The sequence below is a fragment of the Engystomops pustulosus genome, chromosome 10, assembly GCF_040894005.1.
Source record: "Engystomops pustulosus chromosome 10, aEngPut4.maternal, whole genome shotgun sequence".
Lineage (NCBI taxonomy): Eukaryota > Metazoa > Chordata > Amphibia > Anura > Leptodactylidae > Engystomops > Engystomops pustulosus.
Window position 1 is genome coordinate 44,467,162 of NC_092420.1, and position 144,179 is coordinate 44,611,340.

The 144,179-nt window shown below is 43.2% G+C and overlaps 2 protein-coding genes across 4 annotated transcripts; both read right to left on the reverse strand.

The window, feature by feature from the left end:
* Nucleotides 1–272: 272 nt before the first annotated feature.
* Nucleotides 273–120,050, reverse strand: DUSP12 (dual specificity phosphatase 12). Of its 3 annotated transcripts, none has more exons than XM_072128646.1 (7): nt 119,916–120,050; nt 113,495–113,785; nt 71,747–71,860; nt 66,666–66,784; nt 38,935–39,025; nt 34,947–35,121; nt 273–579 (listed from the first exon to the last, which is right to left on the reverse strand). In XM_072128646.1, the coding sequence occupies exons 2-7, from the start codon at nt 113,749–113,751 to the stop codon at nt 433–435; spliced, it is 903 nt and encodes a 300-aa protein (XP_071984747.1). In that variant the 5' UTR covers nt 113,752–113,785; nt 119,916–120,050; the 3' UTR covers nt 273–432. The 3 variants fall into 3 exon arrangements, with proteins under 3 accessions (XP_071984747.1, XP_071984748.1, XP_071984746.1); XM_072128647.1 differs by having other exon boundaries at nt 113,495–113,732; nt 119,916–120,048; XM_072128645.1 differs by having other exon boundaries at nt 119,884–120,030.
* LOC140104403 (uncharacterized) lies at nt 57,037–60,095 on the reverse strand. The gene is made up of 2 exons (XM_072127936.1): nt 58,097–60,095; nt 57,037–57,643 (listed from the first exon to the last, which is right to left on the reverse strand). The coding sequence occupies exons 1-2, from the start codon at nt 60,085–60,087 to the stop codon at nt 57,547–57,549; spliced, it is 2,088 nt and encodes a 695-aa protein (XP_071984037.1). The 5' UTR covers nt 60,088–60,095; the 3' UTR covers nt 57,037–57,546.
* Nucleotides 120,051–144,179: the final 24,129 nt, after the last annotated feature.

Sequence of the window (144,179 nt, forward strand, 5' to 3'; positions counted from 1 at the left end):
TCAGACTCATTAGCATAATGTTAACATTTGATTTTAGAAGGAAAGTGGCCATGAATAACAAATAAGAATATCACAATCACATTGCCTAGATCTAAGGGTAAGTTTTCCTGGTTTGTCATGCTGGATTATGAAGGTAGATATCCTTTAAACAATGTATTTTCCAGCTGTTTTGAAGGGTTGTTTGCAGCAGGAAAACTATGCATCCAGACAAGGTTATCGTTGGTCCAAATACAGTCATTGTTTCAGCTTACAGGGAGACTACCACCAAAAAGTTTATTTAAAATACCCTGCTTTATGATCAGAAAGCTACAATTTATATAAAGAGACACAAAAAACTTCTTAGTGTTTAGTATTTTTTTTTAAACCGCTCCATTAAGGAGGGGAACTAGCTGTTGTATTTGCTGTCATATTTATCAGTTTGTGTGATTTTCCTCATCTTCCATGGATTGTCAAAGGTTTCACTTCATCCACTCTATTCTTATGCACCTGGAATGCTGGAGTGACCCATCGACCACATGAACATTGTTCTCCATACCAGTTGAAGGAGCCCAACTTGGCATTGCACTTAGGACAGAGTAGCTGTAAGGATAACAAGAATAATTCAAACGCAGAATGTAAAAGAATGTAAGTAAAAAATGAACACACAGATTTTCCCCATCTATACAGTTAAAACCCCCTTTGATGACGGACACTGTACAAACTGCTGCATAATTCCAATCAGAAAAGTTTTGCTAAATCTTCCTTTACAAGCTGGTTTGACAAAAAACACTCAGATGTGGGCATTTCTGCTACTGCTCACATGCAGGTTTCCCAGTGGTGGCAAACCTATGGCACGGGTGCCAGAGCTGGCAATCAGAGCCCTCTCTATGGGCACCTGCGCAATCACCCCAGCGCAGAGTTCACCATTCAGGAGGCAACTTGCAGTCCCAGGCAGCCCAAGACCGTGGAAGGAAGCTACAATAATATTCCAAACTTCTTCAATTTCTTTCTACTGTATTGGTGTCCTCAGGTGCCTATATAATTTAAACATGTGACAGAGTAGAGAGTAATAAGTTACTGCTGTCGGCATGTTGGAAAAAATTTGTGGTTTTGGATGTATTTTGGGCACTCGTTGTCTAAAAGGTTTGCCGTGATGGCCCATAGCATTAAAGGGGTATTCCAACGATAACATGCTTCTTAATGTACTTAGGATTACAAAATAACACATTCTCTAATTAACTGTTATAAACAAAAATAGATACAAAATCCCTCAATTTCAACCAGTCGTCTTGTCCCTGTAGCTGAAAAACACCTCCATAGCATGATCTTGCCACCACCATGTGTCCCTGTTAGCTTTGTATTTGGCAGATGATAAGAAATGCCTGGTTTTCTTCACATATACCGCTTAGAATTAAAGGAAACCTACTACCACGGATCTACCTACTAAGGTAGATCCGGTGGTAGGGCCCTTGATTGGGCGGTATTGGGCGATGACGCGAGCACGTCGTTTCCGGCTCCTCCTTCTCCCTCTTGGCTCGACAAAATGAGCGTGGGCCCGGCATTATGGCGCACGAACATTGTTAATTCAGTTGACTGAATATCAGCAGAAGAGCAGGATCCGGAACGCAAAGTCATGCCCCGACTCCATGGGCTTGGTGAGACAAGTATAGTATGGACCCTGCTCTGAGGAGAGGTCTGAAGGAAGTGAGCTGCGATCCCTGGTGACTATGCTTGGGGCTGTACATTGGCAGTAGGCAATATAAAAACGCAATTTCTGAATATTTTGAATACTCTGCTGTGATTTTTGGTTTTAAGGCAGTCATTGCAGAGCGCCTTGGCTAATTGGATCTGTATTTTTTTTAAAAGAAGACTCCACTGTTAACCCTTGACTTTCTGCTAATTGGAACGTGCTGAGAATTTAAATCTGCTGCTACTCTGAAGCCATAGGCAAATTGGTGTTTGGTGTTACTCTGAATTTTTGGATAATTTCTGCTAATTTGAACTTGCTGTGAATACGAAGCTGTTGTTAACTGGAGACTGCTGCTAATTAAAGCCTGCCGCCGACACCAGCCTGCCGTCGACACAAGTCTGCTGTAAATAGGAATCTGCCATTAACTTGTGTCCGCTGCTAATTGGAATTTGCCACTGTTAATTTGAATCTGCTGTCAATTTGAGAACCTGAGTTTGCCGTCAATCTCAGTCTGCTGTTAACTTGAGTCGACAGTTAACTTGAAGTCTCCCGTCAACTTGTAGTTTGCTGTGGAATTGAGCCTGTTGTGGGCTTGAACCTGTTGCTAACTTAAGTTTGTTGTTAACTTGATGTTGTTAACCTGTCAAGTTGAAGTTGCGAACCTGTTAACCCGAGTCTGCTAACTCGAGTCTGCTAACCCGACCCTACTGTTTTGGGACCCGGTGGGCTTGGGCCGGCTGGTTGGGGATCTGCTGTTGGAACTTGTCGATCGGGGTCTGCCGACGTGGTTGTGTTGGTTAGAGTTGGACGGACTTACTCTATTAGCTGGGCCTCATCTGCGTGTCTCTGACAGCGTGGTTTCTCCGGTTTAGATCCTCTTGGATTGGCCTGGGCGGCTTGGCAGGATCGGCTTGCCCCCACCAGTGGGTATCTTTGTCCACAGTGATATTAACAGGGTGGACTGGCCTTGGGTAGCTGCTCTTCTCTTCTTCAACTGGCACAGGTTTTAGGGGTTGGCCATTTGATAAGTCATAACAGTCATCTGGTTAAATGGACTTCATTTGCTAACTGGAGTACTTTTTGTTAAGATTGTTCATCTATTTAAAAGTGGTTAAATTTGTTTTTCCTGGTCTTAGTTATATGCGGATTTGGAACATACCTGGGATTGTGTTTGATAATTTTGGAAATAACTTATTTTTATATACTCTGTTGGCAGGGTTGTTTTGGCTTTAAAGGTGAATAATTATTGGAAGCACTTATAAAATGCTGGCTAAGAATCTGGGACGCAGATCAGGGGGAGGGGGAGCATCCCCGAAAGAGGTAAGGGAGACGTCAGGGAATAAGGGGGACTCGTCCTCCAAATTAGATAAATAATGGAGCTCCCCGGTGGTTAAAACCTCTGAAACATCCTCCAATGTCCTCACAGACAAATAAGGATGTGGAGGAGGTAGCGGACACAGATGGAAACTGGGGAAGTTACTAACCCTATTTGGATGGAAAACAGGAGTGGAATCCCTAGTTACCCAGGTTGGCTCACTCTCTTCTGACCTAACTACGTTAAGAGAAGATATGTTTAAAATTCGTGAGAAGGTATCAAACACCTTGTCTCAGGTAAAGACAGAGTTAAAGAGTCTTAAAAAGGAAATGCAGTGATTCTCGAAAGAAAATAAGCTTCTTAAAGAAAAATGGATTTAGAGGATCGCTCTAGACGAGCGAATATTCGAATAGTGGGGTTGACAGAAGATATTGGAGGGTTTGATCCAGGGGTGGATAGAGGTGGTAGGAGCGGAAAAAGTATCAACATTTTTTCAGAATGAAAGGGCTCATCAAACAATTGTGGCTAAAACTCTGGTATTTCAGGATAGGGAATCGATTATCAGACAAATCAGAGCATAGTGTAAAATGGAAAAAAAATCTTTGTTTTTCCGGATTACTCTACTGGCACGCAACAAAAGAGTCAAATTCAAGGAGGTTAAAAAAAGAATGAAGGAAGCGGGTATGAAATACTCAATACTATACCCAGCAAAGCCAAGGGTAACATTTAAGGACTTTTAGTTTTTTTGAGGGTGCGGAGAGTGCGTCGGACTCAGTGGGCCACTAAAATAATTCTGGGGTGATTTTTTCACCCTGAAGGATGTTGATAGTTAGCAACTCTGGGCTTATGAGGAGGGGGGATGAATCTAGGAGTGTGGAGACCTGTTGGAGACCTGTATACGAGGAAGTTTACAGGTAAGGTAGGGGGGGGGGGGAGTGGCTTTTGTCTGGCAGGGGATTTTTTCTTTTTTTTCCCCCCTTTTTCTTCTCCTTCCCTCGTTTTTCCCTCTACTCTTTTCCTTCATGAATGGCTACCCAGTGCTGGTACACTTAGATACTAAAGATTCATTGATAGATAAGGAGGGTATATTTATTTTTATTTTTGGTTTACTTATACAAAAAAAAACTGTTAGGCTACATTCACACTACCGTATGGAGGACGTATATACGGCCGATATACGTCCTCCATAGACGGCAATGGGCACATGTGCTGGCAACGGCAGTGTGAATATAGCCTTACTCTTGCATTTGTATATATTCCTCCATTTTCATTGGCAGTGCTAAACCAACTAACTGGCTTCTTAGAAAACAAACCTGACTGTCCAGTGGTCATAAATGGAGATTTTAATGCTTATTTTGATAATGCTTTGGATCATATCAATCTGATTAGTGTAGGGACCCATTCTACTGTGGGGATGGATGGATTGATCAATTTTTGCAAGGATTGGGGGTTGAGGGATGTATGGAGATGGCTATATAAGGATAAGCAGGTATTTTCTTGTTGTAGTCGAACACATTCAACAATGTCTAGGATAGATCTGTGTATAGCCAATGATCAGTTTTTAGGTTATATTTAAAAAAATAAATTTACAATTTCTGATCACGCGCCCTTAATAATTGAAATAAACATGGACAATGAGTCGCCAGAGTCTATAAAATTTTTTAGGTTAAATCCTCATTGGTTGAAGATTCTTGACAATACTGATATTATTTCCCAATCAATAAAGGAATACTGGGTACTGAACCAGGGATCAGTGGACCCTCTAGTCTTGTGGGATTCACTAAAGGTGTATGTAAGGGGCTCTATCTTAGGGATATTGCCAGGAAAAAAAGAGGCTATTTAGAGAAGAAGAGTGCGGGTTAGAAAGAGAGGTCCGGATAAAGCAGCAGTAGTGGTGTGAGGGTTATTCCCAAAGGAAGATTTACAGTCATGGCCAAAAGTTTTGAGAATGATACAAATGTTCATTTTTACAAAGTCTACTGCATCAAGTTTTATAATGGCAATTTGCATGTGCTCCAGAATGTTATAAAGAGTGATCAGCTTAACAGCCATTAATTACAAAGTCAACATTTGCCTAGAAAATGAACTTTTTCCCTAAAACACATTTCAACTTCATTCCAGGCATGCCTTAAAAGGAGCAGCTAACATCGTTTCAGTGATTACTCCATTAACACAGGTGTGGGTGTTGATGAGGACAGGGCTGGAGATCAATTCGTCATGATGAAGTAAGAATCACACCACTGGACACTTTAAAAGGAGGCTGGTGCTTGGCATCATTGTTTCTCTTCTGTTAACCATGGTTATCTCTAAAGAAACATGTGCAGTCATCATTGCACTGCACAAAACTGGCCTAACAGGGAAGAGTGTCACAGCTAGAAAGATTGCGCCTCAGTCAACAATCTATCGCATTATCAAGGAATTAAAGGAAAGAGGTTCCACAGTTGCCTAAAAGGCTCCCTGCCCAAGAAGGACCAACAAGCGCCAAGACCGTCTCTTAAAAGTGTTTCAGCTCCAGGATTGAGCTACCAGCAGTGCAGAGCTTGCTCAGGAATGGCATCAGGCAGGTGTGAGTGCATTTGCATGCACTGTGAGGCGGAGACTCTTGGAGCAAGGTCTGGTGTCAAGGAGGGCAGCAAAGAAGCCAATTCTCTCCATAAAAAAAAACATCAGGGACAGACTGATATTCTGCAAAAGGTACAGGGGAGTAGACTGCTGAGGACTGGGGCAAAGTCATTTTCTCTGATGAATCCCCTTTCCGATTGTTTGGAACATCTGGAAAACAGCTTGTCTGAGAAGACAAGGTGAGCGATACCACCAGTCTTGTCTCATGCCAACTGTAAAGCATCCTGCAACCATTCATGTGTAGGGTTGCTTCAAAGCCAGGGGAACTGGCTCTCTCACAGTGTTGCCTAAAAACACATCCATGAATAAAAAATGGTACCAACCGTCCAAGAGCAGTTTGTTGATCAACAATGTCGTTTTCAGCATGATGGAGCACCTTCCCATAAAGCAGGTGATAACTAAATGTCTCAGGGAACAAAACATAGAGATTTTGGGTACATGGTCTATATCTTAATCCCATTGAGAACTTGAGGTCAATTATCAAGAGACGGGTGGACAAACAAAAACCAACAAATTGTGACAAAATGCAAGCATGGATTGTGCAAGAATGGACTGCTATCAGTCAGGATTTGGTCCAGAAGTTGATTGAGAGCATGCCAGAATTGCAGAGGTCCTGAAGAAGAAGGGTCAACACTGCAAATATTGACTTGCTGCATTAGCTCATTCTAACATTTTATGAGTATGTGATAAAAAACATCTGACAAAAACTCATAAAAACAGAGGGCAACAGAGCATGTGAAAATATATTTGTGTAATTCTTAAAACTTTTGGCCAAAACCTTTGTATAAGAAAAAGCGCAGCATAAAATTTTTTTTGCAGGTCAGAAGAATTTATAGAAAGATGAAGAGCTAGGAAACTTAGCCAATATTGTGGGGTATAAGCAGAAAAAGGGACTACATATCATTAGACAGAAAGATGGGGGTACAACTCAAAATAAGATGGAAATTATGTGAACAAGAATGTGCTTGATCCCGTAGTGAAGGAAGGTGGTGAGGGACCGGCGATCAATCAATGAAGAGGATGCAAACAGCCTTATGTGGCAAATAAAGGCTTTAATGTTGTACTGTTGCGACGCGTTTCAGCTCCGTACCAGAGCTTTCATCAGGCATAAAAAATATAGTGAACTTTCCAAATAAATACACGTACAAAGGGTCCTGGGACTGGATGCTATGATGACATCACGACCAGGTGACCAGGGGAGGTCAAAGTTAATTTCCCAGGTAAACAGTGAGAATTGAAAACAATGTAAATATATATAGATAGATAAGATGATTTCACCAGCGCATAAAAAGAGAACATTGCAAATAGATAAAAAATGAATAACATGAATTTAAGAATAGATTAAAACATATGTACATATATAAAAGTTATAAATAGTAATAATGAATAATAATAATATGTGTTTTCAAAATGTGTAAAAAATACCCCTGTTTTTCGTAGTTTAATGGGGGGTTACCAAGAATTGGGTGCGCCCTCGTTCACGATAGGAGGTTGTCAGATGATGAGGAGCCGGACAATAACGGGACTACGGAAAGCGGGAAGGACCAAAGCGGCCATAGCAGAGCGGACAGGAACCAACAATGTGGAAGCTGTGGATGTTGCAGCCTTTGGTTGGGAGCGGTAGATGATAATTGTTTACTGCATAATAAAAGTGTATTATATGAATACTATATATTCAACATATGTAGTTAAGTGTACTTAGATGATAGGGTCATAGGGTCTTATGAACATTTGGACCATGTTATTTAGGGGTTTACTACAAAATGTAATTTCTGCATAGTTGTCATCTGTGGCTAAAGGGGCAGGTTGGGAAGAAGTTTAAAGGACACCTGTCATCAGGTCTGTGTCACTTGTCCTGTCACTACTACCTGTTGGAGCAGCTCACAAGGATCCATCTCAGCCTTTATCTAGTTATTTCATACATTAATCATTATAAAAATCATCTATTATTTATTATATAATGAGGCTGGTCACTTACATGCCTGTAAACCTAAGCAATGAGGTCCTAAAGCTGTATGCAAATGACCTGTGAAATGTCCAATGAAGCATTAGAATATTCAAGCTGTCCAGCTTATTCATGAGTGGGCGGTACAGCCACACCCCCAGTGCTTGACTGACAGCCTGTATAATGATGTGAGGCTGTATAATGATGTGATGGCTGCTACATGTGCTTGCTGGTTGCCACACCCTCTGCAGCCTGTGTGTGTATAGGAGAGATACAACAGCTCCAGGAAGCCATGTTATAGCAGAACATGTCAGGTACTTGTGTAGCTGGTGTCTGTGTCTCTGTGTATTAGGAGGATGCAGCATGTCAGCAGATGCAGCACACACACAAGCAATGCTTTACTATACATAACACACAGACATGAGCAGGGGGAGGAGAGGGGAGGGGTGACAGCGGTGACATCACTGCCTCTGACCATGTGACCAGCCTCATTTACATAATAAAGAAATGATGATTTTACAATGATTAATATATGAAATAACTAGATAAAGCCTGGGATGGGATCCTTGTGAACTGCTCTAACAGGCAGTAGTGACAGGACTAGTGGCAGAGATCTGATGACAGGTGTCCTTTAAGTTTACAGGCATGTAGAGGAACAATGAAGGGATAGAGGCAATGTCTCTTTTGGAATCTGTTCTATGGGGGTAACTTTAATCACATCAAAGCTGCCACTGTGTTTCACTGTAAGATGTTTTGAGAGGCTTTGCTTCAAGAAGCCAATTTTGGTTTTAAATCGATGATTAGTTAGAAATGAATTATCATGTTCCTCTGACTTTGTGGTATATCTGGTGGATTGTGCATGTGGCAAACAGTATGTAGCACTCAGACATTAAAAATGAGGATCAATGGTCATCGATTTAAAAGAGCGCCGGTCCGTCACCACCTTCCTTCACTACGGGATCAAGAACATTCTCCATCTCGACGAAGTGGTTCCCTGGGTCCACCCGTGATGAGGCTTTAGGCTGGACAGGCTGCCATGATCTTTTCAAAGCATTGACTCATCGGAAACCAGGTGAGAGGCCTCGCTATATGTGTTGTCAAGTCTACACATTACCTAAACAATATTACATTAGGGTTGCGCCTTTTTTTGTGCTTGCTCCCCTGGGGTTATTCAACACACGGAGAACTCCGTGTGCCCCCATTCTCCAGGTTCACAGCTTAATAGGTAGATCCGTGGTGGTAGGCTTCCTTTAACACCAAAAAGTTCAATCTTCGTCTCATCAGACTAGAGAATCTTATTTCCCATAGTCTGGGAGTCCTTTATATGCATTTTTGCAAACTGTATGCAGGCTTTCATATGTCTTGCACTAAGGGTGCATATAGCACCAACTGATAGAGGGCTGCAGTAATAGTTGACTCTGTGGAACTATCTCCCTAAAGCAGGGGTAGGGAACCTGTGGTATGGCTCTTTTGTTGGCTGCATCTGGCTCTCAGACAGATCTTTAATAAATAGTGATGGCCGCTGTGTGTCTCTTAGACTGATCACAGGCAGCGATGTTACCGCTGCCTACGACCTTAGTACGACCCAGGCCATCGCCGCCATCATCTAAGCCTGGGTCAAGGAGAAGAGCATGGGAGCGAAGAGGAGCTGGCTGCAGGGAGCGCTGGTAAGTGAATATTGTATGTGCTGTGGCTACCTGTCTACTTGGGGGCATATGCTGTGGCTACCTATATACTGGGAGACATGTGCTATGGCTACCTATCTGGTAGCCACTGGTCTCTATAGGAACCCAGAAATTGGGCAGTGCCCCTTTATATCTGCGAGTGCCAGCGCACGCACTGGCCAGCCGGGACAGGAGACGGAAAGTGGTGGGTTGAGTAAGCTTGGCGCCGCCACAGAGTGTCACGGGTTTGCCTGCGATCCGAGACCTAGATCGCAGGTTGTCCCAGTGTCACGGGTGCCCCTATCTACTGGGGGGCATGTGCATATGGTACGGTTCTTACGGAATAACATTTTAAAATATGTGGCGTTCATGGCTCTCTCAGCCAAAAAGGTTCCTGACCCCTGCCCTAAAGCATCTCTGGAGATCATCCACTTCCTTACCTCTCTCACCAGGGCTCTTCCTCGACTTGGCCAACTAAGCAATCATTGGAGAAGAGTTGTGGTAGTTGCAAACTTCTGTCTCTGAGCTCCTCGGGCAGTCCATTAGACCTCATGATTTTCATGGGCTCTGACATGCACAGTGAGCCGTGAGATCTTCTGTAGACAGGTGTGTGTCTTTCCTAATCAAGTTCAATCCATTTAATTAAACACAGCTAAACCTCATTGAAGGAGTTAAACCATCCCAAGGAGGATCAGATGGAAATGGAAAGCGTAAGTAAAATGTATAAATCAAAAAGTCTAAAATCTTATGACCGTGTCATATTTCAGTTTTTCTTGTTTAATAAATTAGTAAAAATATCTTCATTTAATTTTTTTTTCTGTCAAGATGGTGTGCAGAACTTATTTGATCTTATCAATTGGCTGCAATGAAACAAAGTGAAAAATTTAAAAGGAAATCTTCTACTTTGTAAAAGCACTACTGACCCAAGGTTACTGTGATACTAGAGCACTAAACAACATAACTTCAATTTAATATTTTTATTTTTTTTACAGTTGCCAGCTAAAAGAAAATTACAGCTTTTATCAACAAGAAAGCACCCAACTGTAAGTGACCTCAGGTCAGAAGTGCTTTTACAGAGTGGTAGATTTCCTTTAAAAGGGTCCGAATATCCACTGTTTAGATCCCTGGCACCTAGAATCCTAGGTTCTTTTTCCGCTGAATTTCTAGGTGCCATGAATCCAGAGATATACACCTCTAGTGCGATTTTCATATATATCGCTTTCAATTGTGAATTGAACACAGTCTACATTCATAAGAAAGAGGAGAGTTGTAGCCCTCTAAGGTCTACACCCTCCAGTTTCTTAGCCAGCAGACTGTGGGGAGAAGCTGTAGGAGGGATGTACAGAGGAGTTTCTCACACCGCATAGATGAAGTAAAAATGTACTTTTTCTGTAGCTAAGTTTTGGAATGTTCATTCCTAATGTTCATGTTATTAACTGTCTTCTACTCAGTACAATCTGAGAGCACACCTGCAGCGTCTACCCCTCACCATCCCCCGGGGCTGCGTCTGGCAGCTGGGATCCGACTCCCGAAGGGTCACTAGCCACTCCGGCCACTACCACCAGGGCCTCCATCACCGCCTGCTGCAGATGAAGGGGCTGATACAGGAGTGGGAGCCCAGGGTGCAGTTGGGAATCCTGGCTCGTCTATGGGCCACCTTCCCCCCTGGCTCCCCTATTCCAGATCTCTCAGGGCCCGTCTACCCCGGATGTCTTCCACCCCTCCAGGGATCACTCTCCCGGGACTAGCTCGGCCTGCTATGCACCCTCATTTGGGGAGTTCTATCCCTAACGGGAAGCGATCTATATGACATAGGCCATGGCTGACATCAGTGATCTGCGAACACAAATTGTTGCTATCCCATCCCGGGACGATATGGAATCTTATGTGAACAGGCTGCGTTCTGATGTTCAGGTTATTGAGGAGCGAGTATCCACAACAGCACATGCTGCCAAACTGCTACTTCCAGACTTGACCGCCATTAGGAGCTTCTGGCCATGCATTCTCTGCAACTTCAACATTTGGTGGATGCCATTGAGGATGCTGAAAACCGGGGGAGGAGGAATAACATAATTGTGAGAGGCCTTCCTGAGTCCGTTGAACCGCGCCGACTAGATTCCATCCTCAGACAACGGTTTAACGAGACCTTAGGGGTCCCCCCGACACACCCCTGGAACTTGACCGGGGACACAGGTCCTTGGCTCCAAAGCCATCTGACAACGAGAGAGACCCAGAGACGTGATCTGTATAGTGCACAGATACCAATTGAAAGATAACAGCATGCGGGCGGCGAGAGAAAGAGGCCCACCGAACTTTCAGGGTCAGCCTATTCAACTCCTCCCGGACCTCTCCCGCCTCACCCTGCAGAAACGCAGGGCTCAAGCCCCACAGCCTGGGGGCAATTAACTTAGAAGCCCCTTGATAGTTCCATATACCCCTCCTGGAGGGGCTGCAAACCTCACCACCCTCCCTGGGGCATGATCCTTTTCCCTAATCCGGCCTGGTCAGCTAGCAAATTGCTCCCACAGGATCTGCCAGCGCCCACATGAGGGTGCCCCGTTAATTATTTTGGGGAATTAGTGCTGCTACGGGGAGGAGGTGAGGCCCATATGGTTATGCTTAGCATATGTTTAGCTCAGGTTGCTGTTTTTTTCAAATGACTGCTCATTAATTTAATCTAATCTCATTTCATTCCCTTCCTCAGGATTTCTTCCATGGTGTTAAAGAATAGTGTTATAGAAAGCTTGCTACCCACCGGGGTGCCTTTGACTTTGCTGGCCAGAGTTAAAGGAGGTTAGACCCTTCTGATTCTTACCCCAACTGGTCCTTCTACTATTAGGAGGTACTTAGTACCTGACAATTGAGCGTGTTTCTTTGTCGTCTTGCCTGTTACGCTTATCTAGTCTTTGTTTGTGTTAACCACTCCTAGTTTCATCTATCCCTCTCATGTCTGCCCTCATACCCCAGTGTTTCCCCAATGGCTACCATAACATGCTATACTCTTAATGAGAGGGGACTGAATGTACCCCAGAAACGTAGCCAGATTTTATACCGTATGCATAAACTGAAGGCGGATGTTCTATTTTTGCAGGAGACCCACTTCCTCACCGACCATGTTCCAGGGTTGGGAGACAGATTCAGGATTTGTGCTATGGTACCTGGACGTGAAGAATCTAAATCCAGAGGGGTCCACAGGAGGTACTGGACTCCAAAATTGACCCCGAGGGCCGCTACCCTTTTCTCAAGGCGAGACTGTGGGGCACCTGATTTCCCTGGCATCTCTCTATCTCCTCAACAAAGGGCAGATCGCGATGTGTCGATCAATCCTGGTTAAGCTGCGGGACTTTGCAGAGGGAGTGACTATACTCAGGGGCCCCTTCAACTTCACACACGGACTGTTCCATTCCTAGACCCCCGCCCAGATACATTCCCTGCAACATGCTACACATGGCTCACAGTTAGTAGATGCGTGGCTTATCCTCAACCCGCACGGCCGGGATTATTCTTATTTTTCTCCAGCCCACCAGTCTTACAGTCGTATTGACATGTTCTGGCTGGCAACCCACGGTCACCATCGTCCCAGCCCTATGGTCTGACCACTCTCCTATCTTAGTAACTCTGAACGTGCCTGGCCCTTATTCTACCCCATGGGCCTGGCAATTAAACGACAACCTGCTTAAGGATGCAGTCTGCATGGCAGGCGTAAAGCAGCAAATTTCTAGCTTCCTCGACACCCACACGGATGATCGCAACCCCCTCCCAGTACAATGGGAAATCCCAAAGAGAGCGATCCAGGGCAAGTTTATCAAGCATGGTGTACACCTGAAGCTGGAGAAGGCCGCCTAAATTCAGGACATGCTTGGTAAAATCCAGACGTTCGATATGGCCCACAAGGCGGAAGGTTCACAGCCGGTTCTAAACGAGTTGCTCAATACCAGGGAGGAATTGCGGAATATACTAGATGAAAAACACCCAAGGCATAGAGACAGGAATAGGAGGTTCTTTTAAGAACACTACAACAAGGGCGGTGGTCCCCTGGCAAGGCTTCTCCATCAGAGGTCAGCTGCCACTTATATCCCTAAGATACAGGACAGGAGAGGGCAGGTGGCTCACAACCCCACCACAATCTCCAATATATTCCGTTCCTACTATCAGGAACTTTACAATATTCAGGGCCAATATATAGATATGACCTCTGAACAAATGCAGCCAAAAAATAATACATACATTGCGAACACGGCACTCCCCAGTCTGGGAAAGGAGGATAGGGGGTCCCTTGAGGAGGTCATCACAGAACAAGAGCTCTCAGAAGTGATAAAATTGACCCCGGAGGGAAAATCCCCAGGATCCAATGGGTTCACGTCCCGGTTCTATAAAATCCTTAGACAGGAACTAGTTCCCTTTCTTACCAGGGTCTTTAACAGGATCTTATGCAATCCCTTTACACATCAATCCCTTAAGGCCACTATTTCAGTTATCCCCAAACCAGGGAAAGACCATACGGTGTGCGCTAACTACCGCCCCATATGATTAATTAATGTAGATGTAAAATTGTATTCAAAACTTCTGGCCAACTGACTAGGTGCCATTCTTCCCTCTATTAAACACAAGGACCAGGTGGGCTTCCTTCATGGAAGCGAGGCCCGGGATAACACTAACAAGACCTTGCTTCTGATCTCCCAGGCCAAAACTGCAAGACAGCCGCTCTGCCTGTTGTCAGTGGAAGCGGAGAAAGCTTTCAACCTTGTGCACTGGGGATTCCTCTGGGCGGCACTGGACCAAATTGGGGATGGGTCCCCGATTCTTGGGAATGATCAAAGCTCTATATTTGGCCCCTATGGCCCAAGTTAGAACCAACAGATTCTCTTCCACACCGTTTCCGATTAAGAATGGAACTTGGCAGATTGCCCCCTCTCCCCACTTCTGTATATTATTGTTATGGAACATCTAGCTGTGGCCCTCCGCCGGTACCCCAGTGTACATGGCCTTCAGGTTGGATCTAAACAATACAAGGCCGCCATCTATGCTGATGACCTGCTTCTGTGTCGCAGCCGCAGGTCTCCCTCCCGTCCATCCTGGCGGAATTTTCTTGCCTTGGCCTCCTTAGCAATTTCAAAGTCAACTTATCCGAGTCAGAAGTCCTAAACATTTCCCTCCCAGAGACCGAAGCATCCCACCTGGCATCTCAAATTCCCTTTAAATGGCAGAGATCGCAATGGTAACCTATCATGGTTCGGACGGATTAAGGTCCTTATACCTATTTCAAACCCTGCCGATATGCCTCCCGGGCTCCTTCTTTACTAGCCTTAAAGCGGTTTTCCGAAGATTTGTGTGGGGTGGTGGGACAAGCCGGATCAGCTACGCCACTCTAGCTAGACCCAAATCTGCAGGGCCCTAACCTTTACCACTCAGCATCGCTGCTTATGCGCATATGGACTGGCATTATCACAAAGCATCCAAGCCGTGGGTGTCTTTGGAGACAGACCTCAACCACCCGTTATATAATTAGGAGTTCTTTATATATACGAAGAACAGAGGAGCTGGTGGCCAATGACTCCCCAGACCAAGTAGAACAGCCATGGTGTGGACCCCTTGGGAGGAATACCAGCTAATCCCTGCCTTTCAGGATTTTTTTTCTAGGACAATGGCTCTTTATTTGAAATTGTAGCTTTTCAGGACCCCCTCATTGAAAACTAATAGGTTGTATGGACACATTCAGTGCGTACGCCCAAAGAGTGACTTGGAAGCCACCTCAACCCCCCACCCCTGTTTGATTTGTCTTGTGTCGTTTGTCTCCCCCATCTGCAGTTCGTATACTCGTCTCGTTTTGTTACTAGGAAGAGGTGGGCAGACCCCTGTAGGCGTTCTAAAAATGATCTTTGCCTCAGCGTGACTTTGCAGTCAGTCTTTACGCTGCTATATGACGTGGGATGTATTTTACTTCCGGGGTCCTGCGGTACCACCCTTCATGCTTTGAGAATTCTGTTTGCACTTGTTGTTCCTCATTTCTGTCAATAAATGAGGATTAAACATAAGGTTAGATAAAGATACAGGTCCATCAAATCCAACCGATAAGAATTAAATGTTTTTTTCCCCCATAGCCCATGACATTTTTGATCTGAAGAAAGGCATCCAGGCCTCTCTAGATCACATACAAAGTATCCACCATAATAAGCTCCTGCGGCAGAAAGTTCCATAGCTTTTACAGTCAAGAATCCCTCTCTATGGCGATAGTAGAACCTCTTCTCTTCTAGGTGTAGAGAATACCCACTTGTTTTGGTCACAGGTTTAGGTATAAAAAGATCTTTGGAAAGATACTGTACTGACATTCAGGTATTTGGACATTTTAATGAGGTCTCCCCTTAGCCATCTTTTTCCTAAGCTGAATAACCCCAAGTTTGGTAATCTATCATTGTATTATAGTCTCCCCATTCCCCTAATAATCTTGGTTGATCTTCTCTTCTACTTTGTCATTTTTATACACTAGTGGCCAAAACTGTACATACTGGGTGTCATTTACTAAGGGCCAGATTCACGGTTTCTCGACGTGTTATCCGAATATTTCCAATTTGCACCGATTTTTCCTGAATTGCCCCAGGTTTTTGGCGCACGTGATCGGCGCCGACATGCACGCAACGGAACTCGGAAGGCGAGGGCGCCGCTGCCTCGCCACGTGACGTGGGGTGCAACTGTACAGATTAATTTAGCCTACTCAAACTTGCGCTCACCTTTCACTCAGGACAAAAATTGAGCATAAATCACACTTCATACAGCTCCAGCACTCCAGATATTATCCGCCGAGACCACTTATTGGTTCCAGAATAAATGCATTAAGTATTCCACTATGTCCACTTTTGCTTCTCAAGCAGTCACCCTGTTACACCACTAGACATGCACACTCAGCACTCTAGCAGTAACACAGCTAACCACACTTTACAAGGCTATGAGTTTGCCGAGCATACAGGGACCAAAATGTAAGTAAAAGCTTTCATTACACAAAAGGTGTTTAAAGGGTAAAAAAAAAAATGTTTAAAACAAAAGAATTAGAAAATAAAATGACACACAACACGGCAACACAGTTATAAAATAATAAAGTTAGAAAAATAACAGAAACTTACAAATTAAAGTAAACCCCGATTCCCTGGAGGTAGGAGAAATATGGAACACACCAGCTTGTCTTAGCATCCCCCAAGAAGTGAACACTATTTACTGTATCTCATTGATTTATAAGATCTCTGTTTAGTTCAGGTTTCAAAACCTCCCATTGATTAATTAGTCCATAGGGTCATTCAGGATTGGACAAAGTGTTAATGAGGAGGAGAGTCCAGGAATATTCTAACAGTTTCTTTGGTTTCCAAGTCCTGATGCAGGAGGGGGGTTTATCTAGGGATAGGGTGGTGGGACACCTAAACAATGCATACATTATAAGAATGTTCAATAATATTGATTATGTTCTCCTTGGTAGGAGATCTAAAGACAAGGATCAGCCCAGTACAGAAAAGAAAAAGACCACGTAATAAAAGATTCATTATGTGTCTCAAGAAGCTACAGAGTGATTATAAAAAAACCTGTATCCAAAAATTTCATAGACAACCTGCTCAGAGATGAAAGGACCTCCTTCGTGGACGAAATGTGTAGCTTTATTAGGGAGAAAGTATAAATGATAACATCCTCTATAGCTGCGTTAATCCCTCAGGAGCCACCTCAAAAGAAACAGAGGATAATAGAATCTCTTTCAGATTCAGTTTCGGACTCGGAGGAAAGTGGAGAAAGAATCTATAGATCTGGATCCATCTCCCTCCATCTCAGCAAACAAAATGGAATCCAGATACCTACTGGCATCTGAAGACTTGGAGCTACTCTTAAAGGCTGTACGGGTACTCTAAAAATAGAAGAGGTAGAAGAGAAGCAGTCCATACAGGATGAGCTTTTCGGCCTTCTTAAAATTAAGAAAAGGTATTTCCGATAAATAACTCCCTTAAAGGGCTAATATTGGAGGAATGGAGAGAGCCAGAAAATAGGATCTCCATATCCTAAGAATTTAAAAACCGACCATCCTCTGACGAAGCCAAGCTGTGGAATTCTACCCCTCAAATGGATATCCAAGTCACCGAAATGACTAAGAAGACAGATCTACCATTTGAGAACGCTATTCAGCTGAAATGTCCGCTGGACAGGAAGGCTGATGGTTTATTGAAAAAAAACATGAGAATGTGCCATGCTTAATTTAAAGTCTAACATTGCCACAATATCTGAGGTCAGTACCCTCCCCCATTGGGTAGCTGGGCTGGAAAACCATATTAGGAGATGAAACGCCTAGAGAGGTATAAATTAGCACCTTCTCTACATTAAAAGCGTTTTTTTGCAGATGCTTCAGCAGAAGGTGTTAAGATAAATGCTAAAGAAGGACCATCGTCTAATTCAGTGAGAAGATTGCTCTGGAGTGGGGATTTTAGATCGAAATCTAAACGGTGTGGTTCACCCTTTCACCCTTTAAAGGTGAATTCACCCTTTGAAGGTGAATACGTGTTCAGGCCAGAATTGCATACAATTCTAGAAAAATCAGCTGATTAGAAAAAAGGGTTCCCAGAATCCAAAACCAGTCAAAGGAAATGGAGCTACCCCATAGGCGGGAACGCAAAATGTTTTCTCCTTAGCGGCAGCAATTCAGTTCAAGTCTACAGGAAAAAATGACGCCAGAGTGGGAGGAAGGTTGTTAAAATTCTACCGACAGTGGGATCAGCTCACAACGAATCCCTGGATATTATCATCTATTTTTCAAGATGGTTACAGAATAGAACTAACCTCTCTTCCTCAGAAGTTATTTCCTAACAAAACAACCATCTCAAATATCTCTCAGTCCAGCTGTGCTCAGAAGTACAGAAACTGATTGAACATCGAAGAAAAGGACACTACTCTCCTCTATTCTTATTTTTTAAAAAACCCAAAACGGAATGTTCAGAATGATCTGCAACCTAAAAAAACAGATATGTTCTTTACAGGAGATTCAAGATGGAAACTGTCAACTCTGTGACTGCGCTTATTCAGCTAGGGGCGTTCATGTGTACGATAGATTTAATAGATGCCGAATACCGTGTGCCACTATATTTCTCAGATTTGCGGTGTTAACACCAGAAGGGGCGGAAGCCAACTTCCAGTATAAGGCCCTTCCCTTTGGAAAATCATAGGCTCCAAGAACCTTCTCAAAACTCATGATAGAAGTAGTGGAATTTCTTAGGAGAAAAGGAATATTAATCATTCCATACAATCTGTTAGTGGTGGCCAGCTCAAGACAGGAATTAATTCACCACAGAGACATCACGATAGTGACCCTTCAGCAGTTAGGGTGGATAATCAATGTGGAAAAGTCCAATCTAACTCTAAGTATGAAGGTGATTTTTCTAGGTATGTAGAAACATGTCAAAATTTATGGTGACATATCTCCGCCATCAAGGGGGAACAAGAAACCCCAATCTCCTGAGTCTTTCAAGGAAGAGATTTTATGGGGAGAGAACAATGTCTGCTCTCTCTCAGCTACTCATCTAAAGGGAGAAGAGAACCAAGTAGCAGATTACCTCAGTCAACAGAAAATCAACCAAAAAAAGTGTTGTCTGAAAGAAGACATTTTTCTGAAACTGACACAAAAATGGGGACTACCGACAATAGATTTGTTTGCATCCAGCAAGAATGCAAAACTCCTTTGTTTCTTCTCTCTAGAACCAGCAGTCTTGGAGCGGGCCTCTAATGTATGCTTTCCCTCCTATGCCACTCATAGCACGAGTAATCCAAAAAATCTGAGAAGATCAAGCGAAGTTAATTCTCATTGTACCCTGGTGGCCAAAAAAGGAGAATTATTCTCACCGTTAATTCGGTTTCCATTAGTCCACCATGACGGCCCCAACTGGAGGATGGCCCTTGACCTCTGTAGGGACAGGAAGCAGAGAGGTTAAATGCCCCTCCCCCGCATCCACACTCCAGTGGCTACCAAATAACTACACCGGCTGTGGATGCAACCCATTTATTGTATGTTATAGTCACACACAGATACAACAGGTTAAATAATAACAATACTAAGACTACTCTGTCTTATAAAGCAAAAGGGGACGGGAAAATATATGGGCCGTCATGGTGGACTAATGGAAACCGAATTAACGGTGAGAATAATTCTCCTTTTCCATGGCGTTCCCCATGACGGCCCCAACTGGAGATGTACCAGATTACCAGTACTTCAAGGGGGGGGAGGGGGGCAACTGCCTGCAAGACCCTCCTACCGAAGGTCTGTTCCCTGGCGCCTTGGACATCTAATCTGTAGTGTCTAGCGAATGTTAACTGGCTAGACCAGGTAGCTGCTTTACAGATATCCACTAGAGAGGCCCCACGTTTTTCAGCCCATGAGGCTGCCACCCCCCTGGTTGAGTGGGCCCTGACAGTCCCAGGAATGTCCATTTTTTCGGCCTCGTATGCCTCTTTGATGGTAGTTCGGATCCAACGGGCAATAGACGCTTTGGAAGCTTTTTTCCCCTTGTTCTTTCCCGTGTACTGCAGGAGGAGGTTGTCGACCTTTCTCCAATGTTTAGAGATGTCCAGGTAGTGGAGAAGACATCTCCTCACATCCAGAGTATGCCATGCTGACTCCTTACTGTTCTTTGGGTTCTGGCAAAAAGAAGGTAACACAATTTCTTGATTGCGGTGAAAACTGGAAGACACTTTGGGAGCGAAGGTCTAGCTGAGGTTATGGCTATAAGAAAGGTCAGCTTAAGGGTTAGGCTTCTAAGGTCAGTATTCTCTAAGGGCTCAAATGGAGGACCTATCAGGTGATTCAACACCAGAGACAGATCCCAGTTTGGGATGTTTTGTTTTAAGCGAGGCCTTAATCTGGAGGTAGCTTTCACAAACCTCTGGATCCACTTGTGCTCCGCCAAGGAAGTATCAAAGAAGGCACTAAGGGCTGATACCTGGACCTTGAGTGTTCTCGTCTTCAGCCCTTTATCAAAACCTGCTTGCAGGAAATCCAGTATCTGCGAGATGTTGGGAGACAACTGGTTAGGCGGAACTGAGCCACAAAAGGACACAAATTTCGTCCATATTCTGGAGTAAATTCTGTGGGTGACCGATTTGCGACTGGCCTTCATCGTGGAAATTACCTTGTCAGATAGCCCCTGGAATGTTAGTATCTTCCTTTTAGGATCCATGCAGCGAGCTGGAGAGCCTGCGGATTGGGATGAAGGACTGGACCCTGGAACAGGAGATCTGGACGAGGTGGTAGCAGGAATGGATCCGCCATTGCCATCTTTTTTAGCCAAGGGAACCAGTTCCTTTTTGGCCACCAAGGCACTACGAGTATAACTTCCGCCCGGTCTTCTCTGATCTTTTGTATGACTCGGGACACAAGAGGTATTGGAGGAAAGGCATACAGTAACAGCCCCCCCCCCAGGACTGGCTGAATGCATCCTTTTGGTTGAAGGGAACTGCGGGTTCCAGGGAGAAGAAACGCGGGAGCTTCACGTTCTTGCTGGAGGCAACGGATGTCCCCACCTCCTTGTTAACTGAAGGAAGACGTCCTCGTGCAGACACCACTCGTTCCGAATGATCTTCCTCTGACTGAGGAAGTCTGCTGCCTGATTTTCTTCCCCCTTGAGGTGGATGGAGGAGAGGGATTGAAGGTTGTCTTCTGCCCAGGTGAAGATTTTGTTTGAGAGTGCCAGGAGACTCGGGTTTTTGGTTCCCCCTTGGTGACGTAGGTAGGCCACTGTAGTGACGTTGTCCGAGAATATCCTGACATGCTTTCCCCTCAGCATTTGTGTGCTGGACCTCAAGGTTTCCAGCACAGCTCTTAACTCCCGATAATTTGAGGAACGGGATCTCACTGAATCTGGCCACAGACACTGAATAGGATAACCTGCGACAATCGATGGACTTGCGTCCGTCTGTATAGTTGTAACTGGCCAAGTATGCCAGGGTACTCCTTTTCCCAGACTGGTCGGATCTGTCCACCAGTCCATTGAACGTGAGACTGAGAGGGGAATTTCCACCTTTTGGCTTAGGTGACGAGGATCTTTGTCCCAGAAGGACAGCACCCAGTTTTGTAGTGTCCTTGTGTGACTTTGACTCCATTGCACGCACTGGATGCATGCAGTCATGAGTCCAAGGATCCTCATTGCATCTCTTATGGAGCAGTACTTCTTCTGGAATGTCTTTACCTGGAGAATCAGATTTTCTCTCTTTCCTGGTGGGAGAAAAGACATTTGTTGTGTGGAGTCTATTAGTACTCCCAGGAATACCACGTTCATGCTCGGGTCTAGGTTGGATTTTTCTATGTTGATAATCCAGCCTAGCTGTTGAAGAGTCTTTATGGTGATATCCCTGTGAAGAATCAGCTCTTGACTTGAGGCACTTACTACCAGAAGGTCGTCCAGGTACGGAATGATGGATATTCCTTTTTTTCTCAGGAACGCTACTACCTCGAACATAATCTTCGAAAAAGTTTTCGGTGCAGAGGATATTCCGAAGGGAAGGGCTTTGTACTGAAAGTGAACTTCCTCGCCTTCTGGTGACAGGACTGCAAACCTGAGAAACTTCTGCGAGTTGGGGTATATTGGGACGTGGTAGTAGGCGTCCTTCAGGTCTATTGTACACATGAACGCCTGGCGTTGGATTAGAGCTGAAGAGGAAGAGACGGTCTCCATCTTGAACTTTCGGTAGAGGACGAACTTGTTTAACCCTTTCAGGTTGCAGATCATCCTGGACTTCCCGTTTGGTTTCTTTATGAGGAACAATGGAGAGTAATGTCCTCTTCTTTGATAGCCACAGCTCCCGAGAGGGTTGTGTGGTTAGGACGTAATTTGTGGGAGGAAGAGCGGTCAATTCTATTTTGTAGCCGTCCTGGAGAATAGACAGGATCCAGGGGTTTGACGTTATCCGGCTCCATTGCTGATGAAAATTCAACAGTCTTCCTCCCACCTTGGCGTCATTGCTTCCTGAAACTCGGGGCGGAATTGCTGGCACTGAGGAGAAACCCCCTGCCTCTTCCACCTTTGGGGTAGCTCCATCTTCCTTGCTTACCCTTACCCCTAAAAGGCTGTCTCCTGTCTTTGGGGTCACAAAATAAAAAGGTTTCCTCAGATTGGTCCTGGATTCTGGGAAGCCCTTTTTCTTATCCGCCGCCCTCTCCAGGATGGTGTCCAATTCGGGCCCAAACACGTACTCCCCCTCGAACGGGATGCCGCACAGTTTAGACTTCGACCTGAAGTCTCCGCTCCACTGCCGCAACCAGAGGGATCTTCTTACTGAGTTGGATAGAGCTCCTTCTTTAGCACTAATCCTCACTCCTTCCTCCAAGGCATCCGCAATGAAAGCTGTGGCTGCTTTCAGGGTCGGGAAGGTATTGAGTAACAGCTCCCTTGGGGTTCCATCCCTTACGTGCTTTTCCAACTCCATTACCCAGTGGAACAGGGTGCGAGCTACGGATGTTGTAGCAATGTTGGATTTAAGGTTTAGCATGGAACACTCCCAGCTCTTTTTCAGCAAGCTGTCTGCCTTTCTATCCAGCGGGTCCTTCAACTGGGTAGCATCCTCAAAAGGCAAGTCGGTCATCTTAGTCATCTTGGTGACCTGGATGTCCATCTTAGGAGCTGAGTTCCATAGCCTTGCTTCCTTTTCATCAAATGAAAGGCGGTTCCTTAATTCTTTAGAAAGAGAAATTTTGTTTTCCGGATCCCTCCATTCTTCCAGAATCAGATCCCTGAGAGTATTGTTGACTGGGAACACACGCCTCTTCTTGACTTTGAGCAGACCAAAGAGTTCATCCTGATTGGACTGCGCCTCCTCTACCTCCTCTACCTCCAGCAGGTTAGAGGTGTGCTCCGGTATGAAGATTAGACCTCAGATCAACGCGATTACCACGCTGGAGCAATTTAAACTTACCGCCCCGAGGATCGCGCGTTTCGGGTGTCCTAGGCTCCAGGAGCTGCGGGCAGATCCGGAGAGTACGCAGTTCCCGATGGGCAGAGGAAAGGGCCGCAACCCGATCGAGGCCCGGAACTGTGCTAGGTAAGGGATAGGTCCCGCGCCATGGTGTCCCCCCTCACTGTCCCAACTAATGGGAAGCGAGGAGAGAAACTTCTCTCTACTCCCTGCCCTGTGTAGGGACAGGAAGCCACTGGAGTGTGGATGCGGGAGAGGGGCATTTATCCTCTCTGTTTCCTGTCCCTACAGAGGTCAAGGGCCATCCTCCAGTTGGGGCCGTCATGGGGGACGCCATGGAAAGAATTGGTTTCCATGGTTAAGGAAGATGGCTTTAGCAGAACCTCTCCTGCTTCCCCCTCAATCCAATTGCCTGTTCCAGGGTCTAGTACACAATCCCAATGCACAGGCTCTCCACCTCTCTGCATTGATCCTGAAAGGATGCTGTTAGCTTGGGGATTATCAGATAAGGTAATATCCACGATGAAGGAAAGCCGTAAACCAGTCACTTATAATGTATAATGAAATGTATTCTAGGATATGGAAAAAATTTGTATCCTATTGTGACACGGTTCCTCCTAACCAATTGTCCCCTAACATTTCGCAGGTTCTGGACTTCTTACAAGCAGGATTTGAAAAAGGCTTGAAAACAATTTCTCTCAAGGTCCAAATGTCAGCCCTCAGTACGATTTTTTGACACCTCACTGGCAGATCACAAATGGATCCAGAGGTTTGTCAAAGCCACCTCTATATTAAGACCACACTTAAGATGGCATATTCCAAACTGGGATCTACTGTTAGTACTGAATCACCTTACGGGACTACCATTTGAACCCCTAGAGCAGTGATGGCGAACCTATGGCACTGGTGCCAGAGGTGGCACTCGGAGCCCTTTCTCTGGGCACTCAGGCCATCAGCCTAGGACAGAGTTCACCAAACAGGACCAAATCCATTAAATTGTCCTGCAGTCCTAGGCAATTTATGAGATGCTGCGCTCAGCACTATTTTACAGCGACACTTCATTGACTGTTTGGAACTGCTTGAAAAGTGAGGTGGTGTTAAAAGAAGTGCATTATCTTTGGAGGTCCTCCTGCTGGACCAACCATTCTTCCTGTACAGAGAGACCCTGGAGAGAAGCTACAATGATAGTCTGAATTTGCCCACCTTCTTCCAACTGTATTGGTGGCCTCAGGTTGCTTATTCAATTAAAGAAGTGGAAGAACAGGTAGCAATAAGTTACTGCTTAAAATGGCACATCAGGGTAAATAAGTGGGATTTGGTTGTAGTTTGGGCACTCGGTCTCTAAAAGGTTCGCCATCACTGCCCTAGAGTGTGTATAAGTTAGAGAGTTGACATTCAAACTAACTTTGCTTATAGTCATAACCTCAGCTAGGCAACTGGAAGAAATTCAAGCTCTTTCCATCAGAGAGCCTCATCTTAAAGGACACCTGTCATCAGGTCTGTGTCACTATTTCTGTCACTACTACCTGTTGGAGCAGCTCACAAGGATTCCATCACAGCCTTTATCTATTCATACATTAATCATTGCAAAATCATATTTTCTTTATTATGTAAATGAGGCTGGTCACATGGTCAGGGGCAGTGATGTCACTCCTGTCCCCCCTCCCCTCTCCTCCCCCTGCTCATGTCTGTGTGTAATGTATAGTAAAGCATTGCTGGTGTGTGTGCTGTATCTGCTGACATGCTGCATCCTCCCATACACATGTGACATCAGACATCAGCTACACAAGTACCTGACATGTTCTGCTATAACATGGCTGCCTGGAGCTGTTGTATCTCTCCTATACACACACAGGCTGCATGGGTGTGGCTGCCAGCACCAGGAAGCACATCATTATACAGGCTGTCAGTTAAGCACTGGGGGTGTGTCTGTACCTCCCACTTATGAATAAGCCGGACAGCTTTAATATGCTAATGACTCATTGGACATTTCACAGGTCATTTGCATACAGCTTTAGGACCTCATTGCTTAGGTTTACAGGCCTGCAGAGGGACAATGAAGGGATAGAGGCAATGCCCTCTAATGGCAGTTTATGAAAATATATTTAGTTTAGGGGGGTTATTTTGCATGACAGGTTCTCTTTAAAATATATGATGACAGAGTGGTCTTAACATTAGACAAAACCTCCACACCAAAAGTATCCTCAAATTTTCATCGTTATAAGGAAATTATTTTACCTTCCTTTTGCCAGAACCCGAGGAACACCAAAAAGTCTGCATGGCATACATTGGACGTAAGAAGATACCTTCCTTCATTATATAGACATCACCAAGCCTTGTAGAAAAGATGACAATATCCTCTTACAGTTCAAGGGAAAGAACAGAGGCAAAAAAGCTTCTAAAGCATCCATTGCCCGATGGATGCGGACTATCATCAAGGAAGCATATGCTGCTAATAACATGCACATGCGAGGGACTGTTCAGGCCCACTCGACTAGGGGAGTGGCAGCCTCAAATATGGGGCATATTTACTTACCCGGCCCACGAGCGTTCTCTGCGCTGGATTCGGGTCCGGCCGGGATTTATGAAGGTAGTTTCTCCGCCGTCCACCAGGTGGCGCTGCTGCGCTGAAGTTCCCGGAGGCGCGCCGAAATGCCCTGAAATTCACCGGCCTATCCTGGATGAAGGTAAGCGCAATTTTAGCGACACATTTTTTTTTAAAATGTGGCGGTTTTTCCGAATCCGTCGGGTTTTCGTTCGGCCACGCCCCCCAATTTCAGTCGCGCGCATGCCGGCGCCGATGTGCCACAAAATCCCGGGGCAATTCAGGTACAATCGGCGCAAATCGGTAATATTCTGGTAACACGTCGGGAAATCGCGAATCGGGCACTTAGTAAATGACCCCCATTATCTGGTATTTCTCTAGCTGGGGCCATCGGTTTCCATTCGTCCACCATGATGGCCCATATACATTTCCCTCCCTATCGTAGATTAGTATAGTCTTGGAAATGTGATTGTTTTGCCCATTTTTCTGTGTGTGATCATAACAATAAATGGGTTGCATCCACGGCCGGTGTAGTTATTTGGTAGCCACTGGAGTGTGGATGCAGGGGTGGGGCATTTAAACTCTCCGCTTCCTGCCTCTACAGAGGTCAAGAGTCATCCTCCAGTTGGGGCCATCATGGTGGACTAATGGAAACCGAATAGTTTTCTCTGATTTTCCTATATGGTCAATGCTAAAGTCAGTCCGCATAATAAAAGTCATCACCCGTTAGAGTATAAATTGAATTTTATTTAACAAACTTCCCAATGATAACAGTATATTCTTCAAAATTAAATAAAAAAAAACAAAAACATTTTATAGGTTGTAATAAACCTAAAAATGGTCATTTGTTAAATTTCTGGCATTAGGAGGTCACATTCACTGAAATCAAATGCCATTTCAATCCAAAAAATCCATTATCCAACAGCCCAATTTACAATTTTAACATAGGAACCCTTATTTGATATCACCTTCACAATTCTTGCATCCATTGAACTTGTGAGTTTTTTTGAGAGTTTCTACTCTACTTTGCATGATGTCAGAATAGCCTCTCAGATCTGCTATTTTCATGTTAACTGCCTTCTGCCCTCATAGGTCTTTTGCTTGATGATAGGGTTAGTGGTCCCAGATAAAGATAAAGACTAATTTGCAAACAGTCTTATTTACTGATGAGTGTTGTGCAACCCTGGATGGTCCAGATGGATGGAGTAGTGGATGGTTGATGGCCACCATGTCCCAACAAGGCTGTGAGGTCAGGAAGGATACAGTTTCTGACTGACCACTTTCTTCCATGGTACAAAAAGAAGAATTGTGCCTTCAGGAAGAAAAGCATCTTCATGAATGACAATGCACCATCTCATTCGCTGCTACGGGCATGAAAGGAGAAAATCTCATGGTGTGGCCACCATCTTCCCCTGACCTCAACCCTATAGAGAACCTTTGGAATATCATCAAGCAAATCAGCAGCTCTGGGAGGCTATTTTGACATCATGCAAAGAAATTCAAGCCAAGCAGAAACTCTCCAAAAACGCACAAGTTCAATGGATGCAAGAATTTTCAAGGTGATATTAAAGAAGGGTTCCTATGTTAACATGTAGCTTGCCCTCTTAGAATGTTTTGGATTGAAATAGCTTTTGATTTCAATGAATGTGAATTTCTAATGCTGAAAAAATGAACAAATGACCATTTTCAATTCTTTTCAAATGCATAAAATGTTTTGAAACTGCTGTGCATAATTTAGTACTGTGCATTTTGAGTTTTTTTTTTTTAATTTTGAAGAATATACCTTTATCATTGGGAAGTATGTTCAATAAAATTCTATTTATACTCTAACTGGTGATGACTGAAACAGAGAAAAGTATAATTTGTATAATAATTTGGAATGTGTATTATGGATGGTTATATATTGTTTTTTCTTTGGGTTATCGTTGTGATAGGGCAGTGATGGCGAACCTTTTAGATACAGAGTGCCCAAACTATAACCAAAACCCACTTTTATGTTGCAAAGTGCCAACATAATAGTTGAGCAGTAATCTCTGCTGTATCACATATTTCAATCATATTGGCGCCCTGAGGACACCAATACAATAAAATGCAGGAGACATTTGGATTGCAGCTTCCCTCCAGTGTCCCCTGAAGAGGAAGAATCAGGGCACCCAAAGCAGGAGCTCCAACGATAATCAATCCCTATCCACACCTTCTCGCTCCTCCTGTAGTCCTGGCAGCCAAGTAGGTGTCTCTTTAAAATAGCGACGAGTGAGGAGGAAGGCTTGAGCCCTATCCGGTAAATTCTGTGCTGGGTGCCCACAGAAAGAGCTCCGAGTGCCACCTCCGGCACCCGTGCCATAGGTTAAAACCACTGTGTTAGGGAGTATAATAAGGGAGTATATATCTATATGAGGCTCAGTGCAATTTTCTGCAACAATGGATTTAATGTTCCCTTTCCTGCAAATTTGATGAATATACATATGTGGGATATGTATGAGCTCCTCACAACTTTTTGTTTTTAGGAAAGTATATTTTCTTACCATATGTAGTCAGGATTTGTAAACATTTTATCATTTTATGGTTATTTCAGCTTTAAAGATTTTGCGCTTGCCATATATACTGGAGTATAAACAATGTGCTGAAAAAACTCACCTCCACTTATACATGAGTCAAGAAAAAAAAAACCAGTGTACTCACTGGTTTGCTAGGGATATGGTTAGTACAATTCTTTATGCTGTAATTTCAACTGTATTTGTACATGTCAGAATAGTAAAAATTGCTCTGGCCAATAATGCGACAAAATTTCCAGAAACGCCTGGCAGGGAAAAGGTTAATCTCACACTGAATGCTGAAACTATTCCTATCCCACTTTAGAATACACCTTAAGAACACATTTATTTTGGATCTTAACCCCTACGCACTCAAAAACCCTTCCGAAAAAGGATAATTTTTAATTAATGCCTTTAAAAAATGCTCTAAAAAGTGATAAAAAAAATGTTGTATTCTAAAATAATACCACTAAAAAGAACAAAAAAGAACAAAAAAAATAAGCCCTTAACCAGATTTGTCAGCAGAAAAATTAAAAAAGTGTATATGAAAATCATTTTTGCAAAATTACTTTTTATTCAGTAAAAATGGCATAAAAATAAAAAAATCTCTATAAATAAATCTGGTATGGTATATATGGTAGGATAATATGGTATGGTAAACATTTCCTCCACCAACAAAGAGTTAATAAAATCTCACCAATTAGCTATATATGCCCCAAAATTATGTAACAGAAAGGTCCACATTAAAAAAAAAAAGAAAAAGAATTATTTGACAATGCAAATCTGCTCCGGATCGTGCTCCTGCCATTCTATGCCCGGCCATGAGCCCATACAGCCAGATACCACCACATATGGGGTATCAGTGCACTCAGGAGAAATTGGGTATCAAACTTTGTGGAGCGTTTTTCATTTAATCCATTGCAAACGTTTAATTTCCCCACCCAAATGAATGCATTGTAGACCGCACCTCCATTTTGTTTTAACCCCTATAAAACACCTAAAGGGTAAACAAACTTCTTAAAAGTGCTTTTTCATATGCTGAGGGGTGTAGTTTCCATAATGGGGTAATTTACGAGTCTAACTATTATTTAGGCCTCTGACAGTCAATTAAAAGTTGAGCAGGTCCATCTAAATATGGGTTTTGGTGATTTTCCTAAAAATGTGAAAAATGGCACCTAAATTCTGAGCCTCTTAACATTGTAGTAAAATATGTGTAATCTTAAAAGAACCATGCCAACATAAAGCTGAGGTTTGGGAAATTAAAGTTATGAATTTATTTGGGTGCTTTGAGTATCTGCATCAAAAGTAGAGAATTTAGAACTTTGAAAATAAATAATTTTTCCAAATTCTTGCCAAAATTTTTTTTTTTTCCTTAACTAAACACAAAAGATATCATCCAAATTTTCAAACTAATTTGAAGTACAATGTGTCACGAGAAAACAATCTCAAAATCCCCTGAATATCTTCTAGTGTTCCAAAGCTATAAGCACTTATAGGGACACGGGGCAGATTTGAAAAATGCTTGAGGCCTAAATAGGCTGAGTCCCAAAGGGGTTAAAAAAAATACAGACAAGTATAATATATAAGAAACCATGCCACTGATAAAAATTAATATATAGTGCATTATCATCTAAATTAAAAATCTATAAGATTAACCAATCCATGAATAATAAGCAACGGGATAGGAGTATAGACTGTTTACAAAAAAAAAAAAAAAAAAAATCGAGGGGAGACAAATGCAGAGTGACAGTCAGAGAAAAAGACAGTGGGGCTTATTTACCAAGGCTCCCGCGGCCGCATTTCCGTAGGGTTTTCTGACGTTTTGGGGGATCGTGTCACTGGGACAGGCATGTAGAAGGGGATTGTGTTGCACGCAATCGGATTATCACGCATTGGCGTTGGCTTCTATGCGACAGAAATCGGGGGCGGGTCGCCGGACAATCCGACATGAGCAAGGAATTTAACATTTAAATTGTGTCGCAAGATCAAGCACATACAACGGGAAGAAGAAGGTGAAGCCCAACGGACCTGATCAGGGTACTGACACATGCAGGAAATCGGGGGCACGATCTTCTTGAATCGCGGCAGATGTGCATTCTGGGCGGACAATGCACTTTCGGGGATCGCGCAGGACAGGTAAGTAAATGTGCCCCATTCAGTCAGAAAGAGATGGATACAAATAAAATATTTTTTTGTTAACCCTTTCTATTTTGTAATAGCTAAGAGCAGTTATTTACCATATATACTTGTGTATAAGCAGAGTTTTTCAGCACAAAAAATGTGCTGAAAAAACTCCCCTCGGCTTATACACGAGGGGTGAACATCGGCACCCGCGCCAACGATCTGGACACCGGAGGGTGAGTATTAAGTTTTTTATTTTTTTTGGGAGGGCTGGCTGGCTGGCTGCTACATTGGGAGGGCTGGCTGGCTGGCTGGCTGCTACATTGGGAGGGCTGGCTGGCTGGCTGGCTGCTACATTGGGAGGGCTGGCTGGCTGGCTGCTACATTGGGAGGGCTGGCTGGCTGCTACATTGGGAGGGCTGGCTGGCTGGCTGGCTGCTACATTGGGAGGGCTGGCTGGCTGGCTGGCTGCTACATTGGGAGGGCTGGCTGGCTGGCTGGCTGCTACATTGGGAGGGCTGGCTGGCTGGCTGGCTGCTACATTGGGAGGGCTGGCTGGCTGGCTGGCTGCTACATTGGGAGGGCTGGCTGGCTGCTACATTGGGAGGGCTGGCTGGCTGCTACATTGGGAGGGCTGGCTGGCTGCTACATTGGGAGGGCTGGCTGGCTGCTACATTGGGAGGGCTGGCTGGCTGGCTGGCTGCTACATTGGGAGGGCTGGCTGGCTGGCTGGCTGCTACATTGGGAGGGCTGGCTGGCTGGCTGGCTGCTACATTGGGAGGGCTGGCTGGCTGGCTGCTACATTGGGAGGGCTGGCTGGCTGGCTGGCTGCTACATTGGGAGGGCTGGCTGGCTGGCTGGCTGCTACATTGGGAGGGCTGGCTGGCTGGCTGGCTGCTACATTGGGAGGGCTGGCTGGCTGCTACATTGGGAGGGCTGGCTGGCTGGCTGGCTGCTACATTGGGAGGGCTGGCTGGCTGGCTGGCTGCTACATTGGGAGGGCTGGCTGGCTGGCTGCTACATTGGGAGGGCTGGCTGGCTGCTACATTGGGAGGGCTGGCTGGCTGGCTGGCTGCTACATTGGGAGGGCTGGCTGGCTGGCTGGCTGCTACATTGGGAGGGCTGGCTGGCTGGCTGGCTGCTACATTGGGAGGGCTGGCTGGCTGCTACATTGGGAGGGCTGGCTGGCTGGCTGGCTGCTACATTGGGAGGGCTGGCTGGCTGGCTGGCTGCTACATTGGGAGGGCTGGCTGGCTGGCTGCTACATTGGGAGGGCTGGCTGGCTGCTACATTGGGAGGGCTGGCTGGCTGGCTGGCTGCTACATTGGGAGGGCTGGCTGGCTGGCTGGCTGCTACATTGGGAGGGCTGGCTGGCTGGCTGCTACATTGGGAGGGCTGGCTGGCTGGCTGCTACATTGGGAGGGCTGGCTGGCTGCTACATTGGGAGGGCTGGCTGGCTGGCTGGCTGCTACATTGGGAGGGCTGGCTGGCTGGCTGGCTGCTACATTGGGAGGGCTGGCTGGCTGGCTGGCTGCTACATTGGGAGGGCTGGCTGGCTGGCTGCTACATTGGGAGGGCTGGCTGGCTGCTACATTGGGAGGGCTGGCTGGCTGGCTGGCTGCTACATTGGGAGGGCTGGCTGGCTGGCTGGCTGCTACATTGGGAGGGCTGGCTGGCTGGCTGGCTGCTACATTGGGAGGGCTGGCTGGCTGCTACATTGGGAGGGCTGGCTGGCTGGCTGGCTGCTACATTGGGAGGGCTGGCTGGCTGGCTGGCTGCTACATTGGGAGGGCTGGCTGGCTGGCTGGCTGCTACATTGGGAGGGCTGGCTGGCTGGCTGGCTGCTACATTGGGAGGGCTGGCTGGCTGGCTGGCTGCTACATTGGGAGGGCTGGCTGGCTGGCTGGCTGCTACATTGGGAGGGCTGGCTGGCTGGCTGGCTGCTACATTGGGAGGGCTGGCTGGCTGGCTGGCTGCTACATTGGGAGGGCTGGCTGGCTGGCTGGCTGCTACATTGGGAGGGCTGGCTGGCTGGCTGGCTGCTACATTGGGAGGGCTGGCTGGCTGGCTGGCTGCTACATTGGGAGGGCTGGCTGGCTGGCTGGCTGCTACATTGGGAGGGCTGGCTGGCTGCTACATTGGGAGAGCTGGCTGGCTGGCTGGCTGCTACATTGGGAGGGCTGGCTGGCTGGCTGCTACATTGGGAGGGCTGGCTGGCTGGCTGCTACATTGGGAGGGCTGGCTGGCTGGCTGCTACATTGGGAGGGCTGGCTGGCTGGCTGCTACATTGGGAGGGCTGGCTGGCTGGCTGCTACATTGGGAGGGCTGGCTGGCTGGATGCTACATTGGGAGGGCTGGCTGGCTGGATGCTACATTGGGAGGGCTGGCTGGCTGGATGCTACATTGGGAGGGCTGGCTGGCTGGATGCTACATTGGGAGGGCTGGCTGGCTGGATGCTACATTGGGAGGGCTGGCTGGCTGGATGCTACATTGGGAGGGCTGGCTGGCTGGATGCTACATTGGGAGGGCTGGCTGGCTGGCTGCTACACTGGGAGGGCTGGCTGGCTGGCTGCTACACTGGGAGGGCTGGCTGGCTGGCTGGCTGCTACTTTGGGAGGGCTGGCTGGCTGGCTGCTACATTGGGAGGGCTGGCTGGCTGGCTGCTACATTGGGAGGGCTGGCTGGCTGGCTGCTACATTGGGAGGGCTGGCTGGCTGGCTGCTACATTGGGAGAGCTGGCTGGCTGGCTGCTACATTGGGAGGGCTGGCTGGCTGGCTGCTACATTGGGAGGGCTGGCTGGCTGGCTGCTACATTGGGAGGGCTGGCTGGCTGGCTGCTACATTGGGAGGGCTGGCTGGCTGGCTGCTACATTGGGAGGGCTGGCTGGCTGGATGCTACATTGGGAGGGCTGGCTGGCTGGATGCTACATTGGGAGGGCTGGCTGGCTGGATGCTACATTGGGAGGGCTGGCTGGCTGGATGCTACATTGGGAGGGCTGGCTGGCTGGATGCTACATTGGGAGGGCTGGCTGGCTGGATGCTACATTGGGAGGGCTGGCTGGCTGGATGCTACATTGGGAGGGCTGGCTGGCTGGATGCTACATTGGGAGGGCTGGCTGGCTGGATGCTACATTGGGAGGGCTGGCTGGCTGGATGCTACATTGGGAGGGCTGGCTGGCTGGATGCTACATTGGGAGGGCTGGCTGGCTGGATGCTACATTGGGAGGGCTGGCTGGCTGGATGCTACATTGGGAGGGCTGGCTGGCTGGATGCTACATTGGGAGGGCTGGCTGGCTGGATGCTACATTGGGAGGGCTGGCTGGCTGGATGCTACATTGGGAGGGCTGGCTGGCTGGATGCTACATTGGGAGGGCTGGCTGGCTGGATGCTACATTGGGAGGGCTGGCTGGCTGGATGCTACATTGGGAGGGCTGGCTGGCTGGATGCTACATTGGGAGGGCTGGCTGGCTGGATGCTACATTGGGAGGGCTGGCTGGCTGGATGCTACATTGGGAGGGCTGGCTGGCTGGATGCTACATTGGGAGGGCTGGCTGGCTGGATGCTACATTGGGAGGGCTGGCTGGCTGGATGCTACATTGGGGGGGCTGGCTGGCTGGATGCTACATTGGGGGGGCTGGCTGGCTGGATGCTACATTGGGGGGGCTGGCTGGCTGGATGCTACATTGGGGGGGCTGGCTGGCTGGATGCTACATTGGGGGGGCTGGCTGGCTGGATGCTACATTGGGGGGGCTGGCTGGATGCTCCATGGGGCTGGCTGGCTGGATGCTCCATGGGGCTGGCTGGCTGGATGCTCCATGGGGCTGGCTGGCTGGCTGTATACTACACCCTTGGCTTACTCTCGAGTCAATAGGTTTTCCCGGTTTTTGGGCCGGCTTATACTCGGGTATATACGGTACTAATTTGGGCAATGTGTGGTTAGCTACAGCTGGTAAGGGATATTTAACAGTCTGAAGTTTAGCACACCGACTCCACAACCCTAGTTCCAGACATTCCAAAAATTGTATATTAAGTGTATTAAAGGAGAACTACTATGAGGAAGCTACAATCAGAAGTAGATGTGATGGTAAATTCTTTGTGCCTGCTTCTGCCCTAATCTGCAATTTAATAATCCTGGTGCCTAACCTAACTTGTTAAAAACTTTATTTTAGCAATATGTAAATTAACAGCAGAGGCTATTGGGGCGAGTGCTAGCCCTAGCTTCCGTGCCCTGCCAGGCTAGTGCACGACCTAGCAGCCTCTACAGTTAATTTACATGTTACCAAAATAAAGTTTTGAACATAATAGGTTAGTTCTAGGATTATTAAATTAGAGATTAGGGCAGATGGAATCTACCATCAGATCTACTTCTCAAATCTTAAACTCCATGTGTCACTATTTGGCTTTCTGATGCAGATTTTTATTGGATATGTCCACTCTCAGAATATAGAGTATGTCACATCTATTCTGCAAGCAGAAGAAAAATACACCCTCCGTTTAATGGCAGAGAGGTTAGACAAGAATTTTCCTGACAGCATAGAAACAAACCCATTATTACAAAACAAAAAACAAAGGTTATTAGAAAACAAATCTCTAAAATTCATTATTAACCTGTCCATCCAGTACGCCCAAAAGAACATCCTCCATCCACTGGACTGGTTCCACAAAAAAAGAAGTGCACTTTGCAGGATCCAAATCCTTTAATGGCATTTTTTTATGAGCAAATGCTGCAGGTCCATCACCCAATGCATGATTCAGTACACTTCCTGCCCGAAACAAGGAACGCCTGCATGAACACAAAAGAGGATTATACAAACAGTTACCACACTAAGTTACAATATATACATAATATAACATAACTTGCAAAAACATATCAAGTGAGATATTTCACATCACTAATCCATTAACCCCTTAACGCTGAAGCCACTTTTCACCTTCCTTACACGGCCCATTTTTTAAAATCTGACATGTGTCTATTTACCTTAAGTGGTTATAACTTTAGAACGCTTTAACATATCCAGTTGATTTTTCGTGACACATTGTACTTCATGTTGGTTGAGAAATTTAAGCAATATGTTTAGTATTTATTTACAAAATAAATGGAAATTTGGGAAAAATTTGGAAAAAAACAATGTTAGAGGCATTTAAAGTGTATTTAAAGTCAATTGGACCGAAATTCAAAATTTTCTACTTTTTGGAAAGTTGGTCATAGCACTAAAATAACTTGATAACTAACATTTTCCATATGTCTGCTTTAACTTGGCATCATTTTTCTAACATATTTTCCTTTTTTTAGGATGCTAGGAGGCTTATAACTTTAGGTACATTTTTTCAGATTTTCACGAAATTCATCAAAACCTACTTTTGGAGGGTCAATTTAGTTAGAAGGGACTTTATAAGGCCTACATGACAGAAAACCACCACAAATGACACCATTTTAGAAACTACACCCCTCAAAATATTCAAAACAACCTTTGGGAATTTTGTTAACCCTATGAGCGTTTCATGAGGGTGAAAGATAAATGAAAGTAAAATTACAGAAATGTAATTTTATCTTACTATAGATTCATTGAACACTAAAATTTGCACCTTCACAATGGGTTAAAAAAGAAAATGTATTTTACAATGTTTAGGGCAATTCCTCCTGAGTATGCCAATACCCATTTTGTCACTGTTCCCTGCTGTACGGGCACAGGGGCGCACTTGGAATGGAAAGAGCGTTGTTTCGTTTTTGGAGGGCAAATATGGCTGAAAAAGTTTTCATGTGTCAGGATGCATTTAGAGAGCCCTAATGGTACCAAAACAGAGGAAAGCCCCAACAAGAGACACCATTTTGGAAAGTATACCCCTTGGAGAGTTTAGCAAGGTGTAATTTGTGTATTTGCCCCAACAGGTATTTGATTCAATTAGGCTCCAAAAAGGAAAAAAGGTGAACATTTTCTCAAAATTCACTTTTACCCCAAATTTTTGTAAGCCATAAGGGATAAAAGATGAAACCGCTCCCATAAATGTGTAAAACTATTTCTCCTAAGCACAGAACTGCACCACTTTTGCATATAAAGTGTTGTATGGGTCAACAGGCTCAGAAGGGAAAGAGGGGCTTTGGCCTTTTAGAAGCCAGATTTGACAATCATCCTTTACATGTGTCAGGATGCATTTGGAGAGCCCTAGTGGTACCAAAACAGAGGGGAACCCCAACAAGTGTCACCATTTTGGAAAGTGCACCCTTTGGAGAATTTAGCAAGGTGTAATATGTGTACTTTCCTCTACAGGTGTTTGCTTCAATTAGGTCCCTAAAAGGAAAAATATGAACATTTTCCCAAAAAAGTCCCTTTTACGGCTAATTTTTGTATCCCATAAGGTATTAAAGATAAAACAACCCCAAAAAATGTGTACTTGCATTTCTCCCAAGTATAAAATTGCCCCACACATGCAAATTAAATGTTGTATGGGAACGCAGTGAAGCTCAGAAGGGAAAGAGGGGCGTTGGCCTTTTAGAAGCCAAAATTGACATGTGTCAGGATGCATTTAGAGAGCCGTAGTGGTACCAAAACAGAGGGGAACCCCAACAGGTATCACCATTTTGGAAAGCACACCCCTTAGAGAATTTAGCAAGGTGTAATATGTGTATTTGTCCGTAAAGGTGTTTGATTTAATTAGGACTTAAATAGGAAAAAGGTGAAAACTTTCTTATAAAGGTCATTGTACCCCTAATTTTTTATAGCCACAAGGGATAAAAAAAAATGTAATAACCCCCCAAAATGTGTAAACCCATTTCTTTCGAGTGTAAAAGTACCCCACATGTTTATATAAAATGTTGTATGGGCGCACAGTAAAAGGAAAGGGGGATGTTTGCCTTTTATGAGCCAAATTTGACAGAAATGTTTGACATGCATTTGGAGAACCCTAGTGGTATAAAACAGACAAGAATCCGAAAAGTGACCCTAATTTTTGAACGCACACCCCTTAGAGAATTTTGCAATGTGTAATATATGTATTTGCCCCTACAGAAGAATGATCCAATTAGGCCCTAAACATTAAAAAGGTGAAAATTTTCCTATAAATGTCATTTTACCCCTAATTTTTGTAAGCCACAAGGGATAATATATTAAATAACCCCGAAAAAGGTGTAAAACTATTTCTCCCGAGTGTAGAAGTACCCCACATGTGCATATAAAATACTTTATGGGCGCACAGTATAGGAAAAGAGGGATGTTTGTCTTTTAGAAGCCAAATTTGACAGAAATCCTTCACATGTGTCAGGATACATTTGGAGAGTCGTAGTGGTACAAAACAGAGGAAAACTCGAAAAGTGACCCTAATTGTTGAATGTACACCCCTTGGGGAATTTAGCAAGGTGTAATATGTGGTGTAGTGTAATACACGTGGTGAAATGAGCATTTTGGACATATAGGTGGTTTCCAAATATGATGTGCAATGGAGTCCAAGATGGAAATTGCAATTATTTCTGGAAAGTTCAGTGGCCAGCGCATGCCGGGACCCGGCACCGGGAGGAAGATCGCGCGTCCCCGGGGCTGCGATCGGAGCTGCGCCCCCCCCCCCCCGGTAAGCGCCGCGCGGGGGGGGGGGGGTGTTCCAATTGACTTTAAATACACTTTAAATGCCTCTAACATGCCTTAGGGGTTAACACCCGCGATCGGAGAAATCTCCGAGGAGGGTGTCGGCTATAATATATAGCAGACACCCGCAGCTTCTGGCGCCGGCTCCGTTCAGGAGCCGGCACCAGAAGCTTGACGTAATAGTACTGCATTTTGCGGGAACGCACCTCCCGCCATGCAGTACTATTACGTGAAATGTCGGGAAGGGGTTAAAGGTGAACTATCCCCACATTTGCACATAAACAGTCAGTGACAGGTTCCTATAGAGCCCTATTAACTGACACTCTTCTTTTAGCTAAAAATTGTTTAGCTTGCATCCCCATAAATAACCTTTTATCTTATTTTACCAAGCATGCCTCCCCATGCCTTATGCCTCATTCCTGGTCACAGTTCATGTCATGTGACCAGAGTGACATCATCTCAGGTCCTTTAGCCTCCTAAAAATAGCAAACTGTACCCCATGAATGTATCTGACCAAAGCCTCCATGGCGGCTGCTGTTATTGCATGTAATCACATACATGGTATACAGTTTGCTTTTCTTAAAAGGCTAAAGGACCTGCAATGTCATCACTGGTCATGTCATGAATGTAACACAAGGCACCGTGTAAAAAAATTGACACAATGGGGCCTATTTACTAAGGGTCCTGCGGCCGCATTTTTGTCGGGTTTCCGGACTTTTCAAAAAAAAAAAAAAAAAATTGTGAACTTCTCTTGACAAAAGTTGCACGTTTAGGGATCTTGCACAGAGCACTCCCACCCTCTGCCCAGTGTGCAGTCCATGAGATTGTGCCACCATAAAGCGCGTTTACACGGGCTGCACAGGTTTGTGTTAAAGAGCCCTAAGTTTGTATTGTACACCACTTTCCTCAAGAGACATGCTGACACTTGATAAATCTGGCACATATTTTTGCACTGTTGTTTACGTTGTAATTCTAGAAAATTAGGTGGATGACAAATTTTGGTAATATAAAAACCTAACCTGCATTTTCTGCATCTGAATAAGATGTCCTTACTATGATTCAGAGAGTCAGGATCACAGGCAAATACATCACGTGGCACTTTCTTTAATTCTAAAAGCAGAGAATAGCTGCTGGTTAACGAGTACAATAAAACAAAAAGCATATTCAGCAAAAAGGGTCTTTTAAAGCTTACTTACAAGATAAAAAGAAACCTGTCCGACTGTGAAGGAAACTGACGTTTCCGACCCTTTAAAGCTCACTAAGCTATGCATTTATACACTCCCAGAACGCATAGTTTCTGAGAGGCACAGGAAGGGATTTAAAGTTTTCCACACAACTTCTGGATATGGCACAATAATAAATCACAACCCTGAATAGCTATAAGACCCTTTTCACTAGCCTCAGTGAAACCGATTCTTATCAAACAAAAGAAGCTCTCCTTTAACCCCTTAACGACTTGGCCTTTTTTAGTTTTTTCACTTCCATTTTTCACTCAGGACCTTCAAAAATCTATAACTTTTTTATTTTTCCACATAAAGAACTGCGTGATGGCTTATTTTCTGCGTAACAAATTGCACTTCATAGTGATGGTATTTAATATTCCATGGCGTGTACTGGGAAGCGGGAAAAAATTCCAAATGCAGTGAAAATGGTGAAAAAACACATTTGCGATGTTTTCTTATGGGCTCGGATTTTACAGCTTTCACTCTGCGTCCCAAATGATATGTCTACTTTGGGTCGGTACGATCACGTGGATACCAAATTTGTATAGGTTTTATAATGTTTTATACATTTAAAAAAATTAAAACCTCTGGTAAAAATGTTTTTTTGATTTTGCCATCTTCTGGCGCCAATAACTTTTTCATACTTTTGTGTAAGGAGCTGTGGGTAGTGGCATTTTTTTGCGAATTTTGATGGCGTTTTCATTGCTATAATATTTGGGACTGTGCGACCATTTGATCACTTTTTATAAATTTTTTTATATTTTTCAAAATGGCAAAAAACTGCCATTTTTGACACTATTTTCCGTTACGGGGTTTTTGATAGATCGGACATTTTCGGACGTGGTGATACCGAATGTATTTATGATTTTTACTGTTTATTTATATTTATATCAGTTCTAAGGAAAGGGGGGTGATTTAAATTTTTAGGTTTTTTTTATTACAATTCTTTTTTTTTTTAACTTTTACCATTTTACTATTTTTCAGACTCCCTAGGGTACTCTAACCCTAGGTAGTCTGATTCATCCTATCATATACTGACATACTAGGTTATGGCAGTATATGTGGATTTTACTCCCCATTCATTACAATGTGCAATTAGCACATTGTAATGAATGGGTTAAAACGAAGTAGCCTCGGGTATTCGGAACACCCGAGGCAACCATGGCGACGGATCGCCGCTCCCCATGACATCATCGGGGAGTGACGATCTGCGACAAGATGCCGGCGCCCATGCTCCGCCATCTTTTTGAAGCCACCGGCAGCATTGCCGGCGGCGATCGAGGTGAAAACACCGATCGCGGGTGTTACCAGTAAGCCTTTGCTGCAATATGCAGCAGAGACTTACCGGCTATGGAGAGGGCTCGGCCTATAACGGGATTATATAGGGTGAGGAACCAACCCAGTAGCATGTATATAAGCTTCACTCGGACGTGAGATTCGTGGATCGAGATAAAAGAGCATCACTGGTTAAGTTTTATATTTAATTGCCTTAAGGGCACACTAGACAAAACAATAAATACAATAGAGATACATACAGTTAGGCAGAGTACAAAATACAAAAGGCAGCACTACAAGTATCAGCAGTTCAGTAAGTTAGTTACCTTGTGTGTGGGCCTAATAGAACCTGTGTGTGGGCCTAATAGACACACCCCCTTTAGAAATCCAGCAGAATGTACCAGTACCAGAAGTAAAACGTAACATTTAATAATTACTGATAAAATAAGTTCACAGTGAACCACAATAGTATACGCATCAACCATCTAGTCAGCAAAAACACATCAGAAAGGGAGCTCGTTCAGACCTCCAATATGTCTCATCTGACACGGTCCCCAGTAATACCTCACCATGCCTTAGTGCATTCCTGTATAGCATATGACACAGTGCATCATCTCAAAACCACGGACCAACATTAATCCGGACAGTAAGGAATAATAGGGTGGATCTCACCAGTCTTCGATGCTCCGTTTCCTGGTCGAGCGGTACTGGTCCGGAGGTACCCCGTACAAAAGAATCCTACAATGACCAACAATGAAACTACTCAGGTCATTAACCTATCCCTGTTTGAACTAACTGATGTCCACATGAGCGTCCTTAAAAAAGGATTATCCTTTGTACCGTGTTCCAATTTTGAACTATTTGAAATGGTAAAGGACCTACATTTATTTGCTAGGAAACTCAAGTGGCACAAACATTTTGTTAAACAGGACAGAATAGTAAGCTCTGATTTAGGTGTTCCTGCTGACATTCTCCCAGACATTAGATTACTGACTAGTCTAGTAAATGAGAACAATCCAGCACACAGTGGTAGAGGCCCTTTTACAGACTAAGTTAAAAAGTACCCGACTCCCTCCCAGCTCTGATGTCTCACCAGTAGACGTGTTTCTAAATAGGGTCATACAGGATCTTAGGCAGTTGGAAAAACAGTATACCCCCTTTAATTTCAGTAAGGAAGAGATGCAGGCTCTCCAGGTTCTGGAAAAAGAACCTTCAATAACAATCAAGCCCTCTGATAAGGGCGGTAACACGGTAGTTATGAATACATCTAACTACAAAGAAATGTGTCTTGACCTGCTTAAGGATAGGGGAGCATATGAAATCCTTCTAAACAACCCGACTGAGATATACTTGAAAGAACTGGAATCTCTCCTATTACAAGCCAAATCTGAAGGCTTGATAGATGACTCAGAGTATAAATTTTTTGTTGCCCCAAAATCCGGTAGTTGCGACGTTCTATAGCCTTCCGAAGGTACATAAGGGGGCGTCTCCCCTGAAGGGACGTCCAATTGTATCAGGGGTAGGCAACATTACTCAAAACCTTGGGATCTACCTGGACAAAGTTTTGAGAGAATTTGTGGTAGCGCTTCCGTCCTATACTCGGGACACTTTAGATCTGTTGTCAAAATTGGAAGGCATCTCTCTTGAGAAAGAACATCTATTAGGAAGTATAGATGTTGAAGCGCTTTACTCTTCTATCCCTCATGAAATGGGTTTACGAGCAGTAGCCCATTTTCTCAAATCAAGGGGAACTCAACAAGAAAGACACAATTCATTCATCTTGAAAGCTCTAGAATTTTGTTTGACAAGGAACTTCTTTGTCTTTAATGGCAAATTCTACCACCAGCTCAGGGGCACCACAATGGGTTGGCCATGCGCGCCAACCTATGCGAATCTGCTCCTGGGCTGGTGGGAGGAAACCTGTGTTTTCTCAGACTCCAACTCACAGAGCACTCTAAACATCGATGCCTGGTATAGGTACATAGATGATGTCCTAGTAATCTGGCAGGGCTCACAAGCCACTTTTTCTACATTTGTACGGCAGCTTAATGATAACACCATAGGGCTGAGTTTTACCCACGAAAGTTCAGAAAAATGCCTCCTATTCTTGGATGTTTTGGTTTCTAAGAATAGTGAGGGCACCATACTCACCGAGGTTTATCGTAAAACAACCTCTACCAGCTCCCTTTTAAAGGTGGGAGAGTAGCCACCCATTTCCCCTGAGGCGTGGCATCCCCAAGGGGCAATACCTATGCCTCAGGAGGAATTGTTCCACCACAGAACTATTCCTCAAGCAAGCCAGGGATCTACGTCATAGATTTCTGGAAAGAGGCTATCCAGACAAAATTCTTAGAAAAGCTTTCCAGGATGCACTTAAGAATGACCGAAGTCACCTCTTATCAACAAAAAAACAGGTGATAAAGAAAGAGGAAAAAACCATTAGGTTAATCACCACGTTTAACAATGGGGCTGAGGCAGCAAAAAGGATTTTGCATAAGCATTGGGACATATTGATGATGGACCCAGATCTGAAAGATGCCATCAGCTCGCATCCAACAGTAACCTATAAAAAAGGACGTTCACTGAAGGACAGGCTTGTCCACAGTCATTTCAGGCAACATCAGGACCAGACTTGGCTGGGCAAAATGAATGTCACAGGTAATTTTGGGTGCAGTGGGTGTGTAGCCTGTCCCTATATGAAGAGATGCAAGTCCTTCACATCATCAGTCACTGGTAACTCCTACATGATTAAACAGTACATTAACTGTAAATCTGTAGGAGTAATCTATAGAGTAGTCTGTGAATGTAAAATGGAGTACGTGGGCAAAACAATCTGTGAGTTTAGGAGAAGAATTGGAGCACACCTAGGCGATATAGCTCATGGTAGGGACACGCCACTTGCCCGCCATGTGAACTTAGTCCATAATGGTGATGCCAGTAAGATCTGTTTCCATGGCATCCAAGTAATCAATAGACCGGAAAGGATGGGAAATTGGGACAAGCTAGTCCTACAGCAAGAAACGAAGTGGATATTTCTGCTGGACACGGTGGCCCCGAAAGGTCTAAATGAGATGCTAAATTTTGGTTGCTTCATATAATTCTACAGCAATTTTGAGTGGGGGTTTTCTTCTTCATGTACCCTCTTTGGGAAAGTCTCATTCTGTCTGTCCTTTTCATTTAAATGTCTAAATTACCTTGCCAGCTATAAACCAACTAGATTGCGCAAATCTGCGCACTTGGATACCTACATATCAAGCGATGATTATGTACAGCATAATACGCCTTTATTTAGTTAACATGCAACAATAACGCTAGCATACAGGATGATTGAAGTGTATCCATGGTGACTTTAAACAACACTTCCGTCCGCCTCTACCTGCATCCTAAAGCATCCCATTGGAGTGGAGGTGAGGGCGGAGTGTGGGCGTATCCGGTGTGGTTACGCCAAGGGCTTTTTGCCTTCTCATGCCAAATCCGCCCATACTTGACTCCTCCCACTCAATGACGAAACAATGTCTGAGTGGAGGAGTAGCGAGGGGGTGTGGAGCATATTGAGCTTGCTCGGAAGCAACTCCTCCCACTCTATGATGAAATACTTTGAGGAGGGAGGAGGAGGGAGGAGGTGTGTCATAGCTCCTCCGGCTATAGCTCTTCCCACTCTGTGCCGTCATAGCTCCTCCCATTATGTGATACAGGGAAGTGATGTCATAGCTCCTCCCACTATGTGACATCATAGCTCCTCCCATTTTGTGGCAGATGGAAGTTACACCATAGCTCCTCCCACTTCGTGCCATCATAGCTCCTCCCACTCATTGATGGAGGGAAGTCCTCAGCCTATCAGCTTTCTGACTGCGCATGGGGGAGGGCAGCATCAACTTTAAAAGTGTGAGAGCACCAGATTGTGGCGCCCATGCCACTACATCTAGCCACCATACTAGTATAACTTGTATTATACGGGCCACTGCTCGTTTTTGATTCATTTTAACCCTTTGATGTGGAGCTTTTGCAGCCATACTTAGCATCAAGACTGCATAGCCCACTACATTACTTTATTCCCGTGATGAGTGCGTCACACGACGTACGAAACGCGTAGGGATTACATATTAGGGACTACATATTAGGGACTAACAGGGTCTGAAAGGGACAGTACTGGGACCGTCCTTGTCAGGGCGGGAGCAATATTGCGGGGTCAGGATACAAAGCGATTGTAGGGCTTAATAGGTCCTGTACCTCCGGACCAGTACTGCTCGACCAGGAGACGGAGCATCGAAGACTGGTGAGATCCACCCTATCATTCCTTACTGTCCGGATTAATGTTGGTCCGTGGTTTTGAGATGATGCACCGTGTCATATGCTATACAGGAAAGCACTAAGGCATGGTGAGGTATTACTGGGGACCGTGTCAGACGAGACATATTGGAGGTCTGAACGAGCTCCCTTTCTGATGTGTTTTTGCTGACTAGATGGTTGATGCGTATACTATTGTGGTGTGAACTTATTTTATCAGTAATTATTAAAAGTTACTTTTACTTATGGTACTGGTACATTCTGCTGGATTTCTTATCGATTTATGGATGTATTTTTCTTGACTTGAAAAGTGAGTTAGCCAACTAGGCAACCTTTTTCTGTCTTGTTCGGATTTAGAACACACCCCCTTTAGGAAGCAACGGCGAAACGTACGTCAGGGTGCTGTGGTGGTGGACTGGGGCTTATTTACTGAAAGCAAGGTATTCAGGCTCTTGTGGTACTACTGGGTTAGACATTATAATTGCATACTTTGCACAGCCCTATCCTGTATTTACTTATTTATATGGTTACATGCATATATGATTGGATACTTGGTACTGTATACTATGGATTGACCACCACCATGCTGTTTGTTCTTGTGGATTTTAACGTGTGTGTTTTTAATGTCCATTTTGATCTCCCTTATGTGTATTAATAAAGATGTATATTATATTTACTTACTATATGGTTTTAGGAGTACGGTTTTTGGTCCTGTATACTTTTGTTGGCATTTATTGTTTGATCAGTATAGGGATTGGTTACAAGAGTAGTGGGTACGGCTATTGGTATTCACTAATAGAACCTGATAATCCACACCTTAAAATCTTCTTCTACACTTGATGGTATAATGGGTTCCAAGACACAGACAAACAGCATCAGGGCTTTCATATTTATATCAGGTGCAGATACACCTCTGTCTACCGCCAGGAGGGGTCATGGGTCCCTCCTACCTGGTATTACGTCCAGAACCCTGGAGAAGTCATAGCTTCTCAAGGGGAAGTCGTAGGGTCATGCTTCTCGTATCATTGGATTTGGGTAAATCCCTGGGCTGTAGTATTCATACCAAACCTAACCCATTTTCTGTTGTCCTATCCAGAGATATTTATATCTCTGGAACCAGGGGTGCAAGAGCCTAGATAGATATTACGGGAACACAGGTTCCAAAAATGTATTCGCCCTTGGGCCGAGATGAACCATAACTGTCCCTAATCAACGTATTGGTTTAAGAGTTTTAGGATTCTTTGTCTACGGTTTGAAAATTGGAGGGAAGCCTCAAAGTTGCCGCGACTGGGGAAATTCTTTGAAGCATGGTCCCCTACCGAGCCAGAGTTCCTCTGCAGCCTCTGAAGTGTTAGATAACACTTTAGCTAGCTAAAATGTTATCTAATTGGGATGAAGTTAGAGGGAGGTGGAGGATTTTGGTAGTATAAGGCCCGTCCCCTTGGAAAGATTTATCACACCGACTACTTACCTGGCACACATTCACTTAGAGTAAAAGTCACATATGGAAGATTTTCACAATTTCACAGAAAAATAAACAAAAAGTCTACTACATCGACAATGGTGACCATTACATCCCTATAGACAGAATTTGCAGCTAAATCTTTAAAGCATCTTATAAAAGTTAACCCCAGAAGACCCCAAACCACAAATGGGTCCTTCCAAAAATAAATTTCACAGTTTATCAATAGTACATAAAGTAGGTCCTACTTATTTTTACATGCATACATCCCCAAATAATGGTTTTGCTGTACTATTAAACATTATATATATATATATATATATATATATATATATATATATATATATATATATATATATATATATAAATATAAATAAAAAAAGCTGCCTTCACCTACCATTTACAGTCATGCCAGCCTTTATTAAATTTTATTTCAAAAGCTGTTTTTTTTAATACATAAAGATCTCCGTTTTAGAAGGATGTATTTTAGATTTAAAGGAAACCTATCATCAGAAAAGTACCCATCAGGTAAATCTGATGGTAGGTTGCTAACAACTTGCTTAATTCCCATAAAATTTTTACCTAATCCTAAAATACTTCCTAAAAAAAAACATTTTATCTAACTAATATGATAATTATTGGCAGATGCTACTGGTCCGATGAGTAGCCTCTCTGGGGAGCGGGAGCAAAGGCTACTCCATACCCATACAATTTTCTATTGGGAAAAATAGGGGGAAGCAAATAGGGAATACAAGTGACTAAAATTTAACTTTCATTGTATTCAAATAAAATCATACACACTAACATGCATATACAGGTGGTCCCCTAAATACAGACTACCCGTAGTTACAGAAGGACCTCTCTGCCCACTGTGACCTCTGGTGAAGCTCTCCCATGCAGTCCCATGCAGCAATGATCAGCTTCAAGGTATATGTAATGAAATTTTATTGATAATCCTTGGTCCCAATACAAAAAAATTTAAAAATCCAATTGTCAATGGGACAAAAAAATATTTTTGTCTGGATCTACCATTATAAAATATACGGTTCCGATATACATACAAATTCAACTTAAGTACAAACCCAAGAACCCTATCTTGTACGTAACCCCAGGACAGCCTGTAAAATTTCTCAACTAGGGAAAGCTGAGGAATACCAACAACCTTAAATAAATGGGCACTGTGGGACTTGTCACTATTATCTTGTGCACTGTCCCTAATTCTGGGACTATAAAGAGATAGTACTTTATTGTACTAGTGAGGACAAAGTAGCAAGAGGAGTTACATTATACTTTATTGTCAATGTCATAACACGTTGCTAGTATAATCCATTTTACTGTCTTCAATTTTACTGAAACTTGACTTAGAATTCAAATAGGAAGTGATTGGTGTCAAACAATGCTCCTTTCATATTGGTCAAATACTTACTCTTTGTAAGTTAAAATGTTAGCATTTTATATTGTTTTATCATGACTATGATTAAGAGCGGTTAGCTCGAAACGCGTCAGTCCTGTTTTATGCATGTGGATTTTAAAGCTCCAATAAAGAATTACCATGCAAAGAAGCGGAAGTGCCGGAGGATTTTTCAAATTTGTATCAGGGGCAAAAGGGGTTGAAATTAATTTCACAGCTAGCGTGTTTCCCCGAAAGTAAGACAGTGTCTTACATTCTTTTTACCCTCAAAAGTCCCACTATGTCTTACTTTTGGGGTATGTCTTATATTGGGAAAAAAAATGTCGATTTTTGTTTTAACCATAAAATTAACATTTATTAACAACCTGAACAGTATGGTACTTACCACAAAACAGTTTTATAAAAGCAAGTGCCAAGAATTATACAGTGGGGGGAGGGGGGGGGTTATACAATGTGAGTAGGGGCATTATACAGTGCAGGGGGTGGTTATACAGTGTGAGGTGGCATTATACAGTGTGGGTGGGTTATTTGTAGTTGGGGCATTATACAGTGCAGGGGGGGGGGGAGGGGTTTAAACACAAACCATGGAACTGTGCAAGCAAACACACTGACACACACTACATTCATACATTATACATGTGAATAAACATGAACACATCATTCACATATAGATCAGACATCACACCTACATACACATTACACATAAACATACATACTTTTCAGTGTTTCTGATGGGCACTGACTGCAGGGCTAAGTAAAGGCTGGTGCACAGGAGGGGGAGGAGCTGTTTCAATAACACAGAGGCGGCACAGAGCAGGAAGCTGCTGCAGAGTGCACAGTAAGCAGCCCTGTCTCCTCTGCCATGTGATTGGAGGCTGTACGGAGACCTGAGTGAAGTTGGCCCCCCCACCTTGTTCAAATCAAACAAAATTGGTGTCAAACCTTTGTGCTACGTTTGTGCAGCAAAAATTTTCGTTTGTGCCGCTATAATTTTTAAGATATTAATGAGAGTTTCCAGAGGTCATCAGAGGTCAACCAGCCCCCCCACATTGTCCAAACCAAACAAAACTGGTGCCTAACAATTCTGCTACGTTTGTGCTGGTTTGTGCTGCTTTTGTTTTGAATATATGAACAAAAAATGAAAGGTCAAAAGTTCAAACAGCACCCCCCCCCCCCACATTAACCAAATCGAACAAAACTGGCGTCAAACGTTAGTGCTCCGTTTGTGCTGCTATCATTTTTAATATAGTCATACTTTTTTCCAGAGGTCATCAGAGTTCATTTCTTCCAAAGTACAATGTGTTTGCTAGCTCCCCCTGGTAATCAAGCTAGGGAAGTTTATGAATAGACAAGGAAAATCCCGGCACTTCGAGGTAGGTGAAAATCAAATATTCTTCTTTTATTTAACAAGACATCATAAATCAAGTATAACACGCAAGGAAAGCGCGTTTTTTCAGCTCCACCAGAGCCTTCATCAGCTGGCGTCTTCCTGAACAGTGGTGTTTCTCTTAAGCAGATGAGCGTCCAATGAATGCACTGCTACTGGAACACATCATCATTCTGCTGCGTCATCAATCATGTGATCACATCACGTGATCTAACATTAATCATGTGACCGACCATGTGATCATGTCACGTGATCAGTTTAAATGAAAAACAAACACTAGCGGATGCTATCGTCTTGCAGGGAGATGCAATCGGACAAAACATAAGGTATGTACATAATAATGGAACATTCATGTAAACATAATAACCATTTTGGACATTATTGTTTTTCAGCATAGTTTAAATCATGTTTTATATTCAAAAAACAATTTAAATACCAAATTCTCAAAATCGCTACATTGTAACATCTATTGTTAGGAGAATTAGTGACGTTGATCTCCTATCTGGAGACAAAATAAATTTTTCACAGATGTTAGTATAAGGAAAAAAAGGGGTTAGTATTAAGAATAGAAAAATAATGGGTTTTGTTCTATACCATGTCTTCTCTCCCATTATTTGGTGACATCTCCCCCCCGTCTAGGTGGATCTCCCCGCCAGCGTATAGGAGACCGCATCGGTCAACATAAATCGACCATTAGGAGAGAAAATCTCCTATTACCAATACCTTCACATTTTAAAAACATACAACCATTTAAAAATACAACCATTCATTACCACAATTGAAATTTTAAGTTATCGAATTAAATCCACCTAGACGGGGGGGGGAGATGTCAACAAATTATTACTAGGAAAAGAAGCCTTTTGGATATATGAACTGAAAACATTGGAACCGCATGGTTTAAATAGGGACTATGAAGTTGGCCAACTCTAGTCTGACCCTTTCATTATCTTTTTACAGACACAGAACCCATGAGTACACCTGATAATGGGAGAGAAGACATGGTATAGAACAAAACCCATTATTTTTCTATTCTTAATACTAACCCCTTTTTTTCCTTATACTAACATCTGTGAAAAATGTATTTTGTCTCCAGATAGGAGATCAACGTCACTAATTCTACTAACAATAGATGTTACAATGTAGCGATTTTGGTATTTAAATTGTTTTTTGAATATAAAACATGATTTAAACTATGATGAAAAACACTAATGTCCAAAATGGTTATTATATTTACATGAATGTTCCATTATTATGTACATACCTTATGTTTTGTCCGATTGCATCTCCCTGCAAGACGATAGCATCCGCTAGTGTTTGTTTTTCATTTAAACGGATCATGTGACATGATCACATGGTCTGTCACATGGTTAATGTTAGATCACGTGATGTGATCACATGATTGATGACGCAGCAGAATGATGATGTGTTCCAGTAGCAGTGCATTCATTGGACGCTCATCTGCTTAAAAAACACCACTGTTCAGGAAGACGCCAGCTGATGAAGGCTCAGGTGGAGCCGAAAAAACGCGCTTTCCTTGCGTGTTATACTTGATTTATGATGTCTTGTTAAATAAAAGAAGAATATTTGATTTTCACCTACCTCGAAGTGCCGAGATTTTCCTTGTCTATTTATAAGCACCATTTGTCCACGAGCAGGAGGCGCAGGTGACTGAGTGCCGAACCATCACAACTAAACATACTTCAAACTAGGGAAGTGTCATAAAGTTTGTTTTTTTACCAGTTCATCCTAAACACCTTAAACACCTGAACATACCTTAAAAATGATAGCGGCACAAACGAAAATTTTTGCTGCACAAACGTAGCACTAACGTTTGACACCAGTTTTGTTTGATTCGGTTAATGTGGGGGGGGCTGTTTGAACTTTTGAACTTTAATTTTTTGTACATTTATTCAAAACAAAAGCAGCACAAACAAAAATTTAAGCAGCACAAACGTAGCAGAATTGTTCGGCACCAGTTTGGTTTGGTTTGGGCAAGGTGGGGGGGGGGGTGGTTGACCTCTGATGACCTCTGGAAACTCTCATTAATATCTTAAAAATGACAGCGGCTTCTATCGGGCCGGGAGCTACAGCATTGATATGAAGAGGCTGCATCTCCTGGCTCCATCTGCTCTAACTAAGTCTTACTTTCTTACATTAGCCGACCCCCCTAAAACACCCACTATGTCTTACTATCGGGGGTGTCTTACTATTGGGGAAAAACGTATACACAGAGGGAATCTTTAAATCCTTTGATGTACTGGTTAAAGAATTTACCTGGGTGTTGGAGATATCTTTAAATATATAAAATTGAGATTGATTTGTAGGAGTCTGAGTATTAATTGTTTGGGAAGTCAGGGAAATATTTGTTTTATGGGCGATTTGAGTAAATGGACTTTGTCTAGTACATATGACACAATAATACATAAAATCACTCAAAATTGTGAATTAGATTACTCACCGGTAATTCTATTTCCGTTAGTCCACCATGACTGCCCAACCTGGAGGATGCCCCTTGACCTCTGCAGGGACAGGAAGAAGAGAGGTTAAATGCTCCCCCCCGCATCCTCCCGCCAGTGATTACAAAATAACCATGCTGAGGAAGATACAATCAGATTTATTAGTATGTTTGCTCCACATACAAAAACTCATCTGAAAGCAATAATAAAGAAATAAGAATTTCCAACTGGGAGGGAAAATATATAGGCCGTCATGGTGGACTAACGAAAATAGAATTACCGGTGAGTAATCTAATTCACAATTTCCGCTTCGTCCCCCATGACGGCCCAACCTGGAGACTTACAAAATTAGTAAGCTTTTAGGGAGGGATTACAGCCTGTAACACCTTGCGCCCAAATGACAGATCTTTTGATAAGTGCAAGTCCAGTCTATAATGCTTAGAGAACGTAGTAGATGACGACCAAGTTGCAGCCCTGCAAATCTGATCCAGTGACGCTCCTCTTCTTTCCGCCCAGGATGTGGACATAACCCTGGTCGAGTGAGCTCGGATTCCTGATGGTATCGGTATTTTCTGTAGGTCGTAGCATGAAGCAATCGCCAGTCTCAGCCATCTTGCGATAGTCGCCCTCGACGCCTTCCTCCCCTTGTTTTTCCCCTGAAATTGGATGAAAAGATTAGAGTCAATACGCCAGGCCTCAGTGATCTGTAAGTATTTTAGGACAGAACGTCTTACATCCAAAGAATTCCATTCTCGTTCTCTTGCTGAAGAAGGGTTCTCGCAGAAGGAGGGCAGGATAATCTCCTGATTCCTGTGGAAGTCAGAAACCACCTTGGGAACAAAATTTGGATCCAACATCAATACAATTCTATCATCTAGAATTTTCATGTAGGGTTCCCTAATCGATATAGCCTGAAGTTCACCTAACCTTCTAGCAGAAGTGATGGCTATCAGGAAAACCGTCTTAAGTATTAAGTTCTTTATACTGGAGGAATCAATAGGTTCGAATGGTTCCTTCATTAAGGCATTCAAGACTAGAGTTAAGTCCCATGCTGATGACTTTTTAACAGTCTGGGGCTTTAACCTAGAAGTTGCTTTAATAAAACCTCTTGACCCACCTGTGTTCGATGAGGGGCTGGTCGAAGAAAGCACTAAGCGCCGACACCTGGACCTTCAGGGTGCTGGTAGACAATCCCAACTCCAAACCCCTTTGAAGAAATTCGAGCACCTGCAAGATATTAAGGTTAGCTTGGGAAGGTGGACTGTCCTTACAGAAGGAACAGAACCTCTTCCATATTTTATGGTAGATGGCAAAAGTGACTGGTTTCCTACTTGCCTTCAGGGTCTTGATGACTTCAGACGAGAGTCCCTGAGAACTTAGGAAGCTGGATTCAGGATCCAGGCAGACAACTGCAATTTTCCCGGATTTGGATGATGGATTGGACCCCGATGTAGTAGGTCCTCGGACAGTGGAAGAATGACTGGATCCTGTGGCGACATTCTTTTCAAGAGTGGATACCAGCTTTTCTTCGGCCAGTTTAGGCAGATGAAAATGGCTCTGGTGCTTTCCTGGAATATCTTTCTCAGGACCCTGGCGATCAGGGGAATTGGGGGGGGGGGGAGGCGTAGGCTAGTGGAATGTCCCAGGAGTGAGAGAAGGCGTTCAGCTGTTCCCTGTTCTCCCCTTTTTCCAGAGAAAAATAACGCGGGAATTTGGTATTCTCCCTTGTTGCGAACAAGTCCACTAGAGGATAGCCCCACAAAGATGTTAGCTCCTGGAAGATCTCCTCCTTGAGACTCCACTCGTTTGGTAGGATCTTTCTTCTGCTTAGAAAGTCTGCCCTTGAGTTCTCCGTGCCCTCCAGCCCCTCTGGCTTGCATCTGTTTGGATTGGAATGTAAGGGCTATTTGACCAAAATATTCCCTTCCTCAGATTTCCATCTTCCAACCACCATAACAGGTCTTTCTTGACGGCAGGTGGAATCGGGATTTTCCTGTCCAGATCCTCCTGTCTTCTGTTCCAGGATCTTAAGATCCATCCCTGGAGTGTTCTGGAATGGGCCTGGCACCAGGCTACCGAGGAGATGCAGGCTGTTAGAGAGCCCAGGATGTTCATTGCCTCTCTGATGGAGATCACTGATTTTTTTCCTGAACCTGGTTATCAGATCCTTGATGTGGTCTCCCTTGTCCTGTGGAAGGAACGACATTTGGTAAACTGAGTTCAAGTTTACTCCCAGGAATTTCCTCACAGTAGCTGGAGAAAGTTCTGATTTCTGATAATTTACTATCCATCCCAGTTTTTCTAAGGTTTTTAGGGTGAGATCTCTTGAAAAGAGTAAGGTCTCTCTGTCTTGGCCAATAATAAGCAGGTCGTCTAGGTACGGGATGATCAGTACGTCCTGTAGTCTGAGAGACGCCACCACCTCTGCCATCACCTTTGTAAAGGTTCTTGGTGCAGATGATATTCCAAAAAGGAAGCGCACAAAATTGAAAGTGTAGTGTAGAACCCTCTGGAGATAGGACAGAAAACCTTAGAAATCTCTGTGAGAAAGGGTGTATAGGGATGTGATGGTATGCATCTTTTAAGTCTATAGTGCACATTAATGCATCTCGGTGAATAATGTGTGTGGCTGATCTTACCGACTCCATCCTGAATTTTCGGTAGACGATAAATTCGTTGAGACCTCTCAGGTTGATGATTAGCCGGTTTGTGCCATTCGGTTTCTTTACCAAAAAAAGAGAAGAGTAAAAACCAGATTTCTCTTGATCTTGTGGGACAGGTATAATCACTCCAGAAGACAAAAGGGAGGCTACTTTTTGCCATATTAAGTTGTGGGATGTAAGTGACATAGATGACGAAGGTGGCATGTATTTTGTAGGGGGAAGCTTGAAGAATTCGATATTGTAACCGTGCAGTAATATATCTAAGACCCAGGGATTTAAAGTGATCTTTGTCCATTCTCCTCTGAACCTTAGCAATCTTCCCCCTACTATGGCATCATTGTTTTTTGTTTCTATTAGGGTCTGTTGGGGTGGAGAACAGAAACCCTCTCCCTTTACCTCCTTTCGGGTAGCTCCAGCGTCCCCTTTTTCCTTTATCCTTGTAGGAATCCTTTTTAAAGTCCCGAAAGGGCTGCTTCTTGGGTATCGATCTCTCAGGAAAGCCCTTCTTCTTATCTGATGCTCTCTCGAGTATAGCATCCAATTCTGGCCCAAACACGAATTCCCCTGAGAAGGGGAGGCTACACAACTTTGCTTTGGATCGGATATCACCGTTCCACTGTTTCAGCCACAGTGCCCGTCGAGTAGAATTAGTGAGTGCCCCCTCCTTGGAAGCAAAACGGATTCCCTCGGCCATGGAATCTGCAAGGAAGGCTGTTGCTGATTTTAGCAAAGGAAAGTTTTCCAAGATTGTTGACCTTGGAGTTCCCTCCTTGATGTGGGATTCCAGTTCATTTAGCCAGTACAACAAGTTCCTCGCCACTGAAGTAGAAGCTAAATTAGTCTTCAGATTGAGCATGGATGTCTCCCAGGCCTTCCTTAACAGAGAGTCAGACTTCCTATCCATCGGGTCCTTTAATTGTGCCGCGTCCTCAAATGGAAGATCAGTCTTCTTTACTATCTTTGTGACTTGCACGTCCATTTTTGGACAAGTGTCCCACACCTTGGACTCCTGTGGCTCAAATACAAGTCTCTTCTTAAAGCTTTTGGACACAATGACTCTCTTTTCTGGCTCTCGCCATTCCTCTGAAACCAGCTCCTTTAAGGTGTCATTCAGAGGGAACACCCTCTGACGTTTTGCCTTTAATCCCCCAAATAATTCTTCCTCCTTAGACCTGGGAGGGAGAATCTCCTCGATTTCCAGGGTCTGCCTTATTGCCTTTAGGAGACCATCAAGTTCCTCAAACTGAAACAGATGACGGGTATCTTCTGGTTTTTTGTGAGTCCGTAGGGTCATCATCTTCCACATATGAGCATGAGGGAGCTTCAGAGTCATCCCCCTCCTCAGATATAGAAGAATCCGTCTCCACTCTAGGTTTCTTATTCGGTGGGGGCCTGGACGTAGCAGCGGCCACTGAAGAACTTATTTTCTCCTCAATAAACCCCTTTAATTCATCTAAGGAGGACGTTTTTTTCCTCTCTCATAAAATTGTCGATGCATGACTTGCAAATCGGCTTTTTGTATGAGTCGGACATAGAGTGAGCACACATGTTACACTTCCTAAGTCGACTTTTCTCGGGTTTTTCAGACCTGCTTGTCTTATCCCCTTTATCCTCCTTGACTTTCCCTTTAGACCCTTGGTCTTTCTCCTGAAAAGGCAAGCGGAGGATAATAAATGACCCGCTATCTTTACACACAGTAAAAAGCCCAAACCTGCACAAATGACCCCACTTACAGAAACCGGAGGATGCAGGAAGGTTGGGTCTGTCTCGTCAGCCATCATAAAGCCGGGGAAGCACACAGGAAAGTTTTCAGAAAACACACAACACGGGTGCACAGCACCGCAGCGTCACACACAGATCTTAGACCTGAGATCAGCGTGACTAACCCGCTCCAGGTGTCTTAAATACCTTAATGGGGAGCCCATCCCCCTGTAGAGGCCACCACGCCGTGCTCCCGTTCCCAATGATGCATTGCGGTCCTGTGAACCGCTACTTCCGGTCGCGACCGGAAGTCGTCATCGGACCTCGAGGACGCCGGGAAATGTAGTTTCTTCGGCCGCTGCGCGCTCACACTAGGATCGCGGAGCGGCGGCCAGGGTAAACGGACCGGAATGGCAGCGAAAGGGAAGGCGCGAAGCCAACCGAACGCCCCAGTCCGCCGGGATTTAGCCAGCCAGGACTACCCGTTAGTTTCCTATGGAAGCTTCGCCCCCTCCCCCCCCCCCTGGAGGAGAGAGTGCACCTCTCTTGTCCTGCCTCAGCAGGGACAGGAAGAACACTGGTGGGAGGATGCGGGGGGGAGCATTTAACCTCTCTTCTTCCTGTCCCTGCAGAGGTCAAGGGGCATCCTCCAGGTTGGGCCGTCATGGGGGACGAAGCGGAAAGGTACAGTTTAAATGTGTCCAAACATAGAATGAGGATTTTGGGCAGCACAAGGATGGAGAGGAAGTTTGGAAGTATGTGATGCAAACTCCAGCTTTTGTATCCAATAATGGATCCCACAGAATTTCATATTTTTTGTAATACACAGATTACATAGGACACCAGATTGGATGTTTAGCATAGGATATAGGAAAGATGATAAATGCTTAAAACGTAAATTAGAAAAAGCTCACTGGGCTCAAATGCTCTGGAGGTGCCCGCCCCCTGGAACGTCATCTGTTGCTATGGCAGCCTAGAGTCTCATTGGAGACTCGTAGGCTTGCCAGTTGCAATTATTTTTAATAGCCACCAGAGGGCAGGCTATTAAAAATCATTGTAAAATAGCTATATCCTGCAATACAGTAGTAGTGCAGTATATAGTATTAGCAATCGGACCCTGCAGGGTTAAATTACCCTGGAGGATCTAAAATAATGGTAAAGAAAAATTTTAAAAATTTTTAAAAAATATGAAAGCGAGAATTAGACTCACCGGTAATTCGTTTTCCATCTAGTCCACCAAGACGGCCCACCTGGAGGATTACCCCTTGACCTCTGCAGGGACAGGAAGAAGAGAGGTTAAATGTCCCTCCCCCTGCATCCCTCGCCAGTGTTCTACCAAATAATTACACCAAGGAAGGATGCAAGAGGTTTTATTAGCATGTTACTCCACATACAATAAAAAAACCATATAATAACATTTGTAAGGGTTGGGGAAAAATTCCAGGCCGTCATGGTGGACTAGATGGAAAACGAATTACCGGTGGGTCTAATTCTCGCTTTCCATGATGTCCCCCATGACAGCCCACCTGGAGATGTACCAGATAACAAAAAGGAATTTTTTTAGGGAGGGACTACTGTTTGTAGAACTTTTCTACCGAATGATAAGTCCTTGGCAGAATGTAAGTCCAGTCTGTAGTGTTTCGCAAAGGTGGTGGAACTGGACCAGGTTGCGGCTTTACAGATTTGGTCCAGGGAAGCTCCTGCTCGCTCTGCCCAAGAAGTGGCTACTGCCCTGGTAGAATGGGCCTTAAGGTTCGTAGGAGCTTCTAAGTTCTGGATAGAATAACAGTCCCTGATAGTCTGTCTATTCCAGCGGGCGATGGTGATCTTTGACGCTTTTCTCCCTCTGTTCTTGCCCTGGAACTGAAGAAACAAGTTTGAGTCTTTCCGCCAGTTATTAGTTATTTCGAGATAGTGTAGCACTATTCTTCTCACATCTAAGGTATGCCATTTAGCTTCTCCCGAAGTTTTTGGTTTTTGGCAAAAGGAGGGGAGAATAATTTCCTGGTTACAATGGAAATCTGTTGTTACTTTGGGCAGGAAATTTGGATCAAGCATCAAGGATATTTTATCGTCCGTAATTTTTAGGTAAGGTTCATTAATGGAGAGTGCTTGAATTTCTCCTAACCTTCTGGCTGTTGTTATGGCAACAAGAAAGGCAGTTTTAAGGTGATGTTTTTAATGCTTGCGTCCTCTAGAGGCTCGAAAGGGCCCTGTATAAGGCCATTCAGGACTATTGATAAATCCCAGGGAGGGGTCCTGACAGGACATTTAGGACTTAGTCTAGTGGATGCTCTAAGAAACCGTCTTACCCACCTATGGTCAGCCAGAGAGACGTCGAAGAAGACGCTGAGGGCTGAGACTTGGACCTTTAGTGTGCTGGTCTTTAGGCCTTTGGTCAACCCGGCTTGAAGAAACTCCAATATCTGCTGTATGTTAGGGGAAGACAGATTAGGAATTTCAGGATGGCAAAAGGATACAAATCTTTTCCAGATTTTATGGTAGATTGCTGAAGTAACTGGCTTCCTACTTGCCTGTAATGTTGCAATGACTTCTTCTGAGAGACCCTTAGCCTTCAGCATCTGTTTCTCAGGATCCAGGCTGATAGATGGAGTGATTCTGGATTGGGATGATGAACAGACCCCTGATATAGGAGATCCTTCCTTTGAGGGAGAATAACTGGTTCTTCCAATGCCAAATTCTTCAGTGCTGGGAACCAGCTTCTTTTTGGCCAGAAGGGGACTATCAAGATAATCTTGAGGTCTTCTTGTCTTATTTTTTGCACCGTCCTTGAGATCAGAGGAAGTGGAGGGAAGGCATAGGCTAGTCTTGAGTGCCAACTGTGGCAGAAGGCATCTAGAAGGTAGTCTGGGGTATTCTTCTGTAGGGAGAAGTAATGGTCTGCTTTTTTGTTTTCTCTGGTGGCAAATAGATCTATTTGCGGTATTCCCCATTTCTGGGTTAGATGGGAGAAAACTTCCTTGTTTAGGCACCACTCGTGGGGATCCAGAGTGTATCGGCTCAGGAAATCTGCCTCTTTGTTTTCTGACCCCTTCAGATGGATTGCCGTCAGAGAAAGGACATTTTCTTCTGCCCAGAGAAAGATCTTTTTTGATATTCTCTGGAGAGATGCGGACTGTGTGCCCCCCTGGCGTTTTAGATAGGCGACTGTGGTCGTGTTGTCTGATAATATTTTTAGGTTTTTGCCTTGTACTTGATCCGAGCAGGCCTTCAGGGTTTCCCAGACTGCCTTCAGTTCTTTGTAATTTGATGATCTGTTTATCTCTGACTGGGACCACTGACCTTGAACCAGTTTTCCTGGAAGCTTTGCTCCCCAACCTGTCTTGCTTGCATCTGTCAAGATGGATGTTACTGGCCAATTGCTCCATTTTAGGCCCCTGGAGAGATTTTCCACTGCTTTCCACCAATTTAGCGAACTTTTTACCCATAGGGGAATGTTGGTTTTTCTTTCCAGATGGTCTAGATTCTTGTCCCAGGATGAAAGAATCCAATTCCGAAGATCTCTCGTGTGATTTTGAGCCCAGGGAACACCAGCTATACAGGACGTGAGAAGGCCCAGGAGTTTCATAGCCTCTCGGATTGAGCACTTCTGTCTGCTTTGGAACAGTGATACCTGTAAGGCAAGGTTCTTGATCTTCTCTTCTGGAAGAAGAGAGTGTTGATGTACTGAGTCCAGCAATATTCCCAGAAATTTTTGTTTGGTACTTGGTTGGAGATTTGATTTTTCGAGATTTATAATCCAACCTAGGCTTTTTAGGATTGCTAATGCCGTGTCTCTCTGGGATAACAAAATTTCTTCTGAGCTGGAGACTAGAAGAAGATCGTCTAAGTAGGGGATCAGTAGTATGTTTTTTTGTCTTAGGACTGCTACCACCTCTGCCATAATTTTTGTGAACAGTCTGGGAGCTGAGGAGATCCCGAATGGTAGAGCTCTGAATTGGAAGTCTTACCTGTTTTTTTGGGGACCGGATGGCAAACCTCAGGAATTTTTGAGAGATGGGATGTATTGGGACGTGGTAATACGCGTCTTTTAAGTCTATAGTGCATAGAGCTGCCCCTTTGGGGATTAATGGCGTTGTGGATTTTAGGGACTCCATCTTTAATCTTCTGTATTTGATATGGGTATTTAGATTCTTTAAGTTTATGATCATCCTGTAGGCTCCGTTCGGTTTCTGAACTAAGAAGAGGGGAGAGTAGAACCCTTTCCTTTGATGGTGGGGAGGTACAGGAGAAATGACATTTTTGAGTAGTAGAGATTGAACCTCTTCCCACATGAGCAGAAGCATTTGTTGAGAGGATGTCTTTGTTGTCACAAATGTTTGAGGGGGCGGGGTATTCAACTCAATCTTGTAGCCGTCGCGTATGACTTGTAGAATCCAGGCATTCTTTATGCTTTGCTCCCACTGAGAGGGGAAAAGAGCTAGTCTTCCCCCCCACCCTGGCGTCATTGTTTTCTGGCAGGGTTGGGTTGGGTACTCTGGAAGGAACTGTAACCTCTACCTCTACCTCCTTTTGTGTAGCTCCATCTACCTTGTTTTCCTTTTCCACGATAGGATGGAACTTTGTCGCGGGAATCACGAAAGGAATGCCTCTTCTGTCTGGGTTCTGGAAAGCCTTTTTTCCTATCTGCAGCTTTCTCCAGGATCGTGTCCAGTTCTGGACCAAATAGGAACTCGCCGGTAAAGGGTATGCCACATAAGTTAGATTTAGATCGGAAGTCTCCTGACCACTGCTTGAGCCAGAGGGCTCTGCGGGCGACGTTAGAGAGTGCTCCTTCTTTGGCAGAAAATCTGACGCATTCCCCTGATGCGTCTGCAATGAAGGTGGTTGCTAATTTTAGCAGTGGGAGAGACTCCAGAAGCTTCTCTCTCAAGGTTCCGCTAATAATCTGGTTCTCTAACCCGTTTAGCCAGCAGGTCATTGTTCTGGCGATAGATGTGGTTGCGACATTTGCCTTCAGATTTAGCATTGCCGATTCCCAGGTTTTCTTTAAGACACTGTCAGATTTGCGATCCATGGGGTCTTTAAGTTGGGTCGCATCCTCAAAGGGGAGGTCGGTCTTTTTAACCATCTTTGTAACCTGGATATCTACTTTTGGGATTGAATTCCAGTATTTTGATTTCTCCTCGTCGAACACGAGCCTATTCCTGAAATCTCTGGCCACTGATAGCCGTTTTTCTGGATCTTTTCACTCTTCCCGGATAAGGTCCTCCAGCACATTATTGACTGGAAAAACCCTCTTCTTTTTTGCTCTTAAGCAACCAAAGAGTTCGTCCTGTACGGACTTTATCTCCACAGGATCTTCAATATTTAGAGTTTCTCGGACCGCCCTTAGTAAGGTGTCCAGGTTATCCATAGAAAAAAGGAATCTAGTGTCATTTTTTTGTTCCTGGCTGTCTAGCTGTTCTTCCTCACCGCCTTGGTAGGAACAGGAAGCCCTGTCAGGGTCTGAATCCATCTCCTCCGGATTAGGTTCAGAGGGTTTGAACCTTTTAGGAGGAATTCCTTCAGAAAAGAGGGATGCAACTGTGCTCTTTACTTCAGATTTGAACATGGATCTCATCTCGTCCATGAAGGACGCTTTTTCCTCCAGCATTATGCTGTCAAGGCAGTCTCTGCATAGCGTTTTTTTATAAGATTCTGGGAGTTTATTAAAACACATGTTGCATCTACGAGATGGAAGGGTCTTAGTCTTTGACTTGTCTTCCTTCTTTTCCTCTTTTTTATCCTCTTTCTTCTCTTTATCTTTTCTCTCCTGAATGTGAGGAGAAAAAGACACAAGGAAGCATAGGGGATGTATATATATACAGGGCCCCCCCTCCACGTTCCACCCTCCAGACCCCCTTACTTACAGATGTCTGAGGAAGGGGGACTGGGTCCATACTGCCTGTGGACAAGGGAGGAGGTAGAGGTGTAAGTGGAGCGGTGATAAGGATAAGCAATCTGCCACCATGCGTTTCACTAACCTGCGCCTGTGACACACTCAGATCTGCAAAACCACCTGCGATCGTCTCAGAAGCAAGAGAGGTCTCTAGTAGACTCTCTGCCTTTTAAACTCACCGCTCCACGCTCCTGACTCCCGAACGCCAATGACGTGAATGGGTCGCGTCACTTCCGGTGCGACGCGCGGACCGGAAGTCGTCATCCGGCCCGTGGAACGCAAAATCGGAAGTCGTCATCGCATAACCGGAAGTCGTCATCGGGGTTGGTGGAACGCAGCCGCGTTTCACCATCGGGAGCCGGAACATGTGGTGCTGCCGTAGATCGTCGCAGGACCGCAGGGATTACACCAAATACCTCCCCATGATGTCAGCCAGGAAGGAGATCGATCGAGGCCAGGAGAGGAGAGGATCTTAGTACCAGGTACCGCGCCTTTTAAAGGCGTCCCCCTCCACTCCCACCCCCCTAAGGAGATGAGAAGGAGAGAGACCCTCTCTTCCCCCTGCCTGTGTAGGGACAGGAAGAACACTGGCGAGGGATGCAGGGGGAGGGACATTTAACCTCTCTTCTTCCTGTCCCTGCAGAGGTCAAGGGGTAGTAAAATAAAAGTAAAAGTTTAAATCACCCCCCTTTCTCTAAACAGTAAAAATCATAAACACTAACAAGGTATCATCGCGTCCCAAAACGTCCGATCTATCAAAATATACTAGCGATTTTTCCCAGCGCTTAACCCCGTAACGGAAATTGGTGCCCAAAGTCGAAAATGCCACTTTTTTGCCATTTTGAAAAATAAAAAAAATTCGATAAAAAGTGATCAAATGCCCATACAGTCCTAAAAATTAAAGCATTAAAAACATCATCAAAAAGGTGCAAAAAATGACACGACCCACAGCTCCGTGCACTGAAGTATGAAAAAGTTATTAGTGCCAGAACATGGAAAAATGAACTTTTTTTTTTTGTACAGGTGGTTTTAATTTTTTTAAATGTATGAAAACATTATAAAAGCTGTACAAATTTGGTATCCTCGTGATCGTACCGAACCAAAGAATAAAATAGATATGTGATTTGGGGCGCTCAGTGAAAGCTGTAAAATCCAAGCCCACAAGAAAACGGCGCAAATGCGTTTTTTCATCATTTTCACTGCATTCTGAATTTTTTTCCCGCTTCCCAGTATACGGCATGGAATAATAAATACCATCACTATAAAGTTCAATTTGCTACGCAGAAAACAAGCCCAAACAGAGCTCTTTACATGGAAAAATTAAAAAGTTACAGATTTTTAAAGGTAGGGAGTGAAAAATGAAAATGCAAAAAGAAAAAAGGGCCACGCCCCTAACGGGTTAAAGCCCTCTACTGTTCCTTCTGTTACCAGCACCTGAGGTAGGATATTCCACAAATTTACAGTCCTCACAGTAAAACTGCCCTGTCCCCTCTAGTGATTAAATCTTGTTTTCTCTTGATTTTGATATAGGACACTTTTTATGAATATGCCCCACTGTTACGCAAACAGCATCTCATAGAACAGAAGAATCATGAAGGGTTTGCTTAGAGACACTCTGGAATTTTTCACTGACCAACCTCGGGAGTCAGGAGTCAAAACTGAATAAAATTAAAGTAAGGGGTTAAAAATGACCTTTTGCCAACATCACTAGGAGATTGAAATTTGAGAATTTTCTTTCATGGGCTAACCCCTTTAAAGGATAAGCCAGAGGCATAGATGACTCCAAGGACAGGGTTGTGTGTGGAGCCAAGAATTGTGACGGTTATGCCTGGAGTAGGGGTAGGTTAAGTGGAGGAGGATTAGGAGATCCATAAAGGGAGCAAGAGAGAATGGTCAACAGTGTCAAAGGCAGAATACAGATCAAGAAGGAGGAGACCAGATTAGTGGCGATTTGCCTTGGCAGACAGTTGGACAGTAGGTAGAAATTTTGGTCAGGGCAGTCTCAGTTAAGTGATTGGGTCGGAAACCAGATAGAAGTTTGTCCAAAAGTAAGGTGGAAAAAGAAGGTAGGAGAGTGGTTTCAGATGGACATGTTGTTCCAAGAGTTTTAACCCCTAGGCGCACCAGGACGTTATAGTACGTCCCCGGGGCTAGATGCTTAGCACACGGGGACGTTCTATAACGTCCTGCTTCTGGCACCGGCTCACGAACGGAGCCGGTACCAGAAGCAGCGGCTGTCAGCTGTCTAGTACAGCTGACAGCCTGCGCTAGCACCCGCGATCGGAGCCGGCTCCGATCGCGGGTGTTAACCCCTTACACGCCACGGTCAAACATGACCGCGGCGTGTAAGGGTGTCTGCGCTGTGGATCGGATCCCCCGTGCCGCTTACCGGGGGATCCGATCCACTTCTGGGCAGCTCCGAGGACTGGCATGTGCCCCGGAGCTGCCCGGTCTCCATGGCAGTCAGACCCCTTCCGGGTCTGACTGTAAACTGTCTGAGCATGTGCAAGCTTGCTCAGACAGTTTACACTGCTCTACAATAAAATAGTATTGTAGAGCAGTGTATTGAACTTAAACCAGTGATCAGAGCATCACTGGTTCAAGTTCAAGTATGTATAAGTAAAAATATGCAAAAACACTTAACACTACACATTATAATAAATAAAAAATAAATACATAAAAATATAAGCCCCTAAAATGTCACTTTCCCATAAAAACACTTAATAAAGTATAAAAAACACAAAACCCCGCATATTTGGTATTGCCGCGTCCGTAACAATCTGTATAATAAAACAGAATCGTTACTGGACCCGCACGGTACACGCCGTAGAAAAAAAACCGCAAAAACGTTCCGAAAAAAGATAATTTTTAATTAATACCCTATAAAAAAAATGCTCTAAAAAGTAATTTAAAAAATGTTATGCACTCCAAAATAAGCCCACTAAAAAGAACAACTCTTCTCGCAAAAAATAAGCCCCTAACTAGATTTGTCAGCCGAAAAATAAAAAAGTTATGCATATGAAAAGATGGTGATGCTAAAATGAACAAGATTTTCTCCAAATTGGTTTTTATTCAGTACAATTGAATAAAATACACAAAACCCCCACATATTTGGTATCCCTGCGTCCGTAACAATCTGCATAATAAAACAGAATCGTTATCAGATCCGCAAAGTTAACCCCGTAAAAAACAAAACAAAAAAAAGATCCAGAAAAAAGATCATTTTCAATTAATACCCTATAAAATGCTCTAAAAAGGGATTTAAAAAATGTTATGCACTCTAAAATAAGACCACTAAAAAGAACAATCCTTCTCGCAAAAAATAAGCCCTTAAACAGATTTGTGAGGCGAAAAATAAAAAAGTTATGCATATGAAAGACGGTGATGCTAAAAGTAACAACATTTTTGCCAAATTACTTTTTATGCACTAAAAATGGGAAAAAAATAAAAAATCTATATAAATGAGGTCTTTTTGCAATCGTGGCGAACCATAGAATAAAAATAATATACTATTTTTATGGTATGGTAAACAGCCAAAAAAAAAAACCCCATAAAAATCTTCCTGAAAAGTGATGATTTTCATTTCCTCCACCAACAAAGAGTTAATAAAATCTCACCAATTAGCCTATAGATTCCCCCAAATTACGTACCAGAAAAGTGCATCTCATGTGGCAAAAGAAATAAGCCCCTATAGGTCCTCAATAAAAAAAGAAAAAAATTATAGCCTGTACAATGTGACATAGCAAATCTGATCTGGATGGCGCCTCCTTCCCTTCTATGCCCGGCCGTGCGCCCATACAGCAGGTTACCACCACATATAGAGTATCCGTGTACTCGGGAGAAATTGGGTAACAAACTTTGTGGAGCCTTTATTCATTTAATCCATTGTAAATGTTTAATTTTCCACCCAAAATGAGTGTATTGTGAAAAAATATTACAATTTGCAGACTGCACCTCCATTTTGTTTTAACCCCTATAAAACACGTAAAGCGTTAACAAACTTCTTAAAAGTGGTTTTTCATACGTTGAGGTGTGTAGTTTCCACAATGGGGTATTTTACGAGTCCCACTATTATTTAGGCCTCTCAGTGTCAATTAGAAGTTGAGCAGGTCCATCTAAATACAGGTTTTGGTGATTTTACAAAAAATGTGAAAAATGATACCTAAATTCCGAGCCTCATAACATTCTAGTAAAATATGTGGAATCTTAAAAAACCATGCCAACATAAAGCAGACATTTGGGAAATGTAAGTTATGAATTTATTTGGGAGCTATGACTATCTGCATCAAAAGTAGAGAATTTAGAACGTTGAAAATAAAGAATTGTTCCAAATTTTTGCCAAATTTAGTTTTTTTTCATAACTAAACGCAAAAGATATCATCCAAATTTTTAAACTAATTTGAAGTACAATGTGTCACGAGAAAACAAATCTCAAAATCCCCTGGATATCTCATAGCGTTCCAAAACTATAACCACTTATAGTGACACAGGTCAGATTTGAAGAATGGGGCCGCGTCCTTAAGGCCAAAAGAGGCTGAGTCCCGTAGGGGTTAAAGCAAATTGAAGTAGCGAGATAGGGCAATAGTTCAGTAGAGGGGATTACGTCACAAAAAGATGGCAGCGTCAAACCGCAGATTTGTTAGGTGCCGTAGTTGCTAACAGGATGAACTCCTTACTCCCCAAGTATAGCACCTGTTAAAAATTAGAATCCAAACCCCTAGCAGGTCATTTTTCCATGTAAAAGAATACTTCCACAAACTTTCATTTTTTTTTCTTCTTCATATGAGAAATATGAAGTACATTCTCCTATCTTACCGGTTTGTTTTTAATGGTCATTTACTGCCCATTTGTTTATTCTTTTTTTTTTTTTACTTTAATAAATAAAAAATGTTTTTATTCGAAAGATTATTCATTTAAATTCTTTATACTGTATTTAAAAAAAAAAAAAAAAAAAGAAAAATCAATAAAATGCCTTGTTTTTACCAGGGTATTTCTGTGTCAGTTTCTTTAATCGGTACTGTTTGTAGCTTGTGCTGCTGATATCCACATCACAACCCATTTCTTCAAAAATTGCTAGCTGGTTCACAAACTCCTCATTGATTCTGAAAAAAACATATAAACATATGAGTCTGGCAAACTTCTCAGTGTACACCACAACTTGTTTCTAATAAACACCATAAGTTGCTTCTGTCAAAATATTTAGACAATTCCAGATTTATTAAGTGTAGAGGAATGCAATTATAATATAATAAATTTGCACTATAAGATGGTGGCACTTTTTAAAGGACACCTGTCATCAGGTCTGTGTCACTAGTCCTGTCACCTCTACCTGTTGGAGCAGCTCACAAGGATCCCATCCCAGCCTTTATCTAGTTATTTCATACATTATTCATTGTAAAATCATCTATTTTTTATCATGTAAATTAGGCTGGTCACATGGTCAGAGGCAGTGATGTCACCCCTGTTACCCCTCCCCTCTCCTCCCCCTGCTCATGTCTGTGTGTAATGTATAGTAAAGCATGGCTAGTGTGTTTGCTGCATCTGCTGACATGCTGCATCCTCCTAATATATAGGTGAGAGACACAGACATCAGCTACACATGAATCTGACATGTTCTGCTATAACATGGCTGCCTGGAGCTGCTGTATCTCTCCAAAACACACACATGCACACACAGGCTGCAGGGGGTGTGGCCACCAGCACCAGGAAGCACATCATTATACAGCCTCACATCATTATACAGGCTGTCAGTCATGCACTGGGGGTGTGGCTGTGCCTCCCACTCATGAATAGAGTGGACAGCTTGAACATGCTAATGCTTCATTGGACATTTCACAGGTCATTTGCATACAGCTTTAGGACCTCATTGCTTAGGTTTACAGGCATGTAGAGGGACAATGAAGGGATAGAGGCAATGCTCTCTAACGGCAGTTTATTTCTTTTCAACTCTCTCCATAATACTCTCTCACCTAACTTTGTTTACACTTTGGTGTACGGAGCTCTTCCTTTTTTGGAGAGACAAGCTGACGTACTCATTGCTACAATTTGGTGAAATCGATACAACCTTTTGATTACCGTATATACTCAAGTATAATCAACGCCCCCCGCCTCCCACCCCGCAAGTCCTCTTCTTGCTTCCGATGCTCCGGTACCTGTTGGGTCCGTCCACTCCTCTTCGTGGTCCCTCGCGATGCTGGCGGCTCACAAACAATGACGTCGGCAAGCGGCTGACATCATTGTGTGTGCCGGCTGTGTGCAAGGAGGCGAAGAGGAGCCAAATGATCCAAAGAAGAGCGGCATGACCTGAAGAGGCACCATACCATCCACTGTAAGAAGAGGACCGGGGGTGAGTACAGTGTAAAGCAACATAGTACCCGGCATTGTTATTCCGTCCACCCAGATGGCTAACACCCCGACGCGCGTTTCGCCACGCTGCCTTCATCAAGGGGTCCTGAAGGCCTGGTAGGCTATATACTGGGGCTTATACTCAAGTATATATACGGTACTATTTATTGCAATTTATAGGTTGAGCAAAATCACCCATGGATAAATTGCTTTTAATGTAATATGAGAATAATGGAAAGAGTCACTTCTGGTCGGCAAGAGTCACATTTTGCTTAAGAGAAGTAGAATCAGAAGCTGGAGGGTGATGCTGCTAAACACAAATGCTTATTGTATCATTTTGAAGTTAAGAATCTGAACTTTAAAAGCTTAAATTTCTAAAATTTCTCAGCGGTTTGAGCTAATTTCTGTCAACTACAGAACTGCATATATAGTTTTTTTCACAATTCTGTGACACAATGTGACCTGTGTCTATTTCCCAAAGTTTTAATCCAAAGTTTTAAACCACCCCCACAGTTGGGAATGCGAGTTGCAGATAAAAATCCTGTTCCCATCTTTTTTTTTTTCTTTTCAACTGCCTTTATCTTCAATTCTTGGGATCACAAAACTACAATATTTCCATCTGCCCAGAGGTCGCACTAACATTTTTCCAGAAGGGTAATAATACTCCTCTCACCATTTTTGAGGAGTATTTTTAGCTGAGGAAGAGTATGGAATTTTCAGTTAATACAAATATATAACTCCAAGTTGTATAAATTGTTAATAGCCAGCCCCAAACCCCCTACATCCCCCCACTGAGCAGGCTGAGGCTGCCGCCTCTAAATTTATTTCATTTATTTTTGGGGGGTTGAGGACATAACACTTTTTTTTTTTTTACACAGTTTATTTTTTACTAGATAATCCTTCCCAAAAACATAAGCCTTCTGACCAATGCACTTGCGTTCACTAACTAGCAAGATGTGTTTGGCCGCGATAAAGTTGTTACTTACTGAGCACAAGTGTTTTGGTTCAGGGAGGATTTTTTTCAATACAATGTGAAAACATTGGGGTCTTTGGTGTATTTATTTATTTTATCCCTTACTTGAAATGCCTGGATCATTGTACAAGCACTGTCATCTCCTGTGTCCTCTCCTCCTCATAGATTGTAAGCTCTTGTGACCATTGTACAAGCACTGTCATCTCCTGTGTCCTCTCCTCCTCATAGATTGTAAGCTCTTGTGACCATTGTACAAGCACTGTCATCTCCTGTGTCCTCTCTTCCTCATAGATTGTAAGCTCTTGTGACCATTGTACAAGCACTGTCACCTCCTGTGTCCTCCTCCTCTTCATAAATTGCAAGCTCTTGTGACCATTGAACAAGCACTGTCATCTCCTGTGTCCCCTCCTAATAGATTGTAAGCTCTTGTGACCATTGTACAAGCACTGTCACCTCCTGTGTCCCCCTCCTCCTAATAGATTGTAAGCTCTTGTGACCATTGTACAAGCACTGTCACCTCCTGTGTCCCCTCCTCCTCATAGATTGTAAGCTCTTGTGACCATTGTACAAGTAACCCACCCATGCATAGCATTTTCAATCATAACTATTTTGTACTTTATTGAATATATCTTATATCAGGCTCAGGTAACCAGTATTAATCAATTGAACTCCCTGGGAATAGGTCAGTCACACAAACCTGTGAGAACACCACAGCAGACACAGGACCCCCACCACAGCAGGCACAGGACCCCCACAGCAGGCACAGGACCACCACCACAGATGACAACAAACTCCTTTGGAATCAAACGCTTCTCCACTCTCCTCCTTTCTCAGACTTTGCCAAGTCTGCTAGTGCGCATGTGCGGCTGTATATATTAGAGCTAGAGAGACGGGTCAGGAGGGGAGGAGGAGCTGAGACCCCTGTAAAGGTCACATGTCCTGTCCTCCTGCTTGTGCTTGCCCCACCCCTTTTTAGTGTAATGTGATTCCCCTGCTGCTCCCTATATGTGAAATGAGCTTGGAGAAGACAGTGACCGGCAGCAGTGAGTGTTCAGGGGGCGTGGCTTCATCTTCCCTTCTGCCGGCAGAAGCAGAGACCTCTCTGCAGTGTAGTGGGTCCGTGTGCACGTGACTGCTCTGTGCGCTCCGCTGTCCGCTCTGCTCCTTACACACTAGCAGGCGGCAGCTGCACATCAGTACTGCCCAGAGCCAGCGCTTTTACAAGAAAATCGCCAAGCGTATTTATACGCTTGGTGGCTTTTTGGAGAGTAAATCAGCCTCTGCATGCGTCAAAGACGCTTGTAGAGGCATTATCGCGATCTCTGCATCTGCCATATATTCTTAGGTTTAACTTGATACCAAAAGCATGGTTGTAGATACTATACTACCAAAATTACTGGAATCTGCAGTGACACTTCCCCTACGGCCTCTAAATATGACCCATCTCAGGCAAATATGACTCCACTGCTCATTTGCACATCTCTTTGGAGTAGTTTCTTTTATAGGTAAACAGTTGAGACCTAATATAAAACTGAATTCTAGAAAGGACATTTCATAACCTACCCAATGGGATGGTTGTTTGGTGGGGGGTAAAATCAGGTTACTGTATCCTTAAGCAGAGGGCTCCAATACAGAGTAAGATAGGTAGTTTTTGTGTGAGATTTTTAAAAGAAGCCTAATCTAAAATTAATAATATGTCGCTGCAGTCCGACACATATGCACTGAAAGGCTATCCACTACTTTTCATCACATAGTTAAAATATATAGTAGTTATATAGTTTAACTATGTGATGAAAAGTAGTGGATAGCCTTTCAGTGCATATGTGTCGGACTGCAGCGACATATTATTCATTTTAGATTAGGCTTCTTTTTTTACTTACCATAGGGAGACAACCAGATACCAGTAGGTACGCTAGTGTGATATCATGGGGAATGCAAGTGTGAGTGTGTGAGAATTCCTACAATACCCCCACCTTGTGAGCATGTGTGTATACAGACAAAGAGAGGATTAATAACACACCACTAAATAGTGGATTTCCTCTGTGGGCTCTGGAGACTGTTGGTGCACTACGAAAAGTTTATAGAAACCCAGCAGCACTCACATTTGCAGAAAGTACTCCAATTTACAACTAAGGCAAAGAGAATTTGATTAATAACCACCCACTACCATCACAAAAGTCTTTAAAAGATTTTTTCGGCTCAGTATACCTATTTCATACAAGAGACAAACACAGACTGAGCTCTGGTTTTTCTATTAAATCAATCGAAATAAAAGTTAAATTTTATGTATATTTTTCCACATTAATCTTGGTCAAAAGACCTTCATTTGCAGAAATGCAATTTGGGTTTAAATATTGATTACAATAGGTCTAGACCATAATCTAAATCTCTGGATCTTTTCAACCTATTTTCTGATCCTACTTCAGATTTTTAAAAGACACACTTTGGTGCTATATTAAATATATAAAGTAAGAAATGAAAATAACCGGTCATACACCTTAGAAAAAAAATATTTTTACATATTTGACAGAACATTTTATTCCTTGTTACAGTGGGCTCCAATTGCAAATCTTGCTGATGCTATGTCTGTAGACATGTGGAGTTAACACCAAGTTAACAAATTCTCTTTACCCAGACCAAGATGGAACCTAACAGTAGTTGGAGAGCATTAATTCATATAAATATATATATATATATTTTTTTTTTACAATGTTTAAACCTACTTAAAACCTACTTTGAAACCTACTTAATATCAGGTTTTTTGTCCTGCAGTCTTTGGTAAGCCTCCTCAAATGTACATCTTGTGGTGTTCATCAGGTAAGCAGCTATGACCGCAGGACTTCGGCTCAGTCCGGCATGGCTGTTAAGAAAAAAAACATGATTTTTACAAAGAATGATCTAATAGAGGAGCATTATGACTTCTGGCATTCCTCTTGCATTCCTTAACCCCTTCAAAGTTTTTTCTGTTTTTCACTCAACACCTTCCACAAGTCATAACTTTATTTTTTCATTTACAAAGCTATATTAGGGACAAAAGCATTTTTTAGTGGTACTATTGATTATTCAGTGCCATGTACAAGGAAGCTTGGAAAAAAATTCCAAATGTGGAAGAAATGGCAAAAAACAAAAACCGACACACACACACACACACACACACACACACACACTATTTTTACAGCTTTCGATGTGCTGTTGTACCTTTACCTGTAACTTTTTAATATTTTAGTGTACAGCCATGTGTAAGGTTTGTTTGTGGGATGGTGTGATAATATTACACCAGTTCTACCAGTTTCTTTTCCTTTTGCTTACTTTTTTATTTTTCATTTTTGAGTGGTGGCCTATTTAATGTTCCACTAAAGTACAATATAGACATGAAACTCCTTTTAGCAGAACAAAATGGTAATTACTCTGTACAGCCTGCCAGGAAGGCCCGTGTAACAATCTGGGTCCGTATTTGGAGTCTAAGTGTTGCAACTTGGGTATTGCAGGCAGGTATCCTAGTCGGTAAAGCCAGAGGTCAGCACACGGGAGAAGCTTAGCAGTACAGAGGAGCAGGCAGGTATCGTAGTCAGGAGGAAGCTGGTGGTCATTGCACAATAGAGAAGTCAGTCGCAGAAGAGAAGGAGACACGCTAGACTACAGGCTGGAAGCACATAATCTTGCAAGGAAGTGTAGGTAAGGCTGAGTTTAAATATGAGGTCCAACAAGGAAGGGGTGGAGCAAAGCCAGGGAAACAGGAACTAGAAACTGGAAGATCAAGAACTAGGCCAAGGATCAGCACTGGAGCTGTCCAGAAAACTGAATAGCTCAGTTGGTAGAGCTGCAGCCTCTTTGTGACTAAAGGTTGGGAGGAGGTCTGTTTATACACAAAGTGTGAGTATTCACACATTTGCAAGCCCATCAACTGAGATGGAGAGATGAAAGAAGAGAAGGCTTTTGTGTTGCTTTCCCACCAGAACAAGACAAAGGGATAGCGCAGCTGTCCCATAACAAGGACATAATTCATAATAATGGGTCCTCATTTACAGGGGAGAATAAAATGCTCGAGAAACACCAGCAGCCTGCATTGTAGGAATCCAATGTTAGGCCTAGACACCCCGAGTTGGTTATGGGGTGAGGTAGTGAGTTAACGTGATGACTGGAAGCAATGGCTGTGCCACCATCCAATCAAAAAGTTATGGGATAAAAAAAACAGACACAGAAGGTACCTCTCTGGAGGGAGGAAGAAATAAAGATCTTCCCTTCTCAGTGACATCAAAGCCAGGGGGTTTAAATGAGTGAATCTGGAAGAAGGCCTCGTCATTCTTGGGAACACCCATCATTAGAAGGCTGCCAAGATCTCCATGCTGTGTTCCCCAGCCAAAATCTTTCTCACAAAATAAAGGTATTTTGTTTCTTTAGCTCATAACTGTTTGTATGTACTGTATTTATGGTTTTGTAACATTTTCCTTTTAATCTGACAAGTTTATGTTTTGAGTGTATTGTACCTTATGCATATTTAGGTGTCAACCACGATAAGCCTCTGCTTGCAGCCTTAGAGAATCTAAGTATCCGAAGGGATTACATTACCAGGTTCTTTAACCCCTTAAGGACGCAGGGTTTTTCGGCTGATTTCTCGCTCTCCAACTTCAAAAATCCATAACTTTTTCATTTTTACGTGTACAGACCTGTATGAGGGCTTATTTTGTGCGTAACAAATTTTACTTTCCCGTGATGTTATTTATTTTAACATGCCGTCTACTGCGAAGCTGAAAAAAAAATTCCAAATGTGGAAAAATTGAAACGTCACGTTCTTGTGGGCTCAGTTTTTACGACTTTCACTCTTCGCTCCAAATAACACGCCTACTTTATTCTTTGGTTCGGTGCGATCGCGGTGATACCAAATTTATACAGGTTTTATTGTGTTTTAATACATTTTCAAAAATTAAACGAATGTGTACAAAAAAGAAAAAAATTTTTTTGCCATCTTCTGACGCTAATAACTTTTTCATACTTTGGTGCAAGGAGATGTGTGAGGGGTCATTGTTTTTTTGCGAAATGAGGTGACGTTTTCATTGCTACCATTTTGAGGTCTGTGCGACATTTTGATCATTTTTTATGTTGTTATGTAAAAAGGTGTAAAAGTCGCATTTCGGACATTTGGGCGCCATTTCCCGCCTCGGAGGTCACCGCCGGCCGTAACCGTTTTTATATTTTGATAGATCGGGCATTTTGGGACGCGGCGATACCTAATATGTCTGTGATTTTTACTGTTTGTTATGTTTTATATCCTTTCTAGGGAAAGGGGAGTGATTTGAACTTTTAATATTTTATTAATTTTTTTTATTTTTTAAACTTTTTTTTCTTTTTTTTTTTCACTATTTTTTAGACCATCTAGGGTACATTAACCCTAGATGGTCAAATCGCTTCTACCATATACTGCAATACTACCGTATTGCAATATATGGCATTTTTGCAGGTCATACATTACAATGAGCCACTGGCTCATTGTAACGAACCTGCATAAACCATGTAGCCTCGTGTCAAAAGAAGACCCGAGGCTACCATGGTAACCGATCGCCGCCCCCCGATGACGTTCGGGGGCGTGGCGATCGAAAAAAAGATGTCGGTGCAAGCACCGACCGCGGTTATTAGCGGTGGGGGTTTTGTGCAAAATGCAAAAACCCCCACCTCTGTATGAAGAGGACTCAGCCCGTGAGCCCTCTTCATACATCCCTTATACCTCTGCGCCGGGGTTAACATAGTTTATGTAGTGATTGAATGTTCTGTGTGAATCATCAGTGTGCATTGTCTGTGTGGTTGAGATGCCTATGGCCTTCTTAGTATAAGTAATTAGTGGGTGGTGGCAGGGAGTAGGTCTGGGTGCTTGGGAGTAAATTTAGTAAAGGGATGACATTTCGTGTAAGTGGGCAGAGCTTAAGGGTTACATTCAGGGAGCTTAAGGGTTACATAAAGTAGGTGCACCCTGTGATTGGACTTGCGAGTGGGGATTCATCACAGACGAGATGACAAAGTCATTGATACCATTTTCAAAAATGTAACAACATTTTAAAACACTAATTATACAAACATTTGGGTACTATTTATACTTGCATTCTTCACCGCTTGAAATACTTGTTTTAATATTTTAATAGACGGACATTTTGGGATGCGACAATGTTTATGATTTTATTTGTTAATTTCTAGATTTTTAAAAAAAAAACTCTCCCAGCTGTCATGGCAACTGATTGGCGCCCTCCAATGACATCACAGGTGGGCAGCGCTGATTAGCCATCCTCTAAAAGTAAAGAAAAAAAGTTAAAAACACTAAATAAACACACTTTTTATTTAATTAATTCTTTTTATTAACCCCTTAAGGACGCAGCCATTTTGTAGCTTAAGGCTCAGCCCGATTTTTTGGATTCTGACTTGCTTCGCTTTATATGGTTATAACTTTTGAACACTGTTACATATCAAAACGATTCTGAGATTGTTTTTTCCCCACATGTTGTACTTCATTTTAGTGGTAAATTTTGGCAGATAAGTTTTGCGTTTATTTACAAAAAAAAGAATATGATACATTTTTTTGAAAAATTTGCCATTTTCGAAATTCAAAATCATTGCGTTTTCAGGCAGATAGATTTACCACCTAAATAAGTTGCTGAATAAAATTTCCCATTTGTCTATTTTACATTTTCATAATTTCTGAAATGTTTGGATAATTTATTTTGATGTCACACGGCTTACAAATAGAATACAGGCAGTCCCCGGGTTACATACAAGATAGGGACTGTAGGTTTGTTCTTAAGTTGAATTTGTATGTAAGTCGAAACTGTATATTTTATCATTGTAGTTCCCGACAATTTTTTTTTTTGCCCCAGTGACAATTGGAGTTTCAAATTTTTTTGCTGTAATAGGACCAAGAATTATCAATAAAGCTTCATTGCAGACAATTTTAAGCTGATTATTGCAATCTGGGACTATTTTAAAGCATCCAGAGAGCTTCACCAGAGGTCACAGTGGGCAGAGGGGTCCGTCTGTAACTATGGGTTGTCTGTAAGTCGGGTGTCCTTAAGTAGGGGACCGCCTGTATTGCTTTTCCGGATTTTCAGAATTGACTATTTTGGGGGTAAAAACAGTTTTGAATGAAATTTTACATATTTAGCATCAAAACCCCCTATATAACCAACCCATTTTCAAATCTGCACCCCTCAAGCTATCAGAAACAGCTTTTACGAAGATTGTTAACCCCTTGAGATCTTCATAGTAATTGAATCAAAATGGAGGTGAAATTTAGAATGGTCATATTGTTCCCTTATACGTTCATTTAACCCTAAAATTTACACATTTCCAAAATATAAAAAGAGAAAACCCACCATAAAATTTGTTCTGCAATTTCTCCTGAGTATAAAGACCCCCCACATGTGGCTGTGACTTGTTTTATGGGCGCACAGCGAGGTGCAGAAGGGAAGGAGGGCCCTGCAGCTGCCAGCATTTGTTTCCTCATTGCCCCCTTTTGAAGGCTATAACATTTTCGCTTTTCCGTTATTTGGGCCATGTGATGGCATTTTTTTTGCGGGATGAGATGCTTTTTCCATTGTTACCATTTTGGGGTTGGTATCACCAATTGTTGAAAATTTAGGAACTTTTTTTTGAGGGCAGGAGTAGAAAAGCATCAATTCTGTACTGGATTTTTTACTTTTTTTTTTTTTTTTTTGGTGTTCACCGTATAGACTAATAATCATGTTATCTTTATTCTATGGGTTGATACGATTACGGGGATACCAGACATGAATATATTTTCTTACGTTTTACTAAATTTGTCAAACAAAACCCTAATGTGGGGGAAAAAAATCTATCATTTATGTATTGCCGTCTTCCAAGTGGCATAACATTGTTACTTTTTTGGCTACGGAGCTGGTTGATGGCTTGTTTTTTGAGGGACATGTTGTACTTTGCACCAGTATCATGTCGGAGTACATATGGTTTTTTTTATCACATTTTATAGCATTTTTTGTGGGATTGAATAGCTAAAAATCATAATTTTTGGAGGGTTTATAACAGTTTTTTTTTACGGCGTTTATCGTGGGGGTTCGATAATGATTTGCTTTTATTCTACGGGTTGTTACGGACGCGGTGATACTATATATGTGGGGTTTGTGTTATGATTTAGACTTTTTTTTTAGTTATATGTCTCTTTATATGTTTTGGGGGTTTGGGGCATTTTTAGTGATTTATGACTTTTATTTTTTACTTTTTCACTTTTATACCATGGGACATGAACAAGCAATCATCTGATTGCTTGTTCATGATAATATTCTGCAATACTGATGTATTGCAGAATATTATCAGTGTCAGCCTATACACTTGCATAGGCTGGCACTGTGCCAGTAAGATGAAGTCACAGACGCCATCTTACCGGCAATTCTTGCAAGTAACTCTGGGGTCCAGATCGGACCCCAGAGTTGCTATAGCAACGATCGGCGCCCCCCGAAAACGGTTCGGGGGGGCCGATCGTGGGGGAAATACCCCACAGATGCATGTTAGATGCCGCGGTCGCGCTGACCGCGGCATTTAACGGGTTAAGCACCCGCGATCGGAGACAACTCCGATCACGGGTGTTACAATGGGGTGCCGGCTATCAGTCACAGCCAGCACCCAGTCTTTCCTGATGCTGGTTCGGCTCAGATCTTGCAGCCGCAAAATGAACCTTGGTCACGGTGCCGTAACACACCCTATGCTCAACGCACCATAACTGGGGGCCATAGTCTATGGGGGGCAGTCATCTAGTCAAAAATCATGCAACCAGATTACTGCCCCTGTAACGGCTGTCCGAATGTACCCTAAACACATCAGAATTTAAATTCAAATGTTCAGGTCCATACCAACATCTGTACCTGCTGGGGGATGGTGTAATAATTCTTCTCTATATTTCTACAAAAATGTAAAAGGCTTGAAGGATACAGTCACCACCATCATTATTGCTGTATGACAGAACCCCTCTCACGAGCAGTAGCAGTGATTGCTATGGTAAACAGAGGGATCACAAAACTTATCATTCCCCAACCACTGGGCTGCAAAACACCTTATCCCGGGCCAAAGAACTTTGTGGAAAAAAAAATCTAACCTTTACCTGCTTCCCTGACGCAGCAGCAGTTCTGAAGCAGGCAGACGGGATGAGAAGACATCAATTCTGCTGGCTTCAGAGCACAGCAGAAATGTAGTTTTTATAAACTATGGGTGTCAAAAACCTTGCAGCTCAATGACTGGATCCGACAGGAAGGGAGCCGGCAGGGTCTCAGTAAACCTGCTCTCTGCCTTCAAAGAACCTGAGTGATTTAGCTGGCACCACTCGTCACATATAGGCTGATGAGGCACCAAAAATATCTAATGCCCCTATATTATATTAAAGATACAAATCAAGCAATCATTGTACGTAACGTCTCCTCATCGTTAGAACACAAGAAGGCTCTTATTAAATGGACATTTTAAGGGTACATTCACACAGCCATATGCCCCTCCATAGACCCGCCCGCCCAAATGGAGAAAGATAGAGCATGCTTTATCTTTCCCCCGTGTACAGCGTGAAACAGTGCCACACATGTGTGGCACCATACCGCCACTGGGCTGCCATTGCCGTCAAAGGTGACGTTTATGTGGCCGCAAATTTGCAGCCTCACATAAATCTCCACAGACGGCCGTGTGAATGTACCCAAAGTCTGGCGCTTGGGGAAGCAGCAAGGCCTGATCAATCTGTCCACCTTGGACCCGCAAAGAATAGCAATTTTTAAGCTGGAGACTTTCATCTAAATAGATCAATGCTGCTCTACGTTGCTCCACGTTGTAGCTGTGTCACCCAGCAACAGGAGGGTGAGAGATCCTAGTACCTGTGTAGAAGCACAAATGATTGTGTTTGCTAAATTGGATATGGCAGGTACCTGCTATTAGCATATGAGCCGGATCAGTCAGCGACTCCTAATACCACACCCAGCTATTAACATCTGGGTTGGAATAGCCAGAGTTTGTATGCACTCCTTATTGGATTCTTACTTACCTCAAGCAATCTAGCGCAGCTTGACTCTAATATCCTCGTCTTCTAACTCTGTATCCAGCTATTAACATCTGGGTTGAAATAGTTATAGACTATATGTGTTTCTTGGCTGATCCTTACTAACCCCTAACGTGTTTGAACAGCTGTACCTCTAACTTGAGCGGTCATCCTTTAATATCTTCTGCTCTCGACTTTGTATTCCGCTATTAACATCCTGATTGAAATAATTGGTGACTGTACTGCCCTTTATTTGACTTGTACTAAACCTCAAACTGCTTGATCTTGTATTTAGATATGAACATTTGATCTTAAAAACCAGCTCTTAAGTGACGTACTAACAGCAAGTGATTTATGTGTTTTTTATTTTTATAATTGACACGTGTTGATATGAAGGGTATCTGATAACTATAATCGTTGACTTTAATCGACAAGCATTAATAATTTTTGGTTAGGCTGCTTATGTAACTACTACAAGTGGAGGTTAACGAATCTAACATTTATATTGTGGAATTCATAGTTTCATAGTTTATACGGTTGAAAAAAGACACTTGTCCATCAAGTTCAACCAAGGAAGGGTAGGGATTGGATGAGGAAGGGATTTAGGGGAAAGAATCCTATATAGCATAACAATCAATGTTATTTAGGTGTAAAAAGGCATCTAATTGTATAATACTTTTTTCGATTGTGTTAATTTTGTCTAAGGAAAAATGGGCAATAGAAAGCAGTTAAAAACCACCAATAAATCCCAGTTATCTGATGTGGGAAGTTCCCCTGGGGAGAAAAAAAAAAAGATGGTAAAATGGAAAGATTTTTTGCACTCAGGGTAAAGGGAAAAAGGAGGGAGAGGGGAAAAAAGGGCCTAGGTGCAGTGCAGGGAATAAGTGATGTGTCCTTGAAGAAATCTAATGTTGAAGATAGTATTGGAGGAGGTGAAGGATCCGATGCAGAGATTTCTCTTAAGGACATCTCTTCCCAGATATTGCAATGTCTCACCGCAGTGGGCCATGTGCTAAAAGAAATTGGAGGTTTGAAATGTTCAGTGGAATTTATTAGACAAGATTTGAATGACTTAAAATTCCAATAAAGAGGCAGTAGAGGAGAGAGTTGGGAAGATAGAGGATACACCATCAGATCTGGAAAAAAGAATTAAAAGTCTGGAAAAAAGAGAGAAGTCCACCAGAAATTGCTGGACCTGGAAAATCGTTCAAGACATAATCTTCCTATTGTAGGATTTCCAGAGTGCTCGGAAGGGAGTAACATAACTAGCTTTAATTCATGATGGCTGAAGACTGTGTTCTCAGAGGAGGTTCGGACCAGGGTATTTCTGGTGGATCGAACCCATCAGGTTGCAGCGAGGACCTGTGCGGTGGGTTCGCACCCCAGGGGTATCCTGGTATGACTCCTATCACCTAGGGATAGGAATAATATCCTTAAGGCCGCCAGATCTAAAGACCATATGCAACACAATAATGCATCTATTATGATCTTCCCGGACTATCCCCATGAAGTTCAGAAAAAACAAGCTACCGTATATACTCGAGTATAAGCCGATCCAAGTATAAGCCGAGACCCCCAATTTTACCACCAAAAACTGGGAAAACCTATTGACTCGAGTATAAGCTGAGGGTGGGAAATGCATTGATCACAGACCCCCCCAGCCTGCCCCCACTAGTATACAGCCAGCCCAGCCTGCCCCCACTAGTATACAGCCAGCCCAGCCTGCCCCCACTAGTATACAGCCAGCCCAGCCTGCCCCCACTAGTATACAGCCAGCCCAGCCTGCCCCCACTAGTATACAGCCAGCCCAGCCTGCCCCCACTAGTATACAGCCAGCCCAGCCTGCCCCCACTAGTATACAGCCAGCCCAGCCTGCCCCCACTAGTATACAGCCAGCCCAGCCTGCCCCCACTAGTATACAGCCAGCCCAGCCTGCCCCCACTAGTATACAGCCAGCCCAGCCTGCCCCCACTAGTATACAGCCAGCCCAGCCTGCCCCCACTAGTATACAGCCAGCCCAGCCTGCCCCCACTAGTATACAGCCAGCCCAGCCTGCCCCCACTAGTATACAGCCAGCCCAGCCTGGCCCCACTAGTATACAGCCAGCCCAGCCTGGCCCCACTAGTATACAGCCAGCCCAGCCTGGCCCCACTAGTATACAGCCAGCCCAGCCTGCCCCCACTAGTATACAGCCAGCCCAGCCTGCCCCCACTAGTATACAGCCAGCCCAGCCTTCCCCCACTAGAATACAGCCAGCCCAGCCTGCCCCCACTAGCATACAGCGAGCCCAGCACTAAAAAACAAAAAGAAAACTTATATACTCACCCTTCGGTGGCCCCGATGCGCAGCGCTGCTCCCCTAATGTTAGCGCGTGTCCTTTTCTGTCTTCTATCTTCTTCAGGGCGCTGCTATGTTCTTCCCAGGAGAAGAACATGGCGGCGCCCTGCGGGATGTTACCCAAGAGAGAAGACAGAAGAAGATAGAAGACAGAAGAGGACATTGGGGCCACCGGAGGGTGAGTAAGTTTTTTTTTCTTTAATAAGTGCTGGGCTGACTATTGACTCGTGTATAAGCCGAGTACATACGGTAGCTATTCTAGTGTAAAAAAAAAATTGAGAAAAAGGGGCTGTATATTCCTTTTCTTATCCTTTTCTTATTCTTATCTGTCTGTCAAAGGACAGAGGAAGCTAATGAGTGGGTGGGAAAGGCTATGAAGATCTGAGGCAAACACCGCCCCAGTTGGAAAAGGTGCTGCAAGAGGAGTCTAGGGTTAAGATACCTTAGACCAGGGGTCCCCAAACTTTTTACATCCTCTCAGACCATTGGAGAGCCGGATTAAAGTTTAAAAAAAAAAAAAAGAAAAAAATTCCTCTGTACACTGCACATATCTTATTTTGAAGTAAAAATACAAAGCAGGAACACAAAATATTTAAAGTAAAGAGCAAGTACTTAATTAACTTTCTGACTTATAATGGTTAAGATGCTACCCTGGAATTTGAGATCCCGCTGCAGACTTGGTTCTTAAAATATCAATCCAAAAATTTTATTTCCAACATACGATAAAATATCCAGACAGGCTGATAAAGATCATGGAAAGGCACACAAGGCTTACATGTGATGTAGTCAGTCTGTATCCGTCTTTAAAACATGGCATAGCGTTGCAGAGTTTGTCATACATGTTGGAAAAAAATAGAAATTATACTGCACCCATTAAGCGGTTCTTGGTGGATGCGGTAGAATTCTTGCTAACGTTTAACTACTTTGTTTTTGATGGCTGTTATTTTCTACAAATATGTGGAGCTTCAAGGGGGGGGGGGGGTGGAGTGTTCCCCCTCATTAGCAAATCTATATATGGCCAGATGGGAAGGGTTATTTCTATTTACACATCTTAACCCGCATCTAGATCAGATAGAATGGTACGGGCGTTTTATAGATGATCAGCTACTTAGTTGGAAAGGCCCACAACAAAATATAGCACATTTTATAGATTATATCAATTCAAACACCATGAATCTTAAGTTTACTTTTTCCTTTCACAAACAGTATATCAATTTTTTGGACATAATCTTAACCAGCAGAAATGTAGTGTACATCTTCCCCTATGCCAAACCTACAGCCACCAATTACATTTTGAGAGCGGACTCATGTCATCAAAAATCTGTAATTAAAAATATACCTGTTGGTGAGCTGATCAGAGCAAAAAGGAATTGTTCAGAAGAACTCTGCTATAAAAAGGAACAAGTTAAAATATGCAAAAATTTAAAAAATAGAAAATATCCCACTTGGATGTTACAAAGAGCTAGTAAGATAGTTTCAGATATCCCCAGAACGGACCTTGTCCAAAAAGATAAACAACAATTACAAACATTGTCAGGACAAGAGATGAATAAGAAATCCCCTATTGTCTTTTCTACAAAGTATAGTCCTCAATTTCATCAAGTGACAAATATTATTAAAAAACATATTCCTATCTTGCAAACTGATGCCAAGCTAGCAAATATCCTGGACACTAAGATAAATTTTGTAGCCAGAAGAGCACCTACATTAGGCATGCAGCTTTCACCGAGTTTTTTCTGCAGTGACGACGTCAAAAAAACTCACTGGCTCACGGGGCACAGTGTGTGCAAATGTTGTAAATACATGTCCCCTTCAAAATATGTAGAATCAGCTATTACGGGGAAGCAGTACAAAATACGACAACACATTAACTGCAACACTCTGTATGTTGTGTATCTGTTGTGTAGGATGTGCAAAACACAATGGGGGTCATTTACTAAGGGCCCGATTCACGGTTTCCCGACGTGTTACTCGAATATTTCCGATTTGCGCCGATTTCCCCTCAATTGCACCAGGACTTTGGCGCACGCGATCAGATTGTGGCGAATCGGCGCTGGCATGCACGCAACGGAAATCGGGGGGCGTGGCCGAACAAAAACCTGACGGATTTGGAAAAACCGCCGCATTTAAAAAAAAAAAAATCTGTCGCGGAGCATGCACTTACCTTCACTCAGCCCGGCTCGGTGAACTCCAGCGCGTTCCGATGGTCCCGGCCGGACCCGAATCCAGCGCAGAGAACGCGCCGCTGGATCGCGAATGGACCGGGTAAGTAAATCTGCCCCAATATGTGGGCTATACCACAAATACATTAAAAACAAGAGTAAGAAGACACTTGTCAGATGTAGACAATTCCAATGCAGTAAACATATCAGCGGTATCAAAGCATTTCAGAGACACACATGCTGGGGATTGTAGTTCATTTACATGCCAGGCAATAGAAAAAGTTTTTAAACCAAGAAGAGGGGGAGATCAAAAGAAAGCTTCTCAACAGAGAAGCTTTCTGGATTTTTACATTAGAAACAAGAGTACCACTTGGCCTGAATAAACTACAGGATTTAATGTATTTTTATTGAGTGTCACACGTAAAACACACATTGGGGGTCATTTACTGGCCGAACGAAAACCCGACGTATTCGGAAAAACCGCCGCATTTAAAAACCGAAAATGTGTCGCTTGGGAAGCGCTTACCTTCACCTGGTCCAGCTCGGTGTATTCCGGCGCGTTCCAATGCTTTTCAGCGCAGCAGCGCCACCTGGTGGACGGCGGAGGAACTACCTTAATAAATCCCGTCCGGACCCGAATCCTGTTTAGAGAACTTGCCGCTTGATCGCGAATGGACCGGGTAAGTAAATCTGCCCCATTGTGTTCAACGAACTGGTATAGATATTGGATTATAATGTTTGATAACAATGTTTCAACTATAAGAATGTTTTTATAAATATTTACATGTAATTTCTATTATATCGGCTTGTTCTTTACCCTTTCGTTCCGGGCTTGATAGCCTGTTCACCTGTACGTTTCTCAGGTGATCAGCTTGGCTTCCGGTTTGAAAGGGCTTTTTAACAGGAAACACTAAACAATGTGTTCAGCCATGAGTAAGACTTTATCGAAACGCGTAGGCTTTGCCTGATTTCTTCTTGTGTGCCTTTCCATGATCTTTATCAGCCTGTCTGCATATTTTATCGTATGTTGGAAATAAAATTTTTGGATTGATATTTTAAGAACAAGTCTGCAGCGGGATCCTTCTTCAAAAATTTTTTTCCTTCTTGTCAATATTGTGAACCAATTAAAAAGTATGAAGGGGTCCTAATATTTTTGATTTTAATCACGTAATAAATGAAGGGCTGGATAGAACGAAGGGTGGAATACCCTACCCCTATAAAGCACCGCAGACAGACACTATTTGGTAGACTGATATATAGTACCTGGGGTACTATTATGTTTGGAGAAAGAAACCGGGTAGGAGAGCCTTCACGTGCTATTCCAAGTCACATGAGTCTCTTTAGATTTGGTTCTAGGAAATGAGATTAGAAAGGAATTCGTAGAGGGAATAACATTTGCAGCTAGGGCCTTATCAGACCACTCTCCGGTTTGCTTCACAGTAATTCAGTTTCCATAAGTCCACCATGACGGCCCCCTGCTTCTCCTTCCTCTGTAGGGACATGAAATTGAAAGTATTAAAGGCCCCACCCTCAACCTCCCACCAGTGTTTATCAAATAACTACACCAGTATAGGATCCAACTCAAATTTATTTAGTACGTTAATTTCACATACATAGATAAAACATAAAACTTCTTATACAAGTGGGAGGGAAAAACACGAGCCCTCCACCTCCTGATCATTCCACCACCCCGCCTGCATGCTGCTATTTCTCTGGTTTGTTTGCCAGGTCACTTGTTATATGTACTAGGGTTTGCCTCCATTACCTTTATCGACTTTTTACCATGTTTACATTGTAGGCATTAATTCACTTAAACCTTACTTCCATGGCAGCTTGACAGATGCACTTGCACTTTATATGTGTCTTTTCATTGTTTAGGGGTGGTTTTGGGTGGATACCACCCATTCAGGAGGTGTCTTGTTTTTGCAACAACCATAGTGCATAACATGGTAGACAATTGTATGTACTTTGGTACAGTTTTAATTGATTTTATATGCATTTTTGTGTTCAGTGTTGAATATTAATAAAATTTGTTATGTTTTTTGAATCAAATCATGTCAGTGACACACTACTTTTTTCTCTGATTCTTCTTGATTTGCTCGTTTTGAGTGTGTCGACTATTACCTCTACAGTATTCTGCTGTTCAAGGTTCCATTTTCTATTGACTGAAAAACAGAGCCGTCATGGTGGAGTTATGGAAACTGAATTACCGGTGAGGACTAATTCCTTTTTTCCATATCGTCCCCCATGACGGCCCCCTGGAGACATACCAAATTATGCCCAGTCAGGGAGGGACCACAGCCTGAAGGACTTTCCGGCGAAGGCCAGATCTCTGGAAGTTAGAACATTAAGTCTATAGTGCTTAACAAAGGAAGTATTTGAGCTCCATGTGGCAGCTTCACAAATCTCTTCAATAGAGGCTCCCCCTCGCTCCGCCCAAGATGTAGACATAGCCCTAGTAGAATGGGCTTTGACTGAAAGCAGTAGGGGAACACCTTTGACCTTGTAGCATTGTTTAATGGCTTCAGTAATCCATCGTCCAATTGTGGTTTTTGAAGCCTTCTTGCCTTTATGTTTTCCTGCAAATTGAATGAACAGATTTAAATCCCTTCTCCAAGGACCAGATGCTTCAAGATAATTAAGCACTGTACGCCTTACTTCCAACAGATGCCATTTCTCCTCCATTGGACTTCTTGGATGCTGGCAAAATGTTGGTAAGACAATCTCCTGATTCCTATGGAAATTAGAGACAACTTGGGCAAGAAATTCCTGTCAAGCTTAAGCGTAATTCTATCCTCAGAGATAGACAAGGCTTGCAACTCACTTAACCTTCTAGCCGATGTGATGGCTATAAGGAAGGCAGTCTTTAAAGTCAAGAGACGCATGTTGTTAGAGTCATTTGGTTCAAAAGGGCTCTCAGTTAGGGCATCTAAGACTAAAGATAAATCCCACTGAGGAGATGACTCTTTAACAGTAGGACGTAAACGTGTACAGGCCTGGAAAAATCTTTTAACCCACCTGTGTTCTGCAAGTGCGGTGTCATAGAATGCACTCAGGGCTGAGACCTGGACTTTCAAGGTGCTAGGTCAAAGCCCCTTTTCAAATCGGTCCTGTAGAAAATCAAGAATTTGACATATATTAGGAGAATCCTGATTAGGCATATCCTTAGAACAGGAACAAAACTTTTTCCATATTTTAAGATATATGGTTTGAGTTACTGGTTTCCTACTATTTTTTAAGGTTTTAATTACCTTATATGATAGTCCATTTTCAAGAAGGCGCTTTCAGGATCCAGGCTGCCAATTTTAGAAACCCTGGGTTCTGATGCAGGACTGGTCCCTGATGTAGAAGGTCTGGCCTCTCGGGAAGAATAGATGGAAGGTCCACTGCTAACTTCTGTAGAATTGGGAACCAACTCTTCGTCGGCCAGAAAGGTGCGACCAGGATAAGACTGGCTGGACTGATCAATAGCTTCTGCAGCACTTTGCTTACCAACGGGATTGGGGAAAAGGCATATACCAGATCTTGGCTCCAGACCTGTGAGAATGCATCCAGCCCCGAAGGAGCCTCTCTTGGATTTAGTGAGTAGAACCTCTCTACCTTGCAGTTCTTCCTTGAGGCAAACAGATCGATGGCTGGTAATCCCCATCTTGAAATGATCTCCTGAAAGACCTCCTCGTTCAGACTCCACTCGTGTGGAAGGATCTGAGATCTGCTGAGATGATCCGCCACTACATTTTCTGAGCCCTTCAGATGGATGGCCGAAATTGAGCGAAGATTTTCTTCCACCCGTGAGAATATTTTCTGGGATATCTTTCGCAGTTCCCTGGATCTGGTTCCGCCCTGCCTTTTTAGATGGCGCCACCATCTTTGTTACGATCGCCGCGCCACCGAACATCGTCGGGGGGCGGCGAACGGTTGCCATGGTAGCCTCGGGTCTTCGTTTGACCCGAGGATACATGGCTTCTGCATATCCATTACAATGAGCCTGTGGCTCATTGTAAGGTATAGTGTGCAAAAATGCCATATACTGCAATACAGAAGTATTGCAGTATATGGTAGGAACGATCTGACCATCTAGGGTTAATGTACCCTAGATGGTCTAAAAAATAGTGAAAAAAAAAAAAAAAAGTTTAAAAAATAAAAAAAATGTATAAAATATTAAAAGTTCAAATCACCCCCCTTTCCCTAGAACGGATATAAAACATAATAAACAGTAAAAATCACAAACATTTAGGTATCGCCGCGTCCCAAAACGCCCGATCTATCAAAATATAAAAACGGTTACGGCCGGCGGTGACCTCCGAGGCGGGAAATGGCGCCCAAATGTCCGAAATGCTACTTTTACACCTTTTTACATCACATAAAAAATGAAATTAAAAAATGATCAAAATGTCGCACAGACCTCATAATGGTAGCAATGAAAACGTCCCGTCATTTCGCAAAAAATGACACCTCAAACATTTCCGTGCACCAAAGTATGAAAAAGTTATTAGCGTCAGAAGATGGCAAAATTTTTTTTTTACTTTTTTGTACACATTCGTTTAATTTTTGAAAATGTATTAAACACAATAAAACCTATATAAATTTGGTATCAACGCGATCGTACCGAACCAAAGAATAAAGCTGAGGTGTTATTTTGAGTGCACAGTCAAAGTCGAAAAAACTGAGCCCACAAGAACGTTTTCAGTTTTTCCACATTTGGAATTTTTTTTCAGCTTCGCAGTACACGGCATGTTAAAATAAATGACATTACGGGAAACTAAAATGTGTTACGCACAAAATAAGCCCTCACACAGGTCTGTACACGTAAAAATGAAAAAGTTATGGAGTTTTGAAGTTGGAGAGCGAGAAATGAGCCGAAAAAAACCCTGCGTCCTTAAGGGGATAATCAAAAAGCCGACTCCCAAACACAGCATATAGTGCCAGCAACATTGGCGTTCAGCCAAACGTTCTACTCACAGAACCCAGGGATATGGAACGATTTTTGGCCTCCTCTGCCATCTTGTTCCCATAGACCTTAGCAGACAGCGACTACACCGCGGTCTTATACATGCTGCCGGCGTCTGACGTCATCTTCTGCGGCCCGTGATGTCGCGCACTGAGGAGGCGCTATGTGCCGGCTGCCGGGGACCCGCGACCGAGCCGTAGAGCCGCCGGCACCTGCCCGATGGCAACAGGAGCCTGAGGACCCCAAGTAGGACTCCCTAAAGAGGCCGGACGAGGGAAGCCCCGGGGGAACAGGCACTCACCAGGGTTACGAGATTCCACCTCACCCCCCCCCCCCCCTGGAGGAGAGAGAGGTTTAACTCTCAATCCTATCCCTGTAGGGACAGGAAAAACACTGGTGGGAGGTTGAGGGTGGGGCCTTTAATACTCTCAATTTCCTATCCCTACAGAGGAAGGAGAAGCAACCTCCAGGGGGCCGTCATGGGGGACGATATGGAATTTTTTTTTTTTTTTTTATTAGCAGAAATATGGGCGAGACATCCGGGTTGTGTGGGATGCACTGAAGGCGTACCTGAGAGGAATAATAAGAGATAAGATCATGTATTGTAAAAAAGGGAAGAGAGAGTGTTATATGTTGTTGAAGAAGAAGTTAACAGATTTGGAGGGCCAATTTATGGAAAACCCAACTGAGGAGAATAGGCGGGTATAGTTTGAATCACAGGAGGAATTGAGAAGATATTGCATGGAGAAGGCCACTAGGGAGGCTAAAAAGCAGACAAATATGTCAATATTGGGCCAGTATTCATCTATGGAAAAATTGGCAAATATGTTAAAAAAAAAAATCAGAACGAAAAGAATAAAATAGGTGCTATTAAAGATAGAAACGGTCGGATAGTGCTCATACAGGATGAGATAAGAGGAGTTTCGGCATCATTTTGAAAAATTATACACCTTGAAAAAAACTTCTGGGAGAAAAGGAGATAAATGAAGTACTGGCTACAGTACCTATTCCCTGCTTATGCTTAGAGGAGAAGGATCTCCTGCAGAGCCCCCTGAGTTTGGAAGAATTAGCTGAGTCTTTAAGAAATCTGACCAAGGGTAAAGCAGTGGGCTCAGATGGTATTCCACCGAAGTATTATTGAAAGTTTATAATTACTCATTCTCTGAAGGTTTATTACCTCAATCCTTGAGGGAGGCGATTATTATTTTGATCCTGAAAGAGGGAAAATGCCCACTGGAATTTGACTCGTATCGACCAATCTCACTGCTGAATACCGATCATAAAATATTAGCTTTATTAGATTGCAAAAAGTTGTACGATCTGTGGTTCATTCACCAGTCGGAAACACTAATTTCTAACTATGTAAGTATTATCTGCAACTGCCCAGAGATAAGAAGGTGGTAAGCTGTTGGATGTGCATGACTCTCTCCCTACCATCCCTGTCTGAATGTCTGGTATAGTTCTGCCATATAAATATTAATACTGATATACTGTTCTATGGGAAGATCAAAAAAAAAAAGCCCGAAGAAAGTAGAAAAGATGACATCCTATTATCCACCAAGCTTGAGGAAAAACAAGAATAAAGGAGAGACGAATGCGTACATGTCTACACCTCAAAAAGACAACGGCGCACAGTGTAAAGAACCTGCCGCAGGAACTGAAGGGCTCACGTCTCCATCTAGCCTGGACCCACCCGGAGTGGCAATCAGCAGCAACATAAAGGTCGCAATGGAACGCATAATGGGTAAATTCTATGAAAAAATACATACTGATATGAAATCGCTGTCAAAGGAGATAAGATCTGAGGTAGCACAGTTGGGAGAGAGGACAGCAAAAGTGGAAGAGGAGACAAGTAATATCACCCATACGTGCAATGCGCTGATAGAGGTTGTACGGAAACAACAGGAAAAAACTGAGTTACAAGAACTAAAGATTCTTGAGCTAGAAGACTGTTCTAGGCGCAATAACATCCGCCTTAGAGGTGTCCCAGAGGATATTAAAGATCAAGAGATTGTGGTCTTCATATGGGACCTGATGCAAGCCTATTTTCCTGAAGCAACGGACTCAGACTTGATGATAGATAGGGCGCACAGAATAAAAAAAACCAGCTTCCGCACCTGCCCATGCCTCACGGGACATCATAGCAAAGGTCCACTACTTTCACGTTAAAGAAGAATTTACCCAGGCAGTCAATGCAAGGAAAACTGTGCCAGAGAAATACAAGGACATCCGGGTGTTACAAGATATCTCTCCCGGGACTCTGATTAAGAGACGAGCATTCAAGAATGTGACCACTGCACTGCACTGCAAGCCAAAAACATAAGGTACAGATGGGGTTTTCCAATAAAGTTAATATTTGAACATGAAAGTACAACCCATATATGTTATTCTGCGAGCCAAGCTGAAAATCTAGTGAAATCATGGGGATGGCCCATAGAAGAGTCGATAACAACTTGTGTTGAAGTCCCGCAGAAATTGGATCCTGGATGGTTTAGAGCACATACATAACCGCAAAACGGAAGCGTCTCTATATTGACAGATAGACTATCCAATACACCTGTCAATATCACATTATAACCTGGAAGAGGAATTCCAGGACTGTATCTTTTTCTATTAATTGTGTAAATTGGAAACGAGTATTTTCTGACTTATATGGCATCCTTCCTGGACGTTATTTCAATTTTTTCTTCTTTCTTTTTTTCCTTCTCTTTCTACGAGAGAATGAACATACTCTCATGAAATGGGGATAGGAAAAAAAAAAAATGTAACAGTAAGATATGAGTGTCGACATAGTATCAATGTGAGGGCTAAATTCAGCAAGGAAAAGGTTTTTGGTATTAAAAGAAATAATCAATTCACGATGTAAAATTGCATTCCTACAAGAGACACACTGGGTCAAAAAGATATATACAGATTCAAAAACAGTCAATTCAACACTATCCTCTATGCATGTAATAAAAGGAAAAAAAGTGGTGTCCTAATAGCAATCCACAATAGTATGCGTTTCATATTAAATAAAATTGACGAAGATGAGGATGGTAGATTTATTATATTAAACTGTGATCTAAATAACAAGGTTTTTACATTGGTTAATGTTTATGCCCCTAACAGCAATCAGAAGAAATTCACGAAGGAACTATTCAAAAAAAATCAAGGAAAAGCAACAGGGGGGAATAATTATCGGGGGAGATTTTAATTCCATAATAGATCCAGAAATAAATACAACTAGTATTACGAATGAAATCCATCAATAGAACTATCACGACATATGGAGATACTTACACTTGAATGAAAAAGATTTTACCTTCTTCTCTAAGGTTCACCAAAGCTATTCCCGCCTGGATCTTTTCTTGGTAGATACAAATTCACTATCCAGCATAAAAGAAGCAGTAATCCTACTAACGGTCTGGTCCGTTCATGCCCCTATTAGATTCTCACTCTATATAAATCAGATTCGGAAAATCAGACCCAGATGGAGAATGAAAATAAGATTACTCTAACTGCACCATATAGAAATAGGATTAAAGATTAAAAATATAGTAGAGAGCACAGAGAAGGATCAGATAAAGCTACCATTAGAGGGATCTTTCAAAAACTAAACAGTAGGCAGTGGAAAAGTGATAATAATGAACGACTTAATAAAAAAAAAAAAAAAAAAAAAATCGAAGTTTTAGAAAGTACACATAAAGAAACCAAAGATGCCAGTACATTAGCCAACCTAATTAAAGCCCGTAATAAACTCCAAACCACATTTTTGAGGGAGTATATGGAAGAGCTGTATAAACTTAATGTTAAAAGATATACATTGGGACAGAAAGCAAAGATACTAACCAAATGTAGAGCAAAGAAATCAGGGGACAATAGGATTGATGCTATAGGATTGATCCCTATTGCAGTTAGTAAAAGACCTCCCAGAGGATTCAGTATGTAACAGGCTTGGATTCATCACTCATATGAAGGCTTCCAGTTCAAAAGGAGACACTTCAGCAGCATATAGGGACCTTACCGATCAATATAATAGGGGTAAGCTCCCATACGTGTTGAGCTGGGAGGAAGAATTGGGATTGCGTGTGAAAGTGGAGGAAGGCAATAGGTGACTCAAACAGAAATCTGCTATGTACAAACCATATAGATAATCTGTTTAAGACTCCAAATAGATGGTATTTAACTCCCCAAAAACACGCAAAATTCAATAAAAATTCCAATGAATACTGCTGGAGGGGGTGCACAGACACAGCAACAACCCTACATATGTGGTGGAACGGTGACCGAGTGGTACATAAATGGAATTTTACTTTTGATCTCATTTCAAAAATGCGGAATATCCATACCCCACCGTGCCCTGCAATTGCCCTGTTAGATATATACATGAAGGGGTTTTCGGAGAAAGAGAAATGGATAATCAGTAGACTATGTGCAGTGGTAAGAGCCATGATTGCCAAACAATGGAAATCTCTTAGCCATATTGACCCAGGTTCAATAATAGGAAATCTGAACGAATGCTACAACTATGAAAGACATATGTGGGAACAAGGCCTAATAAGAAACAATAGCTTTCCCTTAAACTTAAGTATGGATCACTAATCGTACCTCTTGCCCCAATTATGAGGAGTCCACTTACCTGCTGAAACCAACTACATAAATACGGGAATTGAAGAAGCCTCCTTCTGCCGGTTGTAGGACTTTGTCCATATAACAGTTTCCCTCTAGAATATTAGATTTATTTTCCCACTTTTTCTTTTGGTTTCTTTTCTTCTTCTTATTATTTATCTATAGTGCCATATTAGCTGAGTACCTGGGGAAGTACCCTAAGGGGAGATTTTTCTCTCCTAATGCATTTTGTTGACATTTTACATGTTTAGATAATATTGATGATAGTACATGTACTGCTATATTCATCAAATTAATTAAAATCTGTATGACCACTAAACCTATAATTTGTATATTGATGACCGTTCAATAATAAACATGTGTTAACATTCACCAGCCGGGCTTCATGCCGGGGAGATCAGTCAGATACAGTATCTTTGTGAGGATGTGGGAACAAGGGTGGTGGTCTCCCTCGACGCAGTCAAGGCTTTTGACCCAGTCTAGTGGGACTACATTTGGATGGTCCTGGAAAGGATGGGATTTGCATCCCAGTTTGTTAAATGGGTGAAGTTGCTTTACAAACAAAGCCTCAGCCCGGATAAGTGTAAATGCAAGAGCCTCGGCAGGATGGCAGCTATATAGGGCAGTGCTGCCCGCCCCGTCTCCTCTGTTATTCGCGGTGGCTTAAGAGCCATTAGCATGTAGCATTAAAGCGTCTGAGGGGATAGAAGGGGTTGTCTGGGGACAGAGGGAGATAAAACTTTTGCTATATGCCAATGATATGTTGCCGTTTTCGGATTAATCAGAACGGGGGATATAGGTGGTAATTGAGTTGATAGAAAAGTTCAGTAGATTCTCAGGTATAAAAATAAACTGGAGGAAATCCTCCTGTCTGCATATCCCTCGGATAAATTGATGGCGGTGGAGAAGATGCGATATCTGGGGATGGTTGTAAGTAAAGAACCCAGAGATTACATAGAGCTTAATGTGAAACCTCTTATACAAAAGATCAGGGAGAAAATGGTAGTCTGGAGAAGAATGAATGAACCTATCACTAGCAGCAAGAATAGTGATTTTCAAAATGATGCTGTTACCTCAGATTTTATTTGGTTTTCCAAAATAGTCCAGTCATTTTTCCTAGGAAGATTTTTTTGGGTTTTGGATTCTATGTTAAGGGATATCATATGGAATGGAAAAAGGGCACATATAAAATTAGAGAAAATGTACCCACAGATAGAGAAGGGAGAATTAGCCGTCCTGGATTTTCTTTGTTACTTTTTAGCATCACAATGGCCGTCACACAGCTCTGTACATGGAAAAATAAAAAAGTTATGGATTTTTGATCATGGGGAGTAAAAAATGAAAATGAAAAAACAAAAAAGGGCCAGGTCCTGAAAGGGTTAATGCAGTGGGTTTGGGAGAGGATAAAAAGTAAATTAGGGTTTAAAAGGATATTTGGGGATTTAATAAATGGGCTTTGGCCCAGTCTTGTCACAAGGTTTTTCAGGGTAAAGGGATTCTATTTATTCACCAGGTAGTTGAAGGAATCTAAGGTCTTATTAAGATCTGTCTGCTGACTTCCAATTCAACGTGGGCGATTGGTTGTTTTATACCCAGCTCTGGTACGCCTTCAGTGCCTGCCAATTAGAAGACGACTTTCAGGAACAGGTCCATCCATTGGAGGCCTAAGTCTCTTGCATATGATTTTAAAAAACACCAAAAATATGTCTTGCATTGCAACTCAATTGCCCCGAAGGGGGCATTTTACACCCAATATTTTAAAATATTTAAATTATTTTTTGAAAATGGACGAGGAAAAGTGCCCTAGATGCGATCTAATAGGTGTTGATTTGAATCATATGCTTTGGAGATGCCCAAAACTCCATCTTTATTGGCGGGAGGTAGTAGATAGATTACAATTGATATTTGAATCTAATTTACTGTTGAGTGTGTATCTTGGGCACAAGAATGGGTATAAGGGGGGGGGGGGTATTAAAAATCATTCTCTATATACTGAAAGGGTTTTTCATAGCAAGGAAATTAATCCTCTACCATTGGAAAGATGGTGAGGCACCTAAAGTAAAGGAATGGGAGGCAAGGTTTGATCTTGTTTGCCATGCAAACAGTCGGAGGCAGAAGAAAAAGAGGATAAGACAGAGAGGGTTTCGGAAGTTTAGTTAAATAGGACAGATTAGAGAAAAATTATGATAACCGTCCTTGGTAATGTGGTATACGTGGTCTGTTAAACACCGAAGGGTATTTAAAGCAGCCTTCAACCGCTGGAGGGAAGTGGGGGTGGGATAGGGTCTTTCAGGCAAAAAAAAATATATATATATATTTGTCAGAACTCGCAAATTGTTCTGATGGGATCAGGTTTCAGGCTTCTTGCTGGAAAACCACACCCAGTGCTGCATTTCTGATCCTAGGAAAGCTGGGTGTGTCTCTTTTATCGTTTTGCCAGCAGCTGCAGTTTGAGTGATGGACGGCTGAGCCAGTCAGTGCTGGAGGTAGTGTCCATTACTGATTTATATTCTGCCCAGCCCTTCATCTGGTGCTGGTTATTGCAGTGTATCTAGTGCTCTTGCCATTGTGTTTCTTGCTATTCTGTGTATTGACTTCTGCTTTGCCTACTGACCATTCTATTTGCTATACGAATCTGTACCTTTCCCACCATCTTGGTTTTGACCCGGTTTATTTGACTTCGCTTGTCTGTCTGTATCTGTTGTTTGTCCCTCAGTATTGTTTATTTCCTAGTGTGACCCCACCTTCCTGCCTCTCTAGTGTCTGTTTCTCTTACCAGTGTGAACACTGACCTATATCTGTATTCTGGTTACCTGTTCGCTTCACCATCCAGCAGCTGCCAGACGAAGTAAGTTTTCCCATTCATCTTGTAGGGTCACTCAGGGACCGTCAGTTAGGTTCCTGATAGTGGTTTCGCCCTTACCAGGGCGGTTTATCTGCTTTAGGCATGGCCTTAGCCTGCAGGGTGAGTTTGCCACCACTTACCTAGTCTGACAGCTAGCGCCAAGCCTGGTTGTGGTTGCGCGGTTTGCAGGACAGGTACTGATAATACTTGCTATTTATAAATAAAGGGAAAAAAAGATGCTTATGAAAGCCAGCCGTGAGGTCCTTCAATTGACCACGTCTGCCGTGTGACACGATCGGCACCCTGCGATTCCTCCCTCTGCAGCCGCTTAGGCACGTGAGATGCGTGTGTAAGTGGTCTACCATGGGTGATTCTGAAATTCAAGCATGATAGGTACTTATTCACAGATCCAAGCATCTTAACTATGGCATCTTCTATCTTCTTTTATTCATTACCCATGTCCTCCTTCCTTCTAAAATCAACTTTTAAAATTATGCCAATGAGCAAGAAAGGCTATGGATGTGTTACCAGAAACTCCTCTGTGCTGCAGATTAAAAGGCTGTTATCAAGGAACACTTCCCCCACCCCTCCCACCATGTGCTCACCTTTGCAGACACTACAGTAAGTGCAGGGATGAGTGTAAGACAGACATGCTGCTGCGAAGTAACTACAGCTAGTGAGGCCAGAGTACAGAGGGCTTTCTGTATTATCCATAACCTTTCTGGATGATAATAATAATCCAATGATAGTAACGGGGTCCGGTATATGCAGTGTTCACTGCACTACTTTCCTAGTCCTGATTGACAGGTCTAACTGTATGGAACATTGAGAGAGGCAGCTCTGTTATGTGTCATGTGCTCTGGACATGTGTCATGTGACCAGGGTGAAGTCATCTAAGGCCCTGTTACATTTTTAATTTCTACCCCATGTATGTATCTGATCACTTGAAATCACAGCTTACCTCCATGAAGGCATGGAGGAGTAGAAGTCCATTGAGACATTCTGTGATTATGCCATGTGATTAGATGGGGTAGACAATGCAAAAGTAACTGGGTAAAGGAACTTACATGACATAACCCTGGTCACATGACATACTGAGAAGAGGAATGAGACATCATGGGGAAGGCGTAGATTGGAGGGGATGGCCAAGGAGGACACTTCCCCTCCGATACCAACGGTGTTATTAAGTTAATAGTTCTCTATTGGAAGATGTCACTAGTTGCATTTGTCAGGTTCTCTTTAAAGAGGGGGAACAAAAAGATGAAAATTACAGTTGCCAGTAATTGGTTTTCCCTTTTCAGCCTCCATAGTGGAGGCACATACACAACAACATTTTTTTTTTCTTTCGACCGGAAGTACAACAGAAAATATTATATATTTTAAACATAGGGAGGGAAATATCCATGCTGCTGTGGAGGCTAAAAGGAAATTCCAATTGCTGGTAAGTGTAATTTCAATATTTCCCCTATGCCTCCACATCGGCACCATAGGAGGAATAACAGGGAAATATTCCTTTGGGGGAGGTGACAACAGCACACAACACCTTTCTAGCAAAGGTTAGGTTGTAAGTAGAAGAAATGTCCAAATTATAATGTTGAAAAAAAGGTAAGTAGGATTAGCCCAGGTAGCTGCCCTACATATCTGGTCTAGTGAAGCTGCAGCCCCTTCAGCCCAGGAGGTGGAAACTGCCAGAGTGGAATGAGCCTTGTACCCCAGAGTAAATAGTAAATCTTTGATCTCTTAACAGGAAGCAATGGCAGTTCTTTCCCTGCAAATGGACAAGAAGACTGTAAGTGGTTTTAAACCTACTCATTTTCTGCATGAAATTGAGGGTACACCTACATCCAGGGAATCAAACTCTCTTTTTTTCAAAAAGAAGGGAGGCGGATCTCCTGACGACAATGGAAAGCGGAGACCACCTTGGGCAAAAATAAAAAAATGGGCTGAAGTTTTCATACAATATAGTCTTCTAATATGCTAAAATATGGGTGTTTACATGAGAATGCCTGTATTTCACTCACCCTGCAGGCTGTAGTGATCGCCAACAGAAAGACTGATTTAAGAAAGGTTCCAAAGAGAGGACTCTAGGAGAGGTTTAAAGGGAGGACCTGTCAAAACAGATAATACCAGTTTAAGATCCCAAAGAGAAACATAGGGAGAACTAGGGGGACGTAACCTAGGGGCTCCTTTAAGGAATCTAAAGGAGACTCTGCCACCCTGAAGTCTAAAAAGGCTCTAAGGGCTGCCATCTGCACCTTAAGGGAAGATACTCTAATTTTGGACTTTCTTCAAAATTGTCTAAATAAGGGGCTTAAACTAATATCTGGAGCAGATGATTGGTCCCATCAGTCCTTAGTAAAATTCAGAAAAACTCTCCAAATCTGATGGTATATTTTGGGCGTCACAGTCTGCTCATCAGCAAAGTAGATATTACCTTGTCCGACAAGTCCTTAGCTTTTAGGCAGCCCTATTCGACATCCAAGCTGTTAGATGGAGGCTTTTGACCATCAAATGCACCATCGGGCCTTGGACTAGGAGGTCCTGATGATGTAGAAGTTCCCTTTCACCAGCCCCAGGAGCAGCGGGAACCACAACCTCTTTGGCCAATATGGAGCCATCAGGATCCCTTGTGCCACCAGCTCTTTGATCCTTGTAATAACCCTGGAGATTAGACAAAACAGCGGAAAGGCATACAATGAACCCTGGGGCCAGGATTAACATAAGGCATTTGTACCATATGAGGTACTTGTTCTTTCCAGTGCAAAGAAAGCTGGCACTTGATTATTTTAGATAGAAGCAAATACGGTACAGACCAAAAGTTTGAAAATACATACAAAAAGGAGGGTGGTGTATACCCCCTCCTAAACCCCACTTGGTAGGTATAACAAAGAGTACAAGGAAAGTGGAGGACCAATATAAAACTTAGCTTTTAATGCAAAATATCCTTAAAAATGTTAAATACAAAAATAGATGTGTCAGTTACCAGTGTTCGTGAGGATGATGCCGTATAATGGGTGTAGGCACCGATGATGCAGAGTGGCACTCACAATTTTTTTGGGTATATGTGGTTCTGCAGAGGTTATCCCATTGCGGGATGCCGAATGTCATGCAGAAAAGATACCGTCTGTGATAATGTAGCGATGCTTAAAGAAGATGTGTGGTGCGGAAACTCCGAGAGAATGAGACAATGGTAAGAAGGGGTGGGGGTGGGGCACTCCAGGGTGTAGAGTGCGGGGTACCCTATAAGACCCTAGTATTAAAGATGAGTGGTCCCTGTCGGCCCCCACCCCTTCTTACCATTGTCTCATTCTCTCGGAGTTTCCACACCAATACATCTTCTTTAAGCATCGATACATTATCACAGACGGTATCTTTTCTGCATGACATTCGGCATCCCGCAATGGGATAACCTCTGCAGAACCACATATACCCAGAAAATTGTGAGTGCCACTCTGCATCATCGGTGCCTACACCCATTATACGGCATCATCCTCACGAACACTGGTAACTGACACATCTATTTTTGTATTTAACATTTTTAAGGATATTTTGTATTAAAAGCTAAGTTTTATATTGGTCCTCCACTTTCCTTGTACTCTTTGTTAGACCAAAAGTTTGGACACACTTTCTCATTCAAAGAGTTTTTTGTATTTCAAGACTATAAAAATTGTAGATTCACACTAAAGGCATCAAAACTATGAACTAACACATTTTGAATTATATACTTAAAGAAGCATGAAACAACTGAAAATATGTCATATTCTAGGTTCTTCAAAGCAGCCACCTTTTGCTTTGATTACTGCTTTGCATACTCTTGAGGTAGTCACCTGAAATGGTCTTCGAACTGTCTTAAAGGCATTCCCAGAGATGCTTAGAACTGGTTGGCCCTTTTGCCTTCACTCTTCCAGCTCACCCCAAACCATCCCGATAGGGTTCAGGTCTGGTGACTGTGAAGGGCAGGTCATCTGGCATAGAACCCCATCACATCTCCTCCTGTTCCTCCTCCTCCCATTCCTCCTCCTGCTCCCGTTCCTCCTCCTGTTCCAGTTCCCCCTGTTGTGCTCTGCAGCAGAGGTGACTCTTGGTCTTCTTTCCCTGGGGTGTTCCTCATGTGAGCCAGTTTCTTTGTAGCCCTTGTTGATGGTTTCTTAAACTAAATTTTTCGGACTGACTGGCCTTCATTTTTAAAAGTAATGATGGCCACTTGTTTTTCTTTACCTGGAATTTCTATTATGGCTAGTAAAAAAAAAAACAGCTTAAAGTCTATTCAGTAGGACTATCAGCTGAGAATCAACCATACTTCTGCACAACTGATGGTCCCAACCCAATTTATAAAGGCAAGAAATCCCACTTATTAAACCTGACAGGGCACACCTGTGATGTGAAAACCTTGTCTGGTGGCTACCTCTTAAAGCTCATCAAGAGAATACAAAAGTGTGCGCAAGGAGGAATAAAAGCAAAAGGTGGCTGCTTTGAAGAACCTAGAATATTAGACATATTCTCAGTTGTTTCACACCTTTTTTGTTAAGTAATTCCACATGTGTTAATTCATAGTTTTGTTGCCTTCAGTGTGTATCTACAAATTTTTATAGTCATGAAAATACAGAAAACTCTTTGAATGAGAAGGCGTGTCCAAACTTTTGGTCTGTACTGTATTTGCGTCCAGCTAAAATAATCAAGTACCAGCATTCTTTTCACTAGAAAGAACAAGTACCTCATATGCTACAGATGCCTTATGTTAACTCTGAACAATAAGTTGGCTACTCTGCAAAGGACCAAGCTTTTTGTTCCGTCTTGTTCCATTACGAAAACCCTTCTTTTTAATCAGATGCTTTCTCCAGAATGTCATCTAATCTTTTTCCGAACAATCGATCTCCCTTACAGGGTAAGGTACAGAGCTGAAGCTATATAGCGGTGAATAAGCTAAGTTGTCCTCCTAGCTGCAATTGCTAAAGCCAATAATCTGTCTGTCATCCTTATTAGATCTGCAAATGCATCTGTGATGAAATTTGTTGATTGTTGGAGGATTGGTACTGATGCCAAGATCACTTTTGTTCTGTGTGCCGGAGATAAGGTGATGTTCTAGCTGTCCAAGCCAGACCCCCAGGGTATGTGCCATGGATGTAGCCGCTGTGCTGGGCCGCAACATGGCCATTGAATTTTCCCAAGATTTTTTCAGGTGACTGTCCACTTTTTTATCCTTGGGATCCTTCAGTAATCCTAGATCCTCAAAAGAAAAGAGTTGTTTTCCTGTAAATTTTTTGCTATAGGAGGATCCACCTTCAGTACCATGTACCAAAAGACCTTTTCAGAGAAAGGATACTTCAGACTAAGAATCCTGAATGACCAACACTGTTACAGGAAACCAACATCGAATCCTACTGAGATGTTTAGGAAGGAGTTGGTTCATATTCTTGATCAGGCACTTGAGGACAAGCTGATCTAAAAAAATGAACACAAGTGTATGTATCCACTAAAGTCCAACATGGCCACATTAAACTCCCTTCCAAAGGTGCATAAAGGGACGTCCCCCTTAAAGGGGAGACCAATTGTCTTGGGCTTCAACAGCCTGAAGCTGAATGTCGGCATGTATCTGGATACTATAACTTCGCCCCTTTGTAGTGTCCCTAGACTTTGTTCTAACCAGGAACTACTTCCTCTTTGAAGGGAAATTCCTTCACCAGCTCAGGGAGGTTGAGATGGGGAGCCCATGTGCTCCCACGTTCGCAAACCTCTACCTGGGCTGGTGGGAGAAGGAAGTTGTTTTTCAGGAGCAACTTGAAGAATGGACCTCGGCCATAACCCTATGGCTGAGGTTCATAGATGACGTGTTCATTGTGTGTACAGGGTCCATGAGTCTCTTTGTGGAATTTGTTGCCCACTTAAATATCAATGATCTGGGCCTTTATTTCACATATGAAATCAATCCCAAAGAGTTAACGTTCTTGGACATTAAAATTGGCCTGACAGACTCCGGAAATTTGGAGACCCAGTTCTTTAGGAAACCTACGGCTTCAAACAGCCTTTTGAGGTGGCAAAGTTGGCATCCTAAGCCCCTTAAGAGAGGAATTCCAAAAGGGCCAGTATTTAAGAGTCCGCAGAAATTGCTCCTCAATTAGTGCCTACATTGAGGCATCTAAAGATCTTCAGGGGCGTTTCCTTGAGAAAGGATACACACCAGAAATGTTGAGGGGGGCACATCAGCATGTGCTCAATCAAGAGGCCTGAACTCTTGGTTCCAAAAAAAGAAATCATTGGCAGAGGAACATAAGGTGAGGATTATAGGGACGTTTGATAGGGGCCACTCCGAAGTGCAGAGGATTCTGAGGGACAACTGGAGTATCCTCAAAAAGAATAAGGACATTGCTGATGTTATCGATCCATACCCATCCATCACCTATAGGAGAGGTCAAAACATAAGGGACAACCTTGTCCATAGTCATTTAAAACTTTTGACTGGACGAGGTACGTGGCTTCCCGACAAACCAACAGGGATCTTTAGATGTGGTGGGGGCAAATCATGCCCTTCTATAAACACTGGGAACACCTTCCAAAGCACAACCACCGGAAGGGTTTTCAATATCAAACATTTCTCAAATTGCAAAACGATGGGAGTAATCTATCTACTTAACTGCATTTGTATGGTCCAATATGTGGGACAAACAACAAGGGAGGCTAGAAGACGCTTCAGAGAGCATATCAATAATGTCAAGAACAAGGATGACACAACGGTGTCCAGACATGTTTGGCAACAACATCAGTGGGATCACAAAACCCTGCGTTTTCAAATCACTGAAGTGGTTGAATCGTCACCTAGGGGAGGGCACTATGAGAGAAAGTTGTCCCAACGGGAATCCAGATGGATTTTTGATCTCAGGATGCTACAACCAGAGGGACTAAATGAACATATAGTATACTCTTGCTTTCTCTAACTGTTATGTGGCCTGTGATGCTTCCCTACTTAGTACCACCATATATCGCTGTTTCTCCCTTGTCCCTATGGTTGCCTCTCTCTATCCTGTATGAATTGATGTCCTCCGTTTCTTGCATTATTCTACCTAGGTTAGTATGTGTACAAAACATGCACTAGGACGATTGTGACATGCAATGTCTATTAATGCTTTCTATCTGCTGCTGTAAATTATCATATTAAATGGCCCCCTTTGTTGTATCATGTACGATAAGCTTTACGTTATGTCTGTTCATCTTATACTATGGCTATAGGCGTGGGATGGATCCTCGCAGAGCTAACCCTCTGGTGTTGTCATGTAAACATAGGTACTGTAAACATTCCACGTTAGCCTTGAGAATCGCAATTATATTCCCTTGTGGAACAGCAATCCTAAGTTGGCAATTGCCTATGGAGGTGTGGCCCTAAAGAATAGTAAGGGCGGCTCTGCGATCAAGCCCCCTTGTTTTGATAGGTTCCCAGGCGTTATGACGCCTCGGGAGTCTCTCAGTGTAGAGGGGAGTGCCCCCCTCCCTCGGATGGTCTCGGATGCCAGTAAGACACTCACTGTATACCCCCCCCTCCAACTATACACCCCCCCCCTCCAACAACTACACACCCCCCCCCTCCAACAACTACACACCCCCCCTCCAACAACTACACACCCCCCCCCTCCAACAACTACACACCCCCCCCCTCCAACAACTACACACCCCCCCCCTCCAACAACTACACACCCCCCCCCTCCAACAACTACACACCCCCCCCCTCCAACAACTACACACCCCCCCCCTCCAACAACTACACACCCCCCCCCTCCAACAACTACACACCCCCCCCCTCCAACAACTACACACCCCCCCCCTCCAACAACTACACACCCCCCCCCTCCAACAACTACACCCCCCCCCCTCCAACAACTACACACCCCCCCCCTCCAACAACTACACACCCCCCCCCTCCAACAACTACACACCCCCCCCCTCCAACAACTACACACCCCCCCCCTCCAACAACTACACACCTTCCACCTTCCATCGTTCCAACGATGCGCGACGTCCTCAACCTCCCTCGCGGTGTCAAGTGGATGTAAACAAAGATGGCAGTGCCCTGCTACAGGCCGTGCTGTGAGTCGCGTCGGGTTGACGTCACACTCTGATGTCACACTCATCACCGCCATCTTTATTTACATTCGATCATCTATGGCAGAGCAGGGAACTTATTGTTCCTTCACTCTGCCATAGTCTAAAGGCAGAGACATTGGAGGGATTTGGCAAACGGCCCGAGGAGCCCGGCGCCAAATACATTGTTGGCGATTCGGGTGGTCGCCCCAGTTTGGTGGGGACCCTTTTAAAGGTGAAGTGGTCGTGATCCGGCCATGCACACAGCCATACAGACGCCGGTGTGTGCAATGTTGAGAGTGTGGGCGCTTTAGTAGCTAGCTAGCTAGCTAGCAAAAATGTGGACCCTGTAGGATTTAGCCAGGTAAGAAATGGGTAAGCTAGCAGAAATGGGTAAGATAAGGTAAGCTAGCTAGCAAAAATGTGGACCCTGTAGGATTTAGCCAGGTAAGAAATGAGGAAACGCGTCAGGTGTCAATCTGACCAAGTGTCTGCACTTTGCTCTCGGGTCTATTTTATATCTTGGACCTAGATGTGCAGGTGCTTGTGTAGTATTCTGTGGATATATTAACTCCAGGATCGGAGCAATATTTGGTAGGGAGTCCTGTGTCAGAATAAGCAAATTAAAGGGATATTGACTTAAGTGTTAACTGTCATCCCGACACATGATCCCTCGGAATCCTTGAGTAACTAAATGCCCAGCCTGTATCTGAGCTTAAGTACGGTCCATTAAGCTTTTGTACCCTATTTTTTTTTAAGAAATTTATTTTTTTTAAATGTCCTTTTCTACAGGCAGGAGAAAGGATACTTCCTTTTAAGATTTGACACTCCCAGGTGTTTTTCTATGTCTATCCATTCTTTTTAATTTAGGCTTCTATATTTTTGTTTAGAGCAAAGACTTGTTTTTTTTTTTCTCACTAAAGCCCTGAAACATGTGGTCCTGGATAGACAGGGTTTCTTTTACTGCTTCTAATTCCATGGTTGCTCTAAGGCAGTGATGGCGAACCTATGGCACTGGTGCCAGAGGTGGCACTCAGAGCCCTTTCTGTGGGCACTCAGGCCATCAGCCTAGGACAGAGTTCACCAAACATGACAAAATCCATTAAATCTTCCTGCAGTCCTAGACAACTTATGAGATGCTGCGCTCAGCGCTATTTTACAGTGACACTTCATTGACTGTTTGGAACGGCTTGAAAAGTGAGAAGGTGTTAAAAGAAGTGCATTATCTTTGTGGTCCTCCTGCTGGACCCGACCATTCTTCCTAAACAGAGAGAAACTGGAGAGAAGCTACAATGATAGTCTGAATTTGCCCACCTTCTTTCAACTGTATTGGTGGCATCAGGCAGCCGATACAATTAAAGAAGTGGAAGAACCGGTAGCAATAAGTTACTGCTTAAAATGGCACATTGGCACATCAGGGTAAATAAGTGTGTTTTGGTTGTAGTTTGGGCACTCGGTCTCTAAAAGGTTCGCCATCACTGCTCTAAGGGATCTAAACAAAGAATCCGTATCCTCTGGTGTACAGAATTGCTTTCCAGAATCATCATCCGATTCCACATCAGAGATTTCACCCTCCTCTACGGCAATAGGTTGCAGAATAGGAGGTATAGACGTCACTGGCGTTCTGGAGGTGGAAGGCTGGGGCTCATTAGCAAGTGTGAAATAAGGACGGGGAGTCTTTAACCACTTTGTCCGTAAACTTTTTGCATAACTGTATTTTATAGGATGAAGATAATGACTTTTTGCAAATTGCATAAAACTTCAGACTTCAGCCTATATTATGTACAATAGAAAGAATAAAAAAAAAAAAAAAAATGATCGTAACCATTTTTACCCATAATCTCCCATAGAGGAAGGGACTGAACCGACCAGGGGTTTCAGCAGGATCCACAGGCTGAGGTGCATTAGGTTTCCCAGAAGGAGCTGACATTATGTATATCAGGAGCGGAGCACAACAAAGCAGAAAGGAAGGAGCAATAGCACTTTACAGGCAAACACTACTACCTGAAGACTAGCCATGCTGCAAGCTCACTTGGAACTTTTAAAGGGAACCTACCACCACGATTCTACCTATAAAGGTAGGTGGTAGGTGGTTAAACAGGCTATCCCGGCTATCCTTTAGTAAACTTTATTGCAGGTATATGCCTCGGAGCTACGACCGCGCAGCTACGAGGAGCTGCACGCTGAAGATTACATGGTAGGCGGAGGATCGAGGCTACTGGGGCGTGAAGTAGCCGCGACTAGTTGCCTCATGTCCGGCTATTCCACGTCCCAGTAGCCGCTTTAAAAAATTTGCATATACCTGCAATAAAGTTTACTAAAGGATAGCCGGGACGTGAGGATTAGCCCACGTCCCGTTTAACCACCTACCACCCATTCTACCTTTATAGGTAGAATAGTGGTGGTAGGTGCCCTTTAACTCTGAATTTGGCACCAAAAATTGCACCTCCCAGCTGTCTCCATCCCTCCTCTGATGCTTCAAATTAACTAAAAGAACCCGCCTCTCTCTTTAGCAGACTCACTGCTAGGGTTGAACAACAGAGGTACCCCGCCCCGCTGAGGAGTGGCTATATTTAAAGGGTTAGTCCTTTGTTTCATGTACCTGGGGGTGAAGGAATGCTCCTGTTGTGCCGCTGTGGAGGCGTAGGGGAAATAGCTTGTTTTTTTTTTTTTAATCAGATACGTTTTTATTCGTTTTTTTACTTTTAACACAAACAAACAAGTGGACAAGCGGTACATTTTGCACAGTATAAGCCACTGCATAAGGAGATTCTTACAGACTTTACATAACATCAATTTACATTGCCAGCAGCCACAGTAAAGGGGAAATAGCTTGTTAGAGGAACAATACATTTTGTTAACTTAATGATGATCCAGGAAGTACTGTATTTTCTGGACTACAAGATGCACTTTTTAGCAAGAAAAAAATCTTGCTAAAAAGTGCCTGCGTCTTATAGACCTAAGGTCGGGAGGATCCAGCACTGCCAGACCCTCCTGACCGCTGTAAGGGAAATCGGGTGATGCCCTGATACAGAGCTGCACCTGATCTCCCAGAGAGGAGCCTCCGTACTGCTCTCCCCTTTGTCTACAGGTACAGCACCTGTGGTGATGTCAGAATCATGTGACTGATCACATGCTTCTTACATCACCACAGGTCTGATACTGCCATGCTGCGCTGGGACAGGGTGAGAAGAAGGGGAATGGGGAAAGTATGTGTGTATCTGGATGGATGATGCAGTGCTGTGTGTGTAACTATGGATGATGCAGAGCTGTCTGTGTAAATATATGTCTGTGTGTGCTGTGCTTTAGTGCAACCAATAGGGATATTTTAATTGGTGTAAAATATATTTTTCCTTTTTTTGGAAGCCTAAATCTGGGGTGCGTCCTATAGTAAAAAGCGTCTTATAGTCCGAAAAATACGGATAATGCCAGGAATTAATTTGTTCCCTAATATGGGCCAATTGGCATCAGTCTTGTAAGTGTTTTCTATTGCCTTCCTCTGGAACAATACTGTATGATTTACAGTATAGGTTGGATATAATGGACCTGCACCTTTTCCCCATCCTCATCTAAAATGAAACTATGGTGGACATCACTGTCATTCAGTGCTTTAGTTATGTTCACACAACAATATTTGAGATAATCTTCTGTCCCTTAACCACTTCATGAGTGCAATATGGATATATACGTCCTATTTGCACATGCCACTTTCCAGTCAACACAGTATCCCACCTTAAACAGGAGAGGTCCTGAGAACTTGGTAAGCCCAAGTGAATGGTGAGGCCCAAGGGGCTGCCTTGCAGATTTGTTCTAAGGATGCGCCTCTTCTCTCAGCCCAGGAAGCCGACATGGCCTGAGTGGAGTGAGCCTTCAAATTTCTAGGAGCTTCTTTTCCCTGTTTGGTGTAACAGGTGATGATAGCCAATTTAAGCCATCTTGCTATTGAAGTCTTTAAAGGGAACCTACCACCACGAATCTACCTATAAAGGTAGATCGGGTGGTAGGTGGATGTATGGGACGTGAGGATAGCCCTTTTTAGAGCTAATCCTCACGTCCCCGCTAGCGTCACATAAACTTTATTGCCCTAATATGTTAATTTAATTAAGCGGCTACCGGGGCGTGGAGTAGCCGGACACGAGGCTACACGGCGCGGCTACTCCACGCCCCAGTAGCTGCTTTCCCCCGCCTACCCTGTGATCTTCGGCGCGCAGCTCCTGGCAGCTGCGCGCCCTCGTCCGAGAAGCCGGAGTTCTGCGTATGCGCAGTAACTCCGGCCTCGTTCCCGAGATCGCGCATCTTGGCCGGAGTTACTGCGCATGCGCAGAACTCCGGCTTCTCGGACGAGGGCGCGCAGCTGCCAGGAGCTGCGCGCCGAAGATCACAGGGTAGGCGGGGGAAAGCAGCTACTGGGGCGTGGAGTAGCCGCGCCGTGTAGCCTCGTGTCCGGCTACTCCACGCCCCGGTAGCCGCTTAATTAAATTAACATATTAGGGCAATAAAGTTTATGTGACGCTAGCGGGGACGTGAGGATTAGCTCTAAAAAGGGCTATCCTCACGTCCCATACATCCACCTACCACCCGATCTACCTTTATAGGTAGATTCGTGGTGGTAGGTGCCCTTTAAAGCTTTCTTCCCCTTATTTTTTCCCTGAAATTGAACAAACAGGTTATGGTCCATGCTCCAAGGACCCATGACCTAAAGGTAGGCTAACACGGAGCGCCTTACGTCAAGATAATGCCATGAGGATTCCCTGCTTGAAGAGGGGTTCAGTACGGAAGGGTAATCTCCTGGTCTCTGTGGAACTTGGATACCACTTTGGGGACGAAGCTTGGATCTAAAGTAAGGAAGATACGATCAGAGAGGATACGCATGTAGTGTTCTCTGATGGAAATAGACTGAAGCTCCCCAGTCTCCTGGCCATAGTAACTTCGATAAAACTAAGGAGATCCCAGGTTGGAACCTTTTTAAGGATTTGGGGTCTGATCCTGGAGCTGTGATCTGCAAGGGGAAAATCGAAGAAGGCGCTGCAAAAATCTGTGGGCTTCTGCTGCTGCTGCCACCTCCACAGTATATCACTGTGCTACTCTGTGGGCTCTTGCTTATTTAGGTGGTAAATCTATCTGCCTGAAAACGCAATGATTTAGAATTTCGAAAAAATTTTAAAAAATTCAACATTTTTTCTTTTTTTTTTATAAATAAACGCAAAACATAAGCCAACATTTACCACTAAAATGAAGAACAACATGTGAAGAATAAATATTCTCATAATCGCTTTGATAAGTAACAGAGTTCAAAAGTTATAACCATATAAAGTGATGCATGTCAGAATACAAAAAAAATGGGGCTGACTGCGTCCTTAAAGAGAACCCGTCATGCAAAATAACCCCCCTAAACTAAATATATTTTCATAAACTGCCATTAGAGAGCATTGCATCTATCCCTTCCTTGTCCCTCTACATGCCTGTAAACCTAAGCAATGAGGTCCTAAAGCTGTATGCAAATGACCTGTGAAATGTCCAATGAAGCATTAGCATATTCAAGCTGTCCACTCTATTCATGAGTGGGAGGCACAGTCACACCCCCAGTGCATGACTGACAGCCTGTATAATGATGTGAGGCTGTATAATGATGTGCTTCCTGGTGCTGGTGGCCACGCCTCCTGCAGCCTTTGTGTGTATAGGAGAGATACAGCAGCTCCAGGCAGCCATGTTACAGCAGAACATGTCAGATTCATGTGTAGCTGATGTCTGTGTCTCTCACCTGTGTATTAGGAGGATGCAGCGTGTCAGCAGATGCAGCACTGATACCAGCAATACTTTACTATACATTACACACAGACATGAGCAGGGGGAGGAGAGGGGAGGGGTAACAGGGGTGACATCACTGCCTCTGACCATGTGACCAGCCTCATTTATATGATAAAGAATAGATGATTTTATAATGATTAATGTATGAAATAACTAGATAAAGGCTGGGATGGGATCCCTGTGAGCTGCTTCAACAGGTAGTAGTGACAGAAATAGTGACACAGACCTGATGACACGTGTCCTTTAAGGCAGAATGCAGAATGAGCCACATTGCAAAAATGTGATCAATAACATTATTATGTCAACTCAAAGTCTCACCTGTCATAAATAACAACATTGAAAGAAAAGCAGACAAGAACTGGAAAAATTGACCTAGACATTCAGGCACCAATGACCTGGAGTCGCAAAGGAGTTAATCTCTACCTCCGATGTTAAAGGGGTTTTACCATGAAAATTCTCAAATCTCAATCCCCTAGTGATGTTTACACGATAAAGATCATTTTAACCCCTTTCTTTAAAATTTTACTCAGTTTTAATGCTGTTTTAGCTCCTATCACTCAGTGATGGTCAATGCAAAATCCCAGGGTGTGGGCGGGGACTCTCTGAGCAAACACATTATGATCCATCTAGCTCTGTAGGGTGATAATGTGGTTAGATTATCAGGGTACAGGTTTATATACACTTTCATTTAGCTTCTAACATTGTAAATATAAAGATAGATGAGACAGATGAGAGATGATGAGATGCTTATTACACACTGTCAGTTCTGCTATATATCCTGCCTGCCTCCCCCTTCCCCCGGATAACTTATCTACCCGTAGCTTGTAACTTCTCTCTACTCACAAGAACGAAGTGAGTGAGTGTCTCTGAGCTCCATCCTAGACTGCAGGGGACGGGGCTAGAGGCACAAAGCAGTGAGAGACAGAAATCTCAGCTCCACGGCTGTCATACAGAAATCCAAGATGGCGTCCCCGACCCCAAGCCAGAAGTTACAGGGTCGTGTCTAGGGACAACTGAAATTGTGTACACCAAGACTGATAGAGATAGGTTGGACATATATCTTGGAAATGCTGTATTTTTGTTAATAACAGGGTATTAGAGAATGTGTTATTTTATTAGACTGAGTACATATAAAAAAAACATGTCTTCGTGGGAATCCCCACGTGACGTATTATTATGTCACACGTCGACTGCGGAACTATGGAGAGGGCTCACGGATGTATTGCAGCAAAAACCCACTGGTAACTGCTAGCACCGATCGCGGGTCTTAACCCTTTGATCGCAGTTGCAATATCGGCTTATACCGTCGCTCCGTATTTAGTGAGTGGGGAGCACAATATGTTGCTATCTTTTTAAAGGCTTTTTTTTTTTGAGGCTGTATAGTTTCAAATCATTTGTTACAAGGTGCCAGTCCCACATAGTAAAACATGATCAGTAAAGTCCCCATATACTGCCATACTGTAGTACGGCAGACCTGAGTGAAGTTGCCCCCCCCCCACCCCCCAACTTGTTCAAATCTAGCAAAGTTGGTGTCAAACATTTGTGCTGGTTTATGCAGTAGAAATGTTCGTTTGTGCCACTATCGTTTTTAAGATATTAACCTCTTAACGCTCAGCGTCCGATATATCGGACACTGAGCTCAGTGACTAAGCGCTCAGCGTCCGATATATCGGACGCTGAGCTGATGCCGGTTCGGCTCAAGATCTGAGCCGAACCAGCATTAGGAGAGACGGGGTGCCGGCTGTGACTGATAGCCGGCACCCCAGTGTAACACCCCCACGGCCTTTCCCCCACGATCACCCCCCCCCCCGAGCCGTTTTCGGGGGGCGCCGATCGTTGCTATTGCAACTCTGGGGTCCGATCTGGACCCCAGAGTTACTTGCAAGAATTGCCGGTAAGATAGCGTCTGTGACGTCTTCTTACTGGCACAGTGCCAGCCTATGCAAGTGTATAGGCTGACACTGATAATATTCTGCAATACATCAGTATTGCAGAATATTATCATGAACAAGCAATCAGATGATTGCTTGTTCATGTCCCATGGTATAAAAGTGAAAAAGTAAAAAATAAAAAAATAAAGTCATAAATCACTAAAAATGCCCCAAACCCCCAAAACATATAAAGAGACATATAACTCAAAAAAAAGTCTAAATAATAACACAAACCCCACATATATAGTATCACCGCGTCCGTAACAGCCCGTAGAATAAAAGTAAATCATTATCGAACCCCCACGATAAACGCCGTAAAAAAAAAAACTGTTATAAACCCTCCAAAAATTATGATTTTTACCTTTTCAATCCCACAAAAAATGCTATAAAATGTGATCAAAAAACCATATGTACTCCGACATGATACTGGTGCAAAGTACAACATGTCCCGCAAAAAACAAGCCATCAACCAGCTCCGTAGCCAAAAAAGTAACAATGTTATGCCACTTGGAAGACGGCAATACATAAATGATAGATTTTTTTCCCCACATTAGGGTTTTGTTTGACAAATTTAGTAAAACGTAAGAAAATATATTCATGTCTGGTATCCCCGTAATCGTATCAACCCATAGAATAAAGATAACATGATTATTAGTCTATACGGTGAACAGCAAATTAAAAAATCCAGTACAGAATTGATGCTTTACTCCTGCCCTCAAAAAAAGTTCCTAAATTTTCAACAATAGGTGATACCAACCCCAAAATGGTAACAATGGAAAAAGCATCTCATCCCGCAAAAAAAATGCCATCACATGGCCCAAATAACGGAAAAGCGAAAATGTTATAGCCTTCAAAAGGGGCCAATGAGGAAACTAAAATCCTGGCAGCTGCAGGGCCCTCCTTCCCTTCTGCACCTCGCTGTGCGCCCATAAAACAAGTCACAGCCACATGTGACTTTATACTCAGGAGAAATTGCAGAACAAATTTTATGGTGGGTTTTCTCTTTTTATATTTTGGAAATGTGTAAATTTTAGGGCTAAATGAACGTATAAGGGAACAATATGACCATTCTAAATTTCACCTCCATTTTGATTCAATTACTATGAAGATCTCAAGGGGTTAACAATCTTCGTAAAAGCTGTTTCTGATAGCTTGAGGGGTGCAGATTTGAAAATGGGTTGGTTATATAGGGGGTTTTGATGCTAAATATGTAAAATTTCATTCAAAACTGTATTTATCCCCAAAATAGTCAGCATTTAAACCAATAACAGAAATCAGTGCCCTGTTAAAACACTTTTCTTGCCCAATTTGAAATATATAAAAAAATGGTTAAATAGTTCTCAAAATGGTAGGAATGAAACTTCATCCCATCTTGCAAAAAAAATACGCTACACAGCTCCATAGACCGATGTATGAAAAAGTTATTAATGCCAGAAGATGGCAAAAATAATTTTTTTTTGTACAGATTATTTAAAAATTTTCTAAAAATTTGTTATATTAAAACCTATATAAATGTATTATCCCTGTGATTGTATTGACCCAAAGAATAAAGAAGACATTTAGGGTGCACATTGAAAGCTATAAAAACCAACCCCACAATGGTAACCCATTATGGAATATTCAATACGGTCACTAGAAAACAACCCCAAAAACACAGGGAAACTTTTGAAGTTTACAAGGATTTTTGAAGTGTGTAAAATTAAAACACAAAAACAAAAAAGGGCCTAGTTGTTAAGGGGTTAAACAACTTACCAATGCACCAGCACACATGATCCCTTCTTTTCAAGAGCATCTTTTAAGAAGTGTAAACACTCGGGCAAACAGCTTAGAAGGTCTGCACTGGAATCGTCCAAAAGCTGAATAAACTTCTTCTGGAAGGAGTGGTGGAGGTCCTTCAGCTCACTGTTGTCTATGGTCAGTATGTGTGTAATCCCAGCAACTTGCAAGGACTGTATATCCATAGCATCACAAACGCTGCCAACATATAGGCCTGACAGAACAGAAATCATCTTGTTGAAATAATTCACGTGTAGAAAAATAATCCTTAAAAAAAAAAAAAAAAAAAAAAAAAAAAAAAATCAATCAGAAAATGGTTTGATGTAATGTAACCAGAAGATCAGATTTCTTTAACACAATTTATTTTCATGGATTTGCTTCTTCAGAAAAACTAATGGAATCATGTTCTATTTTTGTAAAATAGGGAGAGTACAGGATAGGTGGGAAAGAATAGAATCAGAGGTAGCAGATGTACGCTCACTAAAAGCTCTGCTATTGGATAAACTATTAGAACTAAAGGGGAAAAAAAGAGTAGGTACTTTAGGGAGGGATATACTAGTAACGACAGGTGAGACGCTGCATGCATGGAGCAATTACTGTTATCTGTTTAAAGACAAAATAAAACTTTCCCTAGAGGAAATAGATCTAATATCCGTAGAATGCTTAGTAGAGGACCTTGACTTGACAGAATGGATAAAAGCAGGAATAAAAAATCTTAGGGGCCTGAAGAGAAATGGAAATTGGATATCATTTAGAGAATTAAAAAAGGAATTTAATATACCCCTATCGGATTGGTTTATATATCTCAGGCTAAAATCCCTATCTCACTCATTAAAAGATTTTTTAGAGGAATCGGTCTATACTAGGCTGAGATTTTTAACATATATTAAGTCATTTAGTTCAAAGGGAGGCACCTCTGCAGCTTATAGGGATCTTATCCACCGATATAGTAGGGGCAAATTATCGTATATGGTAAGGTGGGAAAAAGAACTGGGGCTGTCCTTCTCAGAAGAACAGTGGAGGAAGGCAATAGAGGATTCAAATAGGAATCTGCGATGCACAAATCATATGGATAATTTGTTTAAAATCAGGAGTAGGTGGTATTTAACCCCCCAAAAACTTGCAAAGGCCAATCAAGATGTCAGTGAGTACTGCTGGAGGGGATGTACGGCCATAGCATCAAATCTGCATATGTGGTGGACCTGTGACCGAGTGGTGCATATATGGAACTATGCTTTTGATCTTATTTCAATAATAAGGAATACACATACTCCACCTTGCCCCGCCATTGCTTTATTGGATATATATATACGAGGGTTTTTTCTGAGAACGAGAAATGGCTAATAAGCAGACTATGTACGGTGGTGAGAATGACTATTGCAAAGCAATGGAAATCTGCTAGCCAGTTTAATAGAGACTCAATAATAGAGAGTATGAATGAATGCCATCGCTATGAAATGTATATGTGGGAACAAGGCATAATAAGAGGTAAACAGTTTAAACATAATTGGCGTCCGTGGCTAATTTTGAATATATGAACCCGAAATGCCCCTTCAAATTCAAACTTCAAATCTCAATTTGGTTAGTGTGTAGTTACATATACCTTATAAATTTAGGAACTGAGATACCTCCTTTGGTCCTGTTATAGTAACTCGCCTCCTGTCAGTACATAAGCGTATTAGGATAGAAAAATACTATATTTATTCTTCTCTTTCCTTTTTCCTTTTTTTCCTTTTTCTCTTTCCTCTGTATCTGTGACTCGGATAAACATGTGCCATATTTAAGTATTTAAGTATTAGGAGAAGTACGATGAAGGGAGGATTTTTCCTCCACAAATGTATCTATTGACATTTTCATGTTTACGAAATAACGTCGATTCATCTCTACACTGGAATAAGTAGTAACTAACTGTAAGATTTGCTGTAATAAGTAGTAACTAATTATAAGATTGTTATTCTATATGAATTAATCTATGTTTTCTGATGAAGGATCAATAAACATGTTGTCAACCTCTTTTTGTAAATTTTTCAGATTTTTCTGACGACACATACCCATACAAGTCAATGGGTTCATAAAATACCCATTACAGGCAGTCCCCGGGTTACATACAACATAGGGTTCGGAGGTTTGTTCTTAAGTTAAATTTGTATGAAAGTCGAAACTGTATATTTTGTAATTGTAGATTCAGACAAAAAAAATTTTGGCCCCAGTGACAATTGGAGTTAAAACATTTTTTACTGTAATGGGACCAAGGATTATCAATAAAGCTTCATTACAGACACCTTACAGCTGATTATTGCAGTCTAGGACCATAGTAAAGCATTCAGAAAAATTCACCAGAGGTCAGAGGGGTCTGTCTGTAACTATGGGTTGTCTAAGTCGGGTGTCCTTAAGTAGGGGACCGTCTGTATATACTTATAGGCTTATACTCGGGTATATAAAAAATAAACGTAGTACTCAACCTCCAACACTGTCCCCCAGCGTTCTCTTCGCGTTCCTGGCCAGGCCGGCAGATGCACCTCTTTGCAATCTGCCGCCACACAAAATATGACGTGGCAGTGATGCCACCTGCTAGCGTCATAGGTTGTTCCTGCAGATTGCACAGACGTGCATATGACAGCCCGGCCGGAAACCCGAAGACATGCTGTGGAAAGAAGAGGATACCGGGGGACAGCGCAGGAGGGTTAGTACTATGTTTATTTATTTATTTTAAGGTGGCCACTCTGCTGTAAGCAAAACATTTATGGGGGCATTCTGCTCGTCATTTTATTAGTTTCAGGGTCTGCGGTGAACATTTCATTGATGAGGGGAGGATGCTGGAAATTTCATTGATGAGGGGAGATCGCTGGACATTTCATTGGAGATTAGCGGCTTATACTCGAGTCAATATGTTTGCCACCTTTTTTTTCAGCTTATACTCGGGTCCGCTTATACTTGAGTATATATGATACATGGACAGCACACTGTCCATGCACTCATGTTTCATTGTGACTATTTCTGGAATACCTCGTACAGAAAGAAAGAATGCTGCCTCAAGAAATGGGTATAGCTTACATTAAAAATGTAGCATCGCCTAATAGAGATAAAATATTGCAAATATTACTGGTTTAGAGAATTAAATGTAAGCACTTGCAAGTAGGGTTGCACCAATACCAAAATTGTGAGTGCAATATGATTATATTCAAAATGGTTAAAATACTCAAAAATCTGGTTGTGGCTGCTGGAGCACACCTAACCCTTTAAAGGGAACCTACCACCACGAATCTACCTATAAAGGTAGATCAGGAGGTAGGTGGATGTAAGGGACGTGAAGAGAGCTCTTTTTAGAGCTAATCCTCACGTCCCGCTAACTTTTGGGAAACTTTATTGACCGAATATGTAAATTTAGTTATGCGGCTACTGGGGCGTGGAGTAGCCGGCACGAGGCTACACAGCGCGGCTACTCCACGCCCCAGTAGCCACATTACTCCTCCTACCCTGTTGTGTGCAGCTACAAGGAGCTGCGCGCCCTCGTCCGTCTTGGGCAGAACGCCGGCTGAGCTCCTCGTAGCTGCGCGCCGCACACAACAGCGTAGGAGGAGTAATGTGGCTACTGGGGCGTGGAGTAGCCGTGCCGTGTAGCCTCGTGCTGGCTACTCCACGCCCCAGTAGCCGCATAACTAAATTTACATATTCGGTCAATAAAGTTTCCCAAAAGTTAGCGGGGCGTGAAAAAAAAAAAAAGCTCTCCTCACGTCCCTTACATCCACCTACCACCCGATCTACATTTATAGGTAGATTCGTGGTGGTAGGTTCTCTTTAAGGCTGCATTTACACACTCCATTTTTAAAGAGGACCTGTCACCCATAAAATGGGCACTAAGAGCAGCTCATAGCGCCAACCCATTATAGCAGTGCTAATCTTTAAGCTTTATCAGAATCCTCCGATACAGCTAGCAGGCACTGCCAAATGGTACAATAGGAACGCCAGGCCGCGCTCAAAGCTGCTGCTTCTTCGCCAGACCGCCCCTCCCGTTCTATAGGCCGGCGGTGACTGACGGGCTTTATGTGGGAGTCACCGCCTCCTAATCCCGCCCCCTCATTAATACGCCGGACCACTTTGAGCGCGGCCCGGCGTTCCTATTGTCCAAAGTGGCAGTGTTTGCCAGCTTTAACAGAGCTAGCATTTTATCACTACTAAAAATGGGCTAGCATTAGGAGTACACTCCTATTGCCTGTTTTATGGGTAACAGGTCCTCTGTAAATGCAACTCAGGTGCTGCAGGAAGGAGTTTAGACTTAAGTGCTTGTGATCGGGAACAAGGTATTCATTTTTTGCCAGAAAACAATGCAGAACACATGTTGCTTATTCCTGATCACAAGTGTTTTAGGTATAAACACATCTCTATTGGGAAAAGCTCCTCCCTTCTACTTTAATTGTGTTGCAAAAAACATTGCCCTGGATTTACTATTGCTTCTCTGCCAGTTTTCTGGCAGAGAAACCATATCAACCTCCCTCTCTCCATCACAGGGAGCAGGGCTGGGCAGAAGACGCAAACGCCTGGCCCACCAAATTTATTATAGGCTCTGCCGGAAAACCAGCTAAGACTACAGCAAAAGACTCCTCTAGAACTGGCGGAGTTTGTGCCTATATTCACTAAGAGGCCAGAAACTCTAAGTGTACGGCTCGTACACCTGCATGTCCATCACAAGTCCATGGGCAGATTTCTATGCTCTGGAAGTAAACATAACGTAAAATAAGCTTTTTATAGAAGGACAGTAAGCAGAGATCTAGGAAACTGACAGAAAGTATATTGAAAAATTATACATCTTTTCACTACACAAACCATATTCATTATATGCCACCATCCATCTTATCACATTTTACCAATGCTGGCAGCTCTGTCCAGGATACCTGCTGCAGGCTTTATCAGCTCCTGTCATCCTGCGCCATCTCCCACCCTGTGTAATGAGCCATGGAGAGCGAGGACAGTCACTTCCCCCACGTGTAGCAGAGGCCGCCGTGCACAGACACTCTGCTTTCTACACTGCGTGTGGGGAGGGTCAGCTAGAGAGTGAGCCGGCATAAAGCAGGTAAAGTCCTGCAGTCCCAGCCGCATATAGCACAGTACTTTTTTTTTTTTTTTTTTTTTTATAGGCGACAGGTCCTCTTTAACAGCAGCGCATGATACAGCCCCGACCCCCGTCGCCACATCGGATATATCACAAGGCTTAGACCTCATGAAGTAGTTGCCAGCCATGCTGGCCAACAGCCACGAGTGAGCTGGCATACTTTAGCGTGAAAGTCTGTGAACATTCAGCGATTATCTGTAGGTAAACATAATAAGACTTCTGCAACAAAGAGATCCACACAATACACCAGACTGCAGCTGTAAGGAAAGAATGGGGCGGTTCTGTGCAAAGTGTGCCGCTAAAGGCTGCAGCAGACTAGCGATCTGTCATTCATGAACAAGCCGACTCTTTGATATGAACGACGGGAGTCGGCTCACTGCAGTGAACCAATGGTTCGCTTAACACCCAATACTTCCCCAATATAAAAATTGTTAAAAGTACTATATTTAATAGGGAGCCAGTCTAAGTGAGCAGAGCCTAATGATCCAGCTCACTAAGAAGAGCCATCACCATCCCATCACTATGGCAGAGACCTAAATGCACACTTCCCACAGGACTGCTGCACTGGATCTATTAAATGCTGGTGCATTAAAAGGGTTATCGGAGATTAGCAAAAAATTTGCAATAGGCTGGGACGGGTTTAAAAAAAAAAAAAAAAAAAACATGCACACGCCTCCTCCGTCGCTGCTTATGTTCTGTGCCGCTGTCCTTCTGATCGTTCCGCCATATAAACAAAATGGAGCGTGGATCAGAAGGACCGCTCGGGGAGCTTCTGGCTGGCAGAAGTGGCATCCACTCCACGGATGGGAGGTAGGCCGAACGCAGATATTACGTGCCCCAACAGGGGCACGGATCAGACAAACTGCGGCTCAGTACATCAGCAGGGAGGAAGGACATAAGAACAAGTTTATTTTTTTCTAAAAAGCCCACCCCAGCCCGTCACCGATTTATTGCTAATCCCAGAAAAACCCCGTAATACCATGCAAAGGGTGACAGCTACCACAATATTCACACCTCAAGTCTACGAACTGGGCCTTCTGCAGCGCATGAATGAGATTAGCTGTTGTTGAAGCCCAGGTGCGTGCAATGACAAATCCATGGAGTCACATCCAATAGTTTATCATCCTTTATTCTGTACCATACAACAGACTGCAGAAAACACTTATCAACGACAATTGCTAAGCTGGTGGCCCCATGTGCCGCCATTATCACGACATTAGGTCATAGGAGAAAGGCAGTCACGTAATATATGTACCTCCTGCGTGCCATGTTCTGTCTGTAACTCACCTAAACTGCGGCAGTCACATGGCAGCTGGCAGCACGGTAGATGCTAGTATGGAGTTAGCAGACGCAAGTGTGACGTCACTAGTCACGTGTCACTACAGATCATGTGACGAGGTTATATGGGCGGGGCTTCCTAATCCCCTGCTGCGGCGCTGCAGGCAGAAGCAGTGTGCAGAAGAGATTCAGTGCTTGGTCTGGAGGGGAAGCGGAGCTTTATATATATGTGGCTGTAGTCTGCAACTGGGGACATATGCAGAGCAGCCAGGGCTCCATGGGAAGCAGTATGTCGCATGGAGGATCATTGTGTACATGTGTTAGGAGGCCCATGGTTGCAGACACATGGCCTCGCTCTACCCTGCTACTTGATTAAGGGGGCGCCATCCGTGCTCTGAACACTTATCATTACAGCATGGATACCTGCGCCCTCTGCACGTTACCAGGCAGCAGTGGAGTCCTGCTGGCTGGAGTTTCTGGCAGCTGGCACTATATCAGTGCTGAAAGGGCATCTACCACCAGGATGAAGGATTGTAAACTGAGGAAACTAAGGCTGCATTCTCACGAACGTATATATGACCATATATACATCCCCCATAGTATGTAAGGCTGGAAAAAGACGCAAATCCATCAAGCCCAACCTTAAGAATTAAATAAATGTTTTATCCCCATAACCTGTGATATTTTTTCTCTCCAGCAAGGCATGCAGGCTTCTCTTGAACATGTGCATAGAGTCCGCAAAAACAAACCCCTTTCCGCACCTTGACGTGATTCTACGTCATAGGATGCGGGTCGTTCCCGCACCTTGGCGTAGAATCACGTCATGGCGATCGTCCGGGCTCAGAAGCTGAGCCCTTGCGATCGCCGCGGGATCCCGCAGGACCAAGCCGGGATCGCGACTATCGCGATCCCAACTTTAACCCTATAGGTGCATTGGCGCGACGATCGGCACCCTCCGTGCCGATCGTTACCATGGTAACCCTGAGTTCTGATCAGGACCCCCAAGGCTGCCTATAGTAGCTGCCTGTTAGGATCATGCCTATGCAGAATGCCCCGGAAGAAGCCGCTAGTTTCCGAGTTGGAAGGAAAAGAGACCTGCACAGCCGCCCGCTGCACGCCGCAAGTGGAGCAACGTGACCGACGAACACACCGCACAGAGGAACATTTTGAGAACGTGATGACCCTATTTTATTCACCTTATTTTCATCTAACTTAAAGGACACCTGTCATCAGGTCTCTGTCACTAGTCCTGTCACCACTACCTGTTGGAGCAGCTCACATGGATCCCATCCCAGCCTTTATCTAGTTATTTCATACATTAATTATTGTAAAATCATCTATTCTTTATTATATAAATGAGGCTGGTCACATGGTCAGAGGCAGTGATGTCACTCCTGTTCCCCCTCCCCTCTCCTCCCCCTGCTCATGTCTGTGTGTAATGTATAGTAAAGCATTGCTATAGTGTTCGCTGTTTCTGCTGACATGCTGCATCCTCCTAATATACAGGTGAGAGACACAGACAGCAGCTACACATGAATCTGACATATTCTGCTGTAACATGGCTGCCTGGAGCTGCTGTATCTCTCCTAAACACACACACATGCACACATAGGCTGCAGGGGGTGTGGCCGCCAGCACCAGGAAGCACATCATTATACAGCCTCACTCCATTATACAGGCTGTCAGTCATGCACTGGGGGTGTGGCTGTGCCTCCAACTCATGAATAGAGTGGACAGCTTGAATATGCTAATGCTTCATTGGACATTTCACAGGTCATTTGCATACAGCTTTAGGACCTCATTACTTAGGTTTACAGGCATGTAGAGGGACAATGAAGGGATAGAGGCAATGCTCTCTAATGGCAGTTTATGAAAATATATTTAGTTTAGGGGGGTTATTTTGCATGACGGGTTCTCTGTTCACTGGATATGCCTTTGCATCTGTGCAGGTATTTAAATCTTTGAATGACGTGGATGCAGAGGAAAAACCCATAGATTTCTGTTGACTATGTAATATGCTGCAATACATTAGTATTGCAGCATATTACAATGAACAAGTGATCAAAATAAAACAGTAAAAAAAAAGTAAAAAAAAAAAAGGTGCAACTAAAAAAAAAATTATTTAAAAAGAATAAAAGTCCCCATAAGTCCCGTCCCATGCAGTAATTATATAGAACAGTGATGGCGAACCTATGGCACGGGTGCCAGAGGTGGCACTCGGAGCCCTTTCTGTGGGCACCCAGGCCATCACCAGAGAGGACTCCAGGTATCTCCAGTTCCAGTTCTACCTGGGACTACTGGAGGTGTGGGAAGGTGTGGACAGATCTGGATTATCATTGTAGCTCCGGCCCTGACAATTTTTCCTGTTTATGGGACCCTGGAGGGAAGCTACACTGATCATCCAAATTTCTCCTATTTTCTGCATTATTGGTGTCATCTGGGGGCTGGTATCAATGAAAGCTGTGACAGAGCAAGAAGTATAAATCACAAGTTAAATTTCCGTGTTGGCACTTTGCGATAAAAAAAGTGGGTCTTGGTTGTAGTGTGGGCACTCGGTCTCTAAAAGGTTCGCCATCGCTGATATAGAACATAAAAAAAGTGAAAATCACCAAAAAAACACAACATATTGGGTATCACAATGTCCGTAACAACCCGTCCAATAAAATAAAATGGTCACTGAACCCGTACGGTGAATGCCGTAAAAAAAAAACACAATAAAACCTCACAAAAATTATTAAATTTTGACATCTGACTGCATAAAAAGTGTATAAAAAGTGATCAAAAAGTAAAATGTACCCCAACATGATACCAAGAAAAAGTACAGCTTGTCCCGCAAAAAATAAGCTCTAAACCAGCGCTGTAAACAATAAAATATAAATGTTCTGCCCATTGTTACATGGCGATACAAAAACAAGTAAATTTCTCACAAAATGAGTTCTATATTCTGCAAAACAAGTTAAAAATAAAAAAGCCATATAAATGGTAACCCATAGAATAAAGATAACACATTATTTTTATGGTACGGTGAACGTCCGAGGAAAAAAATGCTAAAAACCATAAGCAAGAATTAATGATTTTTTTAACCAACACCAAGAAAGAGTTAATAAAATCTGATTATTAGCTATTGAGCCCCCTGTATTATGTACCTGAAAAGTGGATCTCATCCACACAAAAAATAATCCCCCATATGTCCAAATTACAAAAAAATAAACATTTTATAGCCTGTGACATTGTAGATCTGCTCTGAATGGCGCCTCCTTCCGTTCTATGCCCGACCGTGCTACCATACACCAGTCACCACCACATATGGGGCATCCTCTGACTCGGGAGACATTGGGTATCAAACTTTGTGGAGTTTTTTTGTCATTTAATACTTTGTGACTGTTTAATTTTTGGCCTAATATATTTGTTTAATATATTGCCTAAAAAATGACAGCTTGTAAATTAGACCTCCATTTTGTTTTAACCACTGTGAAGCATCTAAAGGGTTAACAAACTTCTTAAAGTAGATTTTTTACACATTGAGGGGTGTAGTTTCTAAAATGGCATAATTTATGGGGGTTTACTGCTGTTTAGGCCTCTCAAAGTCAGTTAAAGCTGAGCAGGTGCCTGTAGATAAGGGTTTTAGCGTTTTTCATAAAAATGAGAAAAATTGCTCCCAAAATTCTGAACCTCCTAACAACCTAGAAAAGAGAGAGGATGCATAAAACCCTATGCCAATATAATGCAAACATTCGAGAAATGTTAGTTATAAAGTTACTTGGGTGCTATGACTATCTGCCTGAAAAGCAGAACATTTTGAACTATAAAAATAAAGAATTTTACAAATTTTTGCCAAATTTAAATTTTTTTCATAACTAGACACAAAAGACATCATCAAAATTTTAATATTACTTTGAAGTACAATGTGTGACGTTAAAACAATCTCAAAATCCCCTGGATATGTTAAAGCGTCAAAAAGTTATAACCTCCTATAATGACACAGGGCAAATTTTAAAAATCAGGCCTGGTCCTAAAAGTCTAAAACGGCTTAGACACGAAAGGGTTAACCCCTTAACGCTGAAGCCACTTTTCACCTTCCTGACACGGCCCATTTTTTAAAATCTGACATGTGTCTATTTACCTTATATACTGTACTCGTGTGTAAGCCGAGTTTTTCAGCAAAAAAAATGTGCTGAAAAACGTCCCCTCGGCTTATACACGAGTCAATACACAAATGTCAATGCACTTAAAAAATAATAAACTTATATACTCACCCTCCGTTGGGCCCAATGTGCGGCTCTGCTCCTCCAATGTCAGCGTGGCTCATCTTCTGGCTTCCGCGCCTGTCTTCTTTCTTCTCTAACATCGTGCTGGGCGCCGCCATGTTTTTCTCCCAGGCGGCGCCTAGTATGACATCAGCAACGGCGCGTCATACAATGCGGCTGCTGGCCGGGAGAGCGATGGCGGCACCCAGCACAATGTTAGAGAAGAAAGAAGACAGGCGCGGAAGCCAGAAGTCGAGCTGCACTGGCATAGGGGGAGCAGCGCTGCGCATCGGGGCCACCGGAGGGTGAGTATATAAGTTGTTTTTTGTTGTTTTTTTTAATGCTGGGCAGGCTGAGGTGGCTGTATACTACGGGGGGCAAGCTGGGCTGGCTGTATACTACTGGGGGCAGGCTGGGGTGGCTGTATACTACTGGGGCAGGCTGTACACTACTGGGGGCAAGCTGTATACCACTGGGGGCAGGCTGTATACTACTGGGGCAAGCTGGGCTGGCTGTATACTGCTGGGGTGGCTGTATACTTCAGGGGGCAGGCTGGTCTGGCTGTATACTACGGGGGGCAAGCTGGGCTGGCTGTATACTGGGGGGGTGGGGGTCCATGACCAATGCATTTCCCACCCTCGGCTTATACTCGAGTCAATAGGTTTTCCCAGTTTTTGATGGTAAAATTAGGGGTCTCGGCTTATACTCGAGTATATACGGTAAGTGGTTATACTTCGGAACGCTTTAACATATCTAGTTGATTTTGAGATTGTTTTTTCGTGACACATTGTACTTCATGTTGGTTTAGAAATTTAAGCAATATGTTTAGTATTTATTTACGAAAAAAATGGAAATTTGGCGAAAATTTTGAAAAAAACAATGTTTTCCAAATTAAAAATTTTATACTTTTTGGAAAGTTGGTCATATCACTAAAATAACTTGAAAACTAACATTTTCCATATGTCTGCTTTAACTTTGCATCATTTTTCAAACATCTTTTTTTAAATTTAGGATGCTAGGAGGCTTATAACTTTAGGTGCAATTTTTCAGTTTTTCATGAAAATTGTCAAAACCTACTTTTGGTGGGTCAATTTAGTAAGAAGTGACTTTACAAGGCCCACATAACAGAAAACCCCCCACAAATGACACCATTTTAGAAACTACACCCCTCAAAATATTCAAAACACCCTTTGGGAATTTTGTTAACCCTATGAGCGTTTCATGAGGGTGAATGATAAATGAAAGTGAAATTACAGAAATGTAATTTTATCTTACAAAAGAATCATTGAACACTAACATTTGCACCTTCACAATGGGTTTAAAAGGAAAATGCAATCTTTCAATGTTTAGTGCAATTCCTCCTGAGTATGCCAATACCCATTTTGTCACTGTACCCTGCTGTACAGGCACAGGGGGGCACTTGGAAGGAAAAGAGTGTTTCGTTTTTCGAGGGCAAATATGGCTGAAAAAGTTTTCATGTGTCAGGATGCATTTGGAGAGCCATAATGGTACCAAAACAGAGGAAAGCCCCAACAAGAGACACCATTTTGGAAAGTACACCCCTTGGAGAGTTTAGCAAGGTGTAATTTGTGTATTTGCCCCAACATGTGTTTGATTCAATTAGGCCCCAAAAAGGAAAAAGGTGAAACTATTTCTCCTAAGCACAGAACTGCACCACTTTTGCATATAAAGTGTTGTATGGGTACACAGTAGGCCTCAGAAGGGAAAGAGGGGCTTTGGCCTTTTAGAAGCCAGATTTGACAGACATCCTTTACATGCGTCAGGATGCTTTTGGTGAGCCCTAGTGGTACCAACACAGAGGGGAACCCCAACAAGTGTCACCATTTTTGAAAGTGCACCCTTTGGAGAATTTAGCAAGGTGTAATATGTGTATTTGCCCCTACAGGTGTTTGCTTCAATTAGGTCCCTAAATGGAAAAGGATGGAAATTTTCCCAAAAAAGTAACTTTTTCGGCTAATTTTTGTATCCCATAAGGCATTAAAGATGAAACAACCCCAAAAATGTGTACTAGCATTTCTCCCGAGTATAAAATTGCCCCACACATGCAAATTAAATGTTGTATGGGTACGCAGTGAAGCTCAGCAGGGAAAGAGGGGCGTTGGCCTTTTAGAAGCCAAATTTGACTAACATCCTTTACATGTGTCAGGTTGCATTTAGAGAGCCGTAGTGGTACCAAAACAGAGGGGAACCCCAACAAGTCTCACCATTTTGGAAAGCACACCCCTTAGAGCAGGGGTCTCAAACTCAATTTACCTGGGGGCCGCTGGAGGTAGATTCTGGGTAAGGCTGGGCCGCATCAAGTTTTCCACCAAAAATGCGCTTACAAAATATCATTATTCAGATTCAAATGTTTTTATTAACAGTTCTTTAACATTTAACTTTCAGAACATGAATGGACAAAAACTGTTTGAACATGGCTTTATCTGCCTACTTCTTGCTGCTAGAGATCTGACAGCGCTTACTCTTGCATAGCCGAGCCACATTTGGTGTAAGTGAGGAAGCAGTTGAGACCCTCAGCACAGCTTGAAGATGAGCATCAGTAATTCTAGACCTGTACTTTGACTTATTGAAGTTCAAGGTAGAGAAGAACTTTACGCACAAGTATGTGCTCCCAAAAAGACACATGGTCTGTTTGAACATTCGGGAAAGCTCAGGGAAGCTGGGGGGCAATTCTCTTAAAAATTGCCCAAGTTTGTCTGCTTTTCCACTCACATCCCTAAACTTGGCTTTGAGTTCAGAGTTACACTGCAGGTCAATGAGCTCTATTTGAAACACTGGAGGGGCATCTTGCACATCAAAGGAGAAGGGGTCTGCAAAAATTTGAAATGTGTCTCTGTGTCTCTTGAAGTCTGCAAATCTATGATCAAATTCCTCCTGTAGCCTCAAAATGACATCCACATACTCCTCATGACTGAATAGTGTGCCTGAATCAATGAGTGATTTGCATGCTGGGAAATGGCAAAGGTTTGTTTGAGAAAGCTGGTCTTTCCACAACATAAGTTTTGTAGAGAACGCTCTCACGCTGTCATAGGCAGCACTAACAAGTTGCCCCTGGCCTTGTAACCTCTTATTCAGTACATTAAGCTCATGTGTGATATCAACCAAAAAAGCTAAGTCCATGAGCCATTTTGGATCACTTAGCAAAGGAACAGAAGCCCCATCTTTCTCCATAAAAGCTTTCACTTCCACTCTCAACTCAAAAAATCTCTTCAATACGTTTCCCCTGCTGAGCCAACGCACCTCGGTAAAGTAGAGCACATCCCCATATTCTCACTCTATTTCCTCTACAAAAGCACGAAACATTCTGTCTTTTAAGCCCCTGGATCTGATTTGGTTGATGCATTTCACAACAAAAGACATCACGTTGTCAAACTTCAGGCATTTGCTGCAAAGGGCCTGCTGATGGATAATACAGTGCAGAGCAATGACCTCCTCTAAACCTTCCTCTTCCTTTTTTTTATTAACAAGTGCCACCAGTCCTTTTTTCCTCCCTATCATTGATGGCGCTCCATCAGTTGTTATTCTGACAAACTTCCTCTAAGGCAAACCAGCATTCTGAAAAGCATCACACAGCTGGTGAAATATCTCTTGAGCGGTGGTCTGGCCATTCATTGAAACTAGTGAGAGCAACTCCTCTGTGACTTCAAAATTGTCATCAACACCCCGGACATAGATTGCAAGCTGGGCAGTGTCAGTGATGTCTGTCTCATCAAGAGCGACTGAGTATACACTGAAACATTTTATTTTCTCACACAGTTGATCATAAATGTCACTTGAAAGGTCAGAAATGCGTTCTGCCACGGTGTTGGAAGAAAGGCTGACGTTGCTAAACTGACCTTTCTTTTCTGGAGAGATAATACTTGCAGCCTGTAACATGCACTTTTTTTTATAAATTCCCCTTCTTTAAATGACTTTCCTGCTTTAGCAATCATCATACTAACTATGTAGCTGACTTTGACTGCTGCATCATTCTCTTTGGTTGCTTTCTTAAAGAAATCTTGTTGCCTCAGCAGACATGTCTTAAGTTTAGCAACCTGGTTGGCTCTCTCATCTCCCTGGTACTTTGCATACTCCTCAGCATGTCTAGTTGTGTAATGACGCTTCAAATTGTATTCTTTGGGCACTGCAACTTTCTCTGTGCAAATAAGACAAGTTGGGATGCCCTTGTGCTCAATAAAGAAATATTGCTTTTCCCACTTTTCTTGAAATTGTCTGTGCTCATACTTAGGCCTATGGTGCCTTGAGATACCCACTTCAGGGCAAGGTGCTCTGGATGAGCGGCAATAGAGTTTCCTAGTCCCCCTAGCTGCCTAGCATGACCTTCGGCAACATTAAAGAGGACCTGATTTTTACTCACAGGAGTAATCAAATACCTTTAGGGTGGGCACCTGGTCTGGTTTATAAAAATAGCACTCCTCCACTCTGCTGTGCCCCCCTTTATATTTCTTGCTCTGTATGCTAATACTGAGCATCAAGGAGGAAGAGACGCCAGGGTTTCTCAATGGGCGTCTCCTTCTCCATGTGCCTCAATCCAATCACAGAGAGAGTCACAGCCAGGAAGAAAAAAACTCCTTGTCTGTGACACTCTTCGATGTGATTGGATCACAACACAGCCAGGGAGAAGGAGACGCCCATTGAGAAACCCCTGCGTCTCCTCCTCCCATGCAGGGCCTCCAATGGCAGAACGTCCGGTCGCCTGACTGGGAAGAAGAAAAAAAAAGTGAGTGGGGCGTGAAGAGCGTGACTGACAGGCCCTCCAGCCTGTCAGTCACGTCCCCCCCCCCCCCCCACACACACTTTTTCTTTCTTCCCAGCCTGCACTAGTTGAAAACAAAACTCCCGGTGAGATGAAGCTGCTGTCATGGCGTCTCCCAGCGCAAGGAAAGCCCCGAGCTGGGAGACGTGTTTTTTCATGTCCATTTTTCACTCCCCACCTTCAAAAATCTATAACTTTTTTATTTTTACACGTAAAGAGCTGTGTGATGGCTTGTTTTCTGCGTAACAAATTGCACTTCATAGTGATGGTATTAAATATTCCATGCCGTGTACTGGGAAGCAGGAAAAAAATTGAAGTGAAAATGGTGAAAAAACGCATTTGCGCCATTTTCTTGTGGGCTCGAATATTACGTCTTTCACTAAGCGCCCCAAATGACATGTCTACTTTATTGTTTGGGTTGGAACGATTAAGGGGATACCAAATTTGTATAGGTTTTATAATGTTTTCATACATTTACAAAAAAATGTAAAAAAAAAATTTTTTGATTTTGCCAACTAAAAAAATAATTTTTTTGATTTTGCCAACTTCTGGCACTAATAACTTTTTTCTTTGGTGTACGGAGCTGTGGGTGGTGTCATTTTTTGCGAAATTTGATAATATTTTGAATTATATCATTTTTACGACTGTACGACCTTTTGATCAGTTTTTATAGATTTATTTATATTTTTCAAAATGGCAAAAAAGTGCCATTTTCGACTTTGGGCGCTATTTTCCGTTACGGGGTTAAACGCATTGAAAAAACTTTATCATATTTTGATATATCAGGCATTTTCGGATGCGTCGATACCTAATGTGTTTATGATTTTTGCTGTTTTGCTGTGCTATCAGCACATTGTAATGAAGGGGTTAAAACGAAATAGCTACCATGGAGATGGATCGCCGCCCCCCGATGAAGTCACGGGGAGCGGCGATCCCAGGTAAGATGGCGGCACCCATGCGCCGCTATCTTTTTGAGGCTGCCGGCAAAGCTGTGAGAACACCCGATCACGGGCGGGTGTTAACGGTAAGCCTTTGCTGCAATATGCAGCAAAGACTTACCGGCTATGGAGAGAGCTCAGCCCGTGAGCCCTATCCATGCAGCGCGACCCGACCGACGCCGTGAATACACCGCGGGCGGTCGGGAACTGGTTAAGGTGGCTAAGTGCTTTTCCAGTTGGGGGCCGCAAAATATTGGCCCACGGGCCGCGAGTTTGAGACCCCTGCCTTAGAGAATTTAGCAAGGTGTAATATGTGTATTTGTCTGTAAAGGTGTTTGATTTAATTAGGACTTTGATTTAAAAGGTGAAAATTTTCCTATAATGGTCATTTTACCCCTAATTTTTTATGGCCACAAGGGATAAAAAAATGTAATAACCCCCCAAAATGTGAAAACCCATTTCTTTCGAGTGTAAAAGTACCCCACATGTGTATATAAAATTTTGTATGGGCGCACAGTAGAAAGAAAGAGGGATGTTTGCCTTTTAGAAGCCAAATTTGAAAGAAATGTTTTACATGCATTTGGAGAACCCTAGAGGTATAAAACAGATAAGAATCTGAAAAGTGACCCTATTTTTTGAATGCACACTCCTTAGAGAACTTTGCAATGTGTAATATATGTATTTGCCGCTACAGGTGAATGATTCAATTAGGCCCTTAACATTAAAAAGGTGAAAATTTTCCTATAAATGTCCCTTTTACCCCTCATTTATGTAAGCCACAAGGGATAATATATTAAGTAACCCCGAAAAAGGTGTAAAACTATTTCTCCCAAGTGTATAAGTACCCCACATGTGCATATAAAATACTTTATGGGCGCACAGTAGAGGAAAAGAGGGATGTTTGTCTTTTAGAAGCCAAATTTGACAGAAATCCTTCACATGTGTCAGGATACATTTGGAGAGCCCTAGTGGTACCAAAACAGAGGAAACCTGAAAAGTGACCCTAATTGTTGAGAATTTGGGGAATTTAGCAAGGTTTAACCCCTTAAGGACGCAGCCATTTTGCAGGTTAAGGCTCAGCCCGATTTTTTGGATTCTGACCTGCGTCGCTTTATATGGTTATAACTTTTGAACACTGTTACTTATCAAAACGATTCTGAGATTGTTTTTTCCCCACATGTTGTACTTCATTTTAGTGGTAAATTTTGGCTGATAAGTTTTGCGTTTATTTACAAAAAAAAAGAAAATATGATAAATTTTTTGAAAAATTTGCCATTTTCGAAATTCAAAATCATTGCGTTTCCAGGCAGATAGATTTACCACCTAAATAAGTTGCTGAATAACATTTCCCATTTGTCTACTTTACATTTTCATAATTTTTGATATGTCTGGATAATTTATTTTGATGTCACGCGGCTTACAAAAAGAATATCGCTTTTCCGGATTTTCAGAATTGACTATTTTGGGGATAAATACAGTTTGGAATGAAATTTTACATATTTAGCATCAAAACCCCCGTATATAACCAACCCATTTTCAAATCTGCACCCCTCAAGCTATCAGAAACAGCTTTTACGAAGATTGTTAACCCCTTGAGATCTTCATAGTAATTGAATCAAAATGGAGGTGAAATTTAGAATGGTCAAATTGTTCCCTTATACGTTCATTTAGCACTAAAATTTACACATTTCCAAAATATAAAAAGAGAAAACCCACCATAAAATTTGTTCTGCAATTTCTCCTGAGTACAAAGACCCCCCACATGTGGCTGTGACTTGTTTTATGGGCGCACAGCGAGACGCAGAAGGGAAGGAGCGCCCTGCAGCTGCCAGGATTTTAGTTTCCTCATTGGCCCCTTTTGAAGGCTATAAAATTTTCGCTTTTGCGTTATTGGGGCCATGTGATGCCATTTTTTTTGCGGGATGAGATGCTTTTTCCATTGTTACCATTTTGGGGTTGGTATCACCTATTGTTGAAAATTTAGGAACTTTTTTTGAGGGCAGGAGTAGAAAAGCATCAATTCTGTACTGGATTTTTTACTCTTTTTTTTTTTGGTGTTCACCGTATAGACTAATAATCATGTTATCTTTATTCTATGGGTTGATACGATTACGGGGATACCAGACATGAATATATTTTCTTAGGTTTTACTAAATTTGTCAAACAAAACCCTAATGTGGGGAAAAATCTATCATTTATGTATTGCCGTCTTCCAAGTGGCATAACATTGTTACTTTTTTGGCTACGGAGCTGGTTGATGGCTTGTTTTTTGCGGGACATGTTGTACTTTGCACCAGTATCATGTCGGAGTACACATGGTTTTTTGATCGCATTTTATAGCATTTTTTGTGGGATTGAATAGCTAAAAATCATAATTTTTGGAAGGTTTATAGCAGTTTTTTTTTACGGCGTTTATCGTGGGGGTTCAATAATGATTTACTTTTATTCTACGGGTTGTTACGGACGCGGTGATACTATATATGTGGGGTTTGTGTTATGATTTAGACTTTTTTTTTAGTTATATGTCTCTTTATATGTTTTGGGGGTTTTGGGCATTTTTAGTGATTTATTACTTTATTTTTTTATTGAATAACATTTTTTTTTTTACTTTTTCACTTTTATACCATGGGACATGAAGAAGCAATCTTCTGATTGCTTCTTCATGATAATATTCTGCAATACTCATGTATTGCACAGTATTATCAGTGTCAGCCTATACACTTGCATAGGCTGGCACTGTGCCAGTAAGATGACGTCACAGACGCCATCTTACTGGCAATTCTTGCAGGTAACTGCAAAAGAAAGACCCCCCAGATACATGTTAGATGCCGCGGTCGCGCTGACCGCGGCATTTAACGGGTTAAGCACCCGCGATCGGAGACAACTCTGATCGCGGGTGTTACACTGGGGTGCCGGCTATCAGTCACAGCCGGCACCCCGTCTTTCCCGATGCCGGTTCGGCTCAGATCTTGAGCCAAACCGGCATCAGCTCAGCGTCCGATATATCGGACGCTGAGCGCTAACTCACTGAGCTCAGCGTCCGATATATCGGACGCTGAGCGGGAAGAGGTTAATATGTGATGTAGTGTAATACACGTGGTGAAATTAGCATTTTGAACATATAGGAGGTTTCCAAATATGATGTGCAATCGAGTCCAAGATGGAAATTGCAATTATTTCTGGAAAGTTCAGTGCCCATTATGTGGCTCCCATTACGGGGCGCCCCTTATGTGGTGCTCAGTTTGTGCCACTGTAAAATGTCAGCTCTCTGATTAGGAAGCCATATTTCCTGATGCGAGAAAGACCCAACATGTGATCCTAAATGCTAGCCAAAAAATCCAGCAGGGCTCCGGAATGATAAAGCATTTGGAATATAAATAAATAATCATAAATATATAAATAAAGAATTTGGAGAATTATAAAGGATGTGCTAACAAATCCAGAGGCTTAGAATGGAAATAGAAAACCTAAATAAAAAACATAAAACCTGCAAACTACATCCCGCAATGAAATAATGGAGGGGTATATGGAGCAACGGGACCTAACAGTTATTACAATTATTCATTTTACCAAAATGAATTCACAACAGGTTGGGCGTGTATTGTGAATGTGTTGCGTATAAGGAGGTAGAATATACCAAGGGACCAACTAAACTTTTGTCACTCTGGAGTTGTCGCAGGTCTCTTAGTAGTATGTAGTGTCCATCCTAACTACTCTTTTGGAACAGACTCTTTATTGAGTCCTACCTTTAGAAGCAGCAGAATTCACCTGGAAAATGCTGTCTTGGCAAAACACGGGAACATATTATCCAGAGGTACTGGGGCCCTGTCCTTCTTGTCCCAATATTAGTTTCCTAATATCTTCCTCTTGAAAATGGAGAAATGATATGGCAGGACCTGCACATTGGAACAGCTCGTAAGAGTTGTACAGCATCATCTGTACAATGTATACGGCCAGCACTTTTGTACCATATCTTTGTTTTCCATAGGGAAATTATCGCCAAGTGTTGCTCACCCTAACGATGCCCATTGTGTCGAATATTGCTGCTATTGGCTAGACCAAATCGACCAGCCAATAGCGGCAAACAAATCGACCAGCCAATAGCGGCAAACATGGACATAGGGGGGCAGCAAAACCCCTCTGGATCGTAAGGCAAAATTGGAATAGCCGCCATCCTGCCCCGATCACTGTGTTTGAACCGTTTTCTATGACAACGCGCGTCGGGAATAGGCTATACAATCTTCATTTTTTTGGCAATTTAAACAAAAAAGGGCTTATTTTTGACGAGGTGCACTGTAAAAAAAACCCTTCATTTTAGTGGGAGCTTTATTCTACGAATCACTACGATTACGGTGATACCTCATTTATATAGTTTTATTTATATCTGTCCAATTTTATTGAAGGAAAACTACAATAGAAAAAATTCCATTTGTTTTAGTATCGCCATTTTTACAGCGGCATAACTTTAGTATTTCTCGGTTGACGGAGCTAGTTATGAGCTTATTTTTTGTGTGACAAGTTGTTCTTTTCCGTGGTATCATTTTGGTGCTTGTAAATTTTTTTGATCACTTTTGTAAGTTTTTTTTTTTTTACCACGTTCACTGAGCAGGTCCAATTATGATTAGGATTTATTGTACAGATTGTTACGGACATAGCGATACCAAATAAGTGTTTTTTTTTTGTGATTTAGTTTTTTTTGTACTTTATTACTTGTGTGCAGGGAAATGTGATGTTTGGGGGGACTTTCACTTTCTTTATTATTTATTTTTTATTAAAAAAACCCTTTATTTATTGTTTACCTGTTTTTTACTTTTACTGACATGTAAGCTTCTGATCACTTGTTCAAGCTCTTATACAGCTTACACAGTGCAATACAGATGTATTGCATTGTGTAATGTAAGACACTGCGCATGCTCAGTGTCTTACAGCTGGGTCCTACCAGAAGGCAGGGACCTGGCACCCGGAAGAAGATAGCGCAGCCCTGGGACACTGGCAATCCCGAGGCTGCGATCGGAACAATGGACCCCCCCGGGGGGCGATTCCATTTAAACTCCTTTGACGCGCTGCAGCGTGTCAGGGGTTAACACCCGCGATCGGAGAAATATCCGTTCGCGGGTGTTAGAGGCTTCTGGCGCCGGCTGTACTATTGCAGTACTATTACGTCAAATGTTGGGAAGGGGTTAACACCAAGTATGACCTACAAGAAGTCTAAAAACATGGTGTGGGATTAAACGAATATACCAATACACCTATTCTTTATGTAATAGATATGGAATAGATATACTTGTTTGGCTTAATCCCACACCATGTTTTTAGACTTCTTGTAGGTCATACTTGGTGTTAAAGGGGCTGCCTTTCAAGGTAGCAAAAGGAGGTATTATTTTCCATTTAACACCTTGGAAAACATTTTTGCATACTTCCCAGAATTCCCTAGTGGAGCATCTATGGCTTTAAGTCTCCACACGCCTTTAAGGTGGCCTTAATTGGCAATCTCTCCTTAAGGAGAACACCTACTGTCTGACAATCCACCATCCTGGTGGTAGATCTCCTTTGAAGGACCGGACACTGTGTAGGAAGTTGTAAATCTCTATCTGGCCCTGCCCCTCTCCCTCATTGCACTGGCTCCCAGCAGTCGGCTTCTTCCATGTGGGGAGATAAAGGCTATTGCCCTGACATTTAGATTGAAGTAATTCTGTTGGGCACATTTACTTACCAGTCCGGAGGAGTTTACAGAAAGTGCATTGTCCGACCATAATGCACTGTGCTGCGACTCACTATGATTGTGTAAAGGTTGATATGTAGGTGGGCACTAATAAGGATTGGTTCCAGGTTTCTTAATATGGTAATTTTAATTTATACAATCCAATGGCACACAGATGCATACATATATATATATATATATATATATATATATATATATATATATATAAGAAACTAGACCTACAGATGTCTGCAAAAAATGGTCTTATAACAAAAAACATCTATCTTAAAATAAAAAGTTCCAGCGGTCTAAAAATACGTCATAGGGATATGTGTGGTTTTTTTATATTATGAAGTATAAAAAGAAAAAAGGTTTTTTTATTATTATTAAAAAATTCATATGTCATATTAAAAAGGATGAGTATCCCTATAACTGGCAGGATATAGGGCCCTATATCTGCAGTATATGTTACTATAGACAGGATCGACCCGAGACAGATAGCAAATATCGTTAATACAGTTGTGCACTCACGGTTAGTTGATTCTAGTTTGCTTTTGTATTAAATCAAGGTTTTTCCGTGTCGGAGGACAGTACAACGTCGTATAGGTAATGTTCGCTCTGTTGTCTCCACCGCCACGTGCGTTGCGCAATGGCGTTCCGAGACGCCGGCTGAAGTGCGGGCCTTGCACCAGATGGCACGATTTTTGGCTGTCTTGTCTCCTTTCCTCGCAGCTTGGTGGCTCTTCTTGCACTGAGTCGTGGTAGGTATTTGCTACAAACAGTGGGATGCGTCCATCCCAAACAATGGAGTTAGTGGCAAGAAATGTTCCGCTGCAGGTCTTTTACTGTGAGAGCTGTCTTTTTGGGTCGTTTGTAAGTGCTTTCTCCGTGAGTGGCTATCGGATAGGCTCTCAGATGGGTCTCGATCCTGTAGTTTATGGCTAGACGCATTTCAGAGCAAGAAGCTCTTTCCTCAGTAGCCTTTGTAGACCTCCTTGTTCTTTTCCTCTGTTTTATAGTTGTGTTCAGGGTATTTGGAAAACCTGGCCCGGATTCAATCACCTAAAAAATTTTTAAAAATATTTGGACTGGATTCAAATGACGTACCAGATGCCGAGGAAAGTGTGGCTTCCTCCTTGGGCACTATGATTGTGTGCCCGATACCGTGGATGTATCACTCTTCCACTCAAGTCCGACTGAGTTTACCTTCTTCCTGGTGCATGTAAGAGCATTGTCTTGCGACACAATTTAAAAGTTAATTCCTGCCCTCAGTCCGAATCAGTCGGATCGTCCGACAGCACGCCCCCGAATTTCTGTCGCATGAAAGCCAGCGCAGCTGCCACAAAATCCGATTGTGTGTGACACAATACCCTGTTAAATACCTGTCACAGCCATGCAAAACCCTAAAACATCGGAAAGACTGACAAAAGTGCATCTGCGGACCCTTAGTAAATAAGGTCCTTTATGTGTGTCTAAAGCCAGAGCATGATGGGGGAAAATAATATATACATTGCTGGAGCTTACTCTGTTTGTTGATAGAGATGGGGAGGGATATGGTGATAAAGATGGGGGAGGGAAACTACTAAAAGCTGCAGTAACGTTTATATGAGTGAGCTGTGTCTGTATACTGTATGTGCATGAGCTGTGTTGTATACTGTATGCATGACTATAGGTGCATGACTGTATATACTGTATGTGCAGGAGCTGTGTCTGTACTGTATGAACTAAACCCTGGTGCTAATTTATGCATTCCCAGGAGCAATTACTGAAAAATTGTAAATACCGAGTTCGGACTTGTTAGCACAAGTGGAATTCTGTGGGGGTTGGTGCCCACTCAAATCAGTTTATATTCTACAAATTTATCTTTAGGTATTCAGCTCACTAGTAGCTTTACCTTTGAGTAAGTTTATTTCTTTGGAGAAATAACTGGTATTGTCCCCATTGATTTAGGTCTTGGTAACCTGTCAGTGATATATCCACGCAGTGATTGCTTAGGTATCTACCACCTATTTTTAGTCAGTTACCTTGGTGTTATATTTATGACTGTCTCTCCTTTTGATATGCCCTTAAACTTTTGTATTTATATATCTATTGTATCATAATGATACAGTTTTGATTTTTATGACTATGATTTTTGTGTACTCTGGCCTGTTTTTTGGTTGGTATTTATGACCTTGTGGTCGAGCGAGTGGGTACAATCTGTTGGGTACCCGTTTGAGGTTTTTTGGTACACCCCGCAACTGAAGTCTGTTTTTTCCCCCCTTCATCATAAAACTCTCTATTGTTCACCTCTCAAGTATAATGCCTCCTTTTATTTATCCGTGTTCCTCCACACTTATAATTACTTGCACCTCACATTGTGACCCCTCAAGCTTTGCCTCACACTCCCATAGTGACCCTCCTTTGCATCCTTTTCTCATTGTGATCCCCCCTCTCATTGTGCATCCCCCTTGCCTCCCCTTCACATTGCAACCCAATAATAAGAACTGGTATCCTGTTCCTATGAATGATTCGAGAGGTAGGTCATGTATGCATCCTGTTACTTTTTTCACTACCTGGGTTTACTAGGTTGCCTGGTTATCTCCTTCTTTCTTATGTAAAAGAGATAGACCCATGTTCTTGTAACCAGTGGAGGTCCCAGAAGTCAAACCCATACCACTCAAATTGTTATTCCCTATCCTGTGGAATTCATCCTATATTATCCTGTTGACACTCAGCATCCGATATATCGGACATGAGAGCTACTCGCTTTTAGGACGTCACCCTGCCGCGAGATAGGGTGACACATAGGTGGGAGGTGTCGGCATCATTAGCCGACACCCCACCGATGACATCACAGGACCGATCTGATTGGTCCTGTGACATGGATCGCCGCCATTGGCCAATTGATTGGCCAATGACAGCGATCTGTGACGCTGGGGGGCTAATCTAGCTAGCACAACACTCTCTAACAGCGCCATTTTGGTGTTGGAGTTGTTAGGGAGAGTTGTGCTACTGATCTTTCCCTTTACTGTATCCCAAAACACTGGATTACCCCCCACCATTGTATGTTTTCCCTATCCCCCACAACCACACTTTTCAGTGCGATCTGTTAGGAGGTTTAGGAGCAGGCGTAGCACGGAGGAGCAGACGTAGCATGGAGGAGTAGGTGTAGTGTAGGTTGTATGCTACCCCTCTCCCCATCATGTCACAAAAGACATATTGTAGGTATATAGTTATATTGCCACGCAGACGGAGTCAGCTGGTGAGGACGAGTGTTCATTTTATTTGTCTCATCCTCACAAAGAGACTCTGAGGAACCCCCAAGAAGGCGCTCACGTAGTAGTGCCCGGGACTTCTCCTGAATTGCCTGGGACTTCTGACCCTACATGGGTGACTCCCAGTAATTATGCCCCTCAGTTCCCCTATTTTACGGCCAGTCCTTGGATACGCTGATACACGGCTGGGCTCGGACCGGTGGACTTTAAGTTCTTTTTTAGTGAGGACCAAGTTGGTCTGATGGTGTCCCAGACCATTCTCTACACTGCACAATATATGGTCCAAAACCCCACTCTTTTTATTCACAACCCCACTGGTGGACCCCTGTTACTGCAGCAGAAATAGAGAAGTTTTGGGGCATAACGCTTCTTCTGGGAAAAGTAATGAAGCTCTCTATTAGGGACTACTGGAGCCAGGGGCGGGCTGGGAATTTAAAGTGGCCCTGGAAAAAACTGTAAAAGTGGCCCCATTCTGTGGGCGGGGTCAAAACAAGTAGGCGTGGCCTTGTGATGTGGGTGGAGTTACTAAACTCCATGCAAACTGTTAATAGATGGTCTAAATCAACATGTACAACGCAGAGAAAGAGACTCATACTGCCTCCTTGTAAAGGAATAACACTTCTATTTTAAGAGCACACAACTTAATACTGCCATATATGTACACTAAAAACATACTACAATACCTTCTCCAATAAACACCTGCCTCAAAATACCTGCCCCTAAGTAAAATATATTGTAATACTGCCCCGTATGTACAAGGATATAACTACTATAATACTGCCCCCTATGTACAAGAATATAACTACTATAATACTGCCCCCTATGTACAAGAATATAACTACTATAATACTGCCCCCTATGTACAGGAATATAACTACTATAATACTGCCCCCTATGTACAGGAATATAACTACTATAATACTGCCCCCTATGTACAAGAATATAACTACTATAATACTGCCCCCTATGTACAAGAATATAACTACTATAACACTGCCCCCTATGTACAGGAATATAACTACTATAATACTGCCCCCTATGTACAGGAATATAACTACTATAATACTGCTCCCTATGTACAGGAATATAACTACTATAATACTGCTCCCTATGTACAGGAATATAACTACTATAATACTGCCCCCTATGTACAGGAATATAACTACTATAATACTGCCCCCTATGTACAGGTATATAACTACTGTAATATTGCCCCTATGTACAGGAATATAACTACTATAATACCGCCCCCTATGTGTAGAAGTTGTTTTAGAGTAATGGTGGGGTAATAAGACGACAGCAGTCCTGTTTTTACAACACGAAGCTACCCAAAGGAATGCTGCAACCTGTAGCCCCATATTTTACCTTAGGGCAGCTGCAGTTCTTTCTCCTAATATAGGACTGCTGCCACTCCATTTATAACATGCACAAAGCCCTGATAGAATACTTTATATAAAACGATTGATACTTTACATCTGATTCCTTTACCAAGAGGGAGTGGGAGAAGTCATGTGTAAATTAAAGGACACCTTTCTCACTAAAGCAATATAGCTGCACAAACTAATGTAAGAATCTCCCTAGCCCTCACCCACATAGCGGTTTGATTGACACACCTAGATTACAGTGGTCCAGCGTACATATAAGGGGGCCATCCAAGGCCCTCCCTTTTCAGAATTTCTCCTGGACCACCACTCCCACACCAGATGCCGGCAGGGAATGTCAGGCTTGATGCTGCCTCCTGAGACAGCTTTAGACTGCCCCTTATGAGTACAATACAATAAATGGACTGCTGTAAGTTAGGTCCATCGATCGGACCGCAGTGATACTCAGTGTGGCAAAGCTTTTCAATATTTTCCAAAAAAGCTAGAAATTTAGTGCAATAACTGGGGGAGGGCTAGGGAGATTTTTACATTAGTATGTGCAGCTATTCTGCTATAGTGAGACACGTGTCCTTTAAGAGAGGGAGCACGCTGCATCAGAGCAATGTAAAATATGGAGATATGGAGTGCAGCAGTCTTGTGTAATTTAAGCACAGGGCTGATGCACTTCATTACCCCATATTTTCTGAAGAAATACTGCAGCATGCTCCCCAATATTTCCTTCTGCTTTTCTCTCCATGTAAAGCAGAAACTGTTATCCTTTACACAGCACTGTCGAATTGTAACTCACAGGTGACGATCTACTCCAACGGCTATAGAACTGCAACGTGACACCTCCTTCTCACTTGTTGATGCATTAGTCCCCCTCAGATGTTGTCGGCTCCTTGCATCACATCTCCACAAAGCGATCCTAAAAATACCACAGTCACTTTCACTATAGTGTCACTAGAATAACAGTTATCTCCTAAATAATCATACCACTTGTACCACATCTGAGCACACCCTGAATAAATATTTAATTATGTGTAATATACGGAGCCCCCTTTAATTTACGATAATACATTTACCAGGTAAGTACAAGACCCTAATTTATTCACCCATATTGTACTTATCCATTTCTCTGTAGTTTGCAGGAGCTCCAAACTTCCTGTCCAAGGGTTAACATACATTATTGACTGCATGGGCCTACTAGTCCATCCACTGGAAGACAGGAGGCTGCTGATAGTGGTTCACCTGTTACTTTTGCGCTTGACTTAGTAAACTTACTCATTAGTAGTCATTAAGTCAGGAGGGCTGCTTATACTATACATAATGAGGGGATGTAACCAGTAAAATATTATGTACACCACCCATTTGTTAATTATATAAGCTATAAATTGTCCAGAGCCCCCTCTGCATTAAAGGAAATCTACAGTCAGGAATTTACTGTGTAACATACAGAATCGGTTCTTTAGGTTAGTACTTAAGTTGAATTTGTTTGTAAGTTGGAACTGCTATATTTTATTATTGTAGCTCCAGGGAAAAAAAATTGTTCCAGTGACAATTGGATTTTCAAAATTTTATGCTGTAATGGGACCAAGGATTATGAATAAATCTTCATTACAGACACATAACAGCTGATCATTGCAGTCTGGGACTATAGTAACATCCAGAGAGGTCACCAGAGGTCACAGGGGGCAAAGGGGTCTGTCTGTAACTATGGGTCGTCTGTAAGTTGGGTGTGCTTTTTATCATACTCTAAATCCTAACTCCTGATTGTCACGGGTGGTCCCACGACCCATATCACGGGTCGCGGGCTCACCCTTGCTCCTCTGCCCCCACCAGCGCATCGCCCTCACAGCTCACCTGTTCTGGCTCCTGTCTCGCACCTGTCAGCTGTGCACACGCGCGCCAGCTTCTCTAAATTTAAAGTGCCAGCGCGCCATTTATTGGCACTGTTCATTTCCTCAAAATTCTATATAAACTTCTTCCTGCAAGCCCTGCCAGATCTTTGTGCCTCACAGCCTTTGAAAAAGCTCCCCAGCGATATTCCGTGTTCCTGAGTTACCAGAGTCCCTCCGTGTTCCTGAGTTACCAGAGTCCCTCCGTGTTCCTGAGTTACCAGAGTCCCTCCGTGTTCCTGAGTTACCAGAGTCCCTCCGTGTTCCTGTGTTACCAGAGTCCCCCCGTGTTGTTGTGTTACGAGAGTCTCCCCGTGTTGCTGTGTCCCATGTGCCTGTGTTCCCGTTCCCATCCGCCTGGACCTCCAGTTGCTGACCCCGGATTTGGACTTCACCTTGGATCTTTGCCACCTGCCCTGACCCTGGACCTGACCACGATATACTCAAAATATACTCATAATCTGTGCAGTGCCAGTACCCATCCGTCCCAATCCTCCCCCCTCACAATATACTCATAATCCCTACACTGCCAGTGCCCATCCGTCCCAATCCTCCCCACCTCGAAATATACTCATAATCCCTACACTGCCAGTGCCCATCCGTCCCAATCCTCCCCCCCCCCCCACAATATACTCATAATCCCTGCACGGCCAGTGCCCATCCATCCCAATCCTCCCCACCTCGCAATATACTCACAATCCCTGCACGGCCAGTGCCCATCCGTCTCAATCCCCATCCATTCTCTACCCCCCCCCCATTATACTCATCTGACTGTGGCTGTCCAGCTCTGACATCCCCACACCCCCCTTTCAAAGAAGTAAGTAATCGCCTCACAATTCATTTTATAAATAGTGGTGGCACTGTGGCAGTAATTATCCATATTGGCCACCCCCCTGCGGCTGCCCCGAGTACAAGTGGCTCAGCGCTTGTGAAAAATATAAATAAAAAAGTTAACTTACCTAGCTGGCACTGGCACAAGGTTCCGACTCCCACTCCGCTTCTTCCGGCCGCTCCCAAGCACTCCGCGCGCAGCACAGCACAGCCGTAAATTGACGATTGTGCGTGCCAGCGCGGGAAGCGACCGGCCTTAGCGAAGTCACAGGCAGACTATGACAGCTGTGTACACCTGTTGCCCGGCAACGGCCGCGTTGCGGCCGCTCCTGTCAGCCGCCGGCCCGACGCGTAGAAGCAGCGCTGCGCTGCCTGCTAGTGCCTCCGTCCTCCTCATCATGTGTAAGTCGGCCCGACCGGCGGCACTGGCCCCAGATCGGCCCCGGACCTGTCGGCCCACCGGGAAAGTTCCCGGTGGGTTCAATAGGCAGTCCGCCCCTGACTGGAGCACAGACATACTGTACCACACCCCGATGTTCCGCATGGCGATGAGTAGGATGTGCTTTGAATCCATCCATAAGTTTATGCATTTTGCCGACAATGCACAGTGCCCACCCAGAGATGACCCCAGTTTTGATAGGTTCTATGAGATCCGGCCCTTATTAGATTATCTAAATGCCAGAATTATGGAAGTGTATACTCCAGAGAGACATTTATCGATAGACAAGTCCCTGGTACATTTCAGGGTACACTTATACGTTCAGGATATATGAAGGGAAGGATTCCAAAATAGTGCCCCCAGAATGCCCCCCCTTCCTGGGAATTGCTGGAAAAGTAGTGTGGGATTTAGTGCACCCACTACTGGACCAGGGTTACCACCTATACCCTGGATAATTTTTATACCAGTGTTACCCTGTTCAAGTGCCTCACTTCCAGACAAACTGCGGCATGCGGCACTGTTAGAAGGAATCAGAGTGGTCTCCCTAAGTTGCTGCTAGGGGAAAAGCTCAGAAGGCACGAAACCGGAGCACTTAGCAGCAATTCAGTATTGTATGTTAGGTACAAGGACAAGAGGGATGTCCTTGTACTAGCAACAATGCATGGGTACACCACCACTCCTGCCACTGTACGAGGTACCAGTGCAGAAGGCCCCAAACCGGACCGTATATTGGATGAAATTAGGTATATGGGAAGGGTTGGACTTGTCGGACCAGGTGCTTCAGCCATATAACACCACGCGGAAGTCGAGGGTGTGGTACAAGA

What these genes read in the sequence shown, in the direction of transcription:
- LOC140104403 (XM_072127936.1), bottom strand. Translation starts at nt 60,087, where the DNA reads ATGCTTCTGCTCATGTGGGAAGAGGTTCAATCTCTACTACTCAAAAAT. An exon ending in GTCTCTCTGGCTGACCATAG is followed by an intron (nt 57,644 to 58,096) that starts GTGGGTAAGACG and finishes TTGTTTCTTCAG; the next exon opens with TTCCAGGGCAAGAACAGAGG.
- DUSP12 (XM_072128645.1), bottom strand. An exon ending in GACAAAAAACCTGATATTAA is followed by an intron (nt 66,785 to 71,746) that starts GTAGGTTTCAAA and finishes TGTTTTTTTCAG; the next exon opens with AATCAATGAGGAGTTTGTGA. An exon ending in TTCAGATGCAGAAAATGCAG is followed by an intron (nt 35,122 to 38,934) that starts GTTAGGTTTTTA and finishes GTGTTCATGCAG; the next exon opens with GCGTTCCTTGTTTCGGGCAG.